At 36.2% G+C, this 113,236-nt stretch overlaps 4 protein-coding genes and 4 long non-coding RNA genes across 11 annotated transcripts; 4 read left to right on the forward strand and 4 right to left on the reverse strand.

Moving 5' to 3' along the window:
• Window positions 1–25: 25 nt before the first annotated feature.
• Window positions 26–6,362, forward strand: LOC145736962 (protein NDRG3-like; the record flags this gene model as incomplete). Its single annotated transcript, XM_081991533.1, is given in 3 exon segments — window positions 26–292; window positions 1,483–1,567; window positions 5,599–6,362. Coding segments are annotated over 3 exon segments (498 nt in total), but the record flags the coding sequence as incomplete, so codon positions are not given.
• LOC145736966 (uncharacterized) lies at window positions 577–1,268 on the reverse strand. The gene is made up of 3 exons (XR_014180153.1): window positions 1,145–1,268; window positions 782–1,082; window positions 577–723 (listed from the first exon to the last, which is right to left on the reverse strand). It is a non-coding gene; the product is annotated as an uncharacterized LOC145736966 (long non-coding RNA).
• LOC145736967 (uncharacterized) lies at window positions 3,901–4,808 on the forward strand. Its single transcript, XR_014180154.1, has 2 exons — window positions 3,901–4,110; window positions 4,169–4,808. It is a non-coding gene; the product is annotated as an uncharacterized LOC145736967 (long non-coding RNA).
• Window positions 6,363–12,568: 6,206 nt separating the features above from the next.
• Window positions 12,569–71,200, reverse strand: roq (RING finger and CCCH-type zinc finger domain-containing protein roquin). 4 transcript variants are annotated; one of them, XR_014180147.1, is made up of 11 exons: window positions 71,042–71,200; window positions 70,282–70,862; window positions 67,059–67,234; window positions 66,665–66,998; window positions 60,107–60,678; window positions 55,615–55,846; window positions 55,388–55,569; window positions 46,356–46,500; window positions 33,382–33,611; window positions 26,749–29,020; window positions 12,569–26,598 (listed from the first exon to the last, which is right to left on the reverse strand). XR_014180147.1 is itself a non-coding variant. In XM_081991510.1 (10 exons), the coding sequence occupies exons 2-10, from the start codon at window positions 70,859–70,861 to the stop codon at window positions 28,841–28,843; spliced, it is 2,622 nt and encodes an 873-aa protein (XP_081847636.1). In that variant the 5' UTR covers window position 70,862; window positions 71,042–71,200; the 3' UTR covers window positions 12,569–28,840. The 4 variants fall into 4 exon arrangements, 2 of the variants coding, with proteins under 2 accessions (XP_081847636.1, XP_081847634.1); XR_014180148.1 differs by having other exon boundaries at window positions 12,569–13,698; window positions 13,871–29,020; XM_081991510.1 differs by having other exon boundaries at window positions 12,569–29,020; window positions 55,388–55,560.
• LOC145736968 (uncharacterized) lies at window positions 12,856–37,822 on the forward strand. The gene is made up of 3 exons (XR_014180155.1): window positions 12,856–12,901; window positions 36,502–36,600; window positions 37,700–37,822. It is a non-coding gene; the product is annotated as an uncharacterized LOC145736968 (long non-coding RNA).
• Window positions 34,872–37,783, reverse strand: LOC145736969 (uncharacterized). Its single transcript, XR_014180156.1, has 2 exons — window positions 37,705–37,783; window positions 34,872–36,623 (listed from the first exon to the last, which is right to left on the reverse strand). It is a non-coding gene; the product is annotated as an uncharacterized LOC145736969 (long non-coding RNA).
• A 185-nt stretch (window positions 71,201–71,385) lies between the features above and the next one.
• On the forward strand, window positions 71,386–76,456 carry Fib (rRNA 2'-O-methyltransferase fibrillarin). The gene is made up of 5 exons (XM_081991528.1): window positions 71,386–71,551; window positions 75,087–75,293; window positions 75,348–75,442; window positions 75,496–75,618; window positions 75,675–76,456. The coding sequence occupies exons 1-5, from the start codon at window positions 71,539–71,541 to the stop codon at window positions 76,257–76,259; spliced, it is 1,023 nt and encodes a 340-aa protein (XP_081847654.1). The 5' UTR covers window positions 71,386–71,538; the 3' UTR covers window positions 76,260–76,456.
• Window positions 76,457–84,968: 8,512 nt separating this feature from the next.
• On the reverse strand, window positions 84,969–110,632 carry LOC145736952 (SWI/SNF complex subunit SMARCC2-like). Its single transcript, XM_081991507.1, has 9 exons — window positions 110,409–110,632; window positions 110,158–110,277; window positions 103,483–103,596; window positions 102,430–103,430; window positions 95,197–95,645; window positions 86,222–86,512; window positions 85,626–86,169; window positions 85,445–85,573; window positions 84,969–85,390 (listed from the first exon to the last, which is right to left on the reverse strand). The coding sequence occupies exons 1-9, from the start codon at window positions 110,523–110,525 to the stop codon at window positions 85,369–85,371; spliced, it is 2,787 nt and encodes a 928-aa protein (XP_081847633.1). The 5' UTR covers window positions 110,526–110,632; the 3' UTR covers window positions 84,969–85,368.
• Between the last annotated feature and the right edge of the window lie 2,604 nt (window positions 110,633–113,236).

Consider the following 113,236-nt stretch of genomic DNA (forward strand, 5'->3'; position numbering starts at 1 on the left):
CACCTAGTAAATTAAGCTTTTCCAGAACACTGAGGAACGTAACCACGACCTGGTGCAAGTCTACAAGAGCTACTTTGAAAAGAACGTGAACCCAACGAATTTGGCTTTGTTCATTGACAGTTACGTGAAAAGAACGGATCTGAATATTCACAGAGACCCGGATCCGACTAAGAAGAATGCCTCGACTCTTAAAGTCCCTGTTATTAACATAACTGGGGCTTTAAGCCCTCATGCTGATGATACTGTGACGTTTAACGGACGGCTTGATCCTACCAATTCTTCCTGGATGAAGGTATATAGTAAAGTCCGGAAGAAGTTCACTAAAGCTGGGTTTATACAGCGCACAATGCATAACATTGCACAAGAAATCACAAGGGTTTCTTTTTGGTGTTTATACAGTCGCACAACATATAATTTTTAACCAATGAAAAAAGCTTATGACAACACGTGATAAATGTCATTGCAATGTGAAATGTTATTTTTCTGTCACTTGCCATTTGTCAAGCACAGATAAGGAGGATAAGGCAAAAAAGATGTGCTTGCTGTTGTAAAGTTGAAAAAGGGAAAAAAAAAACATTTTTAATAACAACAATATATTAGAATTCTCCATATTTAGAAAGCCAACACAAACCGACCTTGCCAACACAAGATGGCAGGGTTCAAGTGTTATTATTCCTATTATTCCATGCTATTTCCTGCATAGAACAACCTTCTGATAAATAACTGAAAAACAGAACTGGCAATACTACACATTTTTATATTTAATTGAGAATATACTTACTGCAGAGTGAGGGCAAGACATTGTTTTGGGCTAATTGGATTTTTTGTCTTGTCTTTCTGCAGGAATGGCCCCACAAGAGCTAATAACTAATGGAACAGTTCTAGAGTCATTTGAAAAACTGCTCTGTATCATGTTTTTCTGCAAACTGAACTATTTTTTCAAAAACACTATGTTCATTGCGTTTTCTATTCGTAGGTCACGTTTTAAACCTCCGTATTCTCCTTTTCTTGACATCTAAGCTTAATGCTGTAGCTGCAGCACCCATCAAGAGTAGAAGCCCCAATTGTGGCCAAGGTTCCATCTGCAATTATTTAATAAATTCTTGATATAAAGAGAAACTAATTAGCTCTAGATAATTTTTACCACTAAACTCTGTTTTTTCCGTAGACACTGCAACTGTTTTTATTGCACTAAATGACCAAAAAATCACAAATACAAAATCAACAACAAACCACAATTCATAAACAAAACAATAACACAATACAATGACGGACGGCGGATGTCAAATACAATGACGGACGGCGGATGTCAAAATATGACATTACAAAATTTTGCGCACGCGTACAGCTGTTTTCGCATAAGAATTGCATAGAAAGTTAAAAATTATGAACTTTCTAGTTTCTATGCGGTATTGTGCAAGTGTTGTGCGCTGTATAAACGACAGTAGGCATTAATGTAAAGCCAACAATGTAAATTTTTAGATTTCTGACTGCGGAATGGTTCTGGAAGAACAACCAGGCAAAGTGAGCGAAGCGTTTCGACTGTTCCTTCAAGGCGAAGGCTATGGTAAGTAAATCGGCTCCAATTCAAACCGCTTTAGTACAATAATCTTCCTAGTTTAAGCTAGAGTTAAGTCAATCTTTTGCTAAAGATCAGTACAATAATTTTAAGGCCATTAAACGTGTTCAATGTTAAAATTGTAGGGCTAAAATCCCTCTAGAAAACCCAGTAAAAAAAGGCCTAAATTTTGAAGGGGTTTTGGCCCTTTTTTAGACTTTTTAAACACCGCTCAGGAATCACAGCTTTCAGCAATTTAGTGGCATTTTAGTGGATCGAAACCCACTGAAAAATCGTTTAATATAACAACAAACTTAACACACACTGAGTTTAATTTTTATTTCTCTATAATGTTTGCGTTATGGTTGGACAATGTGCGCGAATGGTATGTATATTGTTCACATTGTAATTATCATATTTTTTTGGTTTTTAATTGATTTTTTGTTGATTATGAAACACATTATTCACTCTTTTTTTTTTTGGGGGCGTTTTTTTAGCCGCCTTGGTCAAGTTTAGTCCGAAAATAGAGCAAGACTGGGAAAGATATTGATTTTTATAACCTTACTTATACAAGGGAAATCAAATTTAATTAGGATGATGTCAGAATTGCCACTAAATTGAATGCCAAACTTATAACTTCATAAAGGCTTCTAGAATTGTCCTGGTCAAAAACACTGCTAAAAACCCCCCTAAAATTGTGTGCTAACCTAACCTAACTTTTCTGGTCCGTTCAAGAATTCACAGAAACCTCTTAGAACCATTTTGCTAACGGCAAAAGTGTTTAGAAACTACTGAAAACCAGCCAAAATTATCAGAACCCTATAAGTGTCCTGAACTGTCAAAAACTATTATTAAATATGCCAGAGGGCTCGACAAGTGTCCTAAACCTTTCTGGTCCTTTCAAGAATTACCAGGAGCTTCTACAAGTATTCTAAATTTTTTTAAAATTGTTTAAAATTGCCAGAAACCTCTAGAACCATTTTGGAAATGCCAAAGACCCCCTAAATAGCATTGAAAGCCTTCCTAAAATTGCCAGAGGCTTCTACACGTGTCCTAGCGCATCCAGAAGCCTCTAGAACCATTTTGAGAATGCCAGAGGCTTCTGGAAACTACTGAAAACCTCCCTAAAACTGCCAGAAGCCTCTACAAGTGTCTCAATCTTTTCAAGAATTGTTTAAAATTGCCAGAAGTCTCTAGAACCATTTTGGAAATGTCAAAGACCCCCTAAATAGCATTGAAAGCCTTCCTAAACTTGCCAGAGGCTTCTACACATGTCCTAGTCCTTTCACGAATTGCCAGAAGCCTCTAGAAACATTTTGGAAATGCCAGAGGCCTCTAGAAACTACTGAAAACCTCCCTAAAACTACCAGAAGCCTCTAGAACCATTTTGGAAATGTCAAAGACCCCCTAAATAGCATTGAAAGCCTTCCTAAAATTGCCAGAGGCTTCTACACGTGTCCTAGCGCATCCAGAAGCCTCTAGAACCATTTTAAGAATGCCAGAGGCCTCTAGAAACTACTGAAAATCTCCCTAAAACTGCCAGAAGCCTCTACAAGTGTCTCAATCTTTTCAAGAATTGTTTAAAATTGCCAGAAGCCTCTAGAACCATTTTGGAAATGCCAAAAGGCCTCTAAATATGAAAATAACCCAAATCTAGAAAAATCAAATTTACCTGAATGACATCTGGTAGAAAATTTGACAGAAATTTGTGACGTCATTCCAATTTTGTTTGAATTTCGATATACACGGGGTGTTCTAAAATTAAGACGAAACAGGCAACAATTATTGTTTGGGAAACTTCTTAAATTTGTCAGCAAAAAAATGTATGGCGTTTTTGATTGGCAAGTTTAGTGCAAAACTAGAGTGTCTGTATCCTGCTCTATCAAATGTAATTGAAATAGTACGGCAATACACTGGTTTTGCACTGAACATGCCAATCGAAAACGCCATCAGTGTGGACATCTGTAGAAGCCTGAATCGAAGCTGTTGCGTTTTAAACCAAATCACCCTGTATATACTATTTTGTAATACTTCCATGACCTGTCAGTATTCGAGTACCTACGTGTTATACCCTACAATATAATGTATTTTGAAATATACTATATATAATTGAAACTTTCTGTGTTTTTTGCTCTGTTTTTTAGGACAGCGCCATTTTTGTTATTAATTTGCCATATTATTACAGAAAGCCATTTAATTATTTTTGTTTTTTTAGCCATTCATGTGAGACGAAGATCTAGCTGTATGAGTGTTGGTTCGTTAGGAACACCCAAGTAAAGTTTTAGCTTTGTAGCTTAGTATAGGTCAGCGACCATGACCGTTTTTCACTTGACAATGTAAGTTTACTCGAAATGTGTCACTGATGACGTATGTTGAGCAAAAGCATAATTTAACCAACTGTCAAATTACGTCATTGTGACGTCAAAAACGCTCTATTGAGCTTGAAAACGAATGCGGCCTGAAACTAACAATTAACACTCAAAAATACACTAACTTGACATGTTTTTTAGTAACACACTGTGGGACTGGGGTAAACTGGAGTGTATGTTTTGGTATTTTGTTTTTAGTTTGCAGTTTGAAGAAGCTTTTTTACAAAATTTGTTTGTTTAGGTTCAGTTGCTGCTTTTGTGGGTGGTTTCGTTTGATTTTCTGCACAGTACACTCTCTGTAGTGCTTTAGGTATTTTCTTCCAACCCCCAGTTAACACCAAAATTAACTGAGGGTTAGGAAATATGCTTAATAAAATAATTGGTATTAGAGTATATAATTACTATGTTATTGCTATCACTAAGTCATTAGTTACGGTTTTCACTGTGGCAGGTATTTTACCCATCAGGTTAACTGCTGTGTGTGTGTAACGTGTGTCTTTAAAAAATGTCAGTTTTTAACTGAAAAACGAGCACGTGATCCTTTAAACAACATTTTGACAATCAAAACTGTCATGTGACATTATAAAATTAATTTTTAATCTTAAATAGAATCTTAATAGAAATTTATTAGGAAAAATCGAGCGATATAAAAACGGATTATGAGAAATACTGCAAAAGTTGGCAACTGTGTCTGCTGTATTAGCGCCATCTCTTAGAGTTTACCTGTACAACTGAAGCAGCTGAAATACATTAGGAAGTACTTTTGTACCTAAAGCTGCAACTGAAATTGTACCAAAAATGAACAATAAACTTTAAGTTAGTTTTCAATGTGCTGGTTAGTTTACTCAGAAGGTTAAGGTCCCAATGGGCCTGTCCCACAATTTTGTTTTATTTCATAACTACAAAGACGGATTGAAAATATTATACCCGTATTTTTTTGTTTTCAAAAATATTAAGTCTAAATAGAAAAAAAATGATGATAAAAACTACATTAATCTCATGTTTTAAACGCCCGCCGCCGGTGACGTACTACACTATCAACCAATCAGCGACAAGAAGTGAAACAGATGGCGTGCAACAGCCAATAAAATCGCCCAGAATTACGTACGTCACATGCGCGCCAAAACAGATCTTTTAAATTTAATGGACAAATTCAAACTAATGTAGGAACATTTACGACCATAATTTTTTCTTCAAGAATATGAAAAATTAGTTTTTTGATCCTATTCTTTCGATTCCAGTCATTAAAACAAAAATTTATGATATGTGGGATAGGCCCATTAGGTGTCACAATCCTTTTCAGGTACTGCAACATTGCACTTAAAGGTGTCATTTGTCAATCAAATTTGACATTATAAATCTTTGATATAGCAGAACCCCGAACAGTTTTCAATGTATGGGTTAGCTGAATCAATTGGTTAATATCTTATTTAACTATCGTGTCGTAGAAGTTGTTTTTAATCTTCTTGTGTGTCTGTAGCTAAAGTTGTTGTATGAAATCTGTCAAATTGTCTCTCCGAAACTAATGACGTGTTCAGTTAGTGCAAGAGTATTTGTGTCCTGCTCTAACAAATGCCAGTAAAAGAGTACGGCAGACATTTTTGTATTGTGAAGCAATAACATGGTAGAATTAACCTGACAAAAGCACTGGTGACTATTGGTATGTTTCAGTGGCTCCATTGTCTCCGGTCAAAATGGCCCTATTTCGAAAACAATCCCTGGAGGAACTTTTCAGGGCCAGAATGAAATCGACTGGCCAGTGTCTTCAAGGCATCATCCACATCACAGAGAATCCTATATCCGCTGTTGTGTGTTAGGAAAAAAACGCGCACTTTTCTGTTAATTTGTTAGTAACAATGTTATCCGCAAAAACGAGAGGATTTGTAGCCATATCAAACGAGCCATATCCACACACATTGTCGCAACTAAACGTAGACACATCCGTATTGCTCAAACATATGTTTTGGAATTTTTAGCCGGTATTGGCTAGCTTTTAGATCTGACTAAATTTAAGGGTATTTTTTGCTAAATACAATCCCAAATTCACCTACACTAAGCTTGTATTTTAAAAACTGACCCTAAAAAACCATTGGCACAACCACAGAAGAAACTGGTTAGGATTATGGGTCGACTGGACGTTGTGGTTATCCTAATGGTGTCTATAAGGGTCTCTTAGGGTTACCCACTAGTTAGTACTTGCTTGTATTATTTTCTGTCTACGTGTATGGTTCACCTTTAGTAATAGAAAGATGCTTAATTTTGTACTTTTGTTAAATCTTTAAGCGAAAACTATTTTAAATGTGATTTAAGAAAGATAATACTTGTAAGAAGGAATATTTAATAATGAAATAACGCGCATTGTGCCTCATCACTTTGATTATTGTTTAAGTTAAGCACTGATTGATTTTAATAAAACGTTTGAAAAAGTACAAAAATTATTCAATCCAGCTCTGTTAATGAACAGAAAACCCATTCCTGCTAATACCAATTAATGAAAAAAATAAAAACCAAATTTTTTTTTTAATTTTTAAATTTTCCACAAAAATGGCATTTTGTATCAGGATCACAGAAGTATTAAAGAGGTATTTTTTGTCTTCTTGACAATATGGTGAATGACGAGTGTATCGGGAGTAACTGAAGTTTACCTCTTTGCATTTTCTGCTCTCCTAATGAAATGTTCGATTTTTGGTAAAAATGTAAATTTTCCACAAAAATGGCATTTTGTATCAGGATCACAGAAGTATTAAAGAGGTATTTTTTGTCTTCTTGACAATATGGTGAATGAGAATGTATCGGGAGTAACTGAAGTTTACCTCTTTGCATTTTCTGCTCTCCTAATGAAATGTTCGATTTTTGGTAAAAATGTAAATTTTATACAAAAATGGCATTTTGTATCAGGATCACAGAAGTATTAAAGAGGTATTTTTTGTCTTTTTGACAATATGGTGAATGAGAATGTATCGGGAGTAACTGAAGTTTACCTCTTTGCATTTTCTGCTCTCCTAATGAGATGTTCGATTTTTGGTAAAAATGTAAATTTTATACAAAAATGGCATTTTGTATCAGGATCACAGAAGTATTAAAGAGGTATTTTTTGTCTTTTTGACAATATGGCGAATGACGAGTGTATCGGGAGTAACTGAAGTTTACCTCTTTGCATTTTCTGCTCTCCTAATGAGATGTTCGATTTTTGGTAAAAATGTAAATTTTCCACAAAAATGGCATTTTGTATCAGGATCACAGAAGTATTAAAGAGGTATTTTTTGTCTTCTTGACAATATGGTGAATGACGAGTGTATCGGGAGTAACTGAAGTTTACCTCTTTGCATTTTCTGCTCTCCTAATGAAATGTTCGATTTTTGGTAAAAATGTAAATTTTCCACAAAAATGGCATTTTGTATCAGGATCACAGAAGTATTAAAGAGGTATTTTTTGTCTTCTTGACAATATGGTGAATGAGAATGTATCGGGAGTAACTGAAGTTTACCTCTTTGCATTTTCTGCTCTCCTAATGAAATGTTCGATTTTTGGTAAAAATGTAAATTTTATACAAAAATGGCATACTGTATCAGGATCACAGAAGTATTAAAGAGGTATTTTTTGTATTCTTGACAATATGGTGAATGAGAATGTATCGGGAGTAACTGAAGTTTACCTCTTTGCATTTTCTGCTCTCCTAATGAGATGTTCGATTTTTGGTAAAAATGTAAATTTTATACAAAAATGGCATTTTGTATCAGGATCACAGAAGTATTAAAGAGGTATTTTTTGTCTTTTTGACAATATGGCGAATGACGAGTGTATCGGGAGTAACTGAAGTTTACCTCTTTGCATTTTCTGCTCTCCTAATGAGATGTTCGATTTTTGGTAAAAATGTAAATTTTCCACAAAAATGGCATTTTGTATCAGGATCACAGAAGTATTAAAGAGGTATTTTTTGTCTTCTTGACAATATGGTGAATAAGAATGTATCGGGAGTAACTGAAGTTTACCTCCTTGCATTTTCTGCTCTCCTAATGAGATGTTCGATTTTTGGTAAAAATGTAAATTTTATACAAAAATGGCATTTTGTATCAGGATCACAGAAGTATTAAAGAGGTATTTTTTGTCTTCTTGACAATATGGTGAATGAGAATGTATCGGGAGTAACTGAAGTTTACCTCTTTGCATTTTCTGCTCTCCTAATGAGATGTTCGATTTTTGGTAAAAATGTAAATTTTCCACAAAAATGGCATTTTGTATCAGGATCACAGAAGTATTAAAGAGGTATTTTTTGTCTTCTTGACAATATGGTGAATGACGAGTGTATCGGGAGTAACTGAAGTTTACCTCTTTGCATTTTCTGCTCTCCTAATGAAATGTTCGATTTTTGGTAAAAATGTAAATTTTCCACAAAAATGGCATTTTGTATCAGGATCACAGAAGTATTAAAGAGGTATTTTTTGTCTTCTTGACAATATGGTGAATGAGAATGTATCGGGAGTAACTGAAGTTTACCTCTTTGCATTTTCTGCTCTCCTAATGAAATGTTCGATTTTTGGTAAAAATGTAAATTTTATACAAAAATGGCATACTGTATCAGGATCACAGAAGTATTAAAGAGGTATTTTTTGTCTTCTTGACAATATGGCGAATGACGAGTGTATCGGGAGTAACTGAAGTTTACCTCTTTGCATTTTCTGCTCTCCTAATGAGATGTTCGATTTTTGGTAAAAATGTAAATTTTCCACAAAAATGGCATTTTGTATCAGGATCACAGAAGTATTAAAGAGGTATTTTTTGTCTTCTTGACAATATGGTGAATGACGAGTGTATCGGGAGTAACTGAAGTTTACCTCTTTGCATTTTCTGCTCTCCTAATGAAATGTTCGATTTTTGGTAAAAATGTAAATTTTCCACAAAAATGGCATTTTGTATCAGGATCACAGAAGTATTAAAGAGGTATTTTTTGTCTTCTTGACAATATGGTGAATGAGAATGTATCGGGAGTAACTGAAGTTTACCTCTTTGCATTTTCTGCTCTCCTAATGAAATGTTCGATTTTTGGTAAAAATGTAAATTTTATACAAAAATGGCATACTGTATCAGGATCACAGAAGTATTAAAGAGGTATTTTTTGTCTTCTTGACAATATGGCGAATGACGAGTGTATCGGGAGTAACTGAAGTTTACCTCTTTGCATTTTCTGCTCTCCTAATGAGATGTTCGATTTTTGGTAAAAATGTAAATTTTCCACAAAAATGGCATTTTGTATCAGGATCACAGAAGTATTAAAGAGGTATTTTTTGTCTTCTTGACAATATGGTGAATGACGAGTGTATCGGGAGTAACTGAAGTTTACCTCTTTGCATTTTCTGCTCTCCTAATGAAATGTTCGATTTTTGGTAAAAATGTAAATTTTCCACAAAAATGGCATTTTGTATCAGGATCACAGAAGTATTAAAGAGGTATTTTTTGTCTTCTTGACAATATGGTGAATGAGAATGTATCGGGAGTAACTGAAGTTTACCTCTTTGCATTTTCTGCTCTCCTAATGAGATGTTCGATTTTTGGTAAAAATGTAAATTTTATACAAAAATGGCATTTTGTATCAGGATCACAGAAGTATTAAAGAGGTATTTTTTGTCTTCTTGACAATATGGTGAATGACGAGTGTATCGGGAGTAACTGAAGTTTACCTCTTTGCATTTTCTGCTCTCCTAATGAAATGTTCGATTTTTGGTAAAAATGTAAATTTTCCACAAAAATGGCATTTTGTATCAGGATCACAGAAGTATTAAAGAGGTATTTTTTGTCTTCTTGACAATATGGTGAATGAGAATGTATCGGGAGTAACTGAAGTTTACCTCTTTGCATTTTCTGCTCTCCTAATGAAATGTTCGATTTTTGGTAAAAATGTAAATTTTATACAAAAATGGCATACTGTATCAGGATCACAGAAGTATTAAAGAGGTATTTTTTGTCTTCTTGACAATATGGCGAATGACGAGTGTATCGGGAGTAACTGAAGTTTACCTCTTTGCATTTTCTGCTCTCCTAATGAAATGTTCGATTTTTGGTAAAAATGTAAATTTTATACAAAAATGGCATACTGTATCAGGATCACAGAAGTATTAAAGAGGTATTTTTTGTCTTCTTGACAATATGGTGAATGAGAATGTATCGGGAGTAACTGAAGTTTACCTCTTTGCATTTTCTGCTCTCCTAATGAGATGTTCGATTTTTGGTAAAAATGTAAATTTTATACAAAAATGGCATTTTGTATCAGGATCACAGAAGTATTAAAGAGGTATTTTTTGTCTTTTTGACAATATGGCGAATGACGAGTGTATCGGGAGTAACTGAAGTTTACCTCTTTGCATTTTCTGCTCTCCTAATGAAATGTTCGATTTTTGGTAAAAATGTAAATTTTCCACAAAAATGGCATTTTGTATCAGGATCACAGAAGTATTAAAGAGGTATTTTTTGTCTTCTTGACAATATGGTGAATGAGAATGTATCGGGAGTAACTGAAGTTTACCTCTTTGCATTTTCTGCTCTCCTAATGAGATGTTCGATTTTTGGTAAAAATGTAAATTTTATACAAAAATGGCATTTTGTATCAGGATCACAGAAGTATTAAAGAGGTATTTTTTGTCTTCTTGACAATATGGTGAATGACGAGTGTATCGGGAGTAACTGAAGTTTACCTCTTTGCATTTTCTGCTCTCCTAATGAAATGTTCGATTTTTGGTAAAAATGTAAATTTTCCACAAAAATGGCATTTTGTATCAGGATCACAGAAGTATTAAAGAGGTATTTTTTGTCTTCTTGACAATATGGTGAATGAGAATGTATCGGGAGTAACTGAAGTTTACCTCTTTGCATTTTCTGCTCTCCTAATGAGATGTTCGATTTTTGGTAAAAATGTAAATTTTATACAAAAATGGCATTTTGTATCAGGATCACAGAAGTATTAAAGAGGTATTTTTTGTCTTTTTGACAATATGGCGAATGACGAGTGTATCGGGAGTAACTGAAGTTTACCTCTTTGCATTTTCTGCTCTCCTAATGAAATGTTCGATTTTTGGTAAAAATGTAAATTTTCCACAAAAATGGCATTTTGTATCAGGATCACAGAAGTATTAAAGAGGTATTTTTTGTCTTCTTGACAATATGGTGAATGAGAATGTATCGGGAGTAACTGAAGTTTACCTCTTTGCATTTTCTGCTCTCCTAATGAGATGTTCGATTTTTGGTAAAAATGTAAATTTTATACAAAAATGGCATTTTGTATCAGGATCACAGAAGTATTAAAGAGGTATTTTTTGTCTTTTTGACAATATGGCGAATGACGAGTGTATCGGGAGTAACTGAAGTTTACCTCTTTGCATTTTCTGCTCTCCTAATGAGATGTTCGATTTTTGGTAAAAATGTAAATTTTATACAAAAATGGCATTTTGTATCAGGATCACAGAAGTATTAAAGAGGTATTTTTTGTCTTTTTGACAATATGGCGAATGACGAGTGTATCGGGAGTAACTGAAGTTTACCTCTTTGCATTTTCTGCTCTCCTAATGAGATGTTCGATTTTTGGTAAAAATGTAAATTTTCCACAAAAATGGCATTTTGTATCAGGATCACAGAAGTATTAAAGAGGTATTTTTTGTCTTCTTGACAATATGGTGAATAAGAATGTATCGGGAGTAACTGAAGTTTACCTCCTTGCATTTTCTGCTCTCCTAATGAGATGTTCGATTTTTGGTAAAAATGTAAATTTTATACAAAAATGGCATTTTGTATCAGGATCACAGAAGTATTAAAGAGGTATTTTTTGTCTTCTTGACAATATGGTGAATGAGAATGTATCGGGAGTAACTGAAGTTTACCTCTTTGCATTTTCTGCTCTCCTAATGAGATGTTCGATTTTTGGTAAAAATGTAAATTTTCCACAAAAATGGCATTTTGTATCAGGATCACAGAAGTATTAAAGAGGTATTTTTTGTCTTCTTGACAATATGGCGAGTAAGAATGTATCGGGAGTAACTGAAGTTTACCTCTTTGCATTTTCTGCTCTCCTAATGAGATGTTCGATTTTTGGTAAAAATCCAAATATATATATGATCTCCTATAGCACGGCGGTCCGCTCAATAGAAGGCATGGCTGGAAAACCCTTCCAGCAACGCTGGGCTGCTCCTGGCATGAGACAGGCAAAGGACCTAATATCTGGTCCGTGCCCCAAACGAACTAAACTTCTGCTAAACCTAAACAGAGGCAAGCTACGAACTGGTCTAATGACGGGTCACTGTCACCTGGCGCGGCATATGCGCAGACTGGGAATTCACGAAGACCCGGCCTGCAGAGGCTGCTTGGAGGACGAAGAAACACCGGGGCATGTACTCAGTGACTGCCTTCGTCACACCTACCTGGGACAGCCAACACTGTGTCACAGGGAACTAAGGGAGCTGCATCCGACTAACATCGTTAGATTCTTTGAATCAACGGGACTGCTGTAGCTCCGGCTGGCGGGACGCAACGGGTCCATCTGAGGCCTATGCGTATAGTCGAAAATTTGAGAGCGGCACTATGTAACCAAAAGTTTTCTCTCTGGGGACTTATTTAGACAAGAAAACTGGGTAAAAATTTAAATTAAACAAATCAATAAAGGTTACAACATTTATTAATACAATAATAGTCGTTTATAGTATAAGATATATTATACTTCCACCTCGATTAAAATACAAGTTAGCGATTAATGTAATCAATATTTTTTTTTCATATATAAAATAGGACTATAAGTAACCACATGTGCAACATGACCGTTAAAAAAATGATTGCCGTTTTAAGTATGACAGGTCAAATTTCATGGGCCACTTAAAAAATTAACAGAAGTTACATTGCAGTTGTCAAATTTAGCAAGTTTTAGCTGACAATTTTACGCGTTTTTCAATTGAGAATAACACATCGTTCAATAAGTCCCGGGACTAACCCACAGGTGGCACTACAAATCGCATTTTTATATTTTTCCCTTGAAGTACCATCTTTCAAACGACAGCTGTCAAATCCTGAGCTCATTCCCTCCAATATTTTGTTTGTGAGAATTTTTTAAAGTGAACAACTTTTGAGTTTTTTTAAAACATGGAAAAAAGTGATTTTCGTGTGCTGATTAAACACTGTTTCCTGATGGGAAAAAACACCGTCCAAACTGAACAATGGTTTGAAAAATGTTACGGGAACTCTTCTCCATCGAGAACAACGATTTGTCGGTGGTTTGCTGATTTTAAACGCGGTCGTACAGACACAAATGACGCTGACCGGTCTGGACGCCCAAATTCGGCTGTTGTTTCAGAAAACATGAAAAAAATCCACAAAATGATATTGTCTGATCGTAAACTGAAAGTGAGTGAGATAGCTGAGGTCTCAAAGATATCAAAAGGTAGTGTGTTAACAATTTTGCATGAACATTTGGGTATGCGAAAGCTGCTTTCGAAATGGGTGCAGCGAGTGCTCACTATTGACCCAAAACAACAACGAATTGATGATTTGGAGCTGTTTAACCGTAATAAAAAGGATTTTTTGCGTCGATATGTGACCATGAACGAAACCTGGATCCACCACTACACACCTGAATCAAAACGGCAGTCATCTGAGTGGACTGGACCCGGAGAAAGCCATCCGAAGCAACCAAAAACAACAACAATCGGCTGGCAAGGTTATGGCCTCTGTATTCTGGGATACACACGGTATATTGTTCATTGACTATTTGGAAAATGGGAAAACAATCAACAGCGACTATTATTATGCATTATTGGACCGATTGACCATATGAAGAAGAAAAAGATTCTCTTTCATCAAGACAATGCACCGTGTCACAAGTCCCATAAAAACGAAGGTAAAATTCAACGAATTGGGTTTCGAATTGCTTCCCCACCCACCGTATAGTCCAGACCTGGCCCCCAGCGACTACTGGCTGTTGTTCAGACCTCAAAAAAATGCTCCAGGGAAAGAAATATCAATCAAATGAGGAAGTCATCGCTGAAACTGAAGCGTATTTTGAGGCCAAGGAAAAATCGTTCTACAAACGTGGTATAGAAAAGTTGGAATGATTGTATCACTCTAGAAGGGAACTATATTGATGAATAAAGACGAATTTCATGAAAAATAATTGTTTTTCTTAGTTAATCCTGGGACTTATTGAATGAAGTGTTACAGTAATTAAATCTGTTTTGATTTTTTACTAAAATTACGATAATCTTCTCTTTGACCTGTCATTTGTCTCTGAGTTAATCCAACGAGGATATAATAACTAAAGGAGAGTGGTTATTGCCGTGGTAAATATTTGTCACATTGTTGTCGGCAGCGCCACGACGGAGCTCTGGTAAAACTAACCAAAAGTTATGCACGGAAACTGCCTTACAACAACAGAGCAATCAGCTGATACAATGCAAACATACAAATTTGATGGTAATGTTTATCAAACTTTATTTGTATTTACATTTTGTTTATCACACTTTAGCAAAATATAATATAAAATCTCACTCTTGAGTCTTACAGTCTTGCTCCTTTGTTTCTTTTTGGTAGTCAGTGATTCAATCTTATCCACATCAACAACCTTTCAATTTTGAAAACAGCTTCCAAATCCATACTGTAGCTCCAATTGTGTCTGTGTTCTGCTGTAACTTCAATTTATTTTTCACTCCCATCTCTCGGACAACATTAGCCAGAAAAGAAAATCTTTCCACCCTAGAAACAGTACAGGGTTGCCCATATTCGACGGACCCATCTGGCAACGCCATAACTTTTGACAGAGATGTCTGATCGTTTAATGACATACCGCGTTTGAAGCGTCAGTCGAAGCCACGCGAGCGCTCTGAAATAGTTGAAATTTACATTCAACAGAACAAGTCAATTGTGAAAACTCAACGTGCTTTTAAAAAATGTGAAAAGTGCGCCTTCTAAGAACACCATTAAGCGTTTATACGAAAAATTTTTTAAGGCAAATTAACAGGGCAAAAAACGAGTCTTGGGACAGGAAGTGTGAAGAAATTAACAGCTATATAGGAGGAAGAAAATGTTCAGAAGTATGGAAATTTATATCAACTGTCAAGAACCCAGGAAAAGACGGGGCGAACATTCAAGTGATTAAACCCGAAGAATGGTTAAAACACTACAAAGACCTACTTCAGGAATCTAGACAAGAATATTTAACTGAGTCTCCAAGACACTTCAATGTGCAAGGAGAGGAAGTTGAGGTACCTGAGGAAACAGTGAGAAAAGCTGTTATGAACCTTAAACCAGGTAAATCTAGCGGTCCAGAAGGAATATATTCCGAAATGTTAAAATATGGAACTCGAAAGCTCTTTAGAAATTTAACAGTTATTATTAATAAATGCTTGAACGGACATTCCGTCCCTAAGGAATGGAAAATGGCTCTCATCTCCTCCATTCACAAAAAAGGAAATAAACTGGACTGCAATAACTATCGGGGCATCTCGGTTACAAGCACATTGAGCAGTATGGTAGAATTTTACGTGATCTCATTGAAGAGGATTATAAAGGAAAAGAAGAGGAAGAACAATGCGGTTTAAGAGCAGGAAGACCATGTACAGACAACGTGTTTACTCTAAAACAAGTTATAGAGAAGAGAAGTGCTAGAAACTTGGAAACGCACCTAGCATTTGTTGACCTACAAAAAGCCTACGATACAGTCCCAGTATCAAAACTATGGCGGGTCTTAGAGCAATCCAACATTAATCACACCTACGTAACAGCCCTTAAAGAACTATACAGGGTAATTCAAATTCGACCCTCACCATTGGGATCTCGGAAACTATAAGAGATACGAGAAAGTTTAAATTGGGGCAAAGTTGCGCAATTCAAAGTTTTTTTCGGATATCTTCGGAAGTACTCGGAAAATCAAAATTTTTAAAACAGAATTTGGTTGAGCTTTATATTGGCTTTATTTTTAGCTTTTTTACCTGACTGTACTAAATTTGTAGGGTTTTTTTATATCATTAGATAGGAAATTTAATGAGGATTCCAAAAATGTACCTTAAAATGCGATTTGGTCACTCTAAGTGGGTTTTACAAACGATTTTGTAGCAGACTGTCCTTTAAAACTGAGTGTTTTGCACTTTAAACTTAAACAGCGCTTTTCTACTCGACTGTACTACATTTTTTAATGTTTTTTCATGTCATTAGATAGGAAATTTAATGAGAAATCCAAAAATGTGCTTAAAAATGCGAGTTGGTTACTCTAAGTGGGTTTTACAAACGATTTTGTAGCAGACTGTCCTTTAAAACTGAGTGTTTTGCACTTTAAACTTAAACAGCGCTTTTCTACTCGACTGTACTACATTTTTTAATGTTTTTTCATGTCATTAGATAGGAAATTTAATGAGAAATCCAAAAATGTGCTTAAAAATGCGAGTTGGTTACTCTAAGTGGGTTTTACAAACGATTTTGTAGCAGACTGTCCTTTAAAACTGAGTGTTTTACACTTTAAACTTAAACAGCGCTTTTCTACCTGACTGTACTACATTTTTAGTGTGTTTTCATGTCACTAAATAGGAAATTTAGTGAGGATTCCAAAAATGTGCTTAAAAATGTGATTTGGTCACTCTAAGTGGGTTTTAAAAATGATTTTGTAGCAGACTGTCCTTTAAAACTGAGTGTTTTGCACTTCAAACTTTGACAGCGCTTTTCTACTCGACTGTACTACATTTTTTAATGTTTTTTTATGTCGTTAGATAGGAAATTTAATGAGGATTCCAAAAATGTGCTTAAAAATGTGATTTGGTCACTCTAAGTGGGTTTTAGAAACGATTTTGTAGCAGACTGTCCTTTAAAACTGAGTGTTTTGCACTTTAAATTTTAACAGCGCTTTTCTACCTGACTGTACTAAATTTGTAGTGTTTTTTAAGGTTATTGGATAGGAAATTTAGTGAGGATTCCAAAAATGTGCTTAAAAATGCGAGTTGGTCACTCTAAGTGGGTTCTAGAAACGATTTTGTAGCAGACTGTCCTTTAAAACTGAGTGTTTTGCACTTTAAACTTTGACAGCCCTTTTCTACCTGACTGTACTACATTTTTTGTTTTTTTTTCATGTCACTAGATAGGAAATTTAATGAGGATTCCAAAAATGTGGTTAAAAATGCGATTTAGTCACTTTAAGTGGGTTTTAGAAACGATTTTGTAGCAGACTATCCTTTAAAACTGAGTGTTTTGCACTTTAAACTTTAACAGCGCTTTTCTACCTGACTGTACTAAATTTTTAGTGTTTTTTCCTGTCATTAGATAGGAAATTTAATGAGGATTCCAAAAATGTACTTAAAAATGCGATTTGGTCACTCTAAGTGGGTTTTACAAACGATTTTGTAGCAGACTGTCCTTTAACACTGAGTGTTTTGCACTTCAAACTTTAACAGCGCTTTTCTACCTGACTGTACTAAATTTTTAGTGTTTTTTCCTGTCATTAGATAGGAAATTTAATGAGGATTCCAAAAATGTGCTTAAAAATGCGATTTGGTCACTCTAAGTGGGTTTTACAAAGGATTTTGTAGCAGACTGTCCTTAAAAACTGAGTGTTTTGCACTTCAAACTTTGACAGCGCTTTCTACCTGACTAAGCTAACTAAGGTAAAATTAGTTTTTATTGAATAATTTTGTTATTTATGCAGCAAATCATAAGTCACTAAAATCAGAATAAAACGTACTATTTGATGGGCTAAAAATCCAATATGGCGCCCATAAGAAAAAAGAAAGTTGATGATGACTGACAGAAAACGAAACGTCGTGTGGCAAATTTGTATCCATCATCGAATAGCTAGGAAAAAGTGGCAATGAAAAGATGCTTTTAGTTTTGGGATATCTCTTCAAATAAGGTTAGAAATAAATAAAAACAATAAATCAAATTTTCAGTTTTTTTCGGATATCTTCGGAAGTACTCGGAAAATCAAAATTTTTAAAACAGCATTTGGTTGAGCTTTATATTGCGCAACTTTGCCCCAATTTAAACTTTCTCGTATCTCTTATGGTTTCTGAGATCCCAATGGTGAGGGTCGAATTTGAATTACCCTGTATAGGGAATCAAAATCAAGAATTAGGGTAGGCAAATGTGTCACTGAAGAGCTTGTGGTGAATAAAGGATTGCGTCAAACATGCTGTGTCTCTCCCACTCTTTTTAAAATATAAATAGCGATGGCACTAAAAAACTGGAAAAGAAACTTTGGGAGTTGCCAGTTGCTTGTTTACCCTACAGTTCGCAGACGACCAAGTCATAGTAGCCAATGATAAAGAGGATGTGCAATACATGATGCGAAAGCTAATAGAGGAATACAGAAAATGGGACTTAACAGTCAACATAGCCAAGACAAAGTATCTATGTGTGGGAACTCAGGACGGAAATTTGGAACTGGACAATGGCCAAGAAATCCTTCAGTGTCAGGAATATGAATATCTGGGCATTACATTCGACAACACAGGAACAGATGTAAAAGAAATCGGAGCTCTGAATGGAATCCTATGGAGCAAAGAAATAACCAAGAAGCGGAAATTTAATATCTATGAGGCAATGGTAAAAAGCACCCTCCTATACGGATCAGAAACCTGGAGAATTTCAGATAGACACAAGAAAAGAGTTGAGGCAGTTGAAATGGATGCAATTAGGATGCGCATTTCACGAAGAGAAAGAATAAGAAACGACATCATAAAACAACGGATGGGAATAGAAGACGCAATAACACAGGATATCGAAAACAAGCAACTTACGTGGTACGGACACGTGGAAAGAATGTCAAATACCCGATGGCCTAAAAGAGTACTTCATTGGCAACCAACCGGCAGAAGAAAACGAGGAAGGCCAAAACAGGAGTGGCAGAAAACCATGCATAAATGCATGAGTGAGAGAAATCTAACACCTGAAGATTGTGAAGACCGAAGAGGCTGGAAATTAGGTGTCGGACAACGTCGAAAGACGTTCTAAACCGGCCTATATATATATACGAAAAATTTTCGACTGGTGAGGCTCTTTCTAATCCGAAGAGACCAAATAAAAGTCGACCAAGAGAATATCGCTGCCGTACGAGCGTAAGTGTTGAGAGGTCCCCAAGAACATCCCAAAAACGCCGTTCTCAGCAGTTGGGCATGGCTCGGTCCACTTTACAACGGATTATTCGCGTTGATTTGCATTTGTTCCCGTACAAAATTCAATTGACGCAAAGATTGTTGCCTGCGGACAAGCCTCGTCGATTGGAATGGGCCCAAAGAGTCATCGAAATGGCCGAAGATGACGAGCAATTTTGGAACCAAAATTATCATGTCCGATGAAGCCCATTTCACATTGAATGGGACCGTAAATAAGCAAAATTGCCGTATTTGCGCCACTGAAAATCCTTAGGAGATTCAAGAAGTGCCTCTTCATGACGAAAAAGTCACAGTTTGGTGCGGCGTTAGTGCGAAAACGGTCATTGGGCCGTTTTTCTTCCAAAATGAAAATGGCCATGCTGTTACCATCAACCAGGAGCGTTAAGCTCGGTTCACATGAATCCGGAACAGCGGAAAATCGTTCAGCCAATCAGCGTTCTTCCGTAAGCGTTCTGTCCGTCTATCCGGACCGGATTGCATATTTTGATATTTTCCGCGCGTAAACGTCGTAATCATGACATTCATGACAGGGACAGAAAACAAAACAGAAACTGCAAAGCAAATATGTCCGTGGAGATGAACGAAAACGATTTTAACACTACGCTAATTGATTTTGTCCAAAGTTACCCCATTTTGTGGGATTCTAAGCACCCTCAACACAAGGATAATAATGCCTTGAAGAAGGCTTGGCTTCAGATTGCCAATGGAATGAAAACAATAGGTATTCGGTACAGTCAGAGAGAAAAGCGCTGTCAAAGTTTGAACTGACAGAAACACAGTTTGAAAAAAGAGTCAGCAACAAAATCGTCTGTTAAACTCACTTGGAGTGAGAAAATGACAGTTTTAAGCACATTTTTGGAATCTTCATTAAATTTCTTATCCAATAACCTAAAAAAAAAATCACAAAATTTGGTACAGTCAGGGAAAAAAGTGCTGCCAAAGTTTGAACTGGCAGAAACACAGTTTGAAAAGACAATCAGCGACAAAATCGTCTGTTAAACTCACTTGGAGTGAGAAAATAACAGTTTTATCCACATTTTTGGAATCCTTATTAAGTTTCCTATCTACTAACCTAAAAAAACACTAAAAAATCGAGTATAGTCAGTTAGAAAAACAGTATCAAAGTTTAAACTGCCAGAAACACAATTTGAAAGGACAGTCAGAGACAAAATCGCCTGTAAAACCCCCTTGGAATGAGAAAATGACAGTTTTAAGCACATTTTTGGAATCCTCGTTAAATTTCCTATTCAGTTACTTGGAAAAACCGTATAAAATGTGGTACAGTCTGGGAGAAAAGCAGTGTCAAATTTTGAACTAAAAGAATCACAGTTTGGAAGGACAGTCAGGGACAAAATCGCTGGTGAAACCCACTTGTAGTAAGAAAATGTTTGATTTAAGTACATTTTTGGAATCCTCAGTAAATTTCCTATTCAATAGCCAAAAAAAAAACAAAAAACATATCGGTACAGTCATGGTGAAAAATGGTGTCAAAGTTTGAATTGTTAGAAACACAGTTTGAAAGGACAGTCAAGGACAAAATCGCCTGTAAAACCTATTTGTGGTGTGAAAATGACAGTTTTAAGCACATTTTTGGAATCCTCATTAAATTTCCTATCCAATAGTCTAAAAAAACACTAAAAAATCAAGTATAGTCAGTTAGAAAAACAGTGTCAAAATTTGAACTGCTAGAAACACAGTTTGAAAGGACAGTAAAGGACAAAATCGCCAGTAAAACCCACTTGTAGTATGAAAATGACAGTTTTAAGCACATTTTTGGAATCCTTATTAAATTTCCTATCCAATAGTCTAAAAAAACACTAAAAAATCGAGTATAGTCAGTTAGAAAAACAGTGTCAAAATTTGAACTGCTAGAAACACAGTTTGAAAGGACAGTCAAGGACAAAATCGCCTGTAAAACCTATTTGTGGTGTGAAAATGACAGTTTTAAACACATTTTTGGAATCCTTATTAAATTTCCTATCCAATAGTCTAAAAAAACACTAAAAAATCAAGTATAGTCAGTTAGAAAAACAGTGTCAAAATTTGAACTGCTAGAAACACAGTTTGAAAGGACAGTCAAGGACAAAATCGCCTGTAAAACCCATTTGTGGTGTGAAAATGACAGTTTTAAGCACATTTTTGGAATCCTCATTAAATTTCCTATCCAATAGTCTAAAAAAACACTAAAAAATCGAGTATAGTTAGTTAGAAAAACAGTGTCAAAATTTGAACTGCTAGAAACACAGTTTGAAAGGACAGTCAAGGACAAAATCGCCTGTAAAACCTATTTGTGGTCTGAAAATGACAGTTTTAAACACATTTTTGGAATCCTCATTAAATTTCCTATCCAATAGTCTAAAAAAACACTAAAAAATCAAGTATAGTCAGTTAGAAAAACAGTGTCAAAATTTGAACTAAAAGAAACACAGTTTGAAAGGACAGTAAAGGACAAAATCGCCAGTAAAACCCACTTGTAGTATGAAAATGACAGTTTTAAGCACATTTTTGGAATCCTTATTAAATTTCCTATCCAATAGTCTAAAAAACCACTAAAAAATCGAGTATAGTCAGTTAGAAAAACAGTGTCAAAATTTGAACTGCTAGAAACACAGTTTGAAAGGACAGTCAAGGACAAAATCGCCTGTAAAACCTATTTGTGGTGTGAAAATGACAGTTTTAAACACATTTTTGGAATCCTCATTAAATTTCCTATCCAATAGTTTAAAAAAACACTAAAAAATCGAGTATAGTTAGTTAGAAAAACAGTGTCAAAATTTGAACTGCTAGGAACACAGTTTGAAAGGACAGTCAAGGACAAAATCGCCAGTAAAACTCATTTGTAGTGTGAAAATGACAGTTTTAAACACATTTTTGGAATCCTTATTAAATTTCCTATCCAATAGTCTAAAAAAACACTAAAAAATCGAGTATAGTCAGTTAGAAAAACAGTGTCAAAATTTGAACTGCTAGAAACACAGTTTGAAAGGACAGTCAAGGACAAAATCGCCTGTAAAACCCACTTGTATTAACACTATTCCGTCAACCATTCCGCAACTGTGTCACTCGTCACATGTAAACGACAAGTAGTTTTCCGTGCGTAAAATGCATTCATTCCGCACGTTCCGCACCCCGCGCTCCGTTATAATTCCTGATACATGAGAACCGAGCTTTATCGCGACATGATGACCAATTTTGTGATGCCAATTATTCGTCGAAAGCGTATGAGGCAGTTCTGGTTTCAACAAGACGGCGCTCCACCGCACACAAGTCGCATAACAATCGATTTTCTGAAGAAATTGTTTCCGGGCCGTTTGATGTCGAAAAGTGGTGATTTGGATTGGCCACCGCGTTCGCCCGATTTGACGCCGCCTGACTTCTTCTTGTGGGGATATTTGAAGTCAAAGGTTTACGTTAACAAGCCAAGGACCGTAGAAGAGCTCAAGGACAACATTCGTGAAGAAATAGCCGCTATTCCGGCCGAAATGTTGGCGAAAACGATGGAAAATGCTGCAAAAAGGGCACAATACGCCATCAACGCCAGAGGCGGCCATTTGAGAGATATCATATTCAAAAATTGATGTAAACAAATCTACTTGGAACAAATTAAATGATTAAGATTGCCAACCGCCAAATTTTTATTTTTTTCTTTGATTTTTTAAAAAAAAAACATGAGTCCGTCGAATATGGGCAACCCGTTACTTTTTTGGCGAAGTTTTCGGTTTTTGTTTTATTTGTGTCTTAATGGCTTCTGTTCTGACCAGAACAATTTTGAATTTTCACAATTTAATAAATAACACGTGCCACAAAACGACAGTGACAGTAGACAGCCGCCGATTGACACTCAAATCCCAGTTTGAAGATAGCAGTGGCGCCGCCAAGTTCCTCTGCACGAACTAGAATCTCTCAGCCAATCCTCTTCTTTAGTTATTATATCCTCGTTGAGTTAAACCTGATTTTGTTCGTTTATAATAGGTCCGTTCGCAGAGGCAATTTCAAACTGGTTTCCAACCGAAATTGTTTTGCCTTTCATTGGTTGAATGCTCACGTGACATTTAGCCGGACATATATTCCTCTGATTGGAACAGACCTTTAGACTGTGTCGGCAAACATGTAAATATACCTAAATATTTTTCGTGTTCAAAATAAGTAAAATAAGAAAAAAAATTAAGAAGTTCGTTTTCTTTGCACAGCCTCAAAAAACATTATTGCGGATCCCTTTAGTAGCATAAATTATAATTAAGTAAGGAAAGAGAGCACTGCGCGCTTTGACTGACTTAAAAGCACAATAAATAATCAATAATAATAATAAATATATTAAGCATAAATAGGACCACTCTTGACTCTTTTTTTTTTTAACTTGAAGACGCATTTTCAAACAAATGCTCACTATATTACATTAAAAGTCAACTTAGAACATTGATATACGGATCACACACAGTATGATTTATTTAGGATTCATTTTTCGCGAGAAGATGATGACAATAATGCACCAACCCTGATCGAGGCGGCGCCACCAGTTTTAGCGGTGGCGCCACCTTTCGACCGTCCCATAAAACTGGAATAACTCGTACCGAATTCACGTCGCACTTATTATGAATAAGATTCCCATCTTTTCTCCTCCCCCTCTCACGTCCCTCTTGATTTTACTTTTTTTTTTTGTTGCTACAATTCCAAAAACCGCGAATATACAGTCCGTCCCGGGGTTTGCGGCAGTGACGTAATAGTTCAGTCGTTCCTTTTCTATTAAACAGGTGAACTGAGCGAGATGGAAATGTGACGTCATTGACGTATACGTTACTTATGAATTTTTATACTCGTGAATGTTCGTGCTGGTTCGGGGCCACGTTCAGAAATAACTCCACGTCATCTGATCAACGTATTTGAAAAAACGAACCGTGTCACGTGACAAACTGTCAAATGACTACACGAAGTGTGCCCTGGCGCCATTGAAAATTATTAATTTTGATTTTTTTGACGTTTGTTGACAGTTTTCTCGAATTTTGTTTTTTTTTTTGTGTTTAGTGCAAATTTGTATGTGTAATTCTGACATTACAAATAATGTACAATTATTTTCGTTTCGTGTCGTTTTGACAGCAGAATCATTTTTCCAAGGTCACAATTTAACGTACTAAGCGATGTTGCCACGTCTACCGTTTATATGTTTTTTTTTACTGTTCTCCTGTTTTTTTTTTTTATAAATAAAGTGATTGTGTTGTTTGTGAAACTTTTTTGATTTATTGAGTAGGAAATTGCACTTAAAACAGTCAAATTATCCTCGAAAACCACGTGACGTCTGTCACTAATGTCAAAATTTGACTAGAATTTGCGAGAATTACATTTTAACACAGTTTTCGAAACAAAACGATTTTTTGAGATTTATGACAGTTATTTTGACAATTGTCACGTGACCGTCTGGCTAAATAGTATTATACAATCACGTGACAACTGCCACTCACGTCAAAACTGTCAAACTGTGCTCAAAAGTTGCAAAAGTCATAGTTTAGAAACGTTTTCTTGCAGTATTTGATATAAAACGTGTTTCTGAGAATTATGACAGCTATTTTGACAATTGTCACGTGACCGTTTAGTTGAATAGTGTTCTACAATCACGTGACAACGGTCACTAACATCAAAATTGTCAAACTGTGCTCAAAATTTGCAAAAATCAGGATTTAGAAACGTTTTTAGCAGTATTTGATATAAGACGTGATTTTTAAAATTATGACAGTTATTTTGACAATTGTCACGTGACCATCAAACTAAATAGTGTTATACAATCACGTGACAACTGTCACTAACGTCAAAACTGTCAAACTATGCTTTAAAGTTGCAAAAATCAGAATTTAGAAACGTTTTCTTGCAGTATTTGATATAAAACGTGTTTCTGAGAATTATGACAGTTATTTTGACAATTGTCACGTGACCGTCTGGCTAAATAGTATTATACAATCACGTGACAACTGCCACTCACGTCAAAATTGTCAAATTATGCTTTAAAGTTGCAAAAATCTGAATTTAGAAACGTTTTTAGCAGTATTTGATATAAAACGTGTTTTTGAGATGTATGACAGTTATTTGACAATTGTCACGTGACCGTCTAACTAAATAGTGTCCTAAAATCACGTGACTACTGTCACTAACATCAAAATTGTCAAACTTTGCTCAAAATTCGCAAAAATCAGAGTTTAGAAACGTTTTCTTGCAGTATTTGATATAAGACGTGATTTTTAAAATTATGACAGTTATTTTGACAATTGTCACGTGACCGTTTAACTAAATAGTGTTATACAATCACGTGACAACTGTCACTAACGTCAAAACTGTCAAACTGTGCTCAAAAGTTGCAAAAATCGGGGCTTAGAAAAGTTTCCTTGCAATATTCGATATAAAGAGTGTTTTTGAGATTTATGATTTTGACAGTTGTCACGTGACTGCCTAGCTAATTTAACCTCTAAAACCACGTGATATCTGTGACGCTGACCGGACCAGGCTAAGTTGTACCGTTTTTCCTCTAGAGGGCGTCAAAGTTTATTAATTTTTTTTGGGATATTTTCGTTAATATCTCGAAAACGGTTTAAGTTAGGAGTGTGGAAATTTTTCCCTCGTATACCCCCCGATGGTAGGCAACTTTTACTAAATATGACATTTTTCTCTAAAGCGCACCGTTTGACCTTGAAAAATAAAAAACTAAATTTCTGACATTTTTTACAGAGATTTTCCCATGGATTTTTTGAAAAATTTTTTAATTTTGAAAATTGTTTTTTACCGCCTGGATAGCTTTGGGTTAACGATAGAAACGTGACGTGGAGTGTCATTTGTCAAAATGTGAAGTTTTAATTGAATAGTACCAAAAAGGCCAGTAATCCATGCAGACAGTCTCAGAAAATAGTTATTTACCTAACAAGTGGGGAAAGTGGTACTTTCCGCACGACACTGCAGTTTACCGCACTCAGTGCGGAAAAATACTCCTTCCCGCACTTAAATGAGGGCGGAAAAGTGCACTTTACCGCACCCGATTAGGAAAACTGATTTTCAGGTAAAAGTTTGTGCAATTTTCCAAAAAACTCTCCATAACTCGCTTTTTTTAAATATTCTGAGTAGACACACCGTACGACAAAAGAAAGCTAATGAATGGAGCTATCACGTGACGTTGTCCGGACCAGGCTAAGTTGTACCGTTTTTCCTCTAGACGGCGTCAAAATTTATTAATTTTTTTTCGGATATTTTCGTTAATATCTCGAAAACGGTTTGAGTTAGGAGTGTGGAAATTTTTACCACGTATACCCCCCGATGGTGGGCAACTTTTACTAAATATGACATTTTTTTCTTCAGCGCACCGTTTGACCTTGAAAAATAAAAACCCGAATTTCTGACATTTTGTCCGAGGGTACCCCAAGAATTTTTTGAAAATTTTTTTAATTTTGAAAATTTGTTTTACCGCCTAGATAGCTTTGGGTTAATGGTAGAAATGTGACGTGGAGTGTCATTTGTCAAAATGTGAAGTTTTAATTGAATAGTACCACAAAGGCCAGTAATCCATGCAGACAGTCTCAGAAAATAGTTATTTACCTAACAAGTGCGGAAAGTGGTACTTTCCCGCACGACACTGCACTTTACCGCACTCAGTGCGAAAAAGTACTCCTTCCCGCACTAAAATAAGGGCGGAAAAGTGCACTTTACCGCACCCGAGTAGGAAAACTGATTTTCAGGTAAAAGTTTGTGCAATTTTCCAAAAAACTCTCCATAACTCGCTTATTTAAAATATTCTGAGTAGGCAAACCGTATGACAAACGAGAGCTAACGAATGAGGTTATCACGTGACGTTGACCGGACCAGGCTAAGTTGTACCGTTTTTCCTCTAGAGGGCGTCAAAGTAGTTTATAATTTTTTTTCGGATATTTTCGTTAATATCTCGAAAACGGTTTAAGTTAGGAGTGTGGAAATTTTTCCCTCGTATACCCCCCGATGCTAGGCAACTTTTACTAAATATGACATTTTTCTCTAAAGCGCATCGTTTGACCTTGAAAAATAAAAAACTAAATTTCTGACATTTTTTCCGAGGGTACCCCAAGAATTTTTTTGAAAAATTTTTGAATTTTGAAAATTTGTTTTACCGCCTAGATAGCTTTGGGTTAATGATAGAAACGTGACGTGGAGTGTCATTTGTCAAAATGTGAAGTTTTAATTGAATAGTATCAAAAAGGCCAGTAATCCATGCAGACAGTCTCAGAAAATAGTTATTTACCTAACAAGTGCGGAAAGTGGTACTTTCCCGCACGACACTGCAATTTACCGCACTCAGTGCGAAAAAGTACTCCTTCCCGCACTAAAATAAGGGCGGAAAAGTGCACTTTATCGCACCCGAGTAGGAAAACTGATTTTCAGGTAAAAGTTTGTGCAATTTTCCAAAAAACTCTCCATAACTCACTTATTTGAAATATTCCGTGTAGACACACCGTACGACAAAAGAAAGCTAACGAAAGGGGCTATCACGTGACGTTGACCGGACCAGGCTAAGTTGTACCGTTTTTCCTCTAGAGGGCGTCAAAGTAGTTTATAATTTTTTTCGGATATTTTCGTTAATATCTCGAAAACGATTAGAGTTAGGAGTGTGGAAATTTTTACTACGTATACCCCCCGATGGTAGGCAACTTTTACTAAATATGACATTTTTCTCTAAAGCGCACCGTTTGACCTTGAAAAATAAAAACCCGAATTTCTGACATTTTGATCGAGGGTACCCCAAGAATTTTTTGAATTTTTTTTTAATTTTGAAAATTTGTTTTACTACCTAAATAGCTTTGGGTTAATGGTAGAAATGTGACGTGGAGTGTCATTTGTCAAAATGTGAAGTTTTAATTGAATAGTATCAAAAAGGCCAGTAATCCATGCAGACAGTCTTAGAAAATAGTTATTTACCTAACAAGTGGGGAAAGTGGTACTTTCCGCACGACATAGTAGTTTACCGCACTCAGTACGGAAAAGTAACTTTACCGCACTCAGTGCGGAAAAATACTCCTTCCCGCACTTAAATGAGGGCGGAAAAGTGCACTTTACCACACCCGATTAGGAAAACTGATTTTCAGGTAAAAGTTTGTGCAATTTTTCAAAAAACTCTCCATAACTCGCTTTTTTAAAATATTCTGAGTAGACACACCGTATGACAAACGAGAGCTAACGAATGAGGCTATCACGTGACGTTGACCGGACCAGGCTAAGTTGTACCGTTTTTCCGCTAGAGGTCGTCAAAGTTTATAAATATTTTTTTCCCGAAACATTTCATTAATCTCTCGAAAACGGTAAAATTCAATATGACGTCACAGTTAATGTCGTCACTGCCACGTTTCCCAGGACAAAGTGTACATAGATTTATGTATAATAAGGAGGACGTCTGCAAACTTACAGAAGATACTCATTTTTGATGGTCAGACCAAACTGAGTTCCTGATAATTTCCGTATCGTTAAGCATCCAGAAACCCAATCGGACCGACCACGCTCAGTCAAATAACTACTAACCATCAATCCAGAGTAAAAAATCTACATCTTTTCTCGCCAAACCAGGCTCCGAATCATTGGGAGTGGTCAACGGTTTGCACCTACATCCGATTTAATAATCAAAATCACCCCCTATTTAGAGTAATCAAAACAGAAACCACGTGGCCTACAATAGTTACGAAAATATCTCTCTTTCTCTTTCTAATTTGACAGTCCGAGACCGTTTTGGTCAGTCAAAAAATGTACTATTACTACTCACTATAGTCTCGGACGTTTTCCAATCGAACCAATGTTGTTCATTTGGGCGAATCGTCGCCGCTCCACTCCTCCAACTGATCCTGCAGGCGTAGCTCGAGCTCGCGCATGTCGTTCGCAATGTCCTGCTCGTAGTTGACGTCGTCGCATTGCGCGTGCGGTTGGCGCGACGTTGCCATGTTGTGTCGGGCGCTTTGCGTCAGAGTGTGCACGATCTTGTTCTGCGTCACACCCAACAATTAGACAACGTCGCAACGTAATTAGTATCGTTGCTTTTCCATGTACTAGTCTTTCAAACGAGGATTAAACACTGAACTGAAAGATGGCGCCACTATATGATGATCGTTTTTTTTTTTTTTTTTAATTGCCAATTTATGCAGAATAAAGCCTGGTTTATAAAACAAAATTTAAATTTAGTATTAACTTTAAGAATAAGACTAGTGGTTTTGAATCAAGACGTTCATAAATGAAATTTAACTTTAACCTTAAATTTAGCTGTATCTAGTGACATTACATAAAGTTAAATCATCTTGCTACTGCGCAAGCGTCCCCAATGACACAATCAGCTGATTTGTGTTTTGAAATTGAATGTTTGGTTATGGTGTTTCCTGGCAGCTAAAGGTTACGGTTAAACTGAAGCCTAGTAATATTTGGTTTTTCCAATTTCAATTTTTGTGTTTGTGCATTCCAAAATCACCACACTGGGTATGTGGGAATGTCACTTAATATTTTTGAGAGTTGACCCACGTCAAATGAGCGCAAATGACAACTTTGGCGTTTAGCAGTCATTGATTTAAGACTTGAAATATGTCTTTTATGAACACCATATTTTTTCAGAGTTACAGCTAAATTTAAATTTTGTTTCATAAACCAGGCTTAAGTTGTTCAAAGTACTGATTGAATGTTGCAATGCTTAAACTGTACATTTAACACGCATGTACAGAGTGTCCTAAAAAAATTTATAAAGTGTACACGGCCTCAGTTCGGTACACTTGGGAGATGAATCATGCAACTCACCCTGTATTTGGATGCTCCTAAAGCATTTCAAATAAGCTCGAAAAACTATCTGGAAGCTTCCAGAACTTTCTAGCAAATTTCCCAAAAGCTTCCAGAAACTCTCGGATAATTTGGAAATTATCTAAAAATCACGTGACAACTGTCACTAACGTCAAAACTGTCAAACTATGCTTTAAAGCAGCAACAATCAGGGTTTAGAAACGTTTTCTTGTAGTATTTGATACAAAACGTGTTTTTGAGATTTATGACTGTTATTTTGATAATTGTCACGTGACTGTCTAGCTAAGTAGTGTTCTACAATCACGTGACAACTGTCATTAACGTTAAAATTGTCAAACTATGCTCTAGAATTGCAAACATCAAGGATTAGAAACGTTTTCTTGTAGTATTTGATACAAAACGTGTTTTTGAGATTTATGACACTTATTTTGACAATTGCCACGTGACCGTCTAGCTAAATAGTGTTCTACAATCACATGACAACTATCACTAATGTCAAAATTGTCAAACTATGCTCTAAAGTTGCAACAGTTAGAGTTTAGAAACGTTTTCTTGCAGTATTCGATACAAAACATGTTTTTGAGATTTATGACAGTTATTTTGACAATTGTCACGTGACTGTCTAGCTAAGTAGTGTTCTACAATCACGTGACAACTGTCACTAACGTCAAAATTGTCAAACTATGCTCTAAAGTTGCAAAAATCAGGGTTTAGAAACGTTTTCTTGCAGTATTTGATACAAAACGTGTTTTTGAGATTTATGACAGTTATTTTGGCAATTATTAAATTATCACGTGACCGTCTAGCTAAATAGTGTTCTACAATCACGTGACAACTGCTTGAACTATCTAAAAAGCTTCCAGAGCGGTCTAGAATATTTAATTTGTTCTCAAAGGAATCTAGGAGCTTCCAGATAATTATAAAATACTCTAAAAACTTTCAAAACTGTCTACAAGCATCCAGAAACTTTAAAAAACTTTAAAAAAGTTCTAGAACAATCTAGAAGCTTCCAAATAGTTCTAAAGCAGTCGAAAATCTATCCAAAGAAACTAGCAACTTCCGAAACTGTCTATAAGCTTCCACAACCTTCTAAAAGCTCCAAAAAAATCTCAGACAAATCTAGAAACTTCTAAGTGCTCCCAAAACAGTCGAAGGGCATTTCAAAAAGTAGCCAAATCAGTTGGAAGCTTTCAAAACAATCTAGAAGCTTCCAGATAATTATAAAATAGTTTAAAAACTTTCAAAACTGTCCACAAGCTTCCAGAAACTTTTAGGAACTTTCAAAAAGTTCTAGAACAATCTAGAAGTTTCTAAATGCTCCCAAAACAGTTGAAGGGCATTTCAAAAGGTAGCCAAATCAATTGGAAGCTTTCAAAACTGTCCAAGAACTGCCAAAATCTTCTAGGACATTTCAGAAACTTCCAAATAATTCTAAAACAATTTAAAAGCTTCCAGAATTCTAAAATAATCTATAAACTGGCTGTAAACTCCTAGAAACTTTTAAAAATGTTTTTCAAATAAGCAAGAAGCTTTTAAAACTATCTAGAAGCTTCCAGAACTTACTAGCAATTTTTTTAAAAGCTTCTAGAATATTCTAGAAACTCTTAGATAACTTTGAAACTATCTAAAAAGCTTCCAGAATGGTCTAGAATATTTAATTTGCTATCAAAAAAATCTAGGAGCTTCCAGATAATTATAAAAAAAGTCTAAAAGCTTTCAAAACTGTCTATAAGCTTCCAGAAACTTCTAAGAATTTTCAAAAAGTTCTAGGACAATCTAGAAGCTTCCAAATAGTCCAAAGCAGTCGAAAATCTATCCAAAGAAACTGTCTATAAGCTTCCACAACCTTCTAAAAGCTCCAAAAAAGTCTCAGACAAATCTAGAAACTTCTAAATGCTCCCAAAACAGTCGAAGGGCATTTCAAAAGGTAGCCAAATCAGTTGGAAGCTTTCAAAACTGTCCAGCAACTGTCAAAACCTTCTAGGACATTTCAGAAACTTCCAAATAATTCTAAAACAATCTAAAAGCTTCCGGAATTCTAAAATAATCTATAAACTGGCTGTAAACTCCTAGAAACTTTTAAAAATGTTTTTCAAATAAGCAAGAAGCTTTTAAAACTATCTAGAAGCTTCCAGAACTTACTAGCAATTTTCTAAAAGCTTCTAGAATATTCTAGAAACTTTTAGATAACTTTGAAACTATCTAAAAAGCTTCCAGAATGGTCTAGAATATTTAATTTGCTATCAAAAAAATCTAGGAGCTTCCAGATAATTATAAAAAAAGTCTAAAAGCTTTCAAAACTGTCTTTAAGCTTCCAGAAACTTCTAAGAACTGCCAAAAATTTCTAGGACAATCTAGAAGCTTCCAAATAGTCCAAAACAGTCGAAAATCTATCCAAAGAAACTGTCTATAAGCTTCCACAACCTTCTAAAAGCTCCAAAAAAGTCTCAGACAAATCTAGAAACTCTAAATGCTCCCAAAAACAGTCAAAAAACATTTCAAAAGGTAGCCAAATCAATTAGAAGTTTTCAAAACGGTCCAGAAACTGTCAAAAGCTTCTAGGACATTTCCGAAACTTCCAAATAATTCTAAAGCATTCTAAAAGCTTTCAGAACAATCTAGCAGCTTCAAACTACTTACAAAACAATCTAGAAGCTTCCAGATAATTATAAAATAGTTTAAAAACTTTCAAAACTGTCTACAAGCTTCCAGAAACTTCTAAAAACCGCCAAAAGTTTCTAGCACAATCTAGAAGCTTCCAAATAGTCATAAAACAGTCGAAAGACGTTTTGAAAGGTTGCCAAATCAATTAGAAGCTTTCAAAACTGTCCAGAAACTGTCAAAAGCTTCTAGGACATTTCCGAAACTTCCAAATAATTCTAAAACATTCTAAAAGCTTTCAGAATAATCTAGAAGCCTCAAACCACTTACAAAACAATCTAGAAGCTTCCAGATAATTATAAAATCGTTTAAAACTGTCTACAAGCTTCCAGAAACTTCTAAAAACTGCCAAAAGTTTCTAGGACAATCTAGAAGCTTCCAAATAGTCATAAAACAGTCGAAAGACGTTTTGAAAGGTTGCCAAATCAATTAGAAGCTTTCAAAACTGTCCAGATACTGCCAAAAGCTTTTAGGGCGTTTTAGAAATTTCCAAATAATTCCAAAACAATCTAAAAGCTTCCAGATAATTCTAAAATAATCTATAAACAGTCTTTAAACTGCTAGAAACTTTTAAAATCTCCCAAAAAGTTCTAGAACAATCATCACATAGAGTCAATCAAGTTTGTGACGAAAATTTCAATACTTCTTGCAAATAATGCGAAAACCAACTTTCAGTTTCCAGTTCTAATAAGAAAGTTGGCAACAGCGGACAACAAATAAACAAATTGTGAAAAGTGGCAATTAAAAATCTTGTGTTTAGAGACAACTAGTTCTGTCAGCTGAAAATTTACTGTTGACCAATAGGAAATTTTGAAATGGTCGCCCTCTGTTCACTAGGATGCGAACTAATCGCTCATCGAATAACTAGTAAATGGAAAAACAATGGTCTAAGGGTAATACTTACCAAACAGGCTTCCTTTTGCCGTTCCTGGATGCCTTGTTCGATCACTTGGAGCTGTTGCGCCAGTCTTTCGCTCTCAGTCAGCGACGTCACACCTTGCGAGGCCAGTTTCAGGTTGTTGAGTTGTTTTTCGAGGTTGCGCAGCTGCTGTTGGACGCGTTGTGACTCGGCGAGCAGCTCTTTAGTGGTGGAGTTGTCGTGCAATCGAGAGTGTAGGATTAAATGAGGCGAACCTAATAACGTTTACAGGTTTGTAATGTAGATTTTTAATATTCAACCTTTATTCACAGAATATATTTCACGAGGCTTTAAAGCTCGGTTCTCATGTATCCGGAATTATAACGGAGCGCGGGATGCGGAACGTGCGGAATGAATGCTTTTTACGCACGGAAAACTCCTTGTCGTTCACATATGACGAGTGACACAGCTGCGGAATGGTTGACGGAATAGTGTTAATACAAGTGGGTTTTACAGGCGATTTTGTCCTTGACTGTCCTTTCAAACTGTGTTTCTAGCAGTTCAAATTTTGACACTGTTTTTCTAACTGACTATACTCGATTTTTTAGTGTTTTTTTAGACTATTGGATAGGAAATTTAATGAGGATTCCAAAAATGTGCTTAAAACTGTCATTTTCACACTACAAGTGGGTTTTACAGTCGATTTTGTCCTTGACTGTCCTTTCAAACTATGTTTCTGTTAGTTCAAACTTTGACTCTGTTTTTCTCTCTGACTGTACTCAATTTGGTAGTGTTTTTTTAGGTTAGTAGATAGGAAATTTAATGAGGATTCCAAAAATGTGCTTAAAACTGTCATTTTCTCACTCCAAGTGAGTTTAACAGACAATTTTGTCGCTGACTGTGTTTTCAAACTTTGGCAGCACTTTTCTCCCTGACTGTACCGAATTTAGTGATATTTTTTTAGGCTATTGGATAGGCAATTTAATAAGGATTCCAAAAATGTGCTTAAAACTGTCGTTTTCACACTACAATTGGTTTTTACAGGCGATTTTGTCCTTGACTGTCCTTTCAAACTGTGTTTCTAGCAGTTCAAATTTTGACTGTTTTTCTAACTGACTATACTCGATTTTTTAGTGTTTTTCTTAGACTATGTGATAGGAAATTTAATGAGGATTCCAAAAATGTGCTTAAAACTGTCATTTTCACACCACAAATGGGTTTTACAGGCGATTTTGTGCTTGACTGTCTTTTCAAACTATGTTTCTGTTAGTTCAAATTTTGACACTTTTTTTTCTCTCTGACTGTACTCAATTTGGTAGTGTTTTTTAGGTTAGTGGATACGAAATTTAATGAGGATTCCAAAAATGTGCTTAAAACTGTCATTTTCACACCACAAATGGGTTTTACAGGCGATTTTGTCCTTGACTGTCCTTTCAAACTGTGTTTCTGTTAGTTCAAACTTTGACACTGTTTTTCTCTCTGACTGTACTCAATTTGGTAGTGTTTTTTTAGGTTAGTGGATAGGAAATTTAATGAGGATTTCAAAAATGTGCTTAAAACTGTCATTTTCTCATTCCAAGTGGGTTTTACAGGCGATTTTGTCCTTGACTGTCCTTTCAAACTGTGTTTCTAACAATTCAAACTTTGACACCATTTTTCACCATGACTGTACCGATATGTTTTTTGTTTTTTTTGGCTATTAAATAGGAAATTTAATGAGGATTCCAAAAATGTACTTAAATCAAACATTTTCTTTCTAGAAGTTGGTTTCACCAGCGATTTTGTCCCTGACTGTCCTTCCAAACTGAGGTTTCTTTTAGTTCAAAATTTGACACTGCTTTTCTCCCAGACTGTACCACATTTTATATGGTTTTTCCAAGTACCTCAATAGGAAATTTAACGAGGATTCCAAAAATGTGCTTAAAACTGTCATTTTCTCATTCCAAGTGGGTTTTACAGGCGATTTTGTCTCTGACTGTCCTTTCAAACTGTGTTTCTAGCAGTTCAAACTTTGCTACTGTTTTTCTAACTGACTATACTCGATTCTTTAGTGTTTTTTTTAGGTTAGTAGATAGGAAACTTAATAAGGGTTCCAAAAATGTGGATAAAACTGTCATTTTCTCACTCCAAGTGGGTTTTACAGGCGATTTTGTCCTTGACTGTCCTTTCAAACTGTGTTTCTAACAATTCAAACTTTGACACCATTTTTCACCATGACTGTACCGATATGTTTTTTGTTTTTTTTTGGCTATTGAATAGGAAATTTAATGAGGATTCCAAAAATGTACTTAAATCAAACATTTTCTTTCTAGAAGTTGGTTTTACCAGCGATTTTGTCCCTGACTGTCCTTCCAAACTGAGGTTTCTTTTAGTTCAAAATTTGACACTGCTTTTCTCCCAGACTGTACCACATTTTATATGGTTTTTCCAAGTACCTCAATAGGAAATTTAACGAGGATTCCAAAAATGTGCTTAAAACTGTCATTTTCTCATTCCAAGTGGGTTTTACAGGCGATTTTGTCTCTGACTGTCCTTTCAAACTGTGCTTCTAGCAGTTCAAACTTTGCTACTGTTTTTCTAACTGACTATACTCGATTCTTTAGTGTTTTTTTTAGGTTAGTAGATAGGAAACTTAATAAGGATTCCAAAAATGTGGATAAAACTGTCATTTTCTCACTCCAAGTGAGTTTAACAGACGATTTTGTTGCTGACTGTCTTTTCAAACTGTGTTTCTGTCAGTTCAAACTTTGACAGCGCTTTTCTCTCTGACTGTACCGAATACCTATTGTTTTCATTCGATTGGCAATCTGAAGCCAAGCCTTCTTCAAGGCATTATTATCCTTGTGCTGAGGGTGCTTAGAATCCCACAAAATGGGGTAACTTTGGACAAAATCAATTAGCGTAGTGTTAAAATCGTTTTCGTTCATCTCCACGGACATATTTGCTTTGCTGTTTCTGTTTTGTTTTCTGTCCCTGTCATGATTACGACGTTTACGCGCGGAAAATATCAAAATATGCAATCCGGTCCGGATAGACGGACAGAACGCTTAAGGAAGAACGCTGATTGGTTGAACGATTTTCCGCTGTCCGCATTCCGCGAATGTTCCGGATTCATGTAAACCGAGCTTAACACATCATTCAATAAGTCCCGGGACTAACCCACAGGTGGCACTACGAATCGCATTTTTATATTTTTCCCTTGAAGTACCATCTTTCAAACGACAGCTGTCAAATCCTGAGCTCATTCCCTCCAATATTTTGTTTGTGAGAATTTTTGAGTTTTAGCCCTGTAACTTCTTTAAATGACACTTTTGGACAAAAATCCTTAGAAGCTATCTTGTAGAGCACAAAATTCCCTACAACTCTCTTTATTTGCATTTTTGCCGTAACTCCTCAAATAACGGAGCTACGCTCTGTTGAACCTTGAACAGTTTTGAAGTTACTAAAGCACTTGAGGCACAAGTGCAGTTTTAGGCCTGTAACTCCTTTAAATGACACTTTAGGACAAAAGTCCTTAGAAGCTATCTTGTAGACCGTAAAATTTCCTACAACTCTCTTTATTTACATTTTTGCCTTAACTCCTCAAATAACTGAGCTACGCTCTGTTGAACCTTGAAAAACACAGTTTTTGGTCTGTAACTCTCTTAAATAACACTTTAGGACAAAAATCCTTAGAAGCAATCTTGAAGAGCGTAAAATTTCCTACAACTCTCCTTATTTACACTTTTAGAGTAACTTTTTAAATAACGGAGTTACGGTCTGTTGAACTTTTTTTTATTTTGGAGCTACCAAAGCACTTGTAGCACAAGTGCAGTTTTAGGCCTCTAACTCCTTTAAATGACACTTTCGGACAAAAATCCTTAGAAACAATCTTGTAGAGTATCAAATTTCCTACAACTCTCTTTATTTGTGTTTTTGCCTTAACTCCTCAAATAACAGAGCTACGCTCTGTTAAAACTTTTAAAAGACAGTTTTCGGCCTGTAACTCTATTAAACGAACTTCTAGAGCGAAATCGCTCTGAATCAATCTTAAAGAGCGTGAAATTTCCTACAACTCTCCTTATTTACACTTTTAGAGTAACTTATCAAATAGGGGAGTTACGGTCTGTTGAACTTCTCAAAAACACAAAACTCTTCGACACCGTACTCCGATGCCACTCAGGTAGGTGTTAACCCGTTGGTTAAGGGGAAAATCGGCCCTTAAGTGATCGTGTGCAGTGCGTTTCGGTTTTGAGCCCTTTTTGGATTAATTTCGGCGAGTGAAAGGTAATTTTTTGGCTAGTTTCACTCAATCCCGAGCTGTTTGGAGCTGTTTTCCTTGACAGACGTTTTTTGGCCTGTAACTCCCTTAAAAACTCAAAAGTGAACAACTTTTGAGTTTTTTTAAAACATGGAAAAAAGTGATTTTCGTGTGCTGATTAAACACTGTTTCCTGATGGGAAAAAACACCGTCCAAACTGAACAATGGCTTGAAAAATGTTACGGGAACTCTTCTCCATCGAAAACAACGATTTGTAGGGGGTTTGCTGATTTTAAACGCGGTCGTACAGACACAAAAGACGCTGACCGGTCTGGACGCCCAAATTCGGCTGTTGTTTCAGAAAACATGAAAAAAATCCACAAAATGATATTGTCTGATCGTAAACTGAAAGTGAGTGAGATAGCTGAGGTCTCAAAGATATCAAAAGGTAGTGTGTTAACAATTTTGCATGAACATTTGGGTATGCGAAAGCTGCTTTCGAAATGGGTGCAGCGAGTGCTCACTATTGACCAAAAACAACAACGAATTGATGATTCAGAGCGTTGTTTGGAGCTGTTTAACCGTAATAAAAAGGATTTTTTGCGTCCATGGACGAAACCTGGATCCACCACTACACACCTGAATCAAAACGGCAGTCATCTGAGTGAACTGGACCCGGCGAAAGCCATCCGAAGCGACCAAAAACGCAACAATCGGCTGGCAAGGTTATGGCCTCTGTATTCTGGGATACACACGGTATATTGTTCATTGACTATTTGGAAAATGGGAAAACAATCAATAGCGACTATTATTGTGCATTATTGGACCGATTGACCATATGAAGAAGAAAAAGATTCTCTTTCATCAAGACAATGCACCGTGTCACAAGTCCCATAAAAACGAAGGTCAAATTCAACGAATTGGGTTTCGAATTGCTTCCCCACCCACCGTATAGTCCAGACCTGGCCCCCAGCGACTACTGGCTGTTTTCAGACCTCAAAAAAATGCTCCAGGGAAAGAAATATCAATCAAATGAGGAAGTCATCGTTGAAACTGAAGCGTATTTTGAGGCCAAGGAAAAATCGTTCTATAAACATGGTATAGAAAAGTTGGAATGATTGTATCACTCTAGAAGGGAACTATATTGATGAATAAAGACGAATTTCATGAAAAATAATTGTTTTTCTTAGTTGGTCCCCGGACTTATTGAATGAAGTGTCATATGGCAGGACAGAGGGAGTAAAGATAGGTGGCGAAATTGTAAACAACGTAAGGTACGCAGATGATACTGCCTGATCATTGCAGAAAACATGGAAGACTTGCAAATGCTGCTGGATAGAGTGAACGAGGCTGGTCGAAGATGGGGTATTAATATTGTCACGGTTTGGGCCTACTATGCTCGATACTTCTGAACGAGCACTCGATTCGGGATGGAATTAGCGCGTGTTAAAGTAGGCCACAGTTAGGAAGAAGCGACACCTGGAAGCATCTTTGATATTCGAGGCAAATCGCGAAGCGTTTCTAGAACGTGGTTTGCCGAATATAAAAGAAACGGTTTCAGACAGTGGAGTAGTGAATTTGGGAACGCGGTAGTAAAGTTTAAATAGTGGAATAATTGTAGTAGTGTTTTTTTAGTAGCTGAGTTAATTATTGTACGGAGTGTTTTGAAGTGTTAATAAATTTATTAATTGTTGAGTTAAATTGACTTAGTGTAAACCCACGGGAAAATCGTAACAATATTGAACTGGTATCACATTTCAAATATCTGTAGTGTGACGAAGAGGTAAGAGCGAGGATTGAAATGGCATCCAGCAAATGGAAACCAACTCTCACTAATAGATTTTCAGTCAAAGTATTATTTGACCACTTCAGGTATTCCTCAAGGTTCGAACCTTGGGCCTTTGCTTTTTCTTATGTTTGTTAATGGTATAGTGAATGAGATTACAAATTGGGGAGTATTGATGTTTGCTGATGATTTGAAATTATACTCCAGGGTACGTGATGCAAGAGATTGTCAAATTCTTCAAGAAAACTTAACCAAAATACATAAATGGACCATTATTAATGAACTTAATATTAATGTTAGTAAGAGCTGTGTACTTCAGTTTTCTAGGAAAAAAAGTCTAACTAACTTCACCTACAAAATAGGCGGAACAGCACTGGCTCATGTTTCGGAGATGCGCGATCTTGGAGTGACTTTTGATTCACGGTTGACATTTAGGTCTCACATACACGAGATGGTTTTATAGTTAGGAACAGTAAATTATTTGTGAATACCAATTGTATCCGTATGTTATATGTTTCATATGTAAGACCAATATTGGAATATTGTTCAATTGTATGGAGTCCATATTATAACAATCATAAATACACCATAGAAAGAGTGCAAAATAGATTCTTAAGATATATATATTATAAGGAAACTGGTAGGTTTGAAATCCATATACCCAAAATTGATGTCACGAAAGCACATAATCTCAAACCTCTAGAAAATCGTAGAAAAATCGCATCTATTGTCTTCTTGTATAAACTAATACACAATCTTATAAGTGATCCTGAACTATTGGCTAAATTAAATTTTTGTGTTTCAACTTACAGAACTAGAAAACCATCAACATTCTATGTCGATAATACTAGAACTAATTACTATTGCAATTCTCCTATCAATGTAATGTGTAGTCTATATAACCAAATTCAGGATAATATTGATATATTTAGTTTAGGCTTTAACTCATTTAAAAGAGAAACAAATGAATTAATTTAAATTAAATTAGTTATAGGCAGTAGTTAGAACAAATGTATTTTTTTTTTGTCTTTGTTTTTCGTTTTGCCTACTCTGTAATTGGATAGTTATATCTGTAGAGTTTGTAGTAAATAAATAAATAAATAAATAGAAACCTCACATTTTTTTGTACGGATGAGACATTACGGACGCTTTTAGAAATTAATTTCCTACCAAATTGCCTAAATGGGATTTTTCCCTAAAGGGCCTCAGAAGAAAGATTTTGGCCTGGAAACGTTTAGTAGGAACAAAATGTCCTGATGTTGATTTACAAAAATTCAACCCTCTGTAACTCGGTTAATTGGCAAATTTCAAGGAAATGTCAAGAAATAAAAATTGTAGGAAATGTAATTTGCAGTGAAATCATCAGAATGGGATTTTGCCCTAAAGGGCCTCAAAAGAAAGATATTTGCTTGGGAACGTTTAGTAGGAACAAAATGTCCTGATGTTGATGTTATCCTAATTTAAACCTGCAAAAAACAGTAATTTTAACACAATTTTGGTGCACGTTACCATAAAATCGCTAATAACTCGCTTATTTGAAACATTCAGTATAAAAACATTAGAAAATCGTAGATAGCCAATGAATGGGGCTGTCACGTGACGTTTAACGGGCGCGGCTAAGTTGCTCCGTTTGGCCGCTAGAGGGCGTCAAAGTTGGTCGTTTTTTTTTCGTACTTTTTTGTAAATATCTCGAAAACGGTACAATTTACAACCTTGAAATTTTTACCGTAAACTCGTCTTGATAGGACGCACATTAATCGTATATAATGTTTTTTTGAAAAAAGGCACCGTTTGGCTATAAAAAAAATAAAATTGATTTTTTCAAATTTTCTCAAGGGGTACTCTAGTGACTTTTTGAAAAAAAAAACTACATTGGAACCACCTGAATTTTGAAATTACCAGTTTTTTTGTGTTGTATTTAGTGAACACTGCAAATAAATTCAATTTTAAAATGATCATATAATGTCAAAATTTTGATTTTTTTAGGTTAAGGGTCGTTTAAACTTATTGATTTAAACTGTAATTTTCTTGCTAGGTAGCTCCGTTATTTCGCAAAATTCAAGGAAATGTCAAGAAATAAAAATTGTAGGAAATTTAATTGTTGACATCATGAATAAAATAGGAGCGTTCGAAATGTGGTGCTATCGAAGAATCCTCAAGATTCCGTGGACTGCACATACCCAGTAATGAAGAAGTACTCGGACAGCTGAATAAGGATCGAGAACTCCAGAGAAGGTCAGTTATTTCGGGCATATAATGCGAGGTGATAAGTATCACATCCCTCGCCTGATTATTCAGGGAAAGGTTGAAGGCAAAAGATGAATAGGTCGCAAAAAGCTATCGTGGCTGCGAAATATTAGAAACTGGACCGGAGTGGGAGTAGAACAACTATTCCGAGTAGCAACAGATTCAATCAAATTGTCATGGAGGTAGCCCACGCCTGAAGACAGGCACGGCACCGAAAGAAGTAGAGAATGAATGAATAGCGGCAACCGTGGATTCAAAAGTAACGGAGAAAGCTAATGTGGATGACGTATGGGAGGTAATGGAGAATGCGCCTTGGCCACAGACTAAATGGTAAGTACAGACAACCGGCGTAATGTAATATTAGAGTGGCACCGAAGGGCTCTCTAATGTATTTCAGTTGTACAGGTAAACTCTAAGAGATGGCGCTAATACAGCTCGTCATTGCGGACATAGTTGCCAACTTTTGCAGTAAGTCCTATAATCCGCTCTCTTTTGCTATCCCATCTGAACTGCGCAGGAAAGCTCGATTAATCAAATAAATTTAAGTTAAATTGCTCGTATTTGGAAAACAAAAAAAAAATAAGAATTTTTGGTTAGAGGAGTCGACAATAAAGATTCTACTTAATTTAAAAGTCAGTTTGTAAAGTTGTAGAATTAAAATGTCATTTTTAAGGTCACGTGACAGTTTTTATGTTTAGACTAATATTTTTAAAATCGAGTGACTCTTTTTTTGACGTCAAAACACATCCTGAAGATCACGTGACTCTTTTAAGATTAAAAACGGAATTGATTATGTCCCATGACAGTTTTAAATGTCAAAATGTCATTTGAAGGATCACGTGCTCGTTTTTCAGTTTAAACTGATATTTTTAAAGACACGTGACCCTCTTTACAAATTACAATGGCTACGTGACGATTTTCAACTATTTTAACGTCAAAACGAAATCCTAAAGGTCACATGACTGTTTTAGATGTCAAAATGCTATTTGAAGAATCACGTGACTCCTTATAATGTGCAAATGGTCCCGTGACGATTTTCAATAATAAAATATATTTTTAAAGGTCACGTGACCCTTTTTTAATGCCAAACCGGACTCCTAAAGGTCACGTGACCGTTTTTCAGTTTGAACTGAATTTTTTTAAATTACACGACTCTTTTTAATGTGTAAATGGTCACGTGACAATTTTCAATAATCAAATTTAATTTTTAATCCACGTGACTCGTTTGTAACTTCAAAAGGGATCCTGAAGGCCGCGTGACTCTTTAAAAAAATTAAAAATGGATTTTATAATGTCGCGTGACAGTTTTAAATGTCATTGTGTCAGGATCACGTAATCGTTGTTCAGTTTAAATTGATATTTTTAAAGACACGTGATCCACTTGCAAATGATGGTCACGTGACGATTTTCAATAATCACATTTCATTTTTAATCCACGTGACTCGTTTGTAACTTCAAAACGGATCCTGAAGGTCACGTGACTCTTTTAAGATTAAAAATGGAATTTATATTGTCACGTGACAGTTTTAAATGTCAAAATGTCATTGTGTCAGGATCACGTAATCGTTTTTCAGTTTAAATTGATATTTTTAAAGACACGTGATCCTCTCTACAGGGCAAATGGCTGCGTGACTACTTTCAATTATTTTAACGTCAAAACGAATTCCTAAAGGTCACGTGACTCTTTTAAAATTAAAAATGGATTTTATAATGTCACACGACAGTTTTGAATGTCAAAATGTTATTTAACGGATCACATGCTCGTTTTTCAGTTTAAACTGATATTTTTAAAGACACGTGACCTTCTTTACAGGGCAAATGGCTAACGTAACGATTTTCAATTATTTCAACGTCAAAACGAAATCCTAAAGGTCACGTGACTGTTTTAGACGTCAAAATGCTATTTGAAGAGTCACGTGACTCTTTGTAATGTGCAAATGGTCTCGTGACAATTTTCAATAATGAAATAGATTTTTAAAGGTCACGTGACTGTAAATAGCGAAATACTGTTTAAAAGGTCACGCGACTGAGATTTAAGCTTTAAACTGCAAATGGTCACGTGATAATTTTTAATAATCAAATTAACTTTTTAAATTTTGATTTAAAAAAAAAACAGTTTTTTTTTAATTTTTAGTCACTCGTTTGTAACTTCAAAAGGGACGCTGAAAGTCACGTGACTCTTTAAAAAAATTAAAAATGGATTTTATAATGTCGCGTGACAGTTTTAAATGTCATTGTGTCAGGATCACGTAATCGTTGTTCAGTTTAAATTGATATTTTTAAAGACACGTGATCCACTTGCAAATGATGGTCACGTGACGATTTTCAATAATCACATTTCATTTTTAATCCACGTGACTCGTTTGTAACTTCAAAACGGATCCTGAAGGTCACGTGACTCTTTTAAGATTAAAAATGGATTTTATAATGTCACGTGACAGTTTTAAATGTCAAAATGTCATTGTGTCAGGATCACGTAATCGTTTTTCAGTTTAAATTGATATTTTTAAAGACACGTGATCCTCTCTACAGGGCAAATGGCTGCGTGACTACTTTCAATTATTTCAACGTCAAAACGAATTCCTAAAGGTCACGTGACTGTTTTAGATGTCAAAATGCTATTTGAAGAGTCACGTGACTCTTTGTAATGTGCAAATGGTCTCGTGACAATTTTCAATAATGAAATAGATTTTAAAAGGTCACGTGACTCTTTTAAAATTAAAAATGGATTTTATAATGTCACACGACAGTTTTGAATGTCAAAATGTTATTTAACGGATCACATGCTCGTTTTTCAGTTTAAACTGATATTTTTAAAGACACGTGACCTTCTTTACAGGGCAAATGGCTAACGTAACGATTTTCAATTATTTCAACGTCAAAACGAAATCCTAAAGGTCACGTGACTGTTTTAGATGTCAAAATGCTATTTGAAGAATCACGTGACTCTTTGTAATGTGCAAATGGTCTCGTGACAATTTTCAATAATGAAATAGATTTTTAAAGGTCACGTGACTGTAAATAGCGAAATACTGTTTAAAAGGTCACGTGACTGAGATTTAAGCTTTAAACTGCAAATGGTCACGTGATAATTTTTAATAATCAAATTAACTTTTTAAATTTTGATTTAAAAAAAAAACATTTTTTTTTAAATTTTTAGTCACTCGTTTGTAACTTCAAAAGGGACGCTGAAAGTCACGTGACTCTTTAAAAAAATTAAAAATGGATTTTGTAATGTCGCGTGACAGTTTTAAATGTCATTGTGTCAGGATCACGTAATCGTTTTTCAGTTTAAACTGATATTTTTCATGACACACGTTACTCTCCTTATAGTGCAGATTGACCATTTTCAATTCAAAACGTTTTCACGCCAAAACGGAATCCAAAAGATCACATGACTGTAAATGACAAAATATTATTTGGAGGGTCACGTGACTATTTTCAATAACTAAATTTAATTTGAAAGATTACGTCATGGTTTTTTTTTTTTTAGTTTTACACTCTAAATCACGTGACTCATTTTAAGGTACAAATGGTCACGTGATTGTTTTTAGATTAAACGTGGAATTAATAATGTAAAATAACCCCTCTTGAAGAACATTAAATATAAACTAATAAAAAATAAGTAAAGTAAAAAAAAACACACAAAATCTGTCAGTTTCTTCTGTCTAGAAACAAAAAAAAATGTGATCTGTCAATTAGACAACGCCGCATTAAAATTGACGTTTTCCAACTGTCAAAGGATCGGAATTGCCGCGTCTGACTTGAAAACTACGCCAGACCAGTCGAGTTTAGCTGAACCACCGCCCTCTATACTAGAAAGCCTAAAATGTAACTTTTAATGGCGGCGTTAGCGGTTTTCGTTTTATACACAAACCTATGCAGATGCAGTAAAAAATATGTTTTTTTTTAATTGTTTCGTGTAGTTGATTGCAAGTTGTGAGTCAAAAATCAAAAAAAGGTTCATTCCTGATCCTGATATGTATAGATAGAGATTTTTATACACAATCAAGTCCAGCCTAAACAAATTGGTTAGAATATTTGTCCTGGAAAGTACAACTAACAGCTAACTAGTTTAAACACTGTTCAATACAAGAAAATCTGTAAATCCTTGAAACTAGGTAAGCAAAACTAGGTAAATGGTTCTTATGTTATTACCAAGAACATTCATTCAAAATTATTTTTGTTGCTCTCACATTGAAGGATGCTTTAAAATGTAACTCACCTACCTGTGCATGTAACAAATACCTAATAAGTTTACTGTGCTAAAAAGCACTTGTATCTACCATTGAGTATAGTGTTGGAGTAAAATCGTTCCACGTCAAGTAAAACTGACACGGTTGGGCTTTTTCCTGAATTGCTGTTACAATGTGGCTTGAAAAACTTATGAACAAAAATAACTTACGCAAATAACCTCAAGTTTTGATCTTAAACCGTAAAAATTAATCTAATCCTCAAAAAACTCAATTTCCACAATACAAACAAACGCAAACTGTCACCACTATTTCCGCCATATTGGAATTTTTGACAAGCACCTTCTAGGCTTTCTAGTATAGTAGGCGGTGGCTGAACCCGTCTTTGAACCCTGATTGTACAACTCAATGTTGCCGGAGCAGAATTGGGATATGAGCAGAAAAGTCAAAAGCAAAACTGGATGAGATACTGACACTGTTTGAAGAAGGAAATCCATACAACACGGAATAGGGAAGAATATAGATATTTTTGTCCAAAACACATTTGACTTACCATAAGCGACGTATCCTTCACCAATCCCAGTACTAGAAGGCATTATAACGGTATGTCCTGAAGACATGGCGTTCTGATGGAAATGGTTGTTGTTGTTTACGTACCAAGATGGCACCGGACTACCGGACGACACCGGTCTTCTGACCTGTCAAATCAATCAAACATTAGATGTTGATTGTTTTTGTTCCAGCAAAAGTGGCAGTGACGACATTAACTATGACGTCAAATTGAAATTCTAAAAGCTTCTGAATCTTTTTTGAGCTATTTCAGCATTTGAAATATTTGGAAAGCTTCTAGACTAGTTGAAGAGCATTCAGACTGTTCCCAAAAGCTTTTGGAAGCTTCTAGAAACTATTTTGAAAGCTTTTGGAGTTTCTATAGTGTTTTAGAAGCTTCTGAAATCTTTTTTGAACCACTTCAGGGGCATTTAGAGGGTTTTAGTACAGTTTAAAGAGTATTTTGAAGGTTCTGGACTACTTTAGAGGCATTTGGACATCCTGGACGGTTCTAGAAATTGTTGAAAGCTTTTAAACTGCACTAGAATCATACTCAAGCCTTTAGGCAGGTTTGAAAGCTTCTAGACTAGTTGAAGAGCATTCAGACTGTTCCCGAAAGGTTTTGGAAGCTTCTAGAAACTATTTTGAAAGCTTTCTGAGTTTCTATAGTGTTTTAGAAGCTTCTGAAATCATTTTTGAACTACTTCAGCAACATTTAGAAGGTTTTAGGACAGTTTAACGGGTATATTGAAGGTTCTGGACTACTTTAGAGGCATTTGGACATCTTAGACAGTTCTAGAAATTGTTGAAAGCTTTTAAACTGCTCTAGAATCATACTCAAGCCTTTAGGCAGATTTGAAATCTTTTGAAAGCTTCTAGACTAGTTGAAAAGCATTCAAACTGTTCTCAAAAGCTTTTGAAAGCTTCTAGAAACTATTTTGAAAGCTTTCGGAGTTTCTATAGTGTTTTAGAAGCTTCTGAAATCTTTTTTGAACCACTTCAGGAGCATTTAGAAGGTTTTAGCACAGTTTAAAGAGTATTTTGAAGGTTCTGGACTACTTTAGAGGCATTTGGACATCCTGGACAGTTCTAGAAATTGTTGAAAACTTTTAAACTGCTCTAGAATCATACTCAAGATTTTAGGAAGGTTGGAAATCTTTTGAAAGCTTCTAGACTAGTTGAAAAGCATTCAAACTGTTCCCAAAAGCTTTTGAAAGCTTCTAGAAACTATTTTGAAAGCTCACGGAGTTTCTATAGTGTTTTAGAAGCTTCTGATATCTTGTTAGATTACTTCAGGAGCATTTAGAAGGTTTTAGCACAGTTTAAAGGGTATATTGAAGGTTCTGGACTACTTTAGAGGCATTTGGACATCCTAGACAGTTCTAGAAATTGTTGAAAGCTTTTAAACTGCTCTAGAATCATACTCAAGCCTTTAGGCAGATTTGAAATCTTTTGAAAGCTTCTAGACTAGTTGAAGAACATTCAGACTGTTCCCAAAAGCTTTTGGAAGCTTCTAGAAACTATTTTGAACGCTTTCGGAGTTTCTAGTGTTTTAGAAGCTTCTGAAATCTTTTTTGAACCACTTCAGGAGCATTTAGAAGGTTTTAGGACAGTTTAAAGGATATATTGAAGGTTCTGGACTACATTAGAGGCATTTGGACATCCTAGACAGTTCTAGAAGTTGTGGAAACCTTTTAAACTGTTCTAGAATCATACACAAGCTTTTAGACAGATTTTAGATCTTTTAAAAGCTTCTAGACTAGTTGACAAGCATTTAGAAGCTCTTAGACTGTTCCCAACAGCTTTTGGAAGCTTCTAGAAACTATTTTGAAAGCTTTCGGAGTTTCTATAGTGTTTTAGAAGCTTCTGAAATCTTTTTTGAACCACTTCAGGAACATTTAGAAAGTTTTAGCACAGTTTAAAGAGTATATTAAAGGTTCTGGACTACTTTAGAGGCATTTGGACATCCTGGACAGTTCTAGAAATTGTTGAAAACTTTTAAACTGCTCTAGAATCATACTCAAGCCTTTAGGAAGGTTTGAAATCTTTGGAAAGCTTCTAGACTAGTTGAAAAGCAATCAAACTGTTCTCAAAAGCTTCTAGAAACTATTTTGAAAGCTTTCAGAGTTTCTATAGTGTTTTAGAAGCTTCTGTAATCTTTTTTGAACTATTTCAGGAGCATTTAGGAGATTTTAGGACAGTTTAAAGAGTATATTGAAGGTTCTGGACTACTTTAGAGGCATTTGGACATCCTAGACAGTTCTAGAAGTTGTTGAAAGCTTTTAAACTGCTCTAGAATCATACTCAAGCCTTTAGGAAGGTTTGAAATCTTTGGAAAGCTTCTAGACTAGTTGAAGAACATTCAGACTGTTCCCAAAAGCTTTTGAAAGCTTCTAGAAACTATTTTGAAAGCTTTTGGAGTTTCTATAGTGTTTTAGAAGCTTCTGAAATCTTTTTTGAACCACTTCAGGGGCATTTAGAGGGTTTTAGTACAGTTTAAAGAGTATTTTGAAGGTTCTGGACTACTTTAGAGGCATTTGGACATCCTGGACGGTTCTAGAAATTGTTGAAAGCTTTTAAACTGCACTAGAATTATACTCAAGCCTTTAGGCAGGTTTGAAATCTTTTGAAAGCTTCTAGACTAGTTGAAGAGCATTCAGACTGTTCCCGAAAGGTTTTGGAAGCTTCTAGAAACTATTTTGAAAGCTTTCGAAGTTTATATAGTGTTTTAGAAGCTTCTGAAATCTTTTTTCAACTACTTCAGGAGCATTTAGCAGGTTTTAGGACAGTTTAAAGGGTATATTGAAGGTTCTGGACTACTTTAGAGGCATTTGGACATCCTAGACAGTTCTAGAAATTGTTGAAAACTTTTAAACTGCTCTAGAATCATACTCAAGCCTTTAGGAAGGTTTGAAATCTTTGGAAAGCTTCTAGACTAGTTGAAGAGCATTCAGACTGTTTCCAAAAGCTTTTGGAAGCTTCTAGAAACTATTTTGAAACCTCACGGAGTTTCTATAGTGTTTTAGAAGCTTCTGGAATCTTTTTTGAACTATTTCAGGAACATTTAGGAGGTTTTAGGACAGTTTAAAGAGTATATTGAAGGTTCTGGACTACTTTAGAGGCATTTGGACATCCTAGACAGCTCTAGAAGTTGTTGAAAGCTTTTAAACTGCTCTAGAATCATACTCAAGCCTTTAGGAAGGTTTGAAATCTTTTCAAAGCTTCTAGACTAGTTGAAAAGCATTCAAACTGTTCCCAAAAGCTTTTGAAAGCTTCTAGAAACTATTTTGAAAGCTTCTAGACTAGTTGACAAGCATTTAGAAGCTCTTAGACTGTTCCCAAAAGCTTTTGGAAGCTTCTAGAAACTATTTTGAAAGCTTTCGGAGTTTCTATAGTGTTTTAGAAGCTTCTGGAATCTTTTTTGAACTATTTCAGGAACATTTAGGAGGTTTTAGGACAGTTTAAAGAGTATATTGAAGGTTCTGGACTACTTTAGAGGCATTTGGACATCCTAGACAGTTCTAGAAGTTGTTGAAAGCTTTTAAACTGCTCTAGAATCATACTCAAGCCTTTAGGAAGGTTTGAAATCTTTTGAAAGCTTCTAGACTAATTGAAGAACATTCAGACTGTTCCCAAAAGCTTTTGAAAGCTTCTAGAAACTATTTTGAAAGCTTTCGAAGTTTATATAGTGTTTTAGAAGCTTCTGGAATCTTTTTTTAACCACTTCAGGAACATTAAGAAGGTTTTAGCACAGTTTAAAGGGTATATTGAAGGTTCTGGACTACTTTAGAGGCATTTGGACATCCTAGACAGTTCTAGAAGTTGTTGAAAGCTTTTAAACTGCTCTAGAATCATACACAAGCTTTTAGACAGATTTTAGATCTTTTGAAAGCTTCTAGACTAGTTGACAAGCATTTAGAAGCTCTTAGACTGTTCCCAAAAGCTTTTGAAAGCTTCTAGAAACTATTTTGAAAGCTTTCTGAGTTTCTGTAGTGTTTTAGAAGCTTTTGAAATCTTTTTTTGAACTACTTCAGCAACATTTAGAAGGTTTTAGGACAGTTTAAAGAGTATATTGAAGGTTCTGGACTACTTTAGAGGCATTTGGACATCCTAGACAGTTCTAGAAGTTGTTGAAAGCTTTTAAACTGCTCTAGAATCATACTCAAGCCTTTAGGAAGGTTTGAAATCTTTGGAAAGCTTCTAGACTAGTTGAAGAGCATTCAAACTGTTCTCAAAAGCTTTTGAAAGCTTCTAGAAACTATTTTGAAAGCTTCTAGACTAGTTGACAAGCATTTAGAAGCTCTTAGACAGTTCCCAAAAGCTTTTGGAAGCTTCTAGAAACTATTTTGAAAGCTCACGGAGTTTCTATAGTGTTTTAGAAGCTTCTGAAATCTTTTTTGAATCACTTCAGGAACATTTAGAAGGTTTTAGCACAGTTTAAAGAGTATATTAAAGGTTCTGGACTACTTTAGAGGCATTTGGACATCCTGGACAGTTCTAGAAATTGTTGAAAACATTTAAACTGCTCTAGAATCATACTCAAGCCTTTAGGAAGGTTTGAAATCTTTTGAAAGCTTCTAGACTAGTTGAAAAGCATTCAAACTGTTCTCAAAAGCTTTTGAAAGCTTCTAGAAACTACTTTGGAAGCTTTTGGAGTTTCTATAGTGCTTTCGAAGCCTTTGAAATCTTTGTTGAACCATTTCAGGAACATTTAGGAGGTTTTAGGACAGTTTAAAGGGTATATTGAAGGTTCTGGACTACTTTAGAGACATTTGGACATCCTAGACGGTTCTAGAAATTGTTGAAAGCTTTTAAACTGTTCTAGAATCATACACAAGGTTTTAGATAGATTTTAGATCTTTTGAAAGCTTCTAGACTAGTTGAAAAGCATTCCAACTGTTCCCAAAAGCTTTTGAAAGCTTTTAGAAACTACTTTGGAAGCTTTTGGAGTTTCTGTAGTGTTTTAGAAGCTTCTGAAATCTTGTTAGACGGTTTTCAGGACCATTTAGAAGGTTTTAGGACAGCAAAAAAGCATAGTAAAAGTTCTGGACTGCTTTAAAGGCATATGGATACTTTAGATGGTTCTAGAAACTGTTAAACGTTCTTAAACTGCTCCTGATACATACAGAAGCTTTTAGACTGTTCAGAGAAGGTCAAGTAAGTAATTCAGAAGGTTTGTTTCTGCAGCAAGACAACCAATCTGCTTGGAATTGAAGAATTCAGAAACCATCAAACCAAGTTCAGAACATTCAAAGACAATTCCATAAAATACATTATCTGTGGATAATATTACCAAAACGGAAACTCCACTTTAATAATTTAAAGAAATAAAATTAAAAAAATTATACAATTTAGCTTAAAAATCAAACTAAATTACACTTGATATACTTTCTGTATTACAATAATTAACTATTCTAAATTACCCATGAATCTTGCTGAATTTCAAATGACTCTTTCTGAATTACAGTTAGAAATGGTGTAGATACTGTTTTGCAAGTTTCTGTAGTGTTTTGAGAGTTTTGAATTTTTTTAAATTACTTTGGAAGGTTTTTGGACAGTTCACAAAGCATATTGAAGGTTCTCGACTGCTTTAAAGCAAAGTAGAAATCTTAAACAGTTTTAGAAATTATTGCAAGCTTTTAAACTGCTTAAGAATGGCTTTTAGACTGTTTTCTAAAAGCTTTTGGAGTTTCTATAGTGTTTTGAGAGCTTCTGAAATCTTTTTAGACTACTTCAGGAGCATTTAAAAATCTTAGACGGTTCTATGGTTCATACAGACGCTTTTAGACTATTCCAAAAGCCTTTGGAAACTTCTAAAATCCTTTTAGACTACTTCAGGACCATTTAAGAGATTTTAGGATGGTTTAAAGAGCATATTAAAGGTTCTGGACTGCTTTACAGCCAACTGGATATCTTAGACGGTCCTAGGATTTGTTGAAAGCTTTTAAAAACTGTTCTAGAATCATACAGAAGCTTTTAGACCGTTCCAAAGCCACTTGGCAGGTTCTAGGCTGTTTCAGGAGCGTTCGAAAGCTTTTGGACACTGTTGTGGAAGATTTTAGAAGTTGTGAATTTTTTAAAACCACTTCAGGAGTATTTGGACAGTTTAAAAAGCATATTAGACGTTCTGGATTGCTTTAGAGTCAACAGGAAATCTGTTTAAGAGGCATTTGGAAATTTAGACGGCTCTACAAGTTGTTAGAAGCTTTTAAACGGCTTCAGAAGCATACGGAGAAGAAAAGAAGAGCATTTGACAGCTTTTAGACTGTTCGAAAAGGTTTTATTTAGTGATGGGCCTAAATTTACCGTGACCGGTTATTTACCGGTAAGGTAAAATAAAATTGGAAAAGTTAAATTCAGTGTGACAAGAAAATTTACCATTTTTTACCAGGAAATTTGTGAATCTAATTGAAATTTGCTTCAAAGATATCATTTTCCTGTCATAACTGTGTAATTTTATTATAACCTGAAAAACACTACAAAATGAGGTAACGTCAGGGAGAAAAGTTGAATTAAAGTTTAAATTGACAGAAACACAGTTTGAAAGGACAGTCAGGGACAAAATCGCCTGTCAAACTCACTTGGAGTGATTAAATTACTGTTTTAAGCACATTTTTGGAATCCCCACTAAATTTTCTATCTAATGACATAAAAAACACTACAATATTTGGTACAGTCAGCAGAAAAGTGGTATCAAATATTAAACTGACAGAAATACAATTTGAAAGGACAGTCAGGAACAAAATTGCATGTCAAACCCACTTGTAATGAACAAATGACTGTTTTAAGCACATTTTTGGAATCCTCACTAAATTTCCTGTCTAATAACCTGAAAAAACACTACAATATTTGGTACAGTCAGGGAGAAAAGCGGTGTCAAAGTTAGAACTGACAGAAACACAGTTTCAAGAGACAGACAGGAACAAAATTGCCTGTCAAACTCACTTGGAGTGAACAAATGACTGTTTTAAGCACATTTTTGGAATCCTCACTAAATTTCCTATCTAATGACATAAAAAACACTACAAAATGAGGTAATGTCAGGGAGAAAAGTTGAATTAAAGTTTAAACTGACGGAAACACAGTTTGAAGACAGTCAGGGACAAAATCGCCTGTCAAACTGACTTGGAGTGAGAAAATTACTGTTTTAAGCACATTTTTGGAATCCTTACTAAATTTCCTATCTAATGACATAAAAAACACTACAAAATGAGGTAATGTCAGGGAGAAAAGTGGTATCAAATATTAAACTGACAGAAACACAGTTTGAAAGGACAGACAGGGACAAAATCGCCTGTCAAACTCACTTGGAGTGATTAAATTACTGTTTTAAACACATTTTCGGAATCCTCACTAAATTTCCTATCTAATAACCTGAAAAACACTACAAAATGAGGTAACATCAGTGAAAAAAGTGGTATCAAAGTTAGAACTGATAGAAACGGAGTTGTACACGACAGTCAGGGACAAAATCGCCTGTCAAACTCACTTGGAGTGAGAAAATTACTGTTGTAAGCACATTTTTGGAATTCTCACTCAATTTCCTATCTAATAACCTGAAAAACACTACAAAATGAGGTAATGTCAGGGAGAAAAGTGGTATCAAATATTAAACTGACAGAAACACAGTTTGAAAGGACAGTCAGGAACAAAATTGCTTGTCAAACTCACTTGGAGTGAACAAATGACTGTTTTAAGCACATTTTTGGAATCCTCACTAAATTTCCTATCTAATGATATAAAAAACACTACAAAATGAGGTATTGTCAGGGAGAAAAGTTGAATTAAAGTTTAAACTGACAGAAACACAGTTTGAAAGGACAGACAGGGACAAAATTGCCTGTCAAACTCACTTGGAGTGAACAAATTACTGTTTTAAGCACATTTTTGGAATCCTCACTAAATTTCCTATCTAATGACATAAAAAACACTACAAAATGAGGTAATGTCAGGGAGAAAAGTGGTATCAAATATTAAACTGACAGAAACACAGTTTGAAAGGACAGTCAGGAACAAAATTGCTTGTCAAACTCACTTGGAGTGAACAAATGACTGTTTTAAACACATTTTTGGAATCCTCACTAAATTTCCTATCTAATGACATAAAAAACACTACAAAATGAGGTATCGTCAGGGAGAAAAGTTGAATTAAAGTTTAAACTGACAGAAACACAGTTTGAAAGGACAGACAGGGACAAAATTGCCTGTCAAACTCACTTGGAGTGAGAAAATTACTGTTTTAAGAACATTTTCGGAATCCTCACTAATCTTCCTATCTAGTACCCTGAAAAAACACTACAATATTTGGTACAGTCAGGGAGAAAAGCGGTGTCAAAGTTTGAAATGTCAGAAACATAGTTTGAAACGACAGTCAGGGACAAAATCGCTTGTAAAACCCACTTGGAGTGACAAAATTACTATTTTAAGCATATTTTTGAAATCCTCACTAAATTTCCTATCCAATAACCTGAAAACACTACAATATTTGATAGTCATGGAGAAAAGCGGTGTTAATATTTGATCAGCCAGAAATAGAGTTGAAAAAGACAGTCAGGGACAAAATCGTCTGTAAACCTCACTTGGAGTAAGAAAATTACTGTTCTAAGCACATTTTTGGAATCCTCACTAAATTTCCTGTCTAATAACCTGGAAAAACACTAAAATATTTGGTACAGTCAGGGAGAAAAGCGGTGTCAAAGTTTGAACTGGCAAAAACACAGTTTGAAAGGACAGTCAGGAACAAAATTGCTTGTCAAACCCACTTGGAGTGAAAAAATGCCTGTTTTAAGCGCACTTTTGAATTCCTCATTAAATTTCCGATTTAATAACCCAAAAAAAACACTACAAAATTTGGTACAGTCAGGTAGAAAAGTGATGCAAAAATTTGCTAACTGCCAGAAACACAGTATTTATATACCAGTAATCTACTGGTCAAATTTTCCTGGTAAAGTAATTACTTTAACGGTAATTTACCCATCACTAGTTTTATTCGATTCATACGGTTATATTGACGTCATCACCATCACCACAACTTACCAGATTCAATGCTGGATCCCTAAAAGTCGCTCCCATTTCTATAGATTGATTCATACCGTTACCGTCCTTGGGCATGCGCGAAATAGGACCAAACTTGCTCACCGCAGGCCCATCGTAGGGGACGTAGTCGTCGTCGGCGGCCAAAATCGAATCCGACCTCACGAAAGTCGGCCCTAAACCCACTAACAGTCAGATAAAAACAGAAAAAGCGCAGCCTCGCTACTAACCGGAATTAATCTGATTAATCAAAAAGTTGTACGGTGAACTAGGACTGTCCAAATCGTGTTGCGACTCTTGTCTAGCCAATGTGGTGGCGTTGTTCGATATTTCCGTGGCCGCATTCTTCCCCACGACCTTCTCCAGCTGGAGCAACACTTCTTTTCGGAGCTGTTGCAATTCCGCCATGCTTTTCAATTGACCGCGAGACGGTTTCGACGGCATTCCCGCGTGTTTAACCACCTTTTGAATTGTTGATAATTGATCAAATTGTTATTCATAAATGTTCTCAGGAAATATTAAGACAATTCAAGAAGGGGGGTTTTCTACTAATGAAACTCTTCCACTTTTTGTCAGGAATAATCAAGGTTTGACTGTAACCATTCTAAATTATTTGAGAGATTTTCCTTTTAAATCGGGCAGATACGGTCCTGATATTTGGCACAAACCTAGCACAAATCTAGGGTAGTAGCAAAATTGTAGAAATAAAATCATTAAGGTCCATTTTCGCTTGCACTAAGTGGCCAAATAACACGCCATACTCATTAGGATAGTGGCGGTGTTTCAGGCAAATTTGATCCTTACGAAAATTGTCATTTGTAAAATCGGGTTTTAACGAAATTTGTATGCATTACATCGTAGTAGACCTAGTAGCTCATGTAACCGTGTTATCCTAATTTTCCAGGGTGAAACTAGCCCCAACCAGTCAAAAAGTGATTCTGGGGCATCCTGTCTGTAAACCGTAAATAACACGCGTATTTGTAACACTTTGTATTTACTTTTATATGTCGATGGGAAGCCAATAAAATTAGCTTTCCATTGACGCAGAAAAGTCGGTTGGTTAGTGGTATCGTTTGGCCACTAGAGGGCGTCAAAATTGACTAATTTTGCATTGAATTCATTGAAATTACCAAACTTTATTTATGTTTAAATTTAAATGGTAGATGTCTTTGTACACCGTAATGCCCCAGCGGTTGACCCTCGATTTACACACTTATTTTTGACCACCCTGTATACGGCATAGAGACATTTTATTATTTTTTTTTATTTGACATTTTTCGGAAATTTCCTATAGAAAGTGATCGAAAGAAGACTAAAAGAGCTTTATATTGCTATTTTGAACCACCCTGTAGGTGCTAGAACAACGAAGTTACAGGCTATCAAAGTGACAAGTGTCAATTTTCTCAAATCACCATTTCACTGTCAATAACTCGCTTAGTTGACGTTTTTTGGACAAACTTGTCATCTGACAGTTTGTAGAACACTCTGGGCTACAATTTGCTAAAAAAATCAATTCGCTAACTGTCAAAGTAACCGAGTTACAAGCTGTCAAAGTGATAGCTGTCATATTAAGACTAATTAATTTTTAATTCTGGTTAATCACTTTTAAACTTTCAAAAACTCAGTTATTTCACATTTTTCGGTAATTTGCTACAGAAAGTGATTGAAAGAAGATTAAAAGAGCTTTAAATTTCTATTTTGAACCACCCTGTAGGTGCTAGAATAACGGAGTTACAGGCTATCAAAGCGACACGTGTCAATTTTGTCAAATTACCATTTTACTGTCAATAATTCGCTTAGTTGACGTTTTTTGGACAAACTTGTCATCTGACAGTTTGTAGAAGACACTCTGGGCTACAATTTGGTAAAAAAAAATCAATTCACTAACTGTCAAAATAACCGTGTAACAAGCTGGCAAAGTGGCAACTGTCATATTTAAACTAATCAGTTTTCAACTGTCAAAAACTGGGTTATTTGACATTTCTCGGAAATTTCCTATAGAAAGTGATCGAAAGAGGATTAAAAGAGCTTTAAATTGCTATTTTGAACCACCCTGTAGGTGCTAGAATAACGGAGTTACAGGCTATCAAAGCGACAAGTGTCAATTTTGTCAAATTATCATTTTACTGTCAATAACTCGCTTAGTTGACGTTTTTTGGACAAACTTGTCATCTGACAGTTTGTAGAACACTCTGGGCTACAATTTGCTAAAAAAATCAATTCGCTAACTGTCAAAATACTAATCAGTTTTCAACTGTCAAAAACTGGGTTATTTGACATTTCTCGGAAATTTCCTATAGAAAGTGATCGAAAGAGGATTAAAAGCTTTAAATTGCTATTTTGAACCACCCTGTAGGTGCTAGAATAACGAAGTTACAGGCTATCAAAGTGACAAGTGTCAATTTTGTCAAATCACCATTTCACTGTCAATAACTCGGTTAGTTGACGTTTTTCGGACAAACTTGTCATCTGACAGTTTGTAGAAGACACTCTGGGCTACAATTTGCTAAAAAAATCAATTCACTAACTGTCAAAGTAACCGAGTTACAAGCTGTCAAAGTGATAGCTGTCATATTAAGACTAATTAGTTTTTAATTCTGGTTAATCACTTTTAAACTTTCAAAAACTCAGTTATTTGACATTTTTCGGTAATTTGCTACAGAAAGTGATTGAAAGAAGATTAAAAGAGCTTTAAATTGCTATTTTGAACCACCCTGTAGGTGCTAGAATAACGGAGTTACAGGCTATCAAAGCGACAAGTGTCAATTTTGTCAAATTACCATTTTACTGTCAATAATTCGCTTAGTTGACGTTTTTTGGACAAACTTGTCATCTGACAGTTTGTAGAACACTCTGGGCTACAATTTGGTAAAAAAATCAAGTCGCTAACTGTCAAAATAACCGCGTAACAAGCTGGCAAAGTGGCAATTGTCATATTTAAACTAATCAGTTTTCAACTGTCAAAAACTGGGTTATTTGACATTTCTCGGAAATTTCCTATAGAAAGTGATCGAAAGAGGATTAAAAGAGCTTTAAATTGCTATATTGAACCACCCTGTAGGTGCTAGAATAACGGAGTTACAGGCTATCAAAGCGACAAGTGTCAATTTTGTCAAATTATCATTTTACTGTCAATAACTCGCTTAGTTGACGTTTTTCGGACAAACTTGTCATCTGACAGTTTGTAGAAGACACTCTGGGCTACAATTTGGTAAAAAAATCAATTCGCTAACTGTCAAAATAACCGCGTAACAAGCTGGCAAAGTGGCAATTGTCATATTTAAACTAATCAGTTTTCACCTGTCAAAAACTCAGTTATTTGACATTTTTCGGTAATTTCCTACAGAAAGTGATTGAAAGAAGATTAAAAGAGCTTTAAATTGCTATTTTGAACCACCCTGTAGGTGCTATAATAGCGGGGTTACAGGCTATCAAAGCGACAAGTGTCAATTTTGTCAAATTACCATTTTACTGTCAATAACTCGGTTAGTTGACGTTTTTCGGACAAACTTGTCATATGACAATTTGTAGAAGACACTCTGGGCTACAATTTGGTAAAAAAATCAATTCGCTAACTGTCAAAATAACCGCGTAACAAGCTGGCAAAGTGGCAACTGTCATATTTAAACTAATCAGTTTTCAACTGTCAAAAACTGGGTTATTTGACATTCTTCAGAAAATTACTATAGAAAGTGATCGAAAGAGGATTAAAAGAGCTTTGAATTGCTATATTGAACCACCCTGTAGGTGCTAGAATAACGGAGTTACAGGCTATCTAAGCGACAAGTGTCAATTTTTTCAAATCACCATTTCACTGTCAATAACTCGGTTAGTTGACGTTTTTCGGACAAACTTGTCATCTGACAGTTTGTAGAACACTCTGGGCTACAATTTGGTAAAAAAATCAATTCACTAACTGTCAAAGTAACCGAGTTACAAGCTGTCAAAGTGATAGCTGTCATATTAAGACTAATTAGTTTTTAATTCTGGTTAATTACTTTTAAACTTTCAAAAACTCAGTTATTTGACATTTTTCGGTAATTTGCTACAGAAAGTGATTGAAAGAAGATTAAAAGAGCTTCAAATTGCTATATTGAACCACCCTGTAGGTGCTAGAATAACGGAGTTACAGGCTATCAAAGTGACAAGTGTTAATTTGGTCAAATTACCATTTCGGACAAACTTGTCATATGACAATTTGTAGAAGACACTCTGGGCTACAATTTGGTAAAAAAATCAATTCACTAACTGTCAAAGTAACCGAGTTACAAGCTGTCAAAGTGATAGCTGTCATATTAAGACTAATTAGTTTTTAATTCTGGTTAATTACTTTTAAACTTTCAAAAACTCAGTTATTTGACATTTTTCGGTAATTTGCTACAGAAAGTGATTGAAAGAAGATTAAAAGAGCTTCAAATTGCTATATTGAACCACCCTGTAGGTGCTAGAATAACGGAGTTACAGGCTATCAAAGTGACAAGTGTTAATTTGGTCAAATTACCATTTCGGACAAACTTGTCATATGACAATTTGTAGAAGACACTCTGGGCTACAATTTGGTAAAAAAATCAATTCGCTAACTGTCAAAATAACCGCGTAACAAGCTGTCAAAGTGGCAATCAATTTTCGGATAAATCAATATTTCTTGAGACGTTAATTGGGAAACCTCCAAAAACGTCCCGAGATATTGTAAAACACCTAAACAATTTCAAAACAACTTACCATATGATCTGGCCATTGCGGATGCGACTGAACCTCCCTGGGCTGTCTCATTTGGTACATGGCACCGTTAGCCAGCACCACGTTACCTCCGTGGGGAAGTTCAGGGGAAGCGTAAGCGGGTTGGTACAAAGGCGGGCCAAACTGCACGGGGGCGTAACTCGGCGTGAACGGAACGTCGTAACCGATACGGGTTTGAATAGGGACGGGACTGACCGCACTACTGGTCACCGTGTAATACTCCTCCGGTTGGGGAAATACTTTTTTAGCGACCGGAGATTGACACTCGATCCGGTGCTCTTTATTGGTGCGGTTTGTGGTTTTTCGATTTTTGGCGCGATACTTGTCGAGTTCCTCGTTCGAGTGGGCGAACGTACAGTTGGTGCCCCTGGGACAGCTCCCTCTAAGGGTCAAGTCGCGGCACATGCTGATTTTGTACTTTGCGTGTTGCGAGTGCGACGTGTCCTGTACACGTCTACTGCCGTGTTGCTGGATAAACTCGACAAGACCGGCCACAACTTGTTTGACAGCCTCCAGACAATCAGTGCACTCTTTCCATAGCGGTGTCGTGGATTCTGCGTAGTTTAAAATAGTCTCCGAGTCAAAAATTGAGGTTAGAAACCAGGGTTCAGAGGATATATATCAAGATAAATATCATATATATCTTGATATTTACAGCTTGATATATAACCGATATATTCGATATTTTTATTAATTGAATAAAAACTGGTTTCAGTTATTCAAAGCATCAAAAAATTATTCGACAAGGCCCTGTATAGTACATTAAGTATCAAGAACATTAAGTAAGCTTTACTGAAGGATGACAAAGTTTGGTTTTCTAATTTGTCTGAGATTAGTAAAGCTGTTACTGTTCGAGATGCACAGAAAAGGTACATTTTCTCGACAATGAATCAGTCAAAAAATAGATCCAGTTTTCAGAGTTGCATAATAAAAAGTTTATTTTTTTTTTGTATAGAAATAATATAAGTTATTATAAAAGGATTTGTGTTAAAACAAAATATAGCTTAAGTAAGCACAAAACAAAACAATTTTTTTAGTTTTTTATAGCTAAGTATATAAAGATTAAAAATGATATACAGGGTGTCTAAAAAGTCTGGAATATTGCAAATATCTCGAAAACTGCTGATTTTATTTTTCTCAAAATTTGCGTCTTGTTAAAATAAATAACAGCGCATGACGTGAGGGTGAAATGAGGTTCGCAAGTATACAGGGTCAGCCACAAAGTATACCAACTTTCTTAATTCAAACCTAACACACTGTATATTACTTCAGATTTTAAGAGTACTCATAAAGGCCAATTCAACGATATACGTTTTTTTTTTTTTTTTATTTTTTTTTTGTACCTACCTATAACAATGATAGGTGTAACTATGACAGCTAACGTCAATATAATGTTAAATTAATTGGCAAATTTTCCTATTACTTAGGAGCAAGTTTGTCCCTAAGAACCGTTTAGTAAGGTTATGACGAAAACTGTTTACAAAGACGCTTGATAGGCGGTTTTAAGCAAATATCGCCTTTAAGCGACTCTTTAGAGAAAAAGTGCACTAAAAAAATGTTGTAGGGAATAAAATTCCCTACAACTTTCTCTCTTTACAATTTTTTGATATCTTTCCAAATAACAGAGATATGATTGGTTAAATGCACTTTTTGACTCTTCAACCATGAAAATTGTCTTTCTTTTTGGGATTTGATTTGAGAGACCACAATTTTTCCTTAAATTTTTATAGGAAATGTCAAAATTGTCTTTCTTTTTAAAATTTGACTTTAGCGACCACAATTTTCCCCAATTTTTTTAGGAAAAATGTTAATTTGACTGTCAAAGCAAGTTTCAAGTCAATTAACCACTTTTACACTTAAATATTGACTTTAAATCCGAAACTAAACACCATACATATTTATCTCAGAATGTAGGTCTGGAAATGCAGAATCTGAAAATTTAATAATATACAGAGTGTCCCATTTAAATAAACGCGAATTTCTAGCTTCGAACGCCAACGAAACACTTTTTCCTCACCCTGTTTAGGAAGACAAGTGCACCTTTAAAGCTAAATATCTCAAAAACTGTAACACTTTTGCATATACATATTTAGCTCAAAATGTAGGTCTCGAAATGAGGAATTGGAAAATGTAATAATATACTGGGTGTCCTATTTAAATAAACGCGAATTTCTAGCTTTGAACGCCAAGGAAACACGTTTTCCTTACCAAGTTTAGGAAGACAAGCGCACTTTTAAAGCTAAATATCTCAAAAACTGTAACACTTTTGCCTATACATATTTAGCTCAAAATGTAGGTCTCGAAATGAGGAATCGGAAAATGTAATAATATACAGGGTGTCCCATTAAAAAAAATGCGAATTTCTAGCTTTGAACGCCAAGAAAACACTTTTTCCTCACCCAGTTTAGGAAGACAAGCGCACCTTTAAAGCTAAATATCTCAAAAACTGTAACACTTTTGCATATACATATTTAACTCAAAATGTAGGTTTCGAAATGAGGAATCGGAAAATCTAATAATATACTGGGTGTCCTATTTAAATAAACGCGAATTTCTAGCTTTGAACGCCAAGAAAACACTTTTTCCTCACCCAGTTTAGGAAGACAAGTGCACCTTTAAAGCTAAATATCTCAAAAACTGTAACACTTTTGCATATACATATTTAGCTCAAAATGTAGGTCTCGAAATGAGGAATTGGAAAATGTAATAATATACAGGGTGTCCCATTTAAATAAACGCGAATTTCTAGCTTTGAACGCCAAGGAAACACGTTTTCCTTACCAAGTTTAGGAAGACAAGCGCACTTTTAAAGCTAAATATCTCAAAAACTGTAACACTTTTGCATATACATATTTAGCTCAAAATGTAGGTCTCGAAATGAGGAATCGGAAAATGTAATAATATACAGGGTGTCCCATTTAAAAAAATGCGAATTTCTAGCTTTGAACGCCAAGGAAACACTTTTTCCTCACCCAGTTTAGGAAGACAAGCGCACCTTTAAAGCTAAATATCTCAAAAACTGTAACACTTTTGCATATACATATTTAGCTCAAAATGTAGGTCTCGGAATGAGGAATTGGAAAATGTAATAATATACAGGGTGTCCCATTTAAATAAACGCGAATTTCTAGCTTTGAACGCCAAGGAAACACTTTTTCCGCATCCTCTTTAGGAAGACAAGCGCACATTTAAAGCTAAATATCTCAAAAACTGTAACACTTTTGCATATACATATTTAGCTCAAAATCTAGGTCTCGAAATGAGGAATTGGAAAATGTAATAATATACAGGGTGTCCCATTTAAATAAACGCGAATTTCTAGCTTTGAACGCCAAGGAAACACGTTTTCCTTACCAAGTTTAGGAAGACAAGCGCACTTTTAAAGCTAAATATCTCAAAAACTGTAACACTTTTGCATATACATATTTAGCTCAAAATGTAGGTCTCGAAATGAGGAATTGGAAAATGTAATAATATACAGGGTGTCCCATTTAAAAAAATGCGAATTTCTAGCTTTGAACGCCAAGGAAACACGTTTTCCTTACCAAGTTTAGGAAGACAAGCGCACTTTTAAAGCTAAATATCTCAAAAACTGTAACACTTTTGCATATACATATTTAGCTCAAAATGTAGGTCTCGAAATGTGGAATTGGAAAATGTAATAATATACAGGGTGTCCCATTTAAATAAACGCGAATTTCTAGCTTTGAACGCCAAGGAAACACTTTTTCCGCATCCTCTTTAGGAAGACAAGCGCACATTTAAAGCTAAATATCTCAAAAACTGTAACACTTTTGCCTATACATATTTAGCTCAAAATGTAGGTCTCGAAATGAGGAATCGGAAAATGTAATAATATACAGGGTGTCCCATTTAAAAAAATGCGAATTTCTAGCTTCGAACGCCAAGGAAACACTTTTTCCTCACCCTGTTTAGGAAGACAAGTGCACCTTTAAAGCTAAATATCTCAAAAACTGTAACACTTTTGCATATACATATTTAACTCAAAATGTAGGTTTCGAAATGAGGAATCGGAAAATCTAATAATATACTGGGTCTCCTATTTAAATAAACGCGAATTTCTAGCTTTGAACGCCAAGGAAACACTTTTTCCTCACCCTGTTTAGGAAGACAAGTGCACCTTTAAAGCTAAATATCTCAAAAACTGTAACACTTTTGCATATACATATTTAGCTCAAAATGTAGGTCTCGAAATGAGGAATCGGAAAATGTAATAATATACAGGGTGTCCCATTTAAATAAACGCGAATTTCTAGCTTTGAACGCCAAGGAAACACTTTTTCCTCACCCTGTTTAGGAAGACAAGTGCACCTTTAAAGCTAAATATCTCAAAAACTGTAACACTTTTGCATATACATATTTAGCTCAAAATGTAGGTCTCGAAATGAGGAATCGGAAAATGTAATAATATACAGGGTGTCCCATTTAAAAAAATGCGAATTTCTAGCTTTGAACGCCAAGAAAACACTTTTTCCTCACCCTGTTTAGGAAGACAAGTGCACCTTTAAAGCTAAATATCTCAAAAACTGTAACACTTTTGCATATACATATTTAGCTCAAAATGTAGGTCTCGAAATGAGGAATCGGAAAATGTAATAATATACAGGGTGTCCCATTTAAAAAAATGCGAATTTCTAGCTTCGAACGCCAAGGAAACACTTTTTCCTCACCCTGTTTAGGAAGACAAGTGCACCTTTAAAGCTAAATATCTCAAAAACTGTAACACTTTTGCACATACATATTTAGCTCAAAATGTAGGTCTCGAAATGAGGAATCGGAAAATCTAATAATATACTGGGTGTCCTATTTAAATAAACGCGAATTTCTAGCTTTGAACGCCAAGGAAACACTTTTTCCTCACCCTGTTTAGGAAGACAAGCGCACCTTTAAAGCTAAATATCTCAAAAACTGTAACACTTTTGCATATACATATTTAACTCAAAATGTAGGTTTCGAAATGAGGAATCGGAAAATGTAATAATATACAGGGTGTCCCATTTAAATAAACGCGAATTTCTAGCTTTGAACGCCAAGGAAACACTTTTTCCGCATCCTCTTTAGGAAGACAAGCGCACATTTAAAGCTAAATATCTCAAAAACTGTAACACTTTTGCACATACATATTTAGCTCAAAATGTAGGTCTCGAAATGAGGAATCGGAAAATCTAATAATATACTGGGTGTCCTATTTAAATAAACGCGAATTTCTAGCTTTGAACGCCAAGGAAACACTTTTTCCTCACCCTGTTTAGGAAGACAAGCGCACCTTTAAAGCTAAATATCTCAAAAACTGTAACACTTTTGCATATACATATTTAACTCAAAATGTAGGTTTCGAAATGAGGAATCGGAAAATGTAATAATATACAGGGTGTCCCATTTAAATAAACGCGAATTTCTAGCTTTGAACGCCAAGGAAACACTTTTTCCGCATCCTCTTTAGGAAGACAAGCGCACATTTAAAGCTAAATATCTCAAAAACTGTAACACTTTTGCCTATACATATTTAGCTCAAAATGTAGGTCTCGAAATGAGGAATCTGAAAATGTAATAATATACAGGGTGTCCCATTTAAAAAAATGCAAAAATCTAGCTTTGAACGCCAACGAAACACTTTTCAAACACCCTGTTTAGAAAGACAGGGTGGTACCAAGTTTTGAACTAATTTTCAGTAAAAAGTGCATTAAAGTAGTTTTTGGAAAATATCTCCAAAACTGTTAGATTTACAAAAAAAAACACTACAGAAACTCCAAAATGCTTCTGAAACAGTCGTAAGCTTTTCAAAACAATCTAGAAGTTTCCAAAAGCTTTTAGAACAGTTTAAAAGATTCCAAATGCTCTTCAACTAATTTAGATGCTTCCAAAGGATATGAAAACAGTCTAAAAGCTTAAAAAAAATTCTAGAAGCATCTAAAAATTTCCAAATGCCTCTAAAGCATTCCATAACCTTCAAAATGCTCCTTAAGTAGTTGAAAAGGATTTTAAAACAGTCTAAGGCTTTAAAACATTTCTAGAACTTGAATTAAAAAAAAAAAAAAAATTGCATTTTTTGAGAAGGAAAAGACTGACATCTTAAGTATCCTTCTCACTCAAAAATACCATTTTAAGTAATAGGAAAATTTGCCAATTAATTTAACATTATATTGACGTTAGCTGTCATTGTTACACCTATCATTGTTATAGGTAGGTACAAAAAAAAAAAAAAAATCGTATATCGTTGAATTGGCCTTTATGAGTACTCTTAAAATCTGAAGTAATATACAGTGTGTTAGGTTTGAATTAAGAAAGTTGGTATACTTTGTGACTGACCCTGTATACTTGCGAACCTCATTTCACCCTCACGTCATGCGCTGTTATTTACTTTAACAAGACGCAAATTTTGAGAAAAATAAAATCAGCAGTTTTCGAGATATTTGCAATATTCCAGACTTTTTAGACACCCTGTATATCGGATATATATCATGTGATATGATATTTATATAAATATCATGATATTTTCAAACCCTGTTAGAAACTTACCAGGACTAGGATCGATCCCAGCCAACAGCTCCAAGGGATTTCTCAAGACTGACAACTTCCCCGGATCTCCGGTTCGTTGCAAAGCAATCACTAATTCTTGCACAGACTGTGCAAATGACTGGGGAGTTTGTAATTTGTCGATTATACTCTGCATGTGCGATTTATGGGCCGTGTCCCCATAAAGTAGGGCCGACCATTGATCCGGAGCTATCCTCAAACCGGCCTCCGTTGCTATCTGAACGATTTGAGCGTCGTGTTCTCTACGTAAAGCGTCGTAAGTTCTAAATTCGTCCTTTAATTGCATCAGAGACGAATCTCCGTCACGTTTTGTCACCTTTTAGAGAAAGCAAACTTTACTGCACCGTGTCTGGTTTCTATGCAACAGTTCAATTACTTTAAAACAGGAAGCGCGGTACAGCAGCTGCACCACGTGACCTATACTAGTCTTGGAGGCTTGAGGAAAATGCGATTCCAATCTTTGTACGACGAACATCACCAGGACTTTTCTGGACAACGCCGAACCATCCTCCAAGGCCAACAGCACTAGTTTCAACACCTCTTCCTGCATTGCTGCAGTGAAAAAACTAATCAGTTTTCAACTGTCAAAAACTGGGTTATTTGACATTTTTCGGAAATTTACTATAGAAAGTGACCGAAAGAGGATTAAAAGAGCTTTAAATTGCTATTTTGAACCAGTCTGTAGGTGCTAGAATAACGGAGTTACAGGCTGTCAAAGTGACAAGTGTCACTTTTGTCAAATCACCATTTCACTGTCAATACCCCGGTTAGTTGACGTTTTTCGGACAAACTTGTCATCTGACAGTTTGTAGAAGACACTCTGGACTACAATTTGGTAAAAAAATTAATTCGCTAACCGTCAATATAACCGAGTTACACGTTGTCAAAGTGATAGCTGTCATATTAAGACTAATTAGTTTTTAATTCTGGTTAATCACTTTTCAACTGTCAAAAACCCGGCTATTTAATAATTTTCGTAAAATTACTATAGAAAGTGATTGAAAGAGGATTAAAAGAGCTTTAAATTGCTATTTTGAACCACCCTGTAGGTGCTAGAATAACCGAGTTACAGGCTTTCAAAGTGAATATTCTCAATTTCGTCAAGTCACCTTTCAACTGTCAATAACTCGGTTAGTTGACGTTTTTTGGACAAACTTGTCATCTGACAGTTTGTAGAACACTCTGGGCTACAATTTGGTAAAAAAATCAATTCGCTAACTGTTAAAATAACCGAGTTACATGCTGTCAAAGTGATAGCTGTCATATTAAGACTAATTAGTTTTTAATTATGGTTAACCACTTTTTAACTGTCAAAAACTGGGTTATTTGACATTTTTCAGAAATTTTCTATAGAAAGTGATCGAAAGAAGATTAAAAGAGCTTTAAATTGCTATTTTGAAAACCCTCTGGGTGCTAGAATAACGGAGTTACAGGCTATCAAAGTGACAAGTGTCACTTTTGTCAAATCACCATTTCACTGTCAATAACGCGGTTAGTTGACGTTTTTCGGACAAACTTGTCATCTGACAGTTTGTAGAAGACACTCTGGGCTACAAATTGGTAAAAAAATCAATTCGCTAGCTGTCAAAATAACCGCGTAACAAGCTGTCAAAGTGGCAACTATCATATTTAAACTAAGCAGTTTTCAACTGTCAAAAACTGGGTTATTTGACATTTTTCGAAAATTTCCTATAGAAAGTGATCGAAAGAAGATTAAAAGAGCTTTAAATTTCTATTTTGAACCACCCTGTAGGTGCTAGAATAACCGAGTTACAGGCTATCAAAATGACAAGTGTCAATTTTGTCAAATCCCCATTTCACTGTCAATAACTCGGTTAGTTGAAGTTTTTCGGACAAACTTGTCATCTGACAGTTTGTAGAAACCACTCTGGGCTACAATTTGGTAAAAAAATCAATTCGCTAACTGTCAAAATAACCGAGTTACATGCTGTCAAAGTGATAGCTGTCATATTAATACTAATTAGTTTTTAGTTCCGGTTAATCACTTTTCAACTTTCACAAAAACTCAGTTATTTGACATTTTTCAGAAATTTGCTATAAAAACTAAAGAAGATTGAAAGAGCTTTAAATTGCTATTTTGAACCACCCTGTAGGTGCTAGAATAACGGAGTTACAGGCTATCAAAGTGACAAGTGTCAATTTTGTCAAATCACCTTTTCACTGTCAATAACTTGGTTAGTTGACGTTTCTCGGACAAACTTGTCGTCTGACAGTTTGTAGAAGACACTCTGGGCTACAATTTGGAAAAAAATAAATTCGCCAACTGTCAAAATAACCGCGTAATAAGCTGTCAAAGTAGCAACTATCATATTTAAACTAATCACTTTTCAACTTTCAAAAACTCAGTTATTTGACATTTTTCGGAAATTTACTATAGAAAGTGATCGAAAGAGGATTAAAAGAGCTTTAAATTGCTATTTTGAACCACCCTGTAGGTGCTAGAATAAAGGAGTTACAAGATATCAAAGTGACAAGTGTCAATTTTGTCAAATCACTTTTTCACTGTCAATAACTTGGTTAGTTGACGTTTCTCGGACAAACTTGTCATCTGACAGTTTGTAAAAGACACTCTGGGCTACAATTTGGTAAAAAAATCAATTCACTAACTGTCAAAATAACCGCGTAACAAGCTGTCAAAATGGCAACTATCATATTTAAACTAATCACTTTTCAACTTTCAAAAACTCAGTTATTTGACATTTTTCGGAAATTTCCTATAGAAAGTGATCGAAAGAGGATTAAAACAGCTTTAAATTGCTATTTTGAACCACCCTGTAGCTGCTAGAATAAAGGAATTACAGACTATCAAAGTGAGAAGTGTCAATTTTGTCAAATCACCATTTCACTGTCAATAACTCGGTTAGTCGACGTTTTTTGGACAAACTTGTCATTTGACAGTTTGTAGAAGACACTCTGGGCTACAATTTGGTAAAAAAATCAATTTGCTAACTGTCAAAATAACCGAGTTACATGCTATCAAAGTGATAGCTGTCATATTAAGACTAATTAGTTTTTAATTCTGGTTAATCACTTTTCAACTTTCAACTCATTAGACATTTAAGACAGTAAATGTCCTCTTCAGACTCTCTTTGAAGCTTACAGGCTATTTTACAGAGTTCTACTTCCTCTAACATCACATTCTTAACCAATTTAAATAATTGGTATCAAAATTATGCACAGATCCCCTGCTAAAAAGAGAGAACTATTGCAAAACAATGCTCTAGACAAAGATGTAAACAAACTGTGTAAGTGACATCTGTCAGTGTGTCTGGATGTAACGTCATTTGACAGTTTCAATCACACTTCCTGGGCCCTAATTGTTGAAAGCAGGGAGCAGGGCTCTTATGATAAATTTTGACAGAATAAGCTGACAATGGCAGCTTTTTGTCACATTCTTCTTGGTAACTCCCCCCATTTCAAGAATATGCACCCTGATATTTCCATCTCTGTCTAGAGCATTGATTTGCAGTTATTCTCTCCTCTAAACATGGAATACCCATCTACAGTTTTGACAGTTTAGGAACATTCAATATTGTTATTACCCCTACATCATAAAAAAACAATATAATAGAACATACCTGGTCCTAAAAATTGACATCCTCTAGCACGTACTGCAGCCCATAAATTAGCAGAAAGTTGCTGAGGATTCTGATGTTGCAGTATCAATTCAGTAACTGTCCTTTCCCCCAATGATCTGGCAGCTCTCATAGCCCTTGTACGCCCTTCATCCTCCACCAACTGACAGTTAATCAAAGTGACCAACTTTCTCTGCATGGGTCTGGACAAAATACTCCCAGTGCCATTCGAGTGAGGCTTTAAGTACAGTGCCAACTCCTCCACGTATTTTACGGATTTTTCGTAATTACTTAAGTGTTCTTTGGGTACTATTGAATGGTCTAGAGCCTCGCCGGGCTCCTGAGGCTTTACATTCGAACCAACCAGTTGCAGTAAGGCCGAGTTGACTGGTAAGTGTTCAATGTCCACATTGATGGAGGTCTGATCAAAGGGGCACTGCTTGCGCTGTAAATTCGACAAGCAACCTTTGCATATTGTGTGGCCACAGCCCAAACTAATGGGGCTGCGTAGCTGGTCGTCAAACAAATTGCAGCAAACTTGACACGATAGAAATTCGGTCCATTGGGGCGCCTGGATGGGCATTCTTAAATCAAAAACGTAATTACACCAGTTTGTAGTGGTTTAAAGGGTAAATTTCGCTTTATATGTAGTGACTTGGCAATGTGGCAAAGTTTATTATTACAATGGGGACTAAGAAAACCCCTTACGGGGAAAAACCTGAAAGGGACTAAAAACAATTCAACAAAAAGGGTAGGTACTTACTTCTTATATACCACATAAAACGTATTCACATTATGACTAATAATCCAATATTTTTGTTGTTGTGAAATCTATTTTTCTGGAATTTCACATCGCGTCACGTCGTCATTTGACAATTATTACAGAAAATAATTCTCTTTTCTCTTTTTAGACCAAGATTAGAAAAAGACACAAAAGATTTTACATAACCTTCAAATAACACTGCCACAATCACGTGACAGCATTGCCACTTCAACATACTAGATCACGTGATAAATTAGAGCGGTATGGCCATCTATGCTACTACAATGAAAATATCTTACGTGACGTCATGTGATGTAGAGGAGAGGAAGAAATTTTAAGGTTAGATTACTGTTACCAAATGGACGCCGTGTTGCACGCTTCTCTCCATTCATCATTCTTCAGTCGATTTTGAAACATTTCCCGGCACGTGGTGTTTTAATTAAAGTTTTTACGGTTTTTCTCGGTTTATAACTACATTCAGTGTATACACAACAGTTATGGGAAGGCCAGGTAAGTTTCTTATTTGACTATAATCACGTTACAACTAAAAAGTTAGTAAATATGGCAAACCAAAGAGTTTTTCCATACTTTAAAACCAGAGGTAGTACCTACTAGCCAAAAATGTTATTAGATGGTGGTTCTATACCACAAAATGCTTCTTTTAGTATAGTTTTTATTAAAGTACAGTCAGTATGACCTGGTCTCAGTCCACCAGAAACATTGAGTTTAGCCCTAAAAGGCTCTTAAAGGCTGAGCACTTTAGGGGCCCAAATCTCACTGATAAAGCCTGTGTAATGGGTGTGTGTTATTTGGTTGCTTCAACCAAGTGACTGCACCAAAACAAAGTTTCTAGTTTAAACTGAAAGTTTGAAAATTTACCACAAATTCAGGGTTTATGTTAGAAGCTTCAATTTTTTACACAATAAAGCCCAAAGTGTCTAGAATATTGTGTAAAATTGTTATAAATCTCCCTCACTAATCTTGGAAGTTACAGAGTGTTTACCAAGTGACTGCACCAAAACAAAGTTAACATTTTTAAGTTAGAAACTTCACATTGTCTATCAATGCTCTAGACAAAAATGGAAATATTCAACAGTTGATCAAGTGATCATTTATTATTTTATCAGGGTGCATATTCTTGAATTGGGGGGAGTTACCAAGAAGAATGTGACAGAAACCTGCTATTGTCAGCTACTTCTGTCACATTCTATCTAGAAGTTGTTGCTCTTGAGAGCCCTGCTTTCAACAATTAGGACCCAGGAAGTGTGATTGAAACTGTCAAGTGACATCACATCCGTTTTGGACACAGCGACAGGTGTCACTTACACAGTCTGTCTATGTCTTTGTCTAGTTCATCTCTGCACTAGTTCTCTCTTTTTATCAGTAGATTTCTATGTATATTTTTGATATCTAATATTTAAATTGGTTAAGAATGTGATGTTAGTTAGAGGAACTCAGTAAAATAGCTGTAAGCTTCAGAGATAGTCCTGAGTGAGTGTGACTTGTGTGTGTGCTTGATTAACCGGTCAGTCAAAGTTTATAGTGTGAACTGAAACTTTAAAAATTCAACACAAATTCAGTTTTTAAGTTACAAGTTTCATTTTTTTATACAATATAGCCCAAAGTGTCTAGAATATTAGGTAAAATTGTCATAAATCTCCCTTATTAATCTTAGAAGCTACAGAGTGTTAACCAAGTGGCTGCACCAAAACAAAGTTTATAGTTTGAACTGAAACTTAATTTTTGCTTTGAATTTTTTCATGACTTTTTTGGTGCATCCTCTTGTTTAATCCTCAAAAAGTCGGTTATTTTCACTATTTTTGGTAGAGTTTTATACGTCAATGGATAGCCAATAAAATGAGCTTTCTAAAAATATCCAACTTGGGTTAATAGGTTGGACGGATTGGCCACTAGAGGGCGTCCAATTTGACTAATTTTTTCATGGCTTTTTTGGTGCATCTTCTTGTTTAGTCCTCAAAAACTCGGTTATTTGCACTATTTGTGGTAGAGTTTTATATGTTAATGGACAGCCAATAAAATGAGCTTTCTAAGAATATCCCAACTTGAGTGAATAGGTTGGACGGTTTGGCCACTAGAGGGCGTCAAATTTGACTTAATTTTTTCATGACTTTTTTGGTGCATCCTCTTGTTTAATCCTCAAAAACTCGTTTGTTTCACTATTTTTGGTAGAGTTTTATACGTCAATGGATAGCCAATGAAATGAGCTTTCTGAAAATATCCCAACTTGAGTCAATAGGTTGGACGGTTTGGCCACTAGAGGGCGTCAAATTTGACTAATTTTTTCATGACTTTTTTGGTGCATTCTCTTGTTTAATCCTCAAAAACTCGGTTATTTGCACTATTTTTAGTAGAGTTTTATATGTCAATGGACAGCCAATGAAATGAGCTTTCTAAAAATACCCAACTTGGGTTAATAGGTTGGACGGTTTGGCCACTAGAGGACGTCAAATTTGACTAATTTTTTCATGACTTTTTTGGTGCATTCTCTTGTTTAATCCTCAGAAACTCCGTTATTTTCAATATTTTTGGTAGAGTTTTATACGTCAATGGACAGCCAATAAAATGAGCTTTCTAAAAATACCCAACTTGGGTTAATAGGTTGGATGGTTTGGCCACTAGAGGGCGTCAAAGTTGACTCAATTTTTCATGACTTTTTTGGTGCATCCTCTTGTTTAATCCTCAAAATCTTGGTTATTTGCGCTATTTTTGGTAGAGTTTTATACGTCAATGGGCAGCCAATAAAATAAGCTTTCTGAAAACATCACAACTTGAGTTAATAAGTTGGACGGATTGGCCACTAGAAGGCGTCAAATTTGACTAATTTTTTCTTGACTTTTTTTGGTGCATCATCTTGTTTAATCCTCAAAAACTCTGTTATTTTCATTATTTTTGGTAGAGTTTTATACGTCAATGGACAGCCAATGAAATGAGCTTTCTAAAAATATCCAAACTTCAGTTAATAGGTTGGACGGTTTGGCCACTAGAGGGCGTCAAATTGGACTCATTTTTTCGTGACTTTTTTGGTGCATCCTCTTGTTCACTCTTGAATAACTCAATTATTTGTAACATTTTTAGCAGAGTTTTATACGTCAATGGACAGCCAATGAAATGAGCTTTCTAAAAATATCCCCTCTTGAGTTAATAAGTTGGACGGATTGCCCACTAGAGGGCGTCAAATTTGACTCATTTTTTCATGACTTTTTTTGGTGCATCCTCTTGTTTAATCCTCAAAAACTCGGTTGTTTTCACTATTTTTGGTAGAGTTTTATACGTCAATGGATAGCCAATGAAATGAGCTTTCTAAAAATACCTCAACTGGCGTTAACAGGTTGGACGGTTTGGCCGTTAGAGGGCGTCAAATTTGACTATTTCTTTCATGGTTTTTTTGGTGCATCCGCTTGTTTAATCCTCAAAAACTCAGTTATTTGCACTATTTTTGGTAGAGTTTTATACGTCAATGGATAGACAATGAAATGAGCTTTCTGAAAATATTCTAACTTGAGTTAATAGGTTGAACGGATTGGCCACTAGAGGGCGTCAAATTTGACTATTTTTTTCATGGCTTTTTTTGTGCATATTCTTGTTTAATCCTCAAAAACTCGGTTATTTGCACTATTTTTGGTAGAGTTTTATACGTCAATGGAAAGCAAATGAAATGAGCTTTCTAAAAATATCCCAACTTGAGTTAATAGGTTGGACTGGTTTGCCACTAGAGGGCGTCAAATTTGACTAATTTTTTCATGACTGTCTTGGTGCATCATCTTGTTTAATCCTCAAAAACTCGCTTATTTGCACTATTTTTGGTAGAGTTTTATACGTCAATGGACAGCCAATGAAATGAGCAATGAGAAATTTTAAAATGATACATAGGAATAACAAGAATGAGAAAGAAATTGCAATTGCAATCAATGCTCTGGACAAAGAGAGAAATAAACTCTGTGACATAGGCCAGATGGTTAGTTTCTGATTGGTCAAGCTGATTTTTGATTTTATCCACTGGGTAGTGCTAAATCGCGGTTTTCAGGATTTTCACCGGGTGGTAGAGGAGGCGGCGGCGGCCGCGGTGGATTTGGAGGTCGCGGACGTGGGGGCGGAGGTGAGGGAGGCGGTTTTGGTGGAAGAGGCCGCGGCGGAGGCGGCGGACGTGGAGGTTTTGGAGGAGGCCGAGGTGGTGGCCGCGGAGGTTTTGGAGACCGCGGCGGTTTTGGAGACCGTGGAGGACGAGGAGGTGGTAAGTACAACAATTTATCAATTTCTGCAAAGTTGGACATTTGATCTTTTACAGGACGTGGTTTTGGAGGCCGTGGAGGTGGCGGTCGAGGTGGTGGAGGCAGGGGAGGCCGCGGTGGCGGCGGGGGTGGATTCAAAGGAGGCAAAACTGTTAGTACGACAGTTTTCTCTCATTTCAGTCGTTTAACGTAAACAATTTCCAGGTTGTCATTGAACCGCATAGGCATGAAGGTGTTTTCATTGCAAGAGGAAAAGAAGACGCGCTAGTGACGTTAAATTTCGTTCCTGGATCGGAAGTTTATGGAGAGAAGCGCATATCTGTGGAGGTAAATATAGTGACAATTTCAGTTATAGAATAATTGAAGAATAATCAATTTGGCAGAATGAAGGTCTAAAAACCGAATACAGAGTATGGAATCCCTTCAGAAGTAAACTGGCAGCGGCCATTTTAGGTGGCGTGGACAACATTTACATGCCACCAGGTAGTAAAGTACTCTACTTAGGCGCTGCTTCCGGTACTACAGTGTCCCACGTGTCAGACATAGTAGGCCCCGAAGGTTTAGTTTACGCCGTCGAATTTTCGCACAGATCCGGCCGAGACCTGATAAACGTGGCGAAAAAACGTACCAACATCATTCCCATCATTGAGGACGCGCGTCATCCGCACAAATACCGAATGCTGGTGGGCATGGTCGATACGATATTCGCGGACGTGGCGCAGCCCGACCAGGCCAGAATAGTCGCGTTAAACGCCCAATACTTTTTGAAAAACGGCGGACATTTTGTGATTTCGATTAAGGCGAGCTGCATCGATTCGACGGCCCAGCCCGAGGCGGTTTTCGCTTCCGAAGTGAAGAAACTGCAGGCGGACAAATTGAAACCTCAGGAACAGCTCACGTTGGAACCGTACGAGAGGGATCACGCAGTGGTTGTGGGCAGTTTCAGGCCGGAACCGAAAAACGCGTAGAATTTGATTTGATTTTGTTCGGTCTGCGCCCAGTTTTATCAGGTTACTGTTCTGCGCGTCGCTACTTTACACTTTAGACGGTGTAAAGTAGTGACGTGCAATTGTTTTGATAATAACGAGGGTAGCTTTTGCGCAATTTTAAAATGTTAAGCTACGTTTCTTTATATTAATAGACTTTTATATTATGTAAGTAAGAATTTTGGTGTTTCTTTTTTTATTATTTTTTTCCCATTACTACGATTTTAAACCTTGCAAAGTTAACACTTTCAAAATGATCCTAGAGACCCCTGGAACTTTTTGATAGCATTTAGAGGTTTATGGAACTTTCAAAATGGTCCTAGAAGCCTTTGGCACTTTCTAAAATGTTTTCAATAGCATTTACAGGTCTATGGAACTTACAAAATGCTCCTAGAGGACTCTGGCAGGAAAAAATAGTTATGGAAAGGCTTAAGACATTTGTAGAGAATTATGGCACTTTTTAGAAAGCTCTCAGTAGCATTTAGAGATCTCTAACACATTCAAAATGATCCTAGAAGCCTCTGGCACTTTCTAAAAGGTTTTCAATAGCATTTAGAGGTCTCCGGAAGTTTCAAAATGGTCCTATAGGCCGTTGGCAAGAAAAAATAGTAATGGAAAGGTTTAAGACACTTGTAGAGGGCTATGGCACTTTAGAAAGTTTCCAGTAGCATTTATACTTCTCTGACACATCGACGCCTTTGGCGCTTTCCAAAAGGTTTTCATAGGATTTAGAGGTTTATGGAAGTTTCAAAACGGTCCTAGAGGCCTTTGGCAAGAAAAAATAGTTATGGAAAGGTTTTAAACACTTGTAAACAACTCTGGCACTTTTTAGAAAGCTCTCAGTAGCATTTAGAGATCTCTGACACATTCAAAATGGTCCTAGAAGCCTTGGGCACTTTCTAAAAGGTTTTCAATAGCATTTACAGGTCTATGGAACTTTCAAAATGGTCCTAGAAGCCTTTGACAATTTAAAATAGTTATGGAAAGGTTTAAGACACTTGTAGAAGACTCTGGTACTTTTTAAAAAGCTCTCAGTAGCATTTTGAGATCTCTGACACTTTCAAAACGGCTCTAGAAGCCTTTGGCACTTTCTCAAAGGATTTCAATAGCATTTACAGGTCTATGGAACTTTCAAAATGGTCCTAGAGGCCTCTGACAAGAAAAAATAGTTATGGAAAGGTTTTAGTCACTTAGAAAGCTCTCAGTAGCATTTAGAGATCTTTGACACATTCAAAATGGTCCTAATAGCCTTTGGCACTTTCTAAAAGGTTTTTAATAGCATTTAGAAGGCTATGGAAGTTTCAAAATGGTCCTATAGGCCGTTGGCAAGAAAAAATAGTAATGGAAAGGTTTAAGACACTTGTAGAGGGCTCTGGCACTTTAGAAAGTTTCCAGTAGCATTTATACTTCTCTGACACATTCAAAATGGTCCTAGAGGCCTTTGGCAAGAAAAAATAGTTATGGAAAGGTTTTAAACACTTGTAGACAACTCTGGCACTTTTTAAAAAGCTCTCAGTAGCATTTAGAGATCTCTGACACATTCAAAATGATCCTAGAAGCCTCTGGCACTTTCTAAAAGGTTTTCAATAGCATTTAGAGGTCTCCGGAAGTTTCAAAATGGTCCTAGAGTCCTCTTACAAGAAAAAATAGTTATGGAAAAGTTTAAGACACTTGTAGAAGATTATGACACTTTTTAGAAAGCTCTCAGTAGCATTTAGAGATCTCTGACACATTCCAAATGGTCCTAAAAGCCTTTGGCACTTTCTAAAAGGTTTTCAATAGCATTTAGAAGAATATGGAACTTTCAAAATGGTTCTAGAGAACTCTGGCACTTTTTAGAAAGTTCCCAATAGAATTTATAGATCTCTGACACATTCAAAATGTTCTAGAAGCCTCTGGCACTTTCTAAAAGGTTTTCAATAGCATTTAGAGGTCTCCGGAAGTTTCAAAATGGTCCTAGAGTCCTCTGACAAGAAAAAATAGTTATGGAAAGGCTTAAGACATTTGTAGAGAATTATGGCACTTTTTAGAAAGCTCTCAGTAGCATTTAGAGATCTCTAACACATTCAAAATGATCCTAGAAGCCTCTGGCACTTTCTAAAAGGTTTTCAATAGCATTTAGAGGTCTCCGGAAGTTTCAAAATGGTCCTAGAGTCCTCTGACAAGAAAAAATAGTTATGGAAAAGTTTAAGACACTTGTAGAAGATTATGACACTTTTTAGAAAGCTCTCAGTAGCATTTAGAGATCTCTGACACATTCAAAATGGTCCTAAAAGCCTTTACCACTTTCTAAAAGGTTTTCAATAACATTTAGAAGAATATGGAACTTTCAAAATGGTTCTAGAGAACTCTGGCACTTTTTAGAAAGTTCCCAGTAGAATTTATAGATCTCTGACACATTCAAAATGATCCTAGAAGCCTCTGGCACTTTCTAAAAGGTTTTCAATAGCATTTAGAGGTCTCCGGAAGTTTCAAAATGGTCCTAGAGTCCTCTTACAAGAAAAAATAGTTATGGAAAAGTTTAAGACACTTGTAGAAGATTATGACACTTTTTAGAAAGCTCTCAGTAGCATTTAGAGATCTCTGACACATTCAAAATGGTCCTAAAAGCCTTTACCACTTTCTAAAAGGTTTTCAATAACATTTAGAAGAATATGGAACTTTCAAAATGGTTCTAGAGAACTCTGGCACTTTTTAGAAAGTTCCCAATAGAATTTATAGATCTCTGACACATTCAAAATGTTCTAGAAGCCTCTGGCACTTTCTAAAAGGTTTTCAGTAGCATTTAGAGGTCTCCGGAAGTTTCAAAATGGTCCTAGAGTCCTCTGACAAGAAAAAATAGTTATGGAAAGGTTTGAGACACTTGTAGAGGATTATGGCACTTTTAGAAAGCTCTCAGTAGCATTTAGAGATCTCCGACACATTCGAAAAGGTCCTAAAAGCCTTTGGCACTTTCTAAAAGGTTTTCAATAGCATTTTAGAAGAATATGGAACTTTCAAATGATTCTAAAGAACTCTGGAATTTTTTAGAAAGTTCCCAGTAGAATTTATAGATCTCTGACACATTCAAAATGATCCTAGAAGCCTCTGACAAGAAAAAATAGTTATGGAAAGGTTTAAGATACTTGTAGAAGATTATGACACTTTTTAGAAAGCTCTCAGTAGCATTTAGAGATCTCTGACACATTCAAAATGGTCCTAAAAGCCTTTACCACTTTCTAAAAGGTTTTCAATAACATTTAGAAGAATATGGAACTTTCAAAATGGTTCTAGAGAACTCTGGCACTTTTTAGAAAGTTTCCATTAGAATTTATACTTCTCTGACACATTCAAAATGATCTTAGAAGCCTCTGGCACTTTCTAAAAGGTTTTCAATAGCATTTACAGGTCTATGGAACTTTCAAAATGGTCTAGAGGCCTTTGGCAAGAAAAAATAGTAATGGAAAGGTTTAAGACACTTGTAGAGGGCTCTGGCACTTTAGAAAGTTTCCAGTAGCATTTATACTTCTCTGACACATCCAAAATGGTTCTAGACGCCTTTGACACTTTCTGAAAGGTTTTCATAGGATTTAGAGGTTTATGGAAGTTTCAAAATGGTCCTAGAGGCCTTTGGCAAGAAAAAATAGTTATGGAAAGGTTTTAAACACTTGTAGACAACTCTGGCACTTTTTAGAAAACTCTCAGTAGCATTTAGAGATCTCTGACACATTCAAAATGGTCCTAGAAGCCTTGGGCACTTTCTAAAAGGTTTTCAATAGCATTTAGAGGTCTATGGAACGTTCGAAATGGTCCTAGAAGCCTCTGGCACTTTCTAAAAGGATTAATAGCATTTAGAGATCTATGGAATTTTCAAAATGGTCCTTTGACAATTTAAAATAGTTATGGAAAGGTTTTAGACACTTGTAGAGGACTCTGGCACTTTTTAGAAAGTGTTGAAATTAGCAATCATTTCCCTTTAAGTTTGCACATCTCTAGTTAAGTTTAGAAGCAAAACTTAACCTTGTGTCTGTCTGTTTGTCAGTCAGATGTTAGTTGTTAGAAGATTCTTTTGTTATTATTCAGTTTATCTGATCTTCTTGGATTGTTCTTGAATATAAAAAGTTAAAGTGTAGTATCAGTCCTTTAAGCCCAATTTCTACAGGTTATGGGCCCAGTCATGTATATGTAGTTGTTCCTGGAAGTGTGGCATCTACATTCATTAAAAATGGCTGTATCAGGAGAAAAGTTAGCCCTGGAAAAGTTGGGCATATCACAATTTTGTGGAACGGACTATGACTACAGGAAGTTTAGGATGGAAACTATTCTAGACAGTAATGATGCCAAGAAATGCATAAAAAATGAGGAAATGGATCCAAATGAAGAATTCCAGAGACAGGATAAGAAGTGCAAGGACAAGAAAACTGCTTATGGAACGTGGAAGCGGTGTTTCAGCGCAAAGCAATTGCAAGTCAATTATTTTTGAGGAAAAAGCTATTATCAATGAAACTATCTCAAGGTGACTTGTGGAAAACTCATTTTGTAAAGTTTGAGAAGACCATTCGTGAGTTGAAGTCAGTGGGTGCCAAAATAGAAGAAACTGACATCGTTTGCCATCTTTTGTTGACGTTGCCTAAATATTATAATCCAGAGTTTGTTAAGGGGAAATTGTTGGATCAGGAAGTCAAGAGAATGAATCAAAACGATTAGTTATGTGAATATAAATTCAAGTTCAGCATTTAATACTCGTGGAAAGGGATCAGGAAAACCTCACGGAAATTATATGAAGAGAGGGCATAGTTGGACTGAAGGAAACGGTCAAAATATGGGTCAGAGACAACATTTTAAATTCAACTGTTATTACTGCGGGAAGGCTGGACATAAAAGGTCAAATTGCTGGAAAAACAACAATCGACAAGGTCATAATGCGGACAGAGCTGACCAGGACCGAGAAGAGGAGGATAGTTTTGCATTCCTGACCTCTGCATGCATGGGGTGACCAGGGGAGAAGTTGCTTTAGGGAATGTTAAATGGTACTTGGATTCTGGAGCAACTGATCACACGGTTACAGTAGCAAACTATTTCAAAGAAAGCCGTAAGTTAGACAAACCACGCTCTGCTACCACCACAAAAATGGTCCTAAAAGCCTGTGGCACTTTCTAAAAGGTTTTCAATGGCATTTAGAAGTCTATGGAAGTTTCAAAATGGCCCTAGAGGCCTGTGGCAAGAAAAAATAGTTATAGAAAGGTTTAAGACACTTGTAGAGGGCTCTGAGAAGCTCTGCTGCTCATTTCCTATTGCCACATATGCCTCTGAGACCTGGACGTTAAAATTGGCCAATCGAAGAATAATAGATGCTTTTGAAATGTGGGCCTACAGAAGAATGCTGCGAATATCATACACAGAACATCGGACTAACGTGTCAATCCTTAAGAAACTAAAAGTAACCACAAGGCTATCAACCAGGATAAACCAATCACACCTACGATATTTTGGACACACCTCAAGGAGAACGAATGGGCTGGAAAAACTTATTGTGGAGGGAAAGATTAATGGTAAACGACCACGAGGAAGGTCTACGACGCCCTAGGTGGATAAAACCAAATAAATTATTGGTCACGGTCTGCAAGAAGCTTCTCTTGCAGCTCAGGACAGAGCAGGATGGAGAAATACGATCCGAGCAATAGAAACATGATGTCACCATGCTCTCCCGAGAGCAAAAAGGACCAGAGAGAGAGAGAGGGAGGGCTCTGGCACTTTTTAGAAAGCTCTCAGTAGCATTTAGAGATCTCTGACACATTGAAAATGGTCCTAGAAGCCTTTGGCACTTTCTAGAAGATTTTCAATAGCATTTAGAGGTCCCTGGAAGTTTCAAAATGGTCCTAGAGGCCTCTGGCAAGAAAAAATAGTTTCGGAAATGTTTAAGACACTTGTAGAGAACTCTGGCACTTTTTGGAAAGTTCCCAATAGAATTTATAGATCTCTGACACATTCAAAATGGTCCTAATAGCCTTTACTACTTTCTAAAAGGTTTTCAATAACATTTAGAAGAATATGGAACTTTCAAAATGGTTCTAGAGAACTCTGGCACTTTTTAGAAAGTTCCCAATAGAATTTATAGATCTCTGACACATTCAAAATGATCCTAGAAGCCTCTGGCACTTTCTAAATGGTTTTCAATAGCATTTAGAGGTCTCCGGAAGTTTCAAAATGGTCCTAGAGTCCTCTGACAAGAAAAAATAGTTATGGAAAGGTTTAAGACACTTGTAGAGGATTATGGCACTTTTTAGAAAGCTCTCAGTAGCATTTAGAGATCTCTGACACATACAAAATTGTCCTAATAGTCTTTGGAACTTTCTAAAAGGTTTTCAATAGCATTTAGAAGAATATGGAACTTTCAAATGATTCTAAAGAACTTTGGGATTTTTTAGAAAGTTCCCAGTAGAATTTATAGATCTCTGACACATTCAAAATGATCCTAGAAGCCTCTGGCACTTTCTAAAAGGTTTTCAATAGCATTTACAGGTCTATGGAACTTTCAAAATGGTCCTAGAGGCCTTTGGCAAGAAAAAATAGTAATGGAAAGGTTTAAGACACTTGTAGAGGGCTCTGGCACTTTAGAAAGTTTCCAGTAGCATTTATACTTCTCTGACACATCCAAAATGGTTCTAGACGCCTTTGGCACTTTCTGAAAGGTTTTCACAGGATTTAGAGGTTTATGGAAGTTTCAAAACGGTCCTAGAGGCCTTTGGCAAGAAAAAATAGTTATGGAAAGGTTTTAAACACTTGTAAACAACTCTGGCACTTTTTAGAAAGCTCTCAGTAGGATTTAGAGATCCCGGACACATTCAAAATGGTCCTAGAGGCCTTCGGCAAGAACAAATAGTTATAGAAAGGTTTAAGACAGTTGTACAGGGCTCTTGCACTTTTTAGAAAGCTCTCAGTAGCATTTAGAGATATCTGACACATTCAAAATGGTCCTAGAAGCCTCGGGCTCCTGAAGATGGCCATTTATACAGGGTGGTGCAGTTTTAAATGTCAGTAATTCACCAATCCATAGCCAATTAAAAAATAAGGTGACATTCATTATGTCATTTTCCTGAAAAGTGCTTCCTAAGGAAAATACAGTCCTAATTTCTGTTTAAAAAGTCGGTTTTTTTGTCATAACTGTCAGACCGTTGGAACGCAATATTGATCAAATTTGGAACACTTTATTACACGTTATTACGGTCAAAGACCCAAAACTAACCCAACCCGACTTAAAAATTGTCTTGGAAACGAAAAATTCACTTAAGAAGTTTAAAAAATATTATTGTAGCCAGTTTTCATAGTGTCCAGACAAACTAAAAGACTTTAGTTTGGAAAAGATAAACATTTCAGAAGCTTATAAATTGTGTTTGCAACCAGTTTTCATGCAAATCGAGAGACTTTAATACTAAAAATTGACTTGTAGACATAAAAACTACTTTTTCAAGAACTTGTTACTACAAATTCATACATTTAAACCTTAAAAATTGGCTTGAACCCCAAAATGTGACTGAACTAATGAAAAGTGACATCAGAAGCTTAAAATTTGCATTTGAAGTAAGTTTTCATAATTTGAAGACAAATTTCAATATTTTAGTCTTGAAAATAGTCTTAGATGCAGGACATTGACATTAGATTCATGAAAATTGTCTTGAAAACGAACTTTTCGTGCTTTTTACTTTGCTTTTCATTTTCTTCGAATTCTGGACTATTTTCTTTTTCTTCACTTCTTCACTATTAAATTGACTTCTACACTCATAGGTGCAATAAATTGTAGCATCTCTAAGAAATTCAGACTATTTTTAGTGCTTTTTAAGACTGTACACATAATAGTAGTCTTGAGAACCAATTTTTAGAAATAAAATAGTCCGAAAATTTAATTTACTTCTTGATTTGTTGAAAGTTGAAGAAAATTGAGTTGTATACCAATTAAAGTCTTGAAAATATACTTTTGGACTCTCTTTAGTCCTAGTAAGGCCCGTTCTAGCATTAAAAGTCAACTTCTATACTATTTTTAGTAGTAAAAATGAGTTTCATGCACAATACAATCTTTGTCTTGATTTCCGGACTTTTTTTTAGTTCTTGAATGCCAGTTTCAGACACTCAACCAGGATGGCAGTCTGAGAAAGCGAATCATAAGACCATTCCTAATAGTAAAACGCAAGTTTTTAGACTATTCAGTACAAATTTGGACTTTCACAAGTTTTGAATGTTCAGTTTTAAACTATAAAACGATTTTTTAAATTGAAATTTGGAAGACTGTATCTTCTGTTGTTTCTGTCTGTTTTTCGATAGAATTTAGAGGGATATAGAACTTTCTAAATGGTTCTAGAGAACTCTGGCACTTTTTAGAAAGTTCCCAGTAGAATTTATAGATCTCTGACACATTCAAAATGATCCTAGAAGCCTCTGGCACTTTCTAAAAGGTTTTCAATAGTATTTAGAGGTCTCCGGAAGTTTCAAAATGGTCCTAGAGGCTTCTGGCAGTTTAAAACTACTGTTGATTTGGTAATTTATTGCAGAATTTGCGTAAAACACACAAACTAGAAACAATGTCGCCATAACCAACATAGATTGATAATTCATATTGGTTTAATAGGTAAAGTGAGGAACTTAATATTCATCTAACCTTGCTAACTATAGTTTTTAAATGGAATATTTTTGGACAAGGGTCAATACAACAAAAAAAAAATTATAAAATTACTTTATTGACTTTCTATGTTTACAAATAAAAAATAATTAGTATTACACGATTTTATTGGGATGTGCACTAAAATTTGTTATTTCAAAATTAAACGTTACCATGAATCTAAAAAGCTATCAAACAACCAAATCCCTCGAATTTTAGAAGCGTATACAGGAAAATATATAATCACCGACCTGCTTGATACTTGTATAAGAGAACTCAATCTGAATATGGTGTAACACTCAATTAGACTGTAGCTCAATGTGCAAAAGAATTAGGCACATCGGCTTAAAAAAAAACAAAAAAAAGTAGGATGGTGAAACTATTCCCTTACCTGGTGCTATCCAGTGGTCATGGGAAAAAATGAGCTTAATTATATAAAATCTGTTGCTGCTTCTTAGATCATTCACTGTCCTGGCTGTCTCTGTGAATTAAGTTTAATTATTTTTCCAAACTTTGTAACAAACGAATGACCTACCCGACATGGTGATGAGGAGTGGCTTGAGGTGATGGAGGAGTGGGCGTTGTACTTGGTCCTGTATCGCTCGAATTTGAAGCCACCGAAGATTGGTGCTGCGCAGACCACTGACCGTGTTCAGACTGTAACCTACCAAGCGAGTGTTAGTTTCAATGAATTCAATCGTGAAAACGGCAAAAACCTTTGATGAGCCTGCTGTCTAGCCCGAAATTCGGCCGCTTTCAGTTGCTCCAAGTGAAACTGTTGCCGTTCAGTGATCAGCTGCTGCCTTTGGTACTCGAGCCCTTCGCGTTCCCGTTCCATGGTCGTTTCCAGTTCTTCAAAGTGGCGCAGTTTGATTTCCAACTTTTTCATTTGCGTCTCGACCAGCAAAGCGACCAACGACTTGATTTTTCGTTCTTCGACGGCTGCCAAGTGTTTTGCTTTGACCGCTGCCGCCGCCAAGGCGGCCGCGGCAGCGCTTTGCATTTCACTGTCTTTCACTTTGATTTCAGTCGTGGCAGTTGGCATTTCCACGTCTTCCGGATCCTGTTTTATGGGTTCTTTCTCCTCCTTAGTTTCCTGGGACGGTTCGTCTTCTTTCTCTTTTTTAGTGGGTTCGTCTTCCTTTTCAGGAGCGGTTCCCGCGATTCCAGTTAACGCTAAATTAGCGGCCGGGTCGTATTTACCCGAAGCTGACGACGCTTCCACGCTTTTTAAGTGAGCGTCCATTACGGCTGCCGGAACTAAATAAACTTTCTCAAAAAAAACGAATTTTTGCCACCTAATATTTTTTACCTTCATCTTTAATGCTGGCGAATTCGTTCATTGCAGACTTGGCAGCGGCTGCTGCTACTCTAGGATCGACGATAGAAGCCAAAAATGCAACGGTGGACATGATGGGATTGCCTGCTTTGCTAAATGGTATAGGCTGGTAGGCTAACGGTCCTAAAGCACCGCCAGCTTCTGGATCTTCAAGGTACGGATCTTCTATGGGGAGTCGCAAAAAGTGTAAAATACACTCGTCTTGGGTACGTGAACCCACGTGTTCGCACACTTTATTCCAATCGTCTTTGTACATTTCCAAACCTGGAAACCATTCACTCAGGAGGAAACGCCAACAAATACTGCATTCACGTCATATTCTTAATAAATCGTTTATGAAGAGAAGAAGGAAGATATACCCCTACAACTAGTTGGAGATGCAATACGATATAAAAGAATTTGGATGAAATAAAGAAATCAAGACCGTTGGGAGAGAATTGTTATGGGAGCATACGTGCACATGTCAAAAAAACAGTTCTCTCTGCACAAGAGGTTGCAAGATGAATTGGCACCAAGACTTTTACTTTTAAACTTAAGAGAACTATTGTCAGTTGAAAAACAAGTAGCTCTAGCATTACACGTTACATATTATTATCATCTGCAATAGCAAACACATCAAGTAATGCTCCTGAAAGTATTATTAACACATCATTCAATAAGTCCCGGGACTAACCCACAGGTGGCACTACAAATCGCATTTTTATATTTTTCCCTTGAAGTACCATCTTTCAAACGACAGCGGTCAAATCCTGAGCTCATTCCCTCCAATATTTTGTTTGTGAGAATTTTTTAAAGTGAACCACTTTTGAGTTTTTTTAAAACATGGAAAAAAGTGATTTTCGTGTGCTGATTAAACACTGTTTCCTGATGGGAAAAAACACCGTCCAAACAGAACAATGGCTTGAAAAATGTTACGGGAACTCTTCTCCATCGAAAACAACGATTTGTAGGTGGTTTGCTGATTTTAAACGCGGTCGTACAGACACAAATGACGCTGACCGGTCTGGACGCCCAAATTCGGCTGTTGTTCCAGAAAACATCAAAAAAATCCACAAAATGATATTGTCTGATCGTAAACTGAAAGTGAGTGAGATAGCTGAGGTCTCAAAGATATCAGAAGGTAGTGTGTTAATAATTTTGCATGAACATTTGGGTATGCGAAAGCTGCTTTCGAAATGGGTGCAGCGAGTGCTCACTATTGACCAAAAACAACAACGAATTGATGATTCAGAGCGTTGTTTGGAGCTGTTTAACCGTAATAAAAAGGATTTTTTGCGTCGATATGTGACCATGAACGAAACCTGGATCCACCACTACACACCTGAATCAAAACGGCAGTCATCTGAGTGGACTGGACCCGGCGAAAGCCGTCCCAAGCGACCAAAAACGCAACAATCGGCTGGCAAGGTTATGGCCTCTGTATTCTATGATACACACGGTATATTGTTCATTGACTATTTGGAAAAGGGAAAAACAATCAACAGCGACTATTATTGTGCATTATTGGACCGATTGACCATATGAAGAAGAAAAAGATTCTCTTTCATCAAGACAATGCACCGTGTCACAAGTCCCATAAAAACGAAGGTCAAATTCAAGGAATTGGGTTTCGAATTGCTTCCCCACCCACCGTATAGTCCAGACCTGGCCCCCAGCGACTACTGGCTGTTTTCAGACCTCAAAAAAATGCTCCAGGGAAAGAAATATCAATCAAATGAGGAAGTCATCGCTGAAACTGAAGCGTATTTTGAGGCCAAGGAAAAATCGTTCTATAAACATGGTATAGAAAAGTTGGAAAATCGTTGGAATGATTGTATCACTCTAGAAGGGAACTATATTGATGAATAAAGACGAATTTCATGAAAAATAATTGTTTTTCTTAGTTGGTCCCGGGGCTTATTGAATCAAGTGTTATAACACAATGAATGTTATGAAAAAAATAACACTATTTAGGTTAAAAACTAAACTGAATTACACTTCTTGATGACTTTCTGAATTACTGCTAGAAATGTTATAGTGAGTTACTGTTCTCGCGGACTGAGTTTACCCGTGCGTCATCCCCCTGTGATTTAGAAGTAGAAGGCACGTTTTTATTTCCATCTGTTGTTACACCGGTTAACCTGATGGCACCAAAAGCGTTCGTAAATAATTTCCGATAGATATGATGGATTCTTTTTTGCGTTCGTATTTTCATCCGTTGAACTAACGTTCAACCAGTGATGTAAACCGGGCGCAACCGGACTTTGAAGTCGGTGGAACGAAATGACATTTGTTGGTGGATTGAACTTGTAATTTATTGGTTATGTTATGTTCGGTTTTTATTTTGTTAATAAGAAAATTAAACTCGAAAAACATGGAAGGAAAGATTGTTGTATCATTGGAGCATGAAGGAGTCGAAATACAGACTTTTCTTAGTCCAGAAGAAATTGAAGAAATTGCGATTGAAAATCATCTACCTAATGAGTACCTATAAACAACAAAACAACATTCTCTATGTATTCATTTATTTTATGGTGCTTCTCTCTAGATGCAATCAACAACAGCTCATCTAAAGAATAATCTGAATCTGAAATATCTGAATCGTTTCTTAGTGTTGCCATTACTGCAGCAACGTGTTCCATTTTTTCTGTTAAACTTTTTCGCTTTTTTTTCAAACAAAACAAAACAATGTTTAGGTTTAGGCACGGGTTTAGTTAATTTAGGTTAAAAATACAAATTTTTGAGGTGATGGAAGATGGTGGTTTTCAATGGCGTTTGTTATTTCAACGGTATTTTGATGCCATCACATCTTTTGACAATCAATTGACAGATCATCAGAGTAGCACCGGACTTCCATCTGATTCACCACAGCATAAAATTATGTTGAAATTAAAAACGTCCCTAGACATGCATTGTTGACTTCATCTGAGTTCATCCTTGTCTATTGTTCACTTTCAGAAAGGGTAAATATTTAAGTGAATGTCTTCCAAAAAAAAAACATTTACTGATTAGCGCTTCTATTTCAGTCATTGTCAGTTTGAAAATCATCGAAATTTATTTCATTTGTTTACTATTAATTCTTTTCCGTTTCTTTGTGTTGTTAATCATTTATAAAGTTTTCTATTTACCACACCGCCACAGCTCTTTTAAGAGCTATTGTTTCTACGCTTTTAACATTCTCTAAGTACTTTCATAATATTATTATTATTATTTTTATTTTTTTTATGTCGGCTGTCACGATCTAACCAAAATTGGCACAATTACTAACCTGTTTTGAAAAAAAAAGTGGGAGTTTTTCCTAAATTCGGGATTACTTACTATTACAGTATTTTTTTAGAAATTGCCTGGAAAAATTCTCCACAGACAAGCCCAGCAGTTAATTCTTAACCTTCGTGAATATTTTGAATTGGAAAAAACCCATGGAGGACCTTTAGAAGCTTTATTATCTGTTCAGGAAGAAAATAAGAAATTTTAAGACCTTACATATTGTTACGATTTTCCCGTGGGTTCACACAAAGTCAATTTAACTCAACAATTAATAAATTTATTTACACTTCAAAACACTCCGTACAATAATTAACACAGCTACTAAAAACACTACTACAATTCCACAATTACTCGCTATTTAAACTTTACCGCGTTCCCAAATTCACTACTACACTCCACTACTCTCACACTCACTGTCGTCGACGACGAAGCCGCTTCTTTTATATTCGCAAACCACGTTCTAGAATGACCGCGAAACGCTTCGCGATTTGCTTCGAATCTTCCAGGTAGCGCTTCCTAACTGTGGCCTACTTTAATACGCGCCCGGCCAGATATTGCGGCGCATCGGTTTCATCCTGACTCGAGTATAGTAGGCCCAAACCGTAACACTGCCCCCCTCTTAAAGCTGATCGTCCCGATCTGCTTCAACTATTCCCTGGTATTTCTTGAGTCTGTCCAGATGGACAATTTTCATCTTGCCTTTGGGGCTGCGTTGGACTCTGTATGCGACGTCGTTTAACCTTTTTACCACATTGTAAGGTCCCTCCCAGTGTCGTTGCCATCTTTGACTTAATCCTTTGCTCCTCCTGGGTTGAAACATCCACACAGCATCACCGTCCTTATAACTGCCACCAGTTGGTCTGTGGTCCAGTGTCATCTTCATACGGTCGTTGTTTGGTTTCATCTTCTCTCTCTCAAGTTCCCGAATTGTGCTGGATCCCTTCTGTAACGAACAATGGTCGCACCGTTTACACCATTCCTCAACGTCCTTTCTGAAGTTAATCCAGTAAAATCGATCTCTTATTCTAGCCAAAGTCTGGTTTACTCCAAAGTGTCCTCCTCCGCGACTGTCATGTAGTTCTCGCAGCACATTCTCTTTGCAGGAATTGGGCACTATTGTTTGGTAAACAAAGCGTTTTCCGTATGGACTTTCCCATTTGCGAGTAATTAAGTCATCTCGCAGTCGAAGCGAATTCCACTGCAACCAGTAACCCCTTACTGTTGGTCCATATCTGGAAATCTGTTGCCAATCCGGTTTCAAATCCTTCTCCAACCATCTTCTGATTACTTCCAAATCAGAGTCTGAGCGCTGTCCTTTTATTATGACTTCCTTAGAAACGCTGCTCTTCATTCTTTTTGTAGCCTCTTTATCTGTCACCTTCGCGATTTGACCAATCCTCCAACCATTATGAATTTGTCCTTTTCGATACCTTAAGGCACTATCCAAAGCTTGACGATCCTCTACATATCGCGGTAAATGTCCTTCCGGGTTCTTCATTTCCTGCTCCTGGTTACGCCAGTTCTGCGGGGTCGGTAAACGAGACTGCTGTCTGCAATTCCATTGGTAATGTCCTTTACGTCCACAAATATAACATGTAATGTTTCTTTTAGCAGAGGAGTTCCGGTGATTTGTTCTGATGTCCTGATTTCGTCGACACTGTGGGTTTGGAGAACAAGACCGCTGTCTGCAATTCCTTCTAATGTGTCCCGTACGTCCGCATCGATAACACTCCATTCTCGTGATCGGGCGTGATCGTTCTAATTGTGTGGACTGACTATTTCCTGATGCTGCCATTTGTTGCACTAATTGGCCCACCATTGCTTTAATTTCATCTATTAATGTAGCAACATGATCGGCTGGCGGTACTCTTTCCTCTTGAATAGGCTCTGGCTTTAAATCATTGCACGCAGCTTCAATTTCCAGCGCTCGAATCAGTAATTCGCTGTTGTTGCTCCCTTTGAACATCTTCAGCCATTTCTTTACCTCCGGATCTCGAATCCCATCTACAAAATACTGTGCCACAAGTTCTTCTTGGATTTCATCCGGGACGGCTGGGTAAGCCAGATGCACAAGGCGACGAATTTCGGTTTCAAACTCTTCTAGATTTTCACCAGTTTTCTGCTGTCTTGCCATTAATTGCGTTCGATACAGTCCTTTCTTACGTTGATCCCCATAACGACGTTCTAATGCAGCTACTAATGCTTCATAGTTGCTTCGTTGGGCGATAGGCACCGTCTGTAACAGCTCCAATGCAGGTCCTCGTAATGCCACCACCAGTGCTACAGCCATTTCCTCGTTACTCCATCGATTTGCATTTGCAGCGGCCTCAAATTGGAGTTGGTACGTTGCCCATGAAGTTTGACCATCGTATGTGGGAGGCTTGATCTTGTTGAGCCCGTTTCCGGTGAACACTGTAGAGCTGACTCCTCTGCTGTCAATTTTCTGCTCTAAGTCGCGTAGCTTTATCTCAACATCATTCTGATTTTTATGAATGTCCCGAACATCAACCTGAATTTTATTAATGTCCTCCCGAACATCCTTTAATTTTTCCTCAACATCACACTCCATCTTTTTGAGACTATGGGTTACATACTCTTGGATTTCTGTTTTGGTCCCCGCTAGAGCGGTCAATATTTCTACGTTACGCTCTCTATCTTCTTGACGCATTTCCATATCTTGTTGTCGAATCTTTTCTTGTTCTTCCTTCTCTTGTTGTCGAATCCTTTCTTGTTCTTCCTTCTCTTGTTGTCGAATCCTTTCTTGTTCTTCCTTGTCTTGTTGTCGAATTCTTTCTTGTTCTTCCTTGTCTTGTTGTCGATTTTGTTTAAGCATTTCCATCATAGCTGCAAGTTGGGCCTCCATGTTTGCACTTTGACGTCTTGTTATTGGCATAAAATAAATTTAACACACCACTGTTTCGAAAATCTCTAGTCCGGTTCTGAACACTGTCTTTAACCCGAAGTTTAGTTCAAATTCACGTCGCACTAAAGTCTGATCCCACTTCTGACACCAATTGTTACGATTTTCCCGTGGGTTCACACAAAGTCAATTTAACTGAACAATTAATAAATTTATTAACACTTTAAAACACTCCGTACAATAACACTGGTCGACAAAAAAATATTTTTTTTTGTAACAAAAAGCTGAATAGCATAAAATGGTAAAATGGACCAATATGAATTGAAAACAGCAAAAAAAAAACTTGTAGCACGTAAGGTTTTCTTGTTACGTTAAACAAACCACAAGCGTAGAACGGTATTATAATGCATATGTTATTTATCACAAAATATATTTTGCAAGTAATTTAAATCTCTATAGCGACTGTATCTACTTAATAATAAGTTGAAATCTAATAACAATACAAATATTCAAAAAAGTTATTTGAAACACACCAAATAGTTCTATTTTTTTCTTTTGTGTGGGGTGACGTCTTCTCTCTTCAAAAACCAGCAATAGTCACCCATCATGGCTTCATCCCATCGTCCTGGTACCTTGTTTCCATTGTCCTGATGTCCTGATGGAACCTTTCACCTTGCTCGTCGCTAACAGCGCCCAAATTCTCCGGAAAAAATGATAGACGGGAATGAAGAAAGTGAATTTTTAAAGACATTCGACAACCAAGCAATTTGTAAGATTCCAAAAGTTCCTCAACTATTTGTTCATAATTTTGATCCTTATTGTTACCTAAAAATCCCTTCACCACTCTTACAAATGAGTTCCACGCTCTCAATTCTTCTAAGGTGAGATTTTCCGTGAAATGAACATCTCCCATCAATTTTCTAGTTTGCGGTCCAATAAAAATACCTTCTTTTAATTTGGCGTCACAAAACTGAGGAAACACTTGTCTCAGGTACTTAAATCCTTTACCATCTTTATTCATAGCCTTCACAAAGTTTTTTATCAGTCCGAGTTTTATATGAAGAGGAGGCAAAAGAACATTTTTTGGATCTACAAGAGGCTCATACTTAACATTTTGAGATCCAGGTTGAAATGCACTCCTCTCCGGCCGACCATCAGTGATTTTAGATTAATAGATACCAATACAAGGGAAAAACTCTTTTTCTACCTATCTTTTTTTTTTATCTTTTCTACTGTTTGTTCATCTAGAATTACAAAGTCGTATATGCATATAAACTCCTTTTGGAAGAACCCTCTTTTGTATATAATACTAAAAATATTTAAAAAAAAAACAGTAACTACATATGAATTTACGAATATTTCCTCTTGGTAAATAAGTAATATCCGTTGTGTTAATCCCAAAAAAGCAATTCTTTGTTACAGTTTCATTTTGGCAGTTACGACTTTGTAATTCTAGATGAACGCGTTGTGCCGACTCTGCCGAACACGCCTACCGTCGTATTTTAGGCCGCGCCTAAGTTAAGTTTGATTCAGGCTGTCATTTTTTCACCTGTATTGTCACAGTGTGAACCACCCTTAACTTAATCTTGGCTTAAAGTATGACTGTGCAAATGGGGGTTCGTCATATTTGCTCTGCTCCTTCATGTGGGGCTTCAACTCAAACACGGCTATTACTGGCCAACATCAAAAAGTTTAACGAAGCTATTGAAAAAAGTGGACGTTCTAGGACTTTATGGGATTTTTTTCTATTACTAGAAAGGCATAAGCATTGTGAAATTAATGGTCTGACTGGTGTTCAAAAATTGTGTCGGCCAGTGTAATTAACACAGCTACTAAAAACACTACTACAATTCCACAATTATTCCACTATTTAAACTTAACCGCGTTCCCAAATTCACTACTACACTACTACGCCGTCGTCGACACCGCTTCTTTTATATTCGCAAACCACGTTCTAGAATGACCGCGAAACGCTTCGCGGGTTGCCTTGACCATTCAAGAATATTCCAGGTAGCGCTTCCTAACTGTGGCCTACTTTAATACGCGCCCGGCCAGATATTACGGCGCATCGGTTTCATCGAGTATCGAGCATAGTAGGCCCAAACCGTAACAATATGTACAACGATAGTATGTTAATAATAGTAAAATATATCTACTTCTGTAAGAAACATCTACTAACATTTCACTGTTTCCAGAGACTGAGATTTTTGGGTTGCATTATAGATTTTTCATAAAAATTTCTTCAAACATATTAATAATAAAGTCATAGAAAAAATAAAATAAGCGTCTAAAATGTTTTCCAGCGGGTTTAAAATAAAACAAGTGGATTGCAACCTGAAAATGAGATATGAGATACTACAACATCCCTCAGAATGTCTTATTGAATTTTTAATTTGTTGTATTTATTTTAGAGAAACATGTAACCATCCAGAACCTAAATCAAGAGCTTAAAGTTAAAGAAATACTACATATTGGTGATACATCTCTGCGAATTTTGGTAAATAAATTAGGTTTCAAATTTAGACGGAATTCTATGATCCAAACGGAGACTTCTCATAAATAAAAAATGTTTGGTATGAGGTTGTTTTAGTGCAAATTTGCAGCCAAAGACCTCTACTTTCTGACTAACAATACACGTAAAATTTTAAACGTGACGAAGCTTTAGACACGCCCTTTTCTATAATATGAACACAACAGATTTGATTCATATGATTATAAGTGACGTAGCCTTCGTGACGCACGGGTAAACTCACTCCACGAGAACAGTATGTGTTATTTGACAGTTTACGTGTATAAAATGACAGTCATAACTGTCATGTGTCGGATAAAATATCAAACTTACCTTCCAATAGAAGCAAAGTCTCCTGTTCAGTCCATTCTCGGCTCAAAGAAGCGGCCGTTTTATTTCGTAAAACTGCCGGTTTCTTCGAGTACTGATCCAACTTTAGTCCAAAACTGGCCAAAGGCTCTGACCCATCAATTTTCTTCGAGTCGTGCGGTCTGTCCAAGTCGAGTAAGGTTTTGGCCGCGCTGGGTTGGGGCGTTTTTGGTGGATTGATCGGTTGCAAACCGGACGGCGTGTCCGACAAAATGTGAAAATGCGACGTGGGTGGTGGGCCTAAAGGTGACGGTCTCGAATCCGTGTCCACTTGGTAGTTGATTAAGCCCCACTGTTCTAGGAACGCGTGTACTCGCATTATGGCACAAACGTCACCGGCCAAGTTTCTTCTGCACGCAGTGCTGGTTATGTACTCTGTAGGGTTTAATCTGTAGGTGTCTAGCATTAAATTCCTGCAAGAAAAGTGCCGTTATCAGTAAAAAAACCAACCTCAACCCAATAAAAACCGAAGGGTAGATCGCCGAGGTATTTTGGTGGACACACTCGAGGATAGTAGTAACCCTTGGAGGAACTAGGATATCTAACTTGAGATTTTCCTAACAACCACAAAAGCTGAGCTACTGGCTCTCCTTAGAACAAACTAGCGAGAATTACGGTCTCAAAATTAACTACAACAAGACCAAAGCGATGATTATAGACAGAGAACATAATGGTAATGGTAGGTGTGGATGGTAACAGATGTACTGCGACCTCATTAGATCTATTGTGCCCCATCTTCTTCTGCTATCTCAAGGTTTCCTTGTTTATAGCAGCCCCTCAAAATGTAGTTCCTGTAGGAATTTCAGGATCTTGAGTGGGTCTGTTCGAGGTATTTCTTCCACAGCCAGCTGGGGTGATCCCAGAGGGTTTCATCTTCTGTGGCGTACAGCATAACACTCCAGCAAGATGTGGTGGGGGTGTTTCTGGTTCTTCTCCGCAAAACTTGCAGGTACTGTCCTCTTCTAGGCTTAGTTTCCTTAAGTGTTCTCTAATGACCCGTTAGAAACTCCGTTAATGCCTTGAGACTAATTTTGCTGAGGTTAATCAGTGTCTTCGATCTTACTCGGTTAAAATTGCCGAGGACATCTTTGGCCTGCCTCAGTCCTGCCAGTGTGTTGCTCTCAGTTCTTCTTCAGTTTTATTAAGTACTTCCTGGACATATACTTTCCAAGGCTGCAGAATGGTTCTGGCCCGATCAGTGGAGCTGATGCTCCTTTTCGTGTCAGAGTATCTGCTTGGAACCCAGAGGAGGGTTACCTTGTTCCTTCCTATATCATTAAGCTTTCCTAGACACTCCAGAACCATCATCGAGTTGATGTTAGATGAGCTCAACGCTTTGATGGCTGCTTGGCTATCGGAAAGGATCGCAATTTCCTTGTTCCGGTATTTCCTGTCGAGGTTAAACTGAATACACCTTTCAATGGCGTGAATTTCCGCTCGAAAAATGCTAGGCCCATGGGTTTGGAGTATTTGGTGCGAGGCCCGTAGACTCCTGCTCCAGTCCCCTCGGGAATTTTAGATCCGTCCGTATACCATATTACCAGGTGTACCGGTATGAAATGATGTCATGAATTGTGTCGGTAGGGATTATTCGTTGTGAACGGGCCTTAATTTTTTTTCTGTTTGGTTGGTATGACATCTGTCAAACATAACCAATAACCTTCCAGTCATTGAACAAACAACATCATATTTTTTTATTGTGTTGAAAATGTCAAATTTTATACCGGAAAGTGATGATTTGCGGAAAGCATTGATTTTTTGTTTCCATTTGAAGAAAAGTGCTGCAGAGTCGCATCGAATGCTTGTCGAGGCATATGGTGATCATGCTCTATCAGAAGCAACATGCAAAAGATGGTTTCAACAGTTCAGAGATAATGATTTTGATGTGAGAAATGAAGAACGTGGAAGACCACCAAAAAAGTTTGAAGACGCCGAACTGCAAGCAATATTGGATGAAGATGATACTTTGAGTCAAAAGCAAATGGCAGAAATGTTAAATGTTGCACAACAAACAATTTATGACCGTTTGAAAGCTATGGGAGAGATCCAAAAGTGTGGAAAATGGGTGCCACATGAATTGAATGAAAGACAAATGGAAAACCGGAAGACCACTTGTGAAATTTTGCTTCAAAGACACGAAAAAAAATCAGTTTTGCATCGAATCGTCACTGGCGATGAAAAATGGATATATTTTAAGAATCCTAAACGGAGAAAATCATGGGTTAATCCGGGACAGCCATCAACATCGACTGCAAAACCAGATCGATTCGGCAAGAAGGCAATGCTCTGTGTTTGGTGGGATCAGAAAGGTGCGGTGTATCATGAGCTTCTAAAACCTGGTGAAACTGTAGATGCTATTCGCTACAGACTACAAATGATCAATTTGAACCATGCATTGATCGAAAAACGACCAGAATGGGCCAGAAGACACGACAAAGTAATTTTGTTACACGACAATGCACCTGCACACAAAGCAAAAACGGTTCTGGAAACAATCAAAGCACTTGGCTGGGAGCTGCTACCCCACCCGCCGTATTCACCAGACTTCCGACCCCTTCCGACTACCATTTGTTTTCATCGATGGGACACGCATTGGCAAAGCAGCACTTCGATTCCTACGCAGAAGTCGAAAATTGGGTGTCTGATTGGTTTGCTTCAAAAGACGAACATTTCTATTGGCGTGGTATCCACAAATTGCCAGAAAGGTGGTCAAAATGTGTAGAAAGCAATGGTCAATACTTCGAATAAATTTTTTTTACTTTCCCATTCAAAATTAGTGTTTCATTTTTCACAAGAAAACGCTCATTTCATACCGGTACACCTGGTATGGTATTTTTTCCCAGTGTTTGAATGGATTCTCTGCTCCAATCTCTCTTGGTGCTCAGTTCCGTTCGAAATTGTTTTTCGAAACTAAATTTCCTGATGATTTCGTCGGTTGGGAGATCGGCGAGGTGTGCACTGCCAGTAGGCAGAGAGTCCCTTGCACTGTGTGCTCTCCTTTTAAATCCAACCTGAGATGTGCTCCCCAAGCAGTTCTTCTCACCATGATGTGGAGCGGTGTGAGGTCGAGAATTACCTCTAGTGCGGCCGTGGGGGTCGATCTCATTGCTCCCGTTATGCAAAGACATGCAAGTCTCTGCACCTTCTCTAATGTTTTCCTTGTTGTGGCAAGTTTTTCTGTGCCACACTACTGCGCCGTATGTGATCATAGGTCTCACTATCGTGGTATACATCCATCGCAGTATTGATGGGTTACAACCCCACGTTTTCCCGCAATGTTCCTGCGCACCATCATTGATGACCTGGCAATCTTTTCTACGTGGCGGTAAAGGTAGGGTAAGTCTTTTGTTCTCCTGGTGAAAGGTACCACTGTGGTTTTTGTTGAGTTGATTCTCAAATCCACTGATAAACACCATCTTCTGGTGGTCTCTTTCTACGAGATCACGGAGGGTTCCTTCGAATTTGCCTTTGGCCATAATGACTATGTCGTCAGCATAGCCAAGACAAGTTACTCCGTTCCCGGTAAGAATTCCGAGAAGTTCCTCTACTACCAGACTCCACATTAAGGGTGACAGGACCCCTCCTTGTGGACATCCTCAATTTGTGCTGATCAGAAAGCTGTTCCCGCCCTCGTTTGTTTCACCGGTTCTTGTAGCCAACATTTGGCACATCTACCTGGATGTGGTTCTGTCTATTCCCTTGTTTGTCAGCGCCCTTTTGATTGCCTCGTGAGAGGTGTTATCGAATGCTCTCTCTATGTCTAAGAAGGCGCATAATCCATTTCTTTGTGCTCAAGTGATTCTTGGATGAAGACGAAAAGAGCGGTTTCTGTTGATCTTCCCGCTCTGTAAGCGTGCTGTCCGGGGTGCAGAGGCACCCTCCCCATTATCGACAGAGAACGTAACGACCATACTCAAAAATCCCAAGTTGGAAGCTGTCAGGCGGTGCAAAACTTTGTATACCTCGGATCGCTGATCGAAAACACAGGCAGGAGTGAAAAGAAGAGAAATCCGTCAACGCATTCAACATGACAAAACTCAATAGAATATGGTCGTAAGACTAGAGACTTGTCCAGCCTTATGAGTATTTATTTTTGTTGTTCTCTCTTCTAGGTCCTCGAGGTTTTTTAGTTTTAAATTTTAGTTAGTTCATGAGTAGTTTTAGACCAGGAGCGAAACTAATTAAAAGTGACATAGGTGACACCAATAAAAAAACTTGTCAAGAGAAAAAATAGTAAAAGGAGAAGAAAAAACTTGTAAGAAGCGGCTTCCCCCAGTAATTCAGACATTTGGACCGAAACCTTTAAAGAGGCTGGAAGGGCGTTGTTTGGTTAGCAGACTTTGGGAAACAGCTCACGTTTGAGATATTTTCGAAAAAGCTCGGGAAGTTTGTCCTGATCAGGCAACTGATTGTGCAGAGGAGGATCCGACACACAGGCAAAGAAAAGATCTGCTAGAGGTGATCTGCACTGGTGATCGGAACTGTGGACTGTAAGACTTTCAAGTTTCGCTTCTGGCAAGTAGATTATTAGCATTAAGTTTTGTAAATAAGTTAGACTAGAAGATTGTCTAGTCTATCTTATTTTGAATAGTAACGATTTAGAAATTTAGTCCGTAGAAATTTCTTGGCATCCCTTATAAAATAACAGAAGTCACAATAATGGCATGACTCAAAACAACTAAAATATCTGACTGCCAAACAGGCCGATCGCCATCGAGATGTGTAGCTGGAGGAGAAGAGTCTCAATTCTAAACGAAATTGGTAATCCAAGGGAAGCAATCGACAAACTATTAATAATGCCCAATTATAAGTAATGCCTCGGTGTGGTGTGATGACTCGAGGCACTTTCCCATTATTACGAGGTATTTGTAAGGCATTTGAGAGTATTTTGATTTCTGTATACTGATTATCTTATTTCAGTATATATTTTTACATAATTTAGTTTTTTGAAACGTTTTATACTGAAAAACAGTACGTTTTTGAATTTTTTGTAACCGTAGGCTTGCTGTCCCCTTGTATAGAATGACAGCTAGCTGATAAGTCCACTAAACAAGGTATGTTTCTTTCTGAAATTGGTTATGTAACATTATTGTTCTTCTAGCCCCTGAAGATGAGCTGCTTCTGCGTTCGAAACATGTAGGGCATTTTATGGTTTAAAAAACCCAAACAACTGTGGAGATGACTTACTTTAACTACACTATGTGAAAATGGCCTACTACTTCACTCTATTGTCTGTGTATTTCAAAATGTTTTGTGATATTTTCATTGGAATTTTGAGCGAATACGTTGCAGTAGACAATGTAGTGTATCAATGTAACAAAATTGACTGAAAATTGAACAGAACAGCTCACAGACACATGCAATTATTATGGTAAAAAATCTTTGTTACATGATATTGAGTTGAAACAATATTCATTACAAATTATTATAATAATTTACCAATTTTTCAATGTTTAAATTACATTTTTAAGGTCACGTGACTGTTTTTGACAGGTGTCAACTGGCTTTTACAGTGTTGCAAGCTCAAAATTGTATTATTAACGTCACGTAACTTGTATTTTGCAATTTCAGCTTTTCCAACTGTCTAAATTTAATTTATCAAATGATCAACGTTTAAATTACATTTTTAAGGTCACGTGACTGTTTTTGACAGGTGCCAACTGGTTTTGACAGTGTTGCAAGCTCAAAATTGTATTATTAACGTGACGTAACGTGTATTTTACAATTTCAGCTTTTACAACTGTCTAACTTTAATTTACCTAATTTTCAACGTTTAAATTACATTTTTAAGGTCACGTGACTGTTTTTGACAGGTGTCAGTTGGCCTTTACAGTGTTGCAAGCTCAAAATTGTTTTATTAACGTCACGTAACTTGTATTTTGCAATTTCAGCTTTTCCAACTGTCTAAATTTAATTTATCAAATGATCAACGTTCAAATTACATTTTTAAGGTCACGTGATTGTTTTTGACAGGTGTCAACTGGTTTTTACAGTGTTGCAAGCTCAAAATTGTATTATTAACGTCACGTAACTTGTATTTTGCAATTTCAGCTTTTCCAACTGTCTAAATTTAATTTATCAAATGAGCAACGTTTAAATTACATTTTTAAGGTCACGTGACTGTTTTTGACAGGTGCCAACTGGTTTTGACAGTGTTGCAAGCTCAAAATTGTATTATTAACGTGACGTAACGTGTATTTTACAATTTCAGCTTTTACAACTGTCTAACTTTAATTTACCTAATTTTCAACGTTTAAATTACATTTTTAAGGTCACGTGACTGTTTTTGACAGGTGTCAGTTGGCCTTTACAGTGTTGCAAGCTCAAAATTGTTTTATTAACGTCACGTAACTTGTATTTTGCAATTTCAGCTTTTCCAACTGTCTAAATTTAATTTATCAAATGATCAACGTTCAAATTACATTTTTAAGGTCACGTGATTGTTTTTGACAGGTGTCAACTGGTTTTTACAGTGTTGCAAGCTCAAAATTGTATTATTAACGTGACGTAACGTGTATTTTACAAATTTCAGCTTTTACAACTGTCTAACTTTAATTTACCTAATTTTCAACGTTTAAATTACATTTTTAAGGTCACGTGACTGTTTTTGACAGGTGTCAACTGGTTTTGACAGTGTTGCAAGCTCAAAATTGTATTATTAACGTGACGTAACGTGTATTTTGCAATTTCAGCTTTTACAACTGTCTAAATTTAATTTACCAAATGATCAACGTTTAAATTACATTTTTAAGGTCACGTGACTGTTTTTTGACAGGTGTCAGTTGGCTTGGACAGTGTTGCAAGCTCTAAAATTGCATAATCAAAGTAACGTAGTGTGTCTCTTGCAATTTCAGCTTTCACAACTGTCCAAAATAGTCTAAATTTAATTTATCAAGTTTTTAAATTTGAAACCACATTTTTAAGGTCACGTGACTAATTTTGACAGATGTCAACTGGCCTTTACATGGAGAATTGCATTTTTAACGTCACATAACATTTGAAGGTATTCTGAGCCAGTTTAAATAACTGAAAGGCGTTTTGATGTATTTCCAGGTAATTTGAGGCATTTCGAGCAATAATAAAAGCATTGTGAGGTATTTTAAAGGCATTTCAAGGTATTTTGTACGTAAAAAGCATTTTGGTGTAAAAAAAATTATCGGCAATCTACCCCGCGCCTCAATCCAACAAAACACTCACCTGTAAGCTAAATAGATTTCCGGCGTTTTTGACTTGTTTTTCCCGTTGAAAAACTCGGGCATCGCTCTCTTTTCGATCTCATGAATAGCATTGTAGTCGAACCAGGCCGAATACGAGGGAATAATGATATGGTGGGTTTGTTCCGTCACGTTATCCTCCTGACCGTCCGGTTCGGTTTTCGTTTCCATTTTCCCCAGCTGAGAGTTGTCATCCGTTTTGTCATCAGGTTCGTCCAATTCCGTTATCGTACCCCCTTTCAAAGGTTGCAGCTCGTGGTCTTTCTTTATTGTTTGACTGTTGGGAGACGGATTCACCTCGACAACGTTCGGTTCGGGTAGAGGATCGTCCATATCCTTGGTAGCGTCATCCTCGTCTTCTTTGCTGTTCTTTTTGCTCATGGGAGCGTTTCTGCCGCTCTTCCTCTTCTCCCTGCGCGGCGACGGCGACCTCTTTCGTTTGCGATCCTTTTTTTTGCTGTTGGCTTCCTCAGAGGAGTTCATCAGGTCTTCGACCGACATCAGTCTGGGATGGATTTTCTTTTTGCCCGTTTCGTCCACTTCGTAATCCTCCTCAGACATCCATTCGTTGTACACATCAGTGTCGTATATCCAAGTGTAGGTGACTCTCCACGGTTCTGATCTGGGACTTGGACTATCTAGCGACATATTGTCGAGGCCAACAGACTCGACGCTGTTCCACGTGTCAAAGGAGTCAGGGAAATAGTACCAGTGCATCAGTACCATTTTATCACGTTTCAACACTGGTCGACCGTATTCTTCAACAGGGGCGTCCGTTGCATTATAAATAATGTGAGTAGCGTTGTCTTCGTTGTCCACAACTTGACCGTTACGATTACGTATGATCTCTTTAATGTTTTGTGCTACGGACTTTTCTACACCGGAATCGATGTAAACTATCGGGGGAGTGTAGAATTTGTTGTGAATTAGAGCTTTTTCCATAACTTGAAACATTTCAAACACTTTATCGATTTTTGACGTGCTCTAAAATAAATTTAAATTAAACAAAGTGAGGTTAATGTAAATGAGGATTTACCTTGCCGGAAGGTAATTCAAATCGTCTCCATCCATGATCAGATTTGAATTTGTAAGCCGCTAACAACATTTGACATAAACCGCCTCCAGGTTTAAAGTCCATAAAATATTTTACCTGACCAGAAAAAATTTATTTAATAATGTCTCACCAAGATAGTTGAATTTGAATTTGACTGATATTAGCACAGTCAAAACAAAACCCAAGTTGTCTTTAAATACCACTTATTGAAATACACTTTTTAATGTAGTTGTAGGTTTATTTGCTTAACCCTCCCATGGACTAAAAAAAAAGTATTACCAATTGATTGTTGCTTTCTGCGTTTTTGTTTTTAAATAAACAAATTTTCGGTTTTAAAAACGGAGCCAAAAGTCTGCAGCGCCACCGGTCCTAGGGCATTAGCAAATTCATTAGAGTTCTCGGGACTGCATTTGAACAAGGCAGACTTATAGTACGACATGCAAGTCAAAGTGAGACGAAGAAAGAAATTTCTTTTCTATTCCCTTCATCTGGATTTAACGGGGCCTTTTACCGTACACGATATTTGACAACTATGACATAAAAAAAACAGAAAGTTCGTCAAAAAATTCTCACAACTTTACAAAACACCACATTAATTAGTCAAGTCTCACTCCAAGTGGGTTTTATAGGCGTTTTTCTCCCTGACTGTACTTAATTTTGTAGTGTTTCTTCAGGTTATTAGATAGGAAATTTAATGAGGATTCCCAAAATGTTCTTAAAACTGACATTTTCTCACTTCACGTGGGTTTTACAGACCATTTGGTCCCTGACTGTCCTTTCAAATTGTGTTTTAAGCAATTTAAATTTTGACAGCCTTTTTCTTCCTGACTATACTTAACTTCGTATTATTTTTTCATGTTAATAGATAGGAAATTTAATGAGGATTTCAAAAATGTACTTAAAACTGTCATTTTCTTACTTCAAGTGAGTTTACAGGCGATTTTGTTCCTGACTGTCCTGTCAAACTGTGTTTTTGGCAAATTCAAATTTTGACAGCGTTTTTCTCTCTGACTGTACTTAACTTCGTATTATTTTTTCATGTTAATAGATAGGAAATTTAATGAGGATTTCAAAAATGTACTTAAAACTGTCATTTTCTTACTTCAAGTGAGTTTACAGGCGATTTTGTTCCTGACTGTCCTGTCAAACTGTGTTTTTGGCAAATTCAAATTTTGACAGCGTTTTTCTCTCTGACTGTACTTAACTTTGTATTATTTTTTCAGGTTATTAGATAGGAAATTTAATGAGGATTACAAAAATTATCTTAAAACTGTCATTTTCTCACTTCAAGTGGGTTTTACACGCGATTTTATTCCTGACTGTCCTTTCAAACTGTGTTTTTGGTAATTCAAACTTTGACAGCGTTTTTCTCTCTGACTGTACTTAATTTTGTAGTGTTTTTGAGGTTATTACATAGGAAATTTAATGAGGATTCCAAAAATGTTCTTATAACTATCATTTTCTCACATCAAGTGGGTTTTACAGGCGATTTTGTCCCTGACTGTCCTTTCAAACTGTGTTTTTAGCAATTCAAACTTTAACAGAGTTTTTCTCTCTGACTGTACTTAACTTTGTATTGTTTTTTCAGGTTATTAGATAGGAAATTTAATGAGGATTCCCAAAATGTTCTTAAAACTGTAATTTTCTCACTTCACGTGGGTTTTACAGACCATTTGGTCCCTGACTGTCCTTTCAAATTGTGTTCTAAGCAATTCAAATTTTGACAGCGTTTTTCTCCCTGACTTTACTTAATTTTGTAGTGTTTCTTCAGGTTATTAGATAGGAAATTTAATGAGGATTCCCAAAATGTTCTTAAAACTGTCATTTTCTCACTTCACGTGGGTTTTACAGACCATTTGGTCCCTGACTGTCCTTTCAAATTGTGTTTTAAGCAATTCAAATTTTGACAGCCTTTTTCTTCCTGACTATACTTAACTTCGTATTATTTTTTCAGGTTAATAGATAGGAAATTTAATGAGGATTCCAAAAATGTACTTAAAACTGTCATTTTCTTACTTCAAGTGAGTTTACAGGCGATTTTGTTCCTGACTGTCCTGTCAAACTGTGTTTTTGGCAAATTCAAATTTTGACAGCGTTTTTCTCTCTGACTGTACTTAACTTTGTATTATTTTTTCAGGTTATTAGATAGGAAATTTAATGAGGATTACAAAAATTATCTTAAAACTGTCATTTTCTCACTTCAAGTGGGTTTTACAGGCGATTTTATTCCTGACTGTCCTTTCAAACTGTGTTTTTGGTAATTCAAACTTTGACAGCGTTTTTCTCTCTGACTGTACTTAATTTTGTAGTGTTTTTGAGGTTATTACATAGGAAATTTAATGAGGATTCCAAAAATGTTCTTATAACTATCATTTTCTCACATCAAGTGGGTTTTACAGGCGATTTTGTCCCTGACTGTCCTTTCAAACTGTGTTTTTAGCAATTCAAACTTTAACAGAGTTTTTCTCTCTGACTGTACTTAACTTTGTATTGTTTTTTCAGGTTATTAAATAGGAAATTTAATGAGGATTCCCAAAATGTTCTTAAAACTGTAATTTTCTCACTTCACGTGGGTTTTACAGACCATTTGGTCCCTGACTGTCCTTTCAAATTGTGTTCTAAGCAATTCAAATTTTGACAGCGTTTTTCTCCCTGACTTTACTTAATTTTGTAGTGTTTCTTCAGGTTATTAGATAGGAAATTTAATGAGGATTCCCAAAATGTTCTTAAAACTGTAATTTTCTCACTTCACGTGGGTTTTACAGACCATTTGGTCCCTGACTGTCCTTTCAAATTGTGTTTTAAGCAATTCAAATTTTGACAGCCTTTTTCTTCCTGACTATACTTAACTTCGTATTATTTTTTCAGGTTAATAGATAGGAAATTTAATGAGGATTCCAAAAATGTACTTAAAACTGTCATTTTCTTACTTCAAGTGAGTTTACAGGCGATTTTGTTCCTGACTGTCCTGTCAAACTGTGTTTTTGGCAAATTCAAACTTTGACAGCGTTTTTCTCTCTGACTGTACTTAACTTTGTATTATTTTTTCAGGTTATTAGATAGGAAATTTAATGAGGATTACAAAAATTATCTTAAAACTGTCATTTTCTCACTTCAAGTGGGTTTTACAGGCGATTTTGTCCCTGGCTGTCATTTTAAACTGTGTTTTTGGAAATTCAAACTATGACAGCGTTTTTCTCTCTGACTGTACTTAATTTTGTAGTGTTTTTGAGGTTATTAAATAGGAAATTTAATGAGGATTCCAAAAATGTTCTTAAAACTGTCATTTTCTCACATCAAGTGGGTTTTACAGGCGATTTTGTCCCTGACTGTCCGTTCAGCAATTCAAACTTTGACAGAGTTTTTCTCCCTGAATATACTTAATTTTGTAGTGTTTTTTAAGGTTATTAGATAGGAAGTTTAATGAAAATTCCCAAAATGTTCTTAAAACTGTAATTTTCTCACTTCAAGTGGGTTTTACACGCGATTTTGTCCCTGACTGTCTCTTTAAACTGGGTTTTTGGCAATTCAAACTATGACAGCGTTTTTCTCTCTGACTATACTTAATTAATGAGGATTGCAAACATGTTCTTAAAACTTTCATTTTCTCCCTTCAAGTGGGTTTTAGAGGCAATTTTGTTCATGACTGTCCTTTCAAACTGTGTTTTTGGCAATTCAAATTTTGACAGCGTTTTTCTCTCTGACTGTACTTAATTTTGTAGTGTTTTTGAGGTTATTAAATAGGAAATTTAATGAGGATTCCAAAAATGTTCTTAAAACTGTCATTTTCTCACTTCAAGTAAGTTTTACAGGCGATTTTGTCCCTGACTGTCGTTTCAAAATGTGTTTTTGGAAATTCAAATTTTGACAGCGTTTTTCTCTCTGACTATACTTTATTTTATAGAGTTTTTTCACGTTATTAGATAGAAAATTTAATGAGGATTCCAAAAATGTTCTTAAAACTGGCATTTTCTCACTTCACGTGGGTTTTACAGACCATTTGGTCCCTGACTGTCCTTTCAAATTGTGTTAAAAGCAATTCAAATTTTGACAGCGTTTTTCTCTCTGACTGTACTTAATTTTGTATTGTTTTTTCAGTTTATTAGATAGGAAATTTAATGAGGATTCCCAAAATGTTTTTAAAACTGGCATTTTCTCCTTTCAAGTGGGTTTTACAGGCGATTTTGTCCCTGACTGTCCTTTTAAACTGTGTTTCTGGCAATTCAAACTTTGACAGCGTTTTTCTCTCTGACTATACTTAATTTTGTTGTGTTTTTTCACGTTATTCGATAGGAAATTTAATGAGGATTCCCAAAATGTTCTTTAAAACTGTCATTTTCGCACTTCAAGTGGGTTTTACAAACGATTTTGTTCCTGACTGTCCTTTTAAACTGTGTCTTTCTGTTTTCTCTAATTTTGTAGTGTTTTTTAAGGTTATTAGATAGGAAATTTAATGAGGATTCCAAAAATGTGCTTAAAACTGTAATTTTCTCACTCCAAGTGGGTTTTACAGGCGATTTTGTCCCTGACTGTCCTTTTAAACTGGGTTTTTGGCAATTCAAACTTTGACAGCGTTTTTCTCTCTGACTGTTCTTAACTTTGTATTATTTTTTCAGGTTATTAGATAGGAAATTTAATGAGGATTCCCAAAATGTTTTTAAAACTGTCATTTTCTCACTACAAGTGGGTTTTAGAGGCAATTTTGTTCATGACTTTCCTTTCAAACTGTATTTTTAGCAATTAAAACTTTGACAGCGTTTTTCTCTCTGACTGTACTTAACTTTACAGTATTTTTTCAGGTTATTAGATAGGAAATTTAATAAGGATTGCAAAAATGTTCTTAAAATTGTAATTTTCTCACTTCAAGTGAGTTTTACAGGCCATTTGGTCCCTGACTGTTATTTTAAACTGTGTTTTTGGAAATTCAAATTTTGACAGCGTTTTTCTCTCTGACTGTACTTTGTATTGTTTTTTCAGGTTATTAAATAGGAAATTTATTGAGGATTCCAAAAATGTTCTTGAAACTCCCATTTTTTCACTTCAAGTGGGTTTTACAGACCATTTGGTCCCTGACTGTCCTTTCAAACTGTGTTTTTAGCCATTCAAATTTTGACAGCGTTTTTCTCCCTGACTATACTTAATTTTGTAGTGTTTTTTTAAGGTTATTAGATAGGAAATTTAATGAGGATTCCAAAAATGTGCTTAAAACTGTAATTTTCTCACTTTAAGTGGGTTTTACTACTTAACACATGGGTTTTACTCTACAAGCTCTTAACAAAACCTCTAACATGATATAAGTGGTTACCCCAGTCAATTTTGACAGTAGTGACAGGTGTCACGTCATTTCAGAATTGGTCTGAAACTGTCAATAAACATCATAATTGTCAAATATAGCCTCCTGAAGTAGTAAATACAACTTGAACTGTAATTAACCAAAACGATACTCCGATTTGGTGTTTTGAATGAGACATTTTGGTGTTTTATAGTTTCATAGTACTACCCAGTCAATTTTGACAGTTATGACAGGTGTCACGTGTGCATGGCCGATCTCAAACTGTCATAATTGTCAAATAATACGGTTTCGTGAAGCGGTAAACGCCACTAGAGTTGAAATTAACCAAAACGTTGTTATGGCTTCATACTACTATACCGAGTTAACTTTGACAGTTGTGACAGATGTCAGGTGACTGCGTGTCATATCTTTATCTGTCATTAATCGTCACAACTGTCAAATATTGGGTCGTGGAGATGTAAATCAACTTGAACTGTAATTAATCAAAACAATACATTATTTTGGTGTTTTATAGCTTTAGAGTACTACCCAGTCAATTTTGACAATTGTGACAGGTGACACGTGATTTCAGGACCGATCTGAAACTGTCAATAAACGTCATAATTGTCAAATATGCCCTCCTGAAGTGGTAAATACAACATGAAGTGCAATTAACCAAAACGATACACCGTTTTGGTGTTTTATAGCTGCATAGTACTATCAAGTCAATTTTGACAGTTGTAACGGGGTCAGGTGACAGTATGCAATGTGTCAACCTGTCACTGTACGTCATAATTGCCAAATATGGCTTCCTAAAACTTCATCCCTTAATCCTCTTAAAATTGTGAGTTTCAAGAGTTTTTTCATTATTTTGTGTAATGTGATTTGTGGTTGTTTTGTTTTTAACAACATTAGACTGTCAAATACCCTAAATTCATAATGTGGCAGTCCTGAAAACTCTCTATTTTAATTTTGAAACTACAGATGGCGCTGGTTTTGTCAATTTACAGAGACCTTCCGTCTTACTACTTGGCCCAACAACTGAGTAATCATTTAATTTTACAACTTGTAACTTCTAAGATATTTTTTCCTTTGTTAGTCAAATAACAACTAAATGCTCATTTTTTTTCTAAATAGGAAGCCCAAAAAATTTAATCCTAAATAAAAAGAGTCTAATCTAGCTTTAGGTGACTTTTAGTAACCTCTTGCCTGCTCAATTCGAACCCATAAAATAGCTACAAGTTACAGTGTCCATGCAGAAGGTTAATGCACAACCCTAAATGAGTATAACCTTACTTTGTTAATCAATTACATGGGTGTCTTTATCCCATATTGTAAACTAACCCGAGAGCAGTTTAATAAAACTATTAACAAATCAAACTTACTGGAATTCGTGTCATTCGTGGTTTGTCCGCCTTTTTCCCCAAAAAATCCTCCTGGAACTGCATAAACTGAACCACAGTTTGGCCTATGCCCTTATTGGTAATTGGTTCATTGTTGATATACTAAAAAAAAACACACACCAACATTAGAGAGAAAGTACAGTGGTAATTTTACTAAACTCTTAACTGAAATTAACAGGCACTAGTAGGAAATTACACAGTTTAAATACAAGTTACACACAATAATATGTTACCTTCTTGGCATTTTTTTGAAGCCAGTTTTTCACAATTTCCAGACTATTTAACGCTTCGGGGCTCTCGAAATATTTGGTGTTGGGACCGCCGTCCATTTTGGGGCCTATCGCCATCATTTTCGCTACTTTTCCTGTATTTTTCTTTGAACAATTGAAAAGAAACCATAAACGTTTCACTGACCGGCAACCATTTTAGCTTCTTTATTTACATCGTCTTGCAGCTTTATTGCGCTGTTGCCAAACGTTATGAATTGGCTCTATGCCCTGTTGTCTTTACCAGCTTTATTTTAACACATATAGGTACTTTACAGTAGTGCACATTCCGTAATTGACTGTTTATTTTGTAGTTCGGACAGTATTGCATACTGTCTAGTTGTTAGTAGAAGAAATATTAATCCTAAATGTCCTTGAAGCACTTTTAGGTAGAACCGGCAACGTGGACGGAAACCGTCAATGTCGTTTGTCAATACAGTCACTCTTAGGAGCGCGTTCGTAAATTTAATCAGAATCTGCCTGGTATTCTGAAATGTCTCCTCAGCATGAAATAGTTTACTATTTACCGCCATTTGCACCGTCGAACTCCAAGCTTAAGTTAAGCGTGGTTCAGACTGTAACTTTTTTCAACTATATTCTACACAGTCTGAACCACACTGAACTTAAGCTTGACTTAAAGTACGACGGTGCAAATGGTGCTTAGACCTGAAGGTTTTGCAGGATTTACTTTTTAATATACCGGGTGGAACAAAAAAACTATATGACACAAAGTTTTTTTGTTTCTAAATGAATACCCCATCATATGATTTGATATTCTGGTTCCGACTATTACATCTGCAATATTTTCCATATTTAATGTTAAAAACCTTCTTTCGGTAGCGTGACATTTCTACTATATAAGCTATACAAGGTGTTCAAAAGACAATTTCAAGGGCTACAAATTGCTATATTGAACCATCTTGTAACTGTCAAAATAACAAAGTTATGGGCTGTCAAAGTTAAAACTGTCAAATTCAAACGTTACAGCAAACAAATCAGTTTTAACAGTAAATAACTCAGTTAATCGACATTTTAGAAAAAAACATTATACATGGTGTTCAAAAGAGAATTTCAAGAGCTACAAATTGGTGTATTGAACCACCTTCTAACTGTCAAAATAACAGAGTTATTGACAATACAATGGAGTAGCTTACAGGGTGATTCATTGAATTTTTAACTTCCTCGTAACTTGTTTCATTTTCATTTTATCAAAAAATTACCAAATATGGATTTTGTAGATATTTGCGTCTACTTTATTCCTAGATAATCCGTCAGTATACAGAGTGTCCCAAATTTGAGCTACGAACCAAACTTATAATTTATCAAATGGGATGACCCATTTTTTTCGATTTTTGGAATCTACGTCAAATTCTAGGCCTACTTGATGTAAAATGTTTATATCGATATTCAATTGTTTTTGCTCTAGCAGCCTTACTTTGACCACCCTCCTCGAACGCAGAAATTTCCAATTTGAGCGAAATTTTGGTGCACTTTTCCAGAAAATCGTCAATAACTCGCTTATTTGAAACACCCCGTATAAAACCACCGTATAACAAAAGAAAGCCCATGAATGATGCTATCACGTGACGTTGAGTGGGCATGGTTAAGTTGTTCCGTTTAGCCGCTAGAGGACGTCAAAATTGACTCTCGTTTTTTGCAGTTTTTACTCAATATCTCAGAAACGTTTCAGGTTAAAGGTCTGAAGTTTTTACCGCAAATGCACCTCGATGGGATGCAACTTTTACTTCATATACACTTTTTTGGTACCACGCACCGTTTTACCTTGAAAAATTAAAAACTGAAATTGTCAAGAATTTTCAAGGGTGATACCTTCTGATTTTTTTGAGAAACTTTTTTATTTTCAAAATTAACCTCAACTGGCTAAATACCTTCAGGCCAATAGTAGAAAATTGGCGTAAAGTGTCATTTGTCAAAATGTCATTTTTCATGGGTGCTACACCCTAAAAAGTGTCAAAATTGACTAACTTCAAGGTCATCTCCGAAACGGTGCCAGTTAGAGCAAAATGAACGTCAGATTTGTGTTCCCCAGGTTCACATTAGTTAAAAAAGTCACTTTGATTGAGCAAAATCCAAAATGGTCGCCGTTAGTATAGTAGGCCCAAAAAATCCCTAATTTTCACTAAATCTCCGGGCACTTTTCCAGAAAATCGTCCATAACTCGCTTATTTAAAACACCCTGTATAAAACCACCGTATAACAAAAGAAAGCTCATGAATGAGGCTATCACGTGACGTTAAGTAGGCACGGCTAAGTTGTCCCATTTAGCCGCTAGAAGGCGTCAAAGTTGTCTCTCGTTTTTTGCAGTTTTTCCTCAATATCTCAGGAACGTTTCAAGTTAAAGATCTGAAATTTCAATAGTTGATGAGATAAGAATAAGAGCAAATGTAACCAATCACCTTTAATAATCAAACATCATACTGTTAGGTTAGGAGAAGCCAAAGTGAACCAAATTAGGGGTGGTTTCCCTTAGGGTGGCATATGTTTTGCAAAACCATTTCGCACAATATTCCGCAACCAAGTCAATTAGGGTGGTTAATTAACAGGAAACGGGGAAAATGGCCATTGCGAGCCATTAATAAAAGGGTGCACACATTCCGACAGGTGCGGCCTAACGACCTCGTTGTAAGTTTTGTGGATAATTGCCGCTTTTGTTCATTTCAAACCCGACGACATAATTATCGAAACACACCACCGCAGTTAGGTATGATCAGAATTTTTCACCTTTAAATTACTACAGAAAGCACGTTCACCATTTGTCAAGAATTCTCTTTTTT

The sequence above is a fragment of the Ips typographus genome, linkage group LG13, assembly GCF_016097725.1.
Source record: "Ips typographus isolate SLU linkage group LG13, UJ_Ityp_2.0, whole genome shotgun sequence".
NCBI classification, from domain to species: Eukaryota; Metazoa; Arthropoda; class Insecta; order Coleoptera; family Curculionidae; genus Ips; species Ips typographus.

Excerpts from the sequence above, each read along its gene's own strand:
- roq (XM_081991508.1), bottom strand. The coding sequence starts at position 70,861 with ATGCCCATCCAGGCGCCCCAATGGACCGAATTTCTATCGTGTCAAGTT. Across the intron at positions 66,999-67,058 it reads ACCGCGCTTCCTGTTTTAAA|GTGACAAAACGTGACGGAGA; the intron begins GTAATTGAACTG and ends TTTCTCTAAAAG. Across the intron at positions 55,847-60,106 it reads CGCAATGGCCAGATCATATG|GTGGTTAAACACGCGGGAAT; the intron begins GTAAGTTGTTTT and ends ACAATTCAAAAG.
- Fib (XM_081991528.1), top strand. Across the intron at positions 75,443-75,495 it reads GATTCAAAGGAGGCAAAACT|GTTGTCATTGAACCGCATAG; the intron begins GTTAGTACGACA and ends AACAATTTCCAG. Across the intron at positions 75,619-75,674 it reads AGAAGCGCATATCTGTGGAG|AATGAAGGTCTAAAAACCGA; the intron begins GTAAATATAGTG and ends TCAATTTGGCAG.
- LOC145736952 (XM_081991507.1), bottom strand. The coding sequence starts at position 110,525 with ATGATGGCGATAGGCCCCAAAATGGACGGCGGTCCCAACACCAAATAT. Across the intron at positions 86,513-95,196 it reads GACTTTGCTTCTATTGGAAG|GTTTGGAAATGTACAAAGAC; the intron begins GTAAGTTTGATA and ends AATGGTTTCCAG. Across the intron at positions 86,170-86,221 it reads CGCCAGCATTAAAGATGAAG|TTCCGGCAGCCGTAATGGAC; the intron begins GTAAAAAATATT and ends AAGTTTATTTAG.